Source organism: Urocitellus parryii, chromosome 3 (assembly GCF_045843805.1).
Source record: "Urocitellus parryii isolate mUroPar1 chromosome 3, mUroPar1.hap1, whole genome shotgun sequence".
Lineage (NCBI taxonomy): Eukaryota > Metazoa > Chordata > Mammalia > Rodentia > Sciuridae > Urocitellus > Urocitellus parryii.
Window position 1 is genome coordinate 67481038 of NC_135533.1, and position 121896 is coordinate 67602933.

A 121896-nucleotide genomic window follows, 5' to 3' on the forward strand; every position below is an offset into this window, starting at 1 on the left:
TTAAAAAGGGTGGAGGACTTCACTGGAAAGGATCGCCCAACAGTTCATCTCTGTTAAGCTCATTTTCCTAGCATTGAACTTGTTACTCCCTTCCATTCAGTTTTTTGCTCTTTCATAAGGAAAAGTAGTGTTTGAGATAAGTCTCTTTGTCTCTCCTTTTAATAACTTTACAAAACTAATTTCTGATAAATTGGACAGAAAGGACACGACCTTGACTCTTACTGAAGCATGCATGTATACGCATACGTGTAAATACACAGACATGTATACATACTCTCAAAATGACTTTCAAAATTAGTACTGATCAGACCATATTTCCTCCAACAGTCTTAGGGTCACTTTGTATGATAACCTACATTTCTTGCTTTTTTTCCCCTCTAGTATTACATCTTCCTCTGGAATCACCATATGGGAGGGGTGCTTCCCCTCTCCACCGCCCCCCCCCCAAAAAAAAACACCTTTGAGGGATACTTCTGGCTTTGCACTAGCCCAATATTCACAAATGGACTTTGCTCTTATCTTCACTAAATATACTAAGACAATTTGACAGTGTCAGTTTTTACTAGGTCTTGAGGAACTTGCATCTATGATGCTACTTCTCTGAATGCTCCTGCTCTGTGTCTTTGCCTGGCTGTGTATGTTGCCCTGAAGTCTAGGCATTCTTAATTTTCTGTCCTTCAGTGCCATTCTATACAATGCTATCTTTCTCAGTGAGATTATTAAATATTCTGATTTAAATCATTAATCTCTAAAAGCTTCACTCTATTACCCACCTTTGTAAAGCTATAAACCATATTTTAGCTACCTATTGGATGCTTTCAATTGCATACTGAGGCTGGCCTCAAACTTGTAATCCTCCTGCCTCAATCTCCCAAATCTCTGGTGTGTGCCACCAGTGGCAGCTCAAATCCTGAAACTAAACTCACCATGTTGCCTTCTCTTCCCCAAGTAAGTCCTTATCCTAACAGCCTTCTTTCGATCTGTAACCTCATGTTTCCTTTAGTCACTTGGTTTTGAATCTTGAGAATCATAGATTTTTTTCCTCTCCTTACTCACTATGCAAAAATGAAAAGAGTCAAATAATTTTGATTCTTTTCATGCAATTCTTTATTACATCAGTTCCTTCAAGTTTCCAGAACTACCACCAACACTGACTCACTTCTGATCTTGATTCCTAACAGTTCCTAATCCTGGTCACTCTCCACACTGATTTGGTGTATTTACACATGTATGCCCACACATGTATGGCTTCACGTCAGCATCCTGCCTGGCTCAGAGCTTCCATATTGTTAGTCCAATAGCAGAAAATCTCTCCAGGGGCTACCAAAAAACACACAAGCTTTCAGAGTTTTTTCTCCCCTCTCCCCAAATTCCCCATTACCTGGACCTAGTATTTCCACATTTATTCCCAATAATCTAGCCAGTGGTTCATACAAAATTCCCTTGGATAAACATGAGAATTTCTGCCAAATGCTTAGTCTTATTGAGTACCCTATTCCTATAAAACTATCAATTTTTCTAATATCTACATTAAATTTTATTTCCTCTTCTATTCTTTCTAAAACTACAGATTCTATGTATATTAGATTGGACCATATGAAACTGACAATATTCAATTTGTTTTCATAAAAAAATTGTTCATTTTACATACTTTAATATGATCCCTGATTATTTGATGTTATAGCAATCGGCCTTTTAAGTATTTACTATTTACTTATATCATCTGGACAAATCACTTGATCTGTGATTCTTAATTTCTTCATCTGAAAATATGGTTTAATCTGGTTTTCATGGTTTAATCTGGTTTTCATATCTATCTCATAGAATTTCTGAATGTATATGAAATAGGTTGAGAATCTCAGAGGCCATCATATCAAGTATCCTAGAACATGAGCACCTTGGTAGGGAGACCCCAGGTCACACTCCAGTAATAACTGTTCTTCAGCTTCTCCATGAGCAGTATAACAGGTCCTTAAATATTAAATGACCGAATACCTGGCTGAATTAATGCATCTAAGAATCTGAACTCACATATTTTTTCTTTATCTTATATAGCCAAATGCAGTGCCCAAGTTTTTTTTTTATTTATTATTACCAAAGCCTAATGCAGTGACTAGTTTATAGTAGATAACTGATATATATGTTGATTTAGTTTAGCTACATTTTTCTAAGTTATACAGGATTGGTAATTAATACATACTCAATGAAATTAACAGAAGTAAAAACTCTTATTTGTAATCACTACCTTGGTTTGAAGGGTTAAATTTTTAGAAAATATTTATTCTGTATGGAGAAGCTTTCAATCAAAATACATGCATGTGGGCCTTCTATATTAGACATGAAAAGGTAAATGATAAGGTCTCCAGCTATAAAGAGACTATATGTTAGCAGAGGAAAAAAATGTATAAATAATTTTAAAGTATAACATACTAAGTGCCTTAAAAATGGAAATATTAAGTCCTATAACATCAGAACATAAGCATTCTCGAGTATGAGGCAGATTCAAACTACAGCAGAGAAAAATTCTGCAACAGATTAGAACTAGGGTTGAGAAAATGAGCCTGGCTACAGAGGCTGTTCTCAGTGTTCAAAGAGTATGCATGGCATGTTCAGAAGAGATTCAGGAGGTTTTAATACAGAGACTATAGTACAATAGCAAAGTAACAACAATATTTGTAAGAACAGAAAAAATAACAGCTAGTATTTTTGAGGGTTTAATATGTGGCAGGCAACGTCCCAAGGCTTAACTAATTTCATCTTCAACAGTCCTATGACGAAATTATTCATGCTATACCAACCTGATATGAGACAATAAAAAGTTTTAATAAGTTTTCAGTTGTCACATGGGTAGTAAATAGTAGCATACATAACAGGTAGAGATTAGGAATTAAGTACCACTTGAAGATAGAGTTAATTATCATTTGAAGATCACCTTAGATGATAATTTGTTTCACAGAATGAAGTCACATCCAGCTCCATATTTTAGTAGAGTGGGAAACTGGTGCGATCTATACCATTTCTATGGACTCTAAACATAGTGTTGGGATCCAAACCCAGAAGGAAACTAGAATGATAGGCAGTACAGAGGCAGAAAAGCACTATATATAAACAAACTCCATGGGGGAAGAAGTGTTGGGGAGACCATAAAGGCTGAGACTTAGAAGCTCACTCCCTAGAATATGGGACTCCCAATAGGAAGAAGGGCTTAGTTCAAACTCAGAAAATGGAGCACTTGAAGTTCTTCTCATGCTTCTCTCTTGAAAGTACCATTAATTATACAGTGTGTATATTTTCCAAGCCCTTTGATCCCTCCATTGTACCTATTGCTCACTGATTTTGGCCATTATTGAATTAGTTCCTTTCCCAGAAAATATGTCCAGCAGGTAAAAAGCAACACTTAGTTCATCAGTTCTGCTATCTGTTAACAATTCTGCCATTTGAAACTGAAGGCTAAAATGAAATTAGGAGATCACTTTTGGATGCCATTTCTATTTCTGCTTATTGATAATATGGAATTAGTCATAAGCCATAAACCTCTTCAAAGATGTATGAGGGTTAGGTAACTCAAATATTTACTTATAAAGAAAAAGAGGCTCATATTCCCATAAATGTCACACAGGAAATCTCTCAGCGTGTATCCTCATTCCAGAACAAAGCCTTCTAAGAACACAAATATCCTTCACAGACAAATATGCCCAGATACATTTCCGTTCCCTGCTAGCTTGGAATACTTGGTGAAACTCTTTTTTACCAGGCTCTTATTTCCTGTAACTTTTCCTCACTTGTCCTTTGGATTTGCATTTCCAATGCCAGTGCCCCTTTTCCCTCTCCTCCTCTTCCACTTTCCCACATCATACATACCAGCTCAGTCAAATGGAGTCACATTCCTTTCTTTAAACACAAAAATTCATTTTCTTCTATTACCCTTAGCAGAGCAACATATGCTAATATTGTATTCACAGATTGGGTAATATGTGAATATTTCCTTGAATTTAAAACATGTGAAGGCTTATTATTACTATTAGTAATGGACTCACACGTTTTGTTAAAATGGTTGCAGGGAAAGGATTAAATGGAGCAGGGAGGATAGCCTTTATTTGCATATGAAACCAGATAAAAGTTTAATGTGGTAGTTAGGCTTAATCTACAAGAGACCACAGGGATTTGAAGAAAAGCTATCCTAAAATAGCTCAATGGGAAAGAGCAGCTAGTCGTGTTTAATGATGATACAATCTTCCTGCTGTTAGCCTACCTCCTCAGGTTTCAGTCCAAGAGCAAATATACCTGGCTGTAAATTGCTGCACTGCTTGGTACAAATAAGCTCTTCATATACCAAATTTATTCTTAGATAACTGCAAAGAATTCTTAACAAAATTTTAAGTCAGACCAAAGAGGGAAAAAAATCTCACTGGTTGGCATTATGCTAAGATTTACCTGAGCAACTTACTGTGGCTTCCAATTTTTCATATTAGGTTTACCTGCTTCCTTATTTCTATTGTTAAATATTTACTAATATGCATATAATCAGTTATAAATTCTGGAAATACATGACCTGTAGAAACCCTTTCAATTATATTAATTATTATATCTGTCAGTGGCCAATTTGCACTCACCTGGTTTTCACAACTCTGCAAAGTGGGTATTATTATAAAAAGCCTAAATAAAGCCAAATCATGAAGCTGTTAGTTCAGTGAATTACTAGTCCATAAAACCAGTCAGAAATGGATGAAAAAAGGATCAAATGAAGCCTTCTACTAATTTGTTTTAATCCACCACAATGCCCTCCACAATGGTACTAATCTGTAAAGATTTCAATGTTCTCATTATTTTCTATGATAATTATAATGCCCTACAGTGTACTTTCTGATTCCTTAGAAATGCTATCATCAATCATATGCCCATGCTCAAAGCATCTGAGAAAGAGAAGCAGCACAGGAATCAGTTATGTTTTTACAGACAGGGACCCTATGTTTAAGAGAAATAAAGGCTTACTTGAGGCTACATAGTCCTTAAGCAGAGGAATCAAAATGAACTCCCTGGCCTGCCCAGCTTATTTTTCCCATTGTAGTCAAAGAAGATGACTTTGCAGTGTTGAGCTGAATAAAGTTTCGAATTGTCTGAACTGTACTGAATATTACATATGACGTAGTACTGAAGAATACAAATACAGTACGAAGAGTGGTGGGTGGAGACAGGTCTGGATTGGTCCATGCTAACACCCAGGAAAGGCTTGTAAAAAGCATCATGGGATAGGGGGCAGATAGGCAAATAAGGAAGGGATTCAAGGCAATCTCCAGGAGCCAGATGCAGGCTCCCACTTGTAGCTGTTGAGCCTTAACTCATCAATAGATGAAAAAGACAAGGAGCTAAAAGTTCATCTGACTGGCATAATTGGCAAAGTTTGTGAAACATTTCTATATTAGTTTGATGTAGCAAACAAATCCCCAGATAAATAATATACAACACTAAAGTTATATTTTCCTCAAGTAAATTCCACTTAAGTATTTTTGATTGACAAGTGCCAATTCAAAGAGATTTAGCTACTTTTCATCTGTGACTCCGCAGCATCGAATCATGGTTTCCAGGGTCTCCCTGCTTGTCTTCAGTTCAATAAAGGGAAACCATGGAAACCAAACTATGGCGAGGTTCATGTGGACCATTTTCTGCTCTTACATCACTAGTAGAATTCAGTCAAGTGACCACATGTAGGTGTTGTGTCCACTTAAGAGGAGGATGAGCCAGATTTAGTAAATATCTAACACATTCACAACTCTTCTGCACCCATATTGCTCTTTTGTAAACTAAAATTTTCATGTTTCCTTAAAATGAACATATCTAATGAAAATTGTCCAGATAGGTTCATAAGAAAAAAGACATTTCTTTTTACATTATAACAGAAGCCCAAACTCAATGTTAATAGGTCCCTCAGTGAACAGACGTCATCTGATTCTACTTGAAAAGTGATCATTGCTGTAGCTCCTTCATCAATAGCCAAGCTCACCTGCTAGGTAAGATGTTAATTCAGCATGAAAAACGGAAATCAGCTTCAGCTTGGGTTGAGACAAAGGACACACAACACAGAAACTGGTCTGAATCCCCTCAATGGCTTTACTCATCACAGTAATGTTTAAGAGATAACTTTCAAGGGCTAACACCAGTGCTTGCACTTCACCACAAGTAACAGAGTGGATTTTATGAAGAAATTTGTTTACAGAGTTTGCTTCACTTGCTCAAGAACATAACAGGTTACAGAAATAGGACCTGATAGGTTTGCAATTCCAATTCGGTGCTCGCTCTGACACATACTAAGTCTCTCTGAACATCACCTACTACTTACTTCATTTGTAAAGAGGAATATAATACCTTCCTCTGAGTTCTTGAAAACTTTTAATGACCACATGCATGAAATGCATAACAGCACCAGGCACAAGTGAAATGCTTAGTTCATTAGTTATTAAAATATTAAACACCTGCTTTCTCAGGTGTTTAATAATGTGAACTTCAATCTACTATAGTTTACTTTCTTCACTATCAAAAATACATCAAGAAACTAATAAAAATGTTCTTCATGACACATCCATTTTGGATACAGAAACCTCCAGAAATTTGCTGAGGGGCAGCTTTGCCAGCAGTTAATAAGGGTTCAAACAGCTTCTGTAGGGACAGGCCATAAAATAAATATGGTGTGTAGGGCAGCTATAGAAAAAAAAAGGGAGATGAAATATAATGGCAAATCTGTAATGAAACAGCCCATCTATTAATCTATAAGCTGGCAGGCAAGAAGGATAAATACTCTCATTATGATTTCAGCATGCCCTGGTTAGTTCTGCGTGAAATCTATGGTGTACATTCTCCTTACCATTTAGATGCCTCTTGTCAGACTTGACCTAAGAACACTTCCCAGATTTAGAAAATATATTCTGCTGGGAATAATTTATAGGCAGCAGTGTGGCAGTGTAGTTAGTGAACCTGATTGAATGATAGGAAGAGAACAGCAGGAGGGGACCATGTATTTCTTTAGGATGCTCCATGACCATCACAAGGCTGGACAGAGAATAGTTCAGGAACTAGAGATTCAGGAAATAGAGATTCAGGATCTAGCAATTACAAGGTTTCACACTGACTCTGTTTCACAGTCATTTCCCCTCAATAGCCGACCTACTCTGAGAACAGAAAATCCAACTGTACTGGGAGATGCCAAATCCTCATATTTTTGGCTAAGTAAAAAGCATGAAAGCTCCCAAGTAAAGTCAAGGAGAATAGAATGGCATTTTCAATAACCCAGAGGAAAAAAGTCTGACTGGAGAAGTCACTTTGGAGGATGTGAGATACAAAGCTGAATCAATTGTGAGAGCCAGATAATGACAAAATTTGGAAGTCAAATATAAAGCCAGCATCTTACTCTTTACTATATAATCTCTTACTTTATTTAAACTTCACAACTTTCTTGAGAAACATATGTTCTTTTCCCCATTATAGATGAGGAAACTGACAGGGAAGTTAAGTATGTGTCCAAGATCACATACCTTGTGAGCAAAGCTCAAATAGTTTTTACTCTAAATCTAGTCTACTGATGCAGTGGGTGTTGGGGTGCAATGGAAAGTTTGACTTGATGTACGATTGAACTCAATGTATAATGAGAATGAAATCAAAGTTTTAATTCCAGGCAATTTAATAGGCATTGCATAAGCATTTCATATGTGGAAGGAGTTTTAATAGATGGTTTCTGATACCATCTCAAATGCCTTGTGATTCATATAATATAGTACTAGAAGTATCCTAAAATACAGTATATACTTCCTCAGGGCTACAAAATTTACCCATGGTTTAAATAATATCACCATTTTCTGACTCTACATTTATAAGATGGTGGAATTGTGGGGGAAACAGCAGTAATATTACTCAGGGAGATACAGCTGAGACTTTTCATCCAGCCATATGCCCACCTTTTATATCAAAGTTGCTTTTCCTCCTGTATTTCTGGTAGCTCAACTCCCAAGATTTCCATCTCCCTGGCCCTCTCATATCTTTCTTGAGCAATTCACAAAATAAGTCATTTAACTAACAGCAACTCAAAATTCTACCAAGCAACCCAATGTAATAGTGAGTTAGGAAGGGCTGGCTTTGATAAAAACTGACTACCAATAATGAGAATGCTCAATGAACAGAAAAACAAACAACAGAAAGGCTTCACATTATCACTTACTAGCAAAATCAGATCCATGCTACCATAAACGTCTGCCAAAACTAAGGGCTGTAACAAAAGAGCTAGAAAATGGCCAAGTTACACAGCAAGTTCCTTAGCTACTAGGATTAAATACCTCCCTTTAACTGATGGACTGTGGATTTTTGTGCCCAAGCACAGATGTGGAAGAATGAATATTCTCAGGTGTCTAAAAGCATACGGTCTGTGGCCCATTCAGTCAAAGGCATCACTTAAATTTGAGAAAATAACCCTAGTATGAGAGTATCACCACAAGCCTCAGAAAGCTCAGAAATTTTTAATTATACATAACTTTGTTTCTCTGAGGAAAAAAAAAGAATTCCTAAGTTTATTGATATTATATATTAGCTTGTCATGTTTGGATGAAATTAACTGTGTTGAAAGGTCTTACTTACCTTTACTTTAATCAGTGGTTCCCACAGAGATGTCCCAGACTAGCAGCAGCTATACAAACAGGCAATTTGTCGAAAATACCAACTTCTGAACCCTACAAGGTCTCCTTCATTAGAAACCCTGGGGGCGGAGCCTGCAACTTGTGGTTTACCCAGCCCTGCAGGTGATTCTGATGATGAGCACAGCCATTTAGGTAAACTAAATGCACCTTTAGGAAACTTAAAAAAAAAAAAAAAAAAAAAAAAGAGCCAAATGTACACCTAGAAGAAGACAGGTAGATTTATTACCCAACATACACAAATAAAAAATTAAGCTCTTCTACCAGTTTTGTGTTATTTAGCAACTTATATATCCTCATTTCCGTCTTTAGTTTCCTCTTCTCTAAAATGGGAATATCATCTAATTCACTAGGACATTGTGAGGACTAAAGAAAATATTGTTGGTATTAATAAAACAAGGTTGATACTATTGCAAGCATTCAAAAGTATTAATGTTATAAATTCAAATTTACATGACTAGAAAGCATACAAACCTCAACAAAATGCCCAAAGGGATAATCAAATTTAAGTAAACCAAAATGTAATAGAAAAAAATTTACCAATCAGAAGAAAATGCAACCTAATGTAAATGAGAAAATTTACAAACTGGGGGAAAAAAAAACATCCAATTATAAAGTAATAGGAGTGGTAGTTAATATTTGACGATCATTCCACAGTTCACCTTCCATTCTGAGGAGGAACAAGTGAACATAAAGTATCCCTAGAATAACTCATTCTGAGAGTAACTCATACTCTCTTAACCTGGAAAGTTGAGACTTGAAAGTAAAAGATGAAATGATAATACATCCCTCAGCAATATTCTCTTGGTTCAAAGATGGAAACTAACTCATTTAAGAGGCAAGATTTTTTGACAAAAGAAAAAATTTCAAACAACAAGCTCTATTACCAGTAAAAAATAAATGTAAAAAATAAAACCTAACCAGAATAAAAAGTTAAATCTTTCTTTCAATTCAAAATCAAATATCAAGAAAATATTTATGATCCTAAAATAAAAGTTCCAAAAAAAGGGCTGAGGATGTGGCTCAAGCGGTAGCACGCTCACCTTACATGCGTGCTGCCGGGGTTTGATCCTCAGCACCACACACAAACAAAGATGTTGTTTCCGCCGTGAACTAAAAAATAAATATTAAAAAATTCTCTCTCTCTCTCTCTTTAAAAAAAAAAGTTCCAAAAGAAGTCCATAAGGAAATTTCATTAAAGATTTAACCTTAGATTATGGCAGAGACAGGCTGAGGTGATTTCTATGAATCAAAGCCCTCTTAAAAATATTTGGATTTGTTGTTGTTGTTGTTGTTGTTGTTTTCAAAAATCAATATAAAGACTGACTAAGACTCAGAAAGCAGAAGGAGGTCCATTGCAAGGACTTCTGACTCCTTAATTTTATTTCATCCAGAACATACCCTTTGTTGACCTGCCACCTTCCAGATAATGGAATGACTTTCAGCACAATCCCATTTTCATGTGGCCGATGGTGGAGCCGGTCAATAGAGGTACACAGATCAACCTGTACACTTCATTCTAGCTTCATGTTTGCAGGAAGATGAAGGAAGCAGTGTGTGTGTGTGTGTGTGTGTGTGTGTGTGTGTGTGTGTGTATTGACCCTGACAGTGAGGCAAAAACACCTCCACCTGTTTCCCCTCCTACAGTGTTTCTTGGGCCCTTTTCACCCAGACATGAATGCATGGAAACATTTTATTCACTTGAAAAACTAGATTCTGTGTTATGGAGCAGAGATAAATGTACTACAGAGTTGCCTTGAAGAACAGGGGATACAGGAAGTTAATATCCCTAGTCAACTATGCTGAGTTATCTAAATAAAGGTGTTTTAGAAGACAAGCCAGGGCGAGAGACGAAGGATTTGAGTTCCAGTTTCAACTCTAATTTGCTTTAGTACCTAAAATAAGTTCCCTTCCTGCCTCTGGTCCTACTTTTGCCTCTTTAAGGATAGAAGAGTAAACCGTATCATTGGTTTCCAAGTCTAAATCTTTTTTTTTTTTTTTAAGAGAGAGTGAGAGAGGGGAGAGAGAGAGAGAGAGAGAGAGAGAACTTTTAATATTTATTTTTTAGTTCTCGGCGGACACAACATCTTTGTTGGTATGTGGTGCTGAGGATCGAACCCGGGTCGCACGCATACCAGGCGAGCGCGCTACCGCTTGAGCCACATCCCCAGCCCCAAGTCTAAATCTTTACCAGAAGGCTTTTCTGGGCACCACCCCAGACCTTTACTTGAAAATCTCAAGAAGCAGGGTCCAGGATATCTATTTTCATATCCTTCAGCTGTGGGATGGTTTGTTAATTGCTGGATTCCATCACCAAGGACCATTTTTGTTGCATATGTTATATGCTCAGCGTCGATGGGTTCTCCACATAAAGGACAGGCAGAATATGATTTTTGACCTCAAAAAACTTAAATGTAAATGGAGAGTAGTAGTCCCCAGCTGTTCAGATTATCAAACTATCCCCAAACTTAATCTCTAACATGATGAGTACTCAGCATACTCACATTTTTCTCATGAACCTCTGATTAAAGGCAGGCTGCCTTCACGAGGGCTGGGTAGAAATAATTCATCACTCCCTCACTCATCACCACCTGGGGCAGCTCAAACCTACTGTCTAGAATCACCTGAACACTTGTTCCCTAACACGCTGGTAGTTACTGCTATATGAATGCTGGTACACTTACATGTGTGTAAGTAACTGTTTGGCTTCTTCATAAAAAGGTGTTTGGTTCTGGGGCTGGGGTTGTGACTCAGTAGTAGAGCGCTCATCTCGAATGTGCGAGACCCTGGGTTTGATCCTCAGTACTACAAAAAAAATAAATAAATAAGTGACATAAAAATGTTGTGTCCAACAACAACTAAAATATATATATATATATATATATATATATATTTTAAAAAAGGTGTTTGGTTCTAAAGGGGAGCATCTCTAGAAAGAGAGCAGCCTCAATAGGAACCTCATCACATTTTGCAGCCTAGTGTCACAGGTAACATTTATTTGGCACTTTTACTTACTTTTATTCAACATGAGGAATAAAAAAATCTTCCCAGTTTCAGGGGAGGGGAAATATATTTCACCTCGTTTGTTTGTTTGTTTGTTTGTTTAAAAAAAAAACAACCTTGTTGAAGTGTAGCTGACAATTAAAACTCAAGTATGTGTAAGTTGTATAAAACCTTCTCCACTTGAGGACAGAACAGCAAGGTTCTGGAAAAGAAAGTAGGACCCGAAATATTTGGGGAAATACAATCTCTGATAACAATGAATAAAATAGAACATATATGAAAAATAGTGGAGGGCAATAAGATATTGAGTTGTTCAGGTACAGTATACATTACCAAAGAACTTGAGAGTTAGACAGAAAGGTATAGACATGTTAAGATAGGAAATTGAGCAAAGGATTTGAGCAAAGATTTCTTTATGAAACGAATTTTTATTATCTATCTCAATAAGAGATGTGTATTGTGATTAAATGTGACCTTTGCAAAGCACTTTAGGGAAAGCATTTTATAGGCCCAGAGAAAAAGGCCTTCATTCTTCTCTTGACAGGTCCACAACCCCAGCCCTTTTAAATATTTTATTTAGAAATGGGTGCCTCTGAGTTGCTTAAGGCCTCAATTGCTGAAGCTGTCTTAAAACTTGTGATTCTCCTGCCTCAGCTTCCCTAACAGCTGGGATTATAGACATGCACCACCGTGCCTGTTCAGGAACACATTTTCTGAAGAACCAAAAGAAAACCACAATAAAGTTGGAAAAACTTCGTGAAGATTTTATTATCTTTCATTCTTCCCTTTCTATTTAAGAACACTTATCTACAAGGGTTCATTGATTATATTTCCTCTCTGTTGAAGCTGAATATATTGTTCATGCTCTGAGACTCAATCTGAAATCCTAAACCCGGTTTATCTCTGCAACCAGGAAAAAATCAGAAGATTTGACATCTGTTTTTAGAACTTTCATAGCAACCACTTACCTGAGGCATCAAAAATATCCTCTATTAGATTAAAAAAAGAAAGGAAGAAAGAAAAAGAAAAGAAAAAGACTGTGTTATCATTCTTGCCGGTGAAATTTATATTATAATAAGACACATGGTATATAAAGAATAATAGAATTATAGGCCTCATGAGAAACCAGGGATCAGGATCTCTATGAACTGGGAGGGAGAGATTAGCCCCTCCTCCAAATCTATCAAATATATAATATACTAGTTAATTTGAAGTCTGACCCAAACTGCTTCCAGAAGTAATTCCTCAAGAAGGGAGCTGTCTCAGAAAGTGATAAGATGGTCCACTAAAAGGTCTTTTATCACTTACAAAGTACATTCATGAGCATAATCTCATTTAGGGTCACAAGTAACACTCTAGGGCAGATGCTATCAGGCTCATCTTACAGATGAGAAAATTGAGATACAGAGTTATTTAAGATTGGAAGAAAATTCACAAGATTGGCTCTCCAATCTTGCTCTTCTTCATAGGTCCACTACAAATGTATCTCTCCACTCAGTTCTGGGCAACATCTGGCCATCAGCATAACTCACACCCCTTCTTTCCTGCTAAGAGGACATCTGTGGTGGAATCAGTCCCAAGCTGTACTAGAGTATGCTAAACTTTCTTTGAAGGGGTGCAATAGCAGACATGCAGCACCAGGCACTCTTGGCCTCTGCAGCAGCTGGATGTACAATTGGTGTCTCTCTCAGATTTTCTTTTTTTTTTTTCCTTAAAAAAATATTTTATTTTAATTTTTCTCCCAAGTTTTCTAGGGCCCTAGAAAAGAATGTAGAGGGCTATGTTGTTGACTTTACCCTATAATGGAGAACATAACTTTCTACTTTGAGGCCCCACCAAGAGGCACATGAGACCAGAGGCAGAAATAGCAGATTTCCAACAGATTATATTCCATGGAAGGTATCAGGGAAGTTTCCAAGCTCCTGTTCCCATATCTGCAACATAAGACTGGTATGGATTGAGCACCAGTCTCAGAGGTAAAGGACAAATTCCTGCCATGGGCCAGGCAGTGTGTCAGTATTGTGATGCACAAACATAGATAAGGAGCTGAATATATAATTAAGGAACTCATACGAACTCTAGTGTGGTGATTAAAATAAGTGCTGAGATGGACTCTCTACCACACAAAATATGATGCCTCTTATAAAAGCACTCTCCAAACTATATAGAATGGTGACCCACAGAGACAGAAATGGACTTGGCTTTATTGCTCATTCCCTGGCCTTGGATTCCTAGCCAAACTGTCCATCGGGGTTCCCTTTTCTGACGCCATATTTGGCTACCTTGGCTCTCTTGGCATTTCCTGGGCCAATGTGATAGTAGCTGATTTATGATGAGAAGGAAAGCCAAGATTTCTCATTTGCATATTTAACATTATAGAAATATTCCTTCCACCTCTAGTACCTTTCAGTGCTGGCGTGTGGGTCATTTTCCTTCTGCAGAACAGCAGCAAAATGTTTGGGCATTTGGCCACAGCAGAGGGGCATGCAATGCTTGACTGAGATAAAGTCTATTTGACTTGGCACATGAACCCAAAGCCCTTAAGGACAGAGGGAGGTATGTTTTATCTAATTATTCTTAGCTGAGCTGCTGGGTGGAATGTGGCATTGGCCAAAAGATAGAGTGAGGCTTCTCTTATCTTAGCATTGGCCCACCTTGGAGAAGGCAGGCCCCAGTTTAGAACACCACTGTCCAAACATGAAAACTTGGCACCAAAAAATCTGATTAAACAGAAAGGCAAAAACAACATAACTAGAACTGCAGAGCCCTGCAGTCACCTTGGATCAGGGGCTCACTGCCACCTCATGCTATGACCTTAGAGAAGTCATTTAGTCTCACTAAGCCTCCAATTAGAATATGATGTCAATGCCTCACTGCGTATCTGCTTACCCTGAGCTAAGGATACTGAGAAATTGGGCCTTTAGAATAGGGATTTTTTAAATGGAACATACTATATCATCATTGTAGTAAAAAGTATACATATCTAATCTTTCTATCCTTTATAGTTAGGAGAAATTTCTAAAAGTAGGGAGATATTTCAGATTTTCTAAACATAATCTGTAGTTTTACAAAAATATAGGAACTTCTTTTGTGTAAAGTTGAGGATATAGTATGTAGATGATTAAATGTCTCACTGAGGACAAAGACCACGTCTGTCTTCACCTCAGCATCTTGGGTGCCTAGAATTTAAGTGCACAAATCAATATTTGTTTTAGGAAGTGAATGGTGAAGAGGACAGAATCAGAACCAAATAGATGTGTCTAGTACCATGCTCAGAACAAAGTAGGGTCTCAAGTATTTTCCTTTTCCCCCTCCTTTTCTTTCAACTTCACCAAAGTTTCTTGCAAGTGAGCAACAAGCATTAAATCTCTCACTAGCAATGAGTTTCTGTTTCAGTTCGCTTTTTTATCACCCTGACTAAAAGAATTGATAAGAATGACATAGAGGAGGAAAAGTTTATTTTAGCTCACAGATTCAAAGTTTCAGTCCATGATTGGCTGACTTCATACATCTGGGTCCATGTAAGCAGTATACCACAAAGCCACAGGAATCAGAGATGAAAGAAAGAGGTGGGTGGGGGTGGGAATGCACTCTGCTCACCAGGACAAAATATAAATCCCAAAGGCATGCCCCAAGTGACCTAACTTCTCTAGCCATTTCCTACTTGCCTACAGTTATCACCCAATTAAACCATGAGAAGATTAATCCACTGATTAGGATCAACCTCTCATAATCTAATCATTTTAATTTAGAAGATTCTTGCACTGTCTCGCAGGTAAGATTTTGGGGCTACCGCATATCTAATCCATACCAGTTCCTCAGAATATTTTTCTAATGTATTCTTTTTTTAAATTATTTTTTACTTGTAACTAGACACAATAATCTGGCTCATTAATCCTTATTTTGTGACTATTTCATTTGTGTATCATCCTAGAGGAGAGATATGAGGCAGTGGATAAGAGAAAGAGTGACAACTTTCAGCCAAATATATCCTTATAACTGGAAAATAGAACCAAATATGTGACTAATATGTAATAGACACACACAAACACTATAAAACATATATGTAAAATATGTGTGTGTGATCTCCAAAACACTTCAATAGAAACCTGTGCTAGAGAAAGGATGAAGCAGATAAACTACGAGAATTCCAAAAATATCTGTCAATACTTAAAATGGAAAATGTAGAAGTTAGAGTATGCCTTACAGATAATTTAGTTCAATCTTTTTATTCAAAAAATTGAAAAACTAAAAACTCAGAGACTTTCCAAGGCCACATAACTCATCAGAATCCAGCCATGGCTGTCATCACCTCTGTGTCACCTTCTAAACCAGAAATGAATTCCTAGCCTGAAGCATTTGCTAGTGCCAGAATTCAGGAGAGCTGATTTCACAAGGCATATATCATTTTACTCCAAAGAAATATTGGACAGAGATCCATTTTTAGTAATTTCTGAGTAAAGCAGATCATTTGGAATAAGCTTCTTTGAATGATAAGGTTGGCAAACATCACCTAACTTAGACTGGATATAAAGTAGAAGGATCCAAGTGTCTCATACTGACTTCAAATTCTCATGTCAACTCTGCACTGATTTTGCAGCTTGTGTGTAGTGAAGACAACTAACAACTTTTGGTATGGACATCATATTCAAAGAGGATTTGGGAGTCATAAACCTGGTTCTAGTCCTAGCTCTAAGAAGTGAGTTAATATTGTGACAAGACCATTCATAGCTCCAGGACCGCATAGAATCTGGAAGAGCCATTCTACAAGTTCACTTCCACACATAAGTATTCTATTATCCCATTACACATTCAATTATCCTGCAAAAAAATTTAAGCAGGGAACCCTTGAGCTATGCTGTGAAAAGTTAGCTGCTACATCAGCTTAACTAAGTTTCAGTATTCTCAACAAAATACTGTTATAGCCATAAAATATGCTCTCTATAAAATGTTTAGCTTCTAAACCCTCACTGACATATCAAAACAGAAATAAGAATGGATCATCTAATGTTTTAGGAGTAAAAAGAAAAAAATTCAAAGCCACTATTTTAGGAGAAAATTGACAGAATTTATTCTTAAAAATTTGATTCCTATTTTCTAAGAGCTCATTTTATTTTATTAAAAAAAGCTATTACAAGGACAAACATGATGTTTAATATCTTTAAAAATATTCCACATAAATCCAAGATTCTGTTCTCCTTATCAGATTGATATGCTTTCTGAGCTATCACTGGTCTACATCATCAAGTATTGAATAGTTTTAGTCTAAACCACATTCAAGAGTTCAAGTATAATATTCGCCAGACATGCATAAATGGATAAATAAAAATCTCAGAAAGACTCTATTGCAACACTTTGGTACCACCAACTCTGACTATCTATTCAACTTAACACATTTACTGCTTCTTCATCCCACATTGGTAAAGATCATAAACAGTTAAGATCTAAAATACCGACACAGCGAATATAATGATAATCAACCGTTTTTATTAATGATTTCTTCAAGAACATATCACAGTCCAATAAACATGGAGTTGTTCAATGTGGTTGTTCTAAAAGCAGCTAATAGCAGGATGTAATCTGAATCAGCTTCGGCTCACTTACAAAACCCTTGCTCTGTTAATTGTGATTTCACACCCCACTAAACAGCACAGCCTGCAGCTAATGTTTGTGTGGGGAACAGTTAGTGTTCTGTAGTTTGTCCTCTACGCTGCTGCTTCTCCTGTCTCCCTGTGGTTAACTTCTTTTTCAAAAGCTCAGTAGACTGCAGTAGGTGCCTTCCACAAGGAAACATTCCCTTTTTGTTCCTTACCTAGCAGGAGATAGCCTGTGGATACACCTATTATTTTGATTCTTGCTTTTATTTTAACCTTTCACCATTGTTCTCTAAGCACAAGTACAGGGCCAACACACACTTCATGTTTTCTTCAGCTGGCTGCCATGAATCCCTGTTTTTAAAAATAGAATATTTCTGCCTTGGCTCATACATGGTGTACTCCTGCCTCTTTAGCCAACTGTCCCCTCAGGAAAGGATACAATTGTGTAATGGAAGAAGTATGTCAGTAGGAATTCCAAATCATTTGGAGGAAAGTAATAGGTCTCTAGCTAAATGGAGAACATATACTGGAAGAACAAAACATAGTATGTTATAATCACAGATGCTCTAAAATATGTTCCACACATACACTAGACTGTATGCAGGGCAAGAGCACTTAAGTAAGTTTTTAGGCAAGACTCTAGCAACTAAGATTCTTCAGATGATAATTGAGAGTCTGAATGATCAGCCTGGATGATTTCTGAGGCTTCCTTACTAAAACATTTTATAATCTATAAATAGTCAGATCTTAAAAACAAGAGCACAATTTATTTGTGGTACAGGGAGAATGACAGTAGAAAATTACAGTGAAACTAGTAAATTAAGAGGTATACTGTTGGTGGGGGAGGTGGATATGGTGAAATTTTTCATAGAATTAGGCTACTGTCTTATTATTCACTGACTGTCATAAAATCAACTCAGAACACCCAAAAGAATGCATATCTTTCCCTTTGGCTTACCCACGTTGAAGATAGTGTCATTGTTCTGACATCCCATATGCCGAGCTTCCATAGATAGTAATAATACATTCCAGAAGAGCGGCCAAGTGCAAACATTGAAGAATTTGTTTGGATCAACACACAAAGATTATTCAAAACACACTCATGCAAACATGCTAGCATGGGATTTCATTCAAAGTCTGGGCAACATCCATAATATTTAAGAAAACATTTTTACTCATATTTTGTACAGTTGAAAATAAAATATAAGGTGATACTTCACATTTAAAAATCAGGGTCTATTTTCTAGTTCTTAATATCATTAGTTTTTCTACCTAATAAAGAAATAATGTTTTTAGACAAAAATCTGCTTTCCTCTTGGTATTTAGTTCTCCTCTGGGTGTCATATGAAATGCCATCCTACGAGTGACATCTCGTGGACCCATTACAGTCCTATAAGTGGCAGCCCTCCCATTGTGAAATGGGTCACTGGGTGATGCTTCATTAGTTCAGTATCCATACCACTGGGATAACTTTGCATACAATTTTACAGGGATTGCAGCTCAGGACTCTTGAAATTCCCCAAGGTTATTACCCCATATGTGTGCTAAACAGCAAGGTGTAAATATCTTGTGCTAAGAAAAAAGTTAAAGAAACATCTGCACAGTCAATGAAGTTGGCTCCAAAAATGGCCTTGATGAGAAGGCTAATGGATGCCAGATGTGGAAACAAATTCACATTCAAAGGTCTCCTCCCTAGGCAGGATCATATCCAAGTGTCATGGCCTAGAAGAAAAGTCTCCTGAAATTAAACTGGAACGTGTGTAGACTTGAGACTGGAATTTAAGTGAAGTCATCACAGATATTTTAAGGGTGGGATGGGGATGTGGCTCAGTGATATAGTACTTGCCTAGCTTGTGTGATGTCCTGGGTTTAATCCCTGGTACTGCAAGAAACAAAACAAAACAAAAATATGCTTAAGGTAAAAGAAGCACACATACACACACACACACACACACACACACACACACACAAACCATGAAGGTGCCTCATGTGTCAAATTTTCTTATCTTCTTTTCAGTGTGCCCTGGGATGTTAGAATTCTCAAAGGACTTATAATAGGAAATTCAAAGGTCTGGGAATCAAACAGATGCATTCTACTGTTCAGCCTCTGGAAAGTCCTGATAAAGTAGGACTTAAGGTTGCCCTTAAGGTAGTTTCATGTCTCTATTTACAATAGAAATCTTGGAAACAGTAAATAAGCATATGTAAAGCAACTTGCATATGAGTTCAAAAAATGTTAGTCAATTTTTTCATTCAGGAATGAAGAAAACAGTAAAAATGAAAGCTGACATTTACTGTAAAGTGTGAAACAAAAGGATAAAATGGTCGTTCATTTAGTCAACAAACACATTATCCATCACAAATAAGATCATTCTCACCTGTACAGATCTGCAGGAATGTAAACGTATAGCCATAATCACTAGTTTGTGCCAAGCTTTGCAGACAATTTGTACTGCAGTTCACTTCATGACTAATGATATGTTTTTGTACAATAGATGATGACCAAAAGTGTAACAAGTTTTCTCTAAGATAATACAACATAGACAAATCAAGTGATGTAGACTTTAATAACCTAACCATCTGAACTAATTTGTCCAAACTTGGAAAAGTACACTGAGTTAGAAGTAGAAAGGAAATTGATAAAGAGTTGTCCTTGTACTTCCTAGGAAATAAACAAAATGGGCTGTTAAAGAGAAGAAAAAAGAAATAAATGGAGAAAAATCATTGAAACTAGCATGCTAAGACTAAATTTAGAGTGATGAGATATTTGAATCTGCTCAAGTGACCACAGGTAAATTCAAGTTTAGAGAGGTGCCTTGAACAGACTGAAATAGCAGAAAGATGTATGAAATCAAACAGAAAGCTGCAGCACACAGAAACAAAGATCAATAAAAGAATGATGTTATCTAACAGCAACAGAAAGGAGAAGCCAAATTTGGAGCTACTGTGAGCAAAACAGCAACCTGGACTTGGTGAAAGCTTGAATACAAGAGAAAAGAATGTGAGCTAAAAGGTTGGGATAGCAAGAATAACTAAAAATAACTTTCAAAATAAATATTTGTGAACATTTTAAATGTAAGAGTCTACTGTAACCAGAAATATGGAGAATATGGAAAATAATAGAAGCAAATGTCTGGGATCTACTCTCCAGATTGTTACCTATTGACATTTTGATCTTAGACTAAAAGTTTGTCTCTGTTGACAACAGTTTCCCAGTTGTTTAAAATAGCATCAGGCATCTCAATGGGCCAGATAGTCAGACTCAAAGGTCAATCTCATCTGAAAAGAGAAACAGTAAACTGAAGCCTTTGTGTTAGTCAGCCTTCCATACTGTAACAAAATTCTTTAGATAATCAACTTAAAAAGAGGAAAAATCTATCTTGGCTCACAGTTTGGAAGGTTTCAGTTCATGGTTGGTAGCTTTGAGACCTGTGGCATGGCAGTACAACATGGTGGGGAGCACATGGTGGAGCCATTCAACTCATGGCCCAGATGCAAAACAGAGAAAAAGGAAGGGGTTGAGGTCCCAATATCCCTTTCAAGGGCACACCTTCAGTGACTGGATGACCTTCTACCAGGCTCCACCTCTTAAAGGTTCCACCACCTCCAAAGAGTGCCATGGGCTGGGGATCAAGCCTTTCTCACCAGGGCCCTTGGGAGACATTGACCAATAAGACTATAAATTTAGTCTTAGCATGCCACAGCACTTGTAGGCTTCAGCTATAACAGCTTGTCTATCCAACTTAAAGTGGTAACCTGCCAAACTATAGGGTAGAAGCACCCAACTATGGCAAGGATGGGGAAACCTTTGACTCTCCTCCCACTTGTCACCCTAGAATGGACTGACAAAGTAAATTGGAGTTGTATTCTCTATTTAGCTTCTGACAGTTATCAGAGTCCCAAGAAACCATATTTTTACTGTATGTAGCGTACATGCTCTCCTATTCATCCCTGTAGTCTTAGAACCTACCAGAGGGTAGAAGAGGCTTCTGCATGGCCATTGCTCACTCACAGTGACTTAAGACACTTTACACTAGGGCTTCCACCAGGCATTAGGGGATCCTTTCATCAAGGCGAATGCTGCTAATAAGCCACAGGGGAAAGTTACTGTCAATACCCCAGTGGCCAGTTTGTGATATAAATCCAAGTTTTAAAACTACACAGCTGTGCTTGCCATTCCTTGTCACTTCAGCCCTGTTTTCTCATTTTAAATGTCACTGAAGTATAATATACATACAGAAAAATGCTCATATCCTAACTGTGCAGTTTGATGAACTTTTACAAACTGAACACCCCTCATGAAACAAGAATCCACATCAAGAAACAGAAATCTATCAAAGCTTGAGAAGCCCTCATGCTGCCTTCAATCACTAACTTCCCACACACCCAAGAGTAAAATCCAACCAGGCTTCTAACACCATAGATTACTTCCACTTGGTTTAAGCTTTTATATAAACATATTCATGCAGTATCCACTCTTCTGTGTCTAGTCCTCCATTTGTCACCTGGGGAAATGGTCCCTTGTGTAACACAGGAGTGCCATAATTCCATGCTGATAGCTTGGGTGTAATACAAAGAAAGGGAAGCAAACCTCGAGGCTCTGTTGTAGAGGGTTTTGTGTTATACTGCCTCTTTTCAAAGCACAGGTAAAATCAGAATCACTTTAAACAGTTCAAAGCTATACAAGAGACACACAGGTCCTGATAGCTAAAAAATTATGTCTAAAGTTACAGCTATACCATTGGGAACTTCCTACATTTGAACATGTACTGAGATAGTAAAGATCAGTCTTCCCTGAAACCCATGTAGGGAGTGGATAGGAGGGGAGAAGGGAACCCAAACTCATGGACACAGGCACAGTAGTTGTGATGAAAGTTAAAAGCTACTAACTGCTATAGTATTTGCCATGGAATTGGAAGACTAGCAATTGTTATAGAGGATCCAAGCTCTTTGTAGTTAAGGCCCCTAATGCCTGTGGCAATGAAGATGAAGTCAGAGACAGTTTGGCTGGTACAACCTTAGGGAATATTCTGCTTTTGGCACAGGAGTCCATTTATGTCTTAGCCCAGACTGACTCAGAACAAGAAGTTCCCAGTGCCCCCGCAGCAAAACTCTGTACAATAGGAGTGGATCAAAGGAGCAGGGATGAAAACATTTTCTAAAGAAATAGAATAAATTAAATTGCTGTGAGCACCTTGAAACTTTTCTTTGTGTGTGTGTTGGCGGGGGTGGGGGGGGTGTCTCTTTCCATCTGCTCCTGGCATTTTATGATATTAAGCACCCATTAAACACCGAAAAATCCAGAATTTACTGAACACTTTGGAGCTTAGGTCCCCCTGGCATCATTCAGGCAACCAGCAATTTCTCAGGATCACATCTTCCAGAGAGGAGCTGCAGAATTATCACCAGGTGGTGATAATTCACTAAATGAAGAAATAAAGGCTAGATGGTTAGGGTTGTCCAGCCCTGGAACAATAGTGACTTTGGACTATCTCGATTATGTGATAAGTTCAGAATACCCCTCCTAATTTCAACAAAGCTACTGGCAATTATCCTCACTACCACAAATTCTAATAATAGCTAATAGTTATGGAGCTATTATCTATTACTTCATTTAAAAATAATCTCAGGCAATAGATATTACTGTTGTCTTCACTTTACACACATGTAAGACAAGGAACAGAGATACAGCCAGATCATGGGGTCATAAAGTAGATTTAAACCATTGACTACAGAGCATGTATTCTCAAGTAGTAGTTTTTCAACAGAGATTGTAACTCAGTGGTAGAGTGCTTGCATAGTAGGGTTAGGCCCTGGGTTTAATTCTTAGCACCACAAAAATAAATAAATTGAAAGTTAAAGAAGTGCCTTTTGAAGTATTTATTTCATTTTTTTACCATGACCCAGTGAGAAATTATTTCACAATTTAACACAGAACAAATAGTTATATACAGACATATAGATGCCTAAAGAAGATTTTAGAAAACAATATTCGTCCTTTCTACATAAATGTTTTAGTTAAATATTTCTATATTATCAGTATTTCCTTTAAAATGTTCATTGTGATTTACTAATATAGATCATGATGCATAAATAGGGTGCAGAAATTTGATCTGCAGTAGAAAAGCACTGTTCTAAGGTGCTATGCTATATTGCTTTCTCAGGATCTTCCTATTTGATTCTCTAGGAATGGAATTTAAGGGCATACTATGTAATTAACCACTAGTAACTGTTTAACACCCAGATCTTGGGAACTGTAGGGGGACTGATTTTTAGCAACTGTTAATTTTTGTGACATAAATATTCCCATCATAGCCAGTTGTTTGCTCCCAACACAATGCCACCAAATACAGATTTAGGAAGAGATACACATTATTGACTCTTGAGAGCTTGCCCCAGCTGATTGTGGCACAAGAATGATTTGCCCCAGAATTTTTCAGCAAAGCAGAATTGAAAAACATTTATTTAAGGTCATTTTAATAACCAGAATAGCCTCGCCTTGCCAGAAATAACTTTTAATGGTATTTAATCACCTACTTGATGAAGTATGATTTTAATCTGAAATCTTATAGAAGTTGGCTTATATTTAAGCACAGAGTTCATAGGTGCTATGACTTGAAAACATTTTAAAAACCCCTATTCTTAACTATCTGTACTCTAAGATATCTAAAATTCCATGAATAAAATGTTTCTCTAACTTTTAAGCCAGTATTTGGTCCACTTAAAAGTTGATTATCCCTGAATGGGTAAAAAATAAATTTGCATTTCTGTGATGAAAACTAATTGCTTACTATATAAGATGATTTTTCATCTGTTTTTTTTTTTTTTGTTGTTGTTGTTACTATAAGAGAATTCCTGAGACTGGGTAATTTATAAAGAAAGCAGTTTGGGCTCACAATTCTGGAGGCTGGAAAGTCTAAGATCCAGTGGCCACATCTGGAGAGAGCTATGTGCTGCATCAACTCACTGGAAAGCAAAAGGGCAAGTGGGTACATGTGGAGATAAAGCAAAAGAAATGACCTGACCTATGAAAAGTAACACAAATGAGAAATTATAACTCTGATATCAGCATAAAGGATGATGTTGGAGTACTATATTTTAGAAAGACCCATCATAAATAAGGTAGCACATTAGGAGCCATCATGAAGCCTGGGACCATCTAAGAGTTACAATAGCATCAGGAATCTACAGAAAGGCATAACTAGGAAAACAGTTGTGGAATTAAAAAAAATTATCAATGAAGAATAATTATAGTTTTAGCACGTACTATGTGCTCAATAAACTTTACTCTCATTAATAGAAAGGGACTGGGAAAGCAGAGAAATGCTATTTTGGAATCACTTAGAGGAAAGTTACAAAAAATTTTCAAACTGACTTAAGTTTAAAAAAAGGAATTTATTCTCTTATGTAACCAGGAAATCTTAGCTGGATTAAGCAGCATATATAATATTGTTAGGTATTACCATTTTCTCATAACTTGGCTCTCCATTTCTCTGAGTTTATTCTCAGAAAAGCTCTTGTCTCATGATGGTATGATCGCCAAAAACAGCTCCCAAGTTTATGTCCATTCTTCTGAGCGTCTGAAAGAAATTACCCTAATGGTTCTTTAATTTTTTTCTTACATTAGCCTGGTTGATGATAATTTAACCATAGGCTCATCCCTGAAGCAGTGGCTACACCTAGACACTCTGGATATTCAGGTATGTCACAAGCTACCTGTCAAGCCCCAAGAGTGGATTTGCCTCACCTTAGAAGCATATGTTTTGGTTCCCAATGGAAAACTATACTGTAGCTTCCAGAAAAATGAATAATAGATTCCAATCAGTCAGACTACAAAGGGAAAACCAGTTGTGTTTCAGCTAATGAGGATTTTGCTTAAAAGTAAAACTTTCCCCAAATCTCCAACATCATATCCAGCAAGTCAATTCAGGGCTAGTATTCAAAAGGCATAACAACCAATAGCAAGTAGATAAAACGGAGAGGACCCATAACCTTGAAGTTGGAATCCAAAGATACTAGTGTGCCTGAATTTTTTTTTTTTTTAAAGAGAGAGTGAGAGAGGAGAGAGGAAGAGAGAGAGAGAGAGAGAGAGAGAGAGAGAGAGAGAGAGAGAGAGAATTTTTAATATTTATTTTTTAGTTCTCGGCGGACACAACATCTTTGTTGGTATGTGGTGCTGAGGATCGAACCCGGGCCGCACGCATGCCAGGCGAGCGCGCTACCGCTTGAGCCACATCCCCAGCCCCGAAGTGTGCCTGAATTTAATACTTGAATTTCCAGATCATGAAGAAATTCAAGGTGTAGGTGAGAGGTTCTGGAGGACACAAGAGGCATAAGAACAGCCAGAAAAGTGGAGGAATGCTCCAAGGACTTGGAGGATTGGCCATTTGCCAACTTGACAGAAGTATTCCAACATATGAACAAGTAGTACAATTGTACAGTGTGTACCAGCTAGATTTCAGCCTTGATTCAATGTAACAGTAGCTATAAAATTAAAGAAGGATGTGGTATTAAATGCTACATTCAGAAGCAAATATTTTGAATTATGATATCATTCCTTTAACAGAAGGACTCTAGAAGGCCCCAAAGAGTTTCTAACAGGAAATATTCAAACCTATACATATAGAAAGAATAAAATCTAACAACAAAATTGCCAAAATGGTAATGGAACTCATCTTTTCTTACTGTTTTTTTATTTCAGAAAATTTAGTTTCCATGAAACTATTCTAACAATGCTTAGTGACTAAACTCACAGATATTCTTCAGTATTTATCCACACATCAAACATTTCAGTGATCTTCATTCCTTCTTATAGGTTTGGTTTTTCTTTGATGTTCTTTTCTGTTAGTTTGATGCAATTCCTTTAGCATTTTTCATAATGTAACTCTCAGCTTTAGTTGCCTAAAATAGATCTTTGTTTCTATAAATAGATCTTTGTTTCTATATATATATATCTTTGTTTATAAATATATATATATATATCTTTGTTTATAAATATATATATATATATATATATATATATATATATATATATATATATATACTGAACTATAGATCAGGAAATAGAATTATGTGATGCTTGATCATTTTCCCCCCTTAGAACTTTAAAGATGTCCTCCCATTGGATTACGGCTACCATTGATTCTGTTAATAAGTTGATTGCCATTCATATTGTTTTTGTGCATATGTGTTGTTTTACCCTGAATGTTTCCTAAGTTTTCCCTTTACCTTTTATGTTATCAACTTAACTTCGATTTGCAAATAAATTATTTTATTTGTAGTTATCCTGCTTAGGGTTTGATGATTTTCTTGGTATTATAGTCTTGTTAACAACCAAATTTGGGGAATTTTTATGTATTGTTTCTTCAAAAAAATTTTTCCTTCCATATTCTCTCCTCTCCTTCTGAAATTCTGATACACTTAAATTAGACTACTTAATATTTCTAAGCAAAAAACTGAAGCTTTGTTCAATTTGTTCTCAATCTTTTTTTCTCTCTGGTCAGACTGGATACTTTTTCTTATTAAATATATCTTCTAAGTTCATTATTTTGCCAGCTCTAATCTGTTATCTTCCTCCCATGAAATTCTTGTTTTAGATATTTTACTTTTGAGTTCAAGAATTATAGTACAATGTTTTTTGTAGTTTCCCCTTTCTGCTGAGTTTATTTAAGTGTTTTAGCATTTGTAATAGTCAATTTAAAGTCCTCATGTATTGATTACAAATTGTGAGTCATTTCAGGGCTTATTGCTAATGGTGTTTTCTCTCTTTGGGTGACACTATTTTATTTTCCTATATATCAAAGAATTTTTATTGCATGTTAGTCACTATGAAAGATATGTTTGTAGGCAGTTTAATTATGTCATTTTCCTTTAAGAGTTTTGAGTTTTGTTTTAGGCGATAAGTAAACAATAGGTGGATCATTTTAGTTTTGTTAGATTAGTTTTAGTCTTTATTAGGGCAAGTCTGCTCTGTACTTCTTCCTATGACATGCCCTTTATTCCAGAGCTTAGCCTTCATAGAGTACTGCCTTTCTGGGGTTTTAATAAAAAGTATAAAGTTGCCTAGTTTGATCTCTGCCTTCCAGCTGGGTTGGGTCTCTCACATCACTCAGATATGCAGTCAAAACTCCATATTCATATGTTCTCCATCTGTGCATTCCACCAGTTACATTTACAAAATAGGAAAAATTTCTAGAAAATTCCAAAAAGCAAAATTTGAATTTACCACATGTTGAGCATGAATCTGAACCCACATGAGTGACATGAAACATAGACATACTCTGCTGTAGCCTCCTGGCAGTTCACAGATCCACAGTCTCTCTCCAGATTCATTGTTTCAGCACTATTTCTTTCTTATCTCTGTTATGTACTATGATTGGTGTGTCTGTAATGAACACATGCAGACATTGATTTCATAAACAATACAATATAACAACTATTTTCATAGCACTTATATTGTACAAGGTATTATAAATAATATAGAGATTATCTGAAGTCTATGGAAAGATACAGGTAGGTTAGGTGTAAATACTAGACCATTTTATTTAAGAAACTTAAACATTTGAGGATTTTATTATTTACAGGGAATATTAGAACCAAGTCCCTTCAGGTGCTGAGGCACAATTGTACACAGACTCTGATATCAACATTTATCCTCAACCCTAATGCAGACAGGTGCTATCTGCCAGATCTCACCGAGTCATGCCAAATACCAGCCAAATACTTGCACCACTCCATCTCCACTCAGCTCTCTGCTCTGAAAGTTGCAATCACTTTAATAGCCCAGACTCTCATCTTTTATTTGTTTAGGCCAGTAAGACTGCCACTGCTTCAGGGTAGGAAGTGTCCCCATGCGTAATACTAAAGAAATCAGAGGGTAATTATGGGAGATTCATTGGGTGATTCTCTTGGTAATCATAGTTTGTTTATATATTTTGTTCAATTTTATAGCTATTTCCAGCAGAATGGCAAATCCAATACCAGTTACTATGACATAGCAATAAGCAGAAGCTACAGACATTCTGAAGATATCATTTGGTACCAGGCAAAGATGGTGCTTTTTTAAACATTTTAACCAATCATGCACTAAAGAAAATTTGAAAGTCAGGGGTGATACTTTGGTGGAAATATGTGCATGTTTTCTTTTGTGGACTTGGGCAATAATGCTGAAGTTTACCTAAACGCTAATCCTAGTTATATGCTTACAACTTACAGTCACCTTGAACAATTTGTTCTACTTTCTTTTCCTCTCTTTCTCACCTTAACAACAAATAATGTAATTCGTTCTCACCAGAATCAGTAAGAGTCAATTTTCTGTGAGAACACTTCATAATCATGCAAGAATAGGAACTGTATATTCCTAGGTATCATTAATAATGGCCATTTGATGGGCCATATTGCCCATCGGAAAAGAATCCTATAAAGGTATTCCTCCATTTCACCCCTTCACCATTTTGTCCAGAAGCAAAGGGAAAGCTTTTGACAAACCTAGTTTCTAAACTCTCTGTTCATGCTGACAAACCTGTAACTTCTATTAGACTTGGCAGCTTCTAAGAGAATGAGAACAAAGGTAAACCACAGGGAGTTTAGGGAGGCTCCAACTCAAAGATTTGTACTGGGGTTAAGAAACTTGAGGATATTAAAAAAAAAAAAAAAAAAAAAACAGGATAAATAGTAACACACAACATGTGTGCACAAACACACACACACAAGAGAATATACTGTGCACTTTGATGTTTAGGGAAATAAAGATTTACTTTGAAGAGAAGTGAGCATATCTTTCATGTATTTTTATAGTGAGTGACCCAACCAAGTTCCTATTGATTAGAATTATATAAGAGCCAAAATTTAGCACAACTATAAATCTGTTTGCCTACATCATAAAGACACTTTCCTCTAAATTCAAAAGATAAAGGAAAACAATGTGTGATTTTTAAGTTTTAAATTTTATTTTGGTCCAAGGCCAAATAGCAAAATGGGCCTCTCTAAGAAACATCAATATTCCTTTTTTGGCTCCATTATCTCATCTGGCAGTATTGTCCTCCTCAGTGTAGTCCTCTAGAGTTCTTGGGCCACTTTCATCTTCTCTATGAATAAAATAGTCTCACAGGAAAGGGTCTCCTCAAAGAATTCCCACTATTCAACCTAATTTCTTAGTTATTTAAAGTGTTATATACATTATAGAATTTCAAACAGCCTTAAATTCAAACAGAGGAAAAGCTAAGCTCTTCGCCCTAACTTCAAATCTTAGTCTTTAGGCCTGGTCCACACCATGCTATTCTGCCCATCCTTCATACTTTCAATGGACTTTACCTTTCATTAGATGCATTACTCTTTTTAATTTTTACTATTATTTATTTTTGTGGTGCTGGAGTTTGCACCTAAGGCCTCACACATGCTACGCAACTCCTTTCCCCCTGAGCTATATCACCAGCCCTGGTGCATTACTTTATATTCCTTCCAATCGCTGTCGGATCAACAATATGTATTTTATTTCTAGTTTCTCCAAATGCTCTCAACTTTCCAAGTTTTAGTTATACATTTCTTCCTCTAAAAAATTGACCAACTGTTCAATATTAAAATGTCAGGTCATTTTAATATTACAGATTTCTCTGTAATATTTTAATATTTTAATATTACAGATTTCTCTGTAATATCATTTTAAAAATGACCTTCTTTGAGTGATTTTCTTCATTCTCTGAATGGGCTTTCCATATTATTTTTCAAATCTCTTGATCAGACTCTCTCAAAAACTTAAATGCTACTTGGAATTTATCATGTACCCAACATTTGACAACTGAGTATGAGACACTGTGGGAAACACAAAGCATTTAATACATTGTCCTTGGTCTATAGTGTCTTACCATCTAACAGGAACAATTTTCAATGTAAGAAAAAAACAGTGCAAATAAAGCATAAAACAAAATATGATCCCCACGACAAATACAGCAGGGTATGAAGTAATGCATCAAATGGAGGGACACCTCACAGTTGGAAAAATGAGGAAGGTTAAAAAGATCTGCTAAAAGTGATTGAGTTTCAAACAGTCAGCTATTCATAATAGCTTCTTAAATGTGTCCAGGAAAAAAAATATACCTTTTTTCTTAGTAAGAATTGAGGAATTAAAATCATGTAATGATTTATTCTATCATTAAAAATAGAGGTGCAACAAAGCCCCTATTTATTCAGTTGAAAATGGCAGTCTAAGAGCAATGGTTATGCCCTTTGTTGCCTATAATTCTGACAGTTAATAAATTATAAAGTCACACTCATATTATATATGATAGGAATAAGCTCAACTTTGCTCCAGATGGTTGAGTGAGCAGATTTTGAGCACACTCAGAAATGCTTCAGCAACTTAAAGATCTATTTCCAGGAAAAAAGGAACATGGTTTCTGACATTATCTATCCCAAATAGACCCTCTCTCTTTTCCCTGGATAACTACTTATTCATTAAGTTGAAGTGGATTTTGTTTCCAACACTAAGTCCCTGAGCAAAGTCAAGAGAGGAAGAAAAATACATGTTAGCATATGCAGAATATAGAAATGTTTCCTGCCCCCATATTCCAGGGGTTATGGTCACAGCAAACTTCTGAGATTCTATTAGTGCACTGATTAATAAAACACTGGTGAGCAGGGCTACACATGCTTGTTTATAGTGACACACCACTCTTCATCCCTGAATGGAGAACTTTGACTGTAGAGCTGCAATTCTCCAGCTGCATATGAATGTGGCTGCAGGAGGGAGTCTGTTTATCTGGGGAATGTGCTGCCAACTGATTTATAGTGAAAGGAACCTGAAAAGAAGTGGTTGTTGCCCTTTTCCACAATCCCATAAGCTTTTACACAGACATAAACAATGGCATTGAATTAGGCATATTTGTCTATTTTTTTAATGCTAAATTTTAATTTTTTCTACTTTCAGTTTCTTAGGGCTTCATTTTAAATACTACTAAATATTTCTAAATTATGTATAGTCCTGCAGTCTTAATCATTATAAATTCTACTTTAAGGAAAAAGGTAAATAAGAAAATACTAAGACAGTATAGTTAAATATTACTCTAATTGATTTTTGATTTGTAATTCTGTAAGACTACATTAAACTTTACTTGAAGATAGCCCTGTCAGAAGGCTTAAAAAATATGTTACATGACATTGTTATCAGTCATAATAACAATGTTTTATAGCCAACATATCTAGTTTTTTTAATATTTATTTTTTAGTTATAGGTGGACACAATATTTTGATTTATTTTATTTTTATGTGGTGCTGAGGATTGAACCCAGTGCTTCATGTAGGGTAAGCAAATGTTCTACCTCTGAGCCACAATCCCAGCCCCAAGCATATCTAATTTCTAAATTTATTTAATATATGTTGTATGAATGGATTGCTTTTTTAGTCAAGCTCTTAATAACAGTAAATCCATGGTATACTTACTTGCAAGTATTTAAAAAATCAGGGAATTATTTGAACAATTTTCCATCACTTTATATAAAAAATGTCTAAGCATTTAGAATGTTATTTAACATTAGGAATAATGCTTATTTGTCTATAATTGAAGTATATATTCTTGGTATCTAGCTCATGGCCTAGCACACATATAGGAGGAATTAAATAAATATTTGATGAATGAATGTATCTCTGAGGCTTTGAAATAAGATATTATGCATTTTTTTTAATTTAGTATTCTCCTGACCAAAATCACAGATGTAAATGTAGGCCAGTTCTCAGCCATATACCTTGTAACTTCACAGGAAGTTAACCTCAAATGCAATTTCCAAAATCAGAGGAAGAATTTTCTTTTCCATGTATACAAGTTGAAAACCCTTATCAGAAATGGTTGAAACTAGAATTGTTCAGATTTCCGATTTTTAAAATTTATTATACGTATAATATATACAAAACAAGATCTCTTCAGAATAGGACCCAAATCTAAACATGAAATTCCTTTATGTTTCACATACACCTTACACATGTACCCTGAAAGTAATTTTACACAATGTTTAGTGTGCCTGCATTTTGAGTGTGGCCCATTTCATGTGGTCAGGTTTGTAATTTTCTTTTGTGCTACCATGTCAGATTTTGCAGGATATCACATTACAGATTTTCAGATTAAGGATGCTCAACTGCTACAATATTACTTTCTAAATATTTACCTGTTGGCACTCTCCATCAAAGAACACAATAAAGAAATATCATCTGGGGCAATTAGGTGTGTAATGAGATAAAAACAACCCATTTCCCTTCTTTAATCTCCCATTTCCCAAGCCAGGAATTAAATAGTAAAGAGTTATTTGCAGACATAATTATCATTGATATCTACTTTCAAGAAACATTTGTTGAATATCTTCTGGATTGCAGCCACTATGCCAGCTCCGAGGTATATAGAGATAAATAAACACAGCCCCCACCTGTAAGACAGATAGATCAATATATACTTCTACCATTACTGTAATGCAGCACTTAATTTGAAGTCTTCTTTGACTTAAGGCATTTTCCTAACAGAGAAATAAGCTTACTATGGACTATCAGGTCATTTTTACTCTATGAATAGTCAGAATAGTCAAACTTTCTTCATATTCAAGAGATGCCTATATTTTTAATAAACATACATGGTAAGCCCTGAGTTATTGACTTTCTTCCAGTTAACTTTTCTCTGTTATTAGGCAAATAAAACAATGATTTTGTAGAGCAATTTCTGCATCTTTATCATTAGCAATAATGATCAGTATCTTTTGCCTTCCATCCAAGGCTGTTTCACTTCAAAGGGAATTGTACATAAAGATCAAAGAGAGACCAGAAATTGATACAAGACCAAAAAAAAAAAAAAAAAAAAGTGAAAAAGTAAAAAAGGTGCTGCAGTATCAACTTCTTAAAAAATTATTATTATTAGACTTCCTGGTGCCCTGTGGCAGGAATCCTAGAGATGCCCTGAGTTAACATTGAGCATTCCAAGGACTGTAGCCGCCCTCACTGCCAAGATTCACACCTAAATAAATAAACAAAGCAAAGCCCAGCTGACTGTGTGTCTCCAGAAAACAACTCATCATTTGTTCCACATGAAAGGAACAGAAAGCAAGTGGAAAGCTGGGTTTTAAAGGGCACTGCTAACATGAGAAGGGAGAAATGTCAAAAATGTTGAAGTAAACAGTGGACTAGTACCTGTCTCAATTTTTTTCATTGAGAGTTTTTGTTCTTGGTACCTAAATAATCCTAAATGCTGTGACATTTCATTTATTCCCACGAGCACGTACAGGAAACAATATGAATTATAATGCAATAGCAGATAGCAGATATTTCTTGAAGGAGCTACAGCAGGAATATAAAGCAGGAAGTAAACAATTTAACTGGGGAAGAGAGAGGAAAGAATACTTAGACTTTCTTGGCAGAGACTTCTGTGTCCTACGTGACAAGTAGGTGTTTGCCAACAAATGAGTATAGAAGGGCATTCCTTGAAAAGGCAACAGCATGGGTGGGAGCAAGGGGTCATCAGCTCCTGAGCATCCACTGAAGTCTACACAATTCTATGCCTGGAACTTGGGATTTAAAGGCAGAGGGGTCACAAGGCTGATGGGCACAATGAGCAGTAAGGCTTGACAGCTGGCCAGGAACAAGCTCATGGAGCACTGAGAAATGCTTACAAGAAGTCAATTCTTAAACCTGTAGGCAAGGAAAGATCGGTAGAGTCTGACAGGAGACGGGCCACTCCAAGCAGTAATTAAGACTGTGCATTAGAGCGGCTCCTCCAATGGGACACTATTCAGATTGTTAACATTGGCTAATTCATCTGGGAATATACAAGTGGTGGTGTGGCTTCCAGGATCCTGATTGAGTCTGGAAGGAGCTAGGAGAGGCCCCTCCTTCATAAAGCCCCCAACAATATACAATCACACATAAAAGTAGGAGAAAAGACAAGCCAACTGGACCACACACTCAGGGACAGGTGGCTGCACCCTCTCAGGAGAATGCTCCAGAAATCACAGGCTGACACACCTCTCACATGACTCTGAAAACAGTAAGCACATTTCACCTTGCAGGAAGGAAGAAAGAGTGTGAACTGACCGAAAGTTTACTCTAGTGCTAGGGAGCTGGGTGTCTGAGAATACCATGGCTTCGTGGGTTCATGTGCACATGGAATTGGCCAGCTCCAGTGTTTTGGAAAGCTCCATGAGAAGACCCCAACTACTCTCAAAAACATGATCTTCACAGCACAGCTTAGCCTAATTCACAGTGGATACATACATTCTACCCTGTCCCAAGCTACAACCTACTTTGCAAACCCCAGCACTAGCACTTATTGCATACCTTGAAATGTGAGGGCCACACCAGGAACTGCCTGTGACACTGGCTACATGACCAGCAATCATACTTCATCATCTATAGCTGTACCATAAATTTAAAAATTGTACCTGAGAAAGGGATATCTTAATTCATAAAAACAGTGCTTCGTTGGGCTGCCAGCAGCTCTGTAGAATCTATTGCCATGATCCTGATAAGAGCCTGGCATCATGAGGATAGGGAAGAAGCAATGGCTTTGGTAGAGGTTAAACAGGCAGACTCTTCAGGGATTAGTGGCCAATAGGAAGAGGGTGGAAGAAGGTGAAATGGAGAGGATGCTGGAGTGTGGATTTTTGACTTGAGAGCCTGGACACAGAGAAGATCCATTCTCAGAGATAAGGGAGAGTTTATGACATGCGGACCTTGAGGTGTCCAAAGGATGTGTGGGTAAAACTGTTTAGCAAGCAGATGACCAAGGAATTTGGAACCCATTTAAGTGGGTGGTGAAACTATTAAAAAAAAATGAGCTAGACCAGCATAGGGAGTTGAGAGAAAGGGGGAGGGCAGCTGTTCAGCAATGGAATTTGAGATGTACCCAGAAATGAAGCATGAGAACAGAAATCTAGGAGTTGTAACATGTAGATAATAATCAAGATTTCCATAAAGCCCAGGTAAAATGAAGAGTAGAGTGGGTTTTTTTTTTTCAATGTAGAAACTAGTTTAATAGTAGCTTTTTCCAAAACCATTTTATTATAGCAGTGGGAACAGAATCTTTTATCTTTAAAAAAAAAAAAAAAACACTGAGAAGTTGCTAGGATTATAGGTGTGTACCATCTCACCTGGCTGAAGACAGAACATTGAATCCAGAGGGCTGAGAGCATCTAGGATGAGATGAAGCAGAGCAACACCACAAAGATTTCTTTGGAGAGCTCATGAATGAAGAGGGGAAGAGGGATGTGGTGGTAAAAGTGCTGACTTGGTAATTTAATTAATTTTAATTAATTTTGTGTTTTGTTTCCAAAGAGAAAGGCCAAGAGTCCACAAAAGGGGCAAGTTTACACATGAAGCTGAATGGGGATACAGGTTGCTGTCCTACCAAAATGAAAGTAAATGACTGAGTAGGGTACTGGACTTGGCATTAGAAGAAGAGTCTGAACCCTATCTCCAATCTAAGTACATTGGCCAAGTCACTTTACCTCTTTAGTCCTCTCCAGCCACTTCTGTGCGATGGGACCACTAAAGTCCACCCCATTATGTATTATGAGACCCAGTAGGCATACCTGTGGGAGAGTGTCTGGGCCATGGTGAAGTGTGTGTTTGCGTATGGCAATTGGAGTCATTAGTCCATCAAACTTCTGATGGGAGACCATCAATGTATGCATTGTTGCTTTCTTTACCATATTTGTTCATATAATTTTTATCTCTTTAGGAATTTGGTGACAGGCGCTGTTAGTCTGATCCTCCCTTACATGAAGGACAAGACAAAGATCCAGTTTGGAAATGAGAAAGGAGAACTAGCGGGCGACGTTGGCTCTATCTCTTGATATCTCCCAGAGGTGCAGAAAAAGGATTCATGAAGATGTGGACAAGACTTCAAGTTCTTACTTTAGCTTTATTTTCAAAGGGATTTTTACTCTCTTTAGGGGATCATAACTTTATGAGGAGGGAGATTAAAATAGAAGGTGACCTTGTTTTGGGGGGCCTATTTCCTATTAATGAAAAAGGCACTGGAACTGAAGACTGTGGGCGAATCAATGAAGATCGAGGGATCCAACGCCTGGAAGCTATGTTGTTTGCTATTGATGAAATCAACAAAGACAATTACCTTCTACCCGGAGTGAAGTTGGGTGTTCATATTCTGGATACATGCTCAAGGGATACCTATGCTTTAGAGCAATCACTGGAGTTTGTCAGGGCATCTTTGACTAAAGTGGATGAAGCTGAGTATATGTGTCCTGACGGATCATATGCCATTCAAGAAAATATCCCTCTGCTCATTGCAGGGGTCATTGGTGGCTCTTACAGCAGTGTTTCCATACAGGTAAGACTGGCATATATTCCTGCTAAAATCTGCGTCTCTTTGCTTTTATGTCTTGGGGAGAACAAAAGAAGGCTATCCTAATAATTTCATCGATGGATGATGTCATATTTCTATCAGTATTTGATAACACAGGTAGCTATTGCAGCATAACACAATGCCCTGAAATTCAATTGTTTGACCCAATTACTTATTAGTTTACAAGCCTGAAGTAATGACTTCACTCCTTTACAGTAAGCCAATGGAGACTGGGCTTAGCAGGGGGTGGTTTTGCCCAGGTTGTCTCTTAGAATCAATGCTCTAGCCCAAGGAAGTTTTCAGAGTGATGGCAGGGGTGTGAGGGAATGCAAACTCAACTGCATGCATAATTCCTCTTCAAGCCCCTGCTTGTGTCATATCTGCTAGTATCCCTTTAGCTGAAGCAATTCCACAGGGCTCAGGTCAGAGTCAAGAAGCAGGAAAGAATGGCCCGCCTACAGTAAATAATAGTGCTACATAATTCCATAAAATAGGAATTTGAAGCCATGGATAAAAGCAATCACAGGAAGGTACAATATCCCTGAACTCACACACATTTTTTACTAAAGCTTCATTTTGTTCAGACACAATATAAAGAATTTCTCAGTATATAAACTTTAAAATGTATGCAGAGAAGCCAGATAATTAACCCTCTCCCCAAAAAACAAAAAGACTTAGCACATAAAGTAGACACAAAGCTGATAAGTTGCCGTAGTCTGGCTGGGCACAAATCACTGAGCCACCACAAAGCACTTGTATGTTCAAACAGGAAACTTTATTGCCTGAACTCCACCAGCACTCCACGAACACTCTCGTGGAACTCCCCCCAACCCACCCACGCAGCCCTCTCCCGCACACCACACACACCGGAACTCCCTCCACCGGAACTTCACCAACCAACACTGAACTCCCCAGGAATCCCCAGAAGAACTCCAAAGTAGCTGGGGGGGGGGGCAGGCAGACAGCAGGGGTCTATATACAATTGAATACACAGCTTAACATAATCATCAACATCTTAATGGCTCGCTGGCATCACCTCTCAACCACTCCCATCTGGCAAAAATGCCATGCCTCATCCCGACTTGGCTGTGGCCCTCAACATCTCCCCCCTTCTGTTTAATTAAACAACAAGCAATGTGGCTTAGGGACCATGCCTGTCTTAGGTTGTCCAATACTACATACAGCTCTTACCCATTATCGGATGAGCTGACCTCAAGGCGTTAGCCTCCTGTCTTAGGTTGGTACCATTGCAATTGGATCTTACCCGTCATTGACTACCAGTCCAGCATATAGCCATACTTGTGGATAGGCCTTTGCACCATTGGGGGATGGTGAGGTTCTTTGCCTCACCTCTGTTGGCCCCCAAATTTGGCCTTTGCACCAGTGGGAGGGTGAGGCCCTCAACAATAACTGATTCTCAGGTTTTGTTAGAAAAAAAGAAACATTCAAATTCTTGCAGTGCTTATGTACATGATTATAGAATTTAGAGACAGAACAGAACTGAGAAATCATCCAGCTCAACCTTCTCATTTTCCCAATTCCCAAAGAGATGTTGGTCTCAAGAAAACTCCCATTGGTAGGAAGCACAAAATCTAGAATTCAGATCTTTTGCACTTTTCTGCTTTTTCAGCTACCACATGTGATTTCAGTGTTACTTAAAGTTCAATTTGTTTTCTGGTGAGAACACTATTGTCACAGTATTAAAAGTCCATGATTCTAAGAGTAATACACTTTGCCTCCTACCAAATTACTGTAATCAAAGCCCAAGCATTAAAGATACTCATATTGTCTTTGTATGTCACAAACCCATTTCAAGTGGCTCTATTTGCATTGGAATAGCCTTATTTCTATATCCCAGATTTGCAGCACTTAAAATTCTACGTGTTATTCTGTGCTGCTCTAAATGAGCTATTTCAAATTTCTTTCCCTCTTTAGAGCACACAGTCATATTATAAGTAATTAGGATAATTGGTTTTTCATAAACACCCTTTGACTTCATTAGATGAATAGAAAATATTGCACATCTCAAAGCACAGCATGTTAATTTTGTCACTATTTCTATACTTGGGTCAGTAGAGGTAGAATTTGTTATTGGAGAAAAGAGAAAATTTCAGATGTATACCCACCATACTTTAATAACAATTTCATCTTGAATGTCAATCATTTCACAAATATTTATATTATGCCCAATGTTACTGCTAGTAAGGAACAGGAATATATGCTTTTTCTGACATTAATCCATCCCAACATAGTAAATAGCACTATTTCAGAGCAGATGTGTCATAATGATTTATCCAACGTATTTAACAAGCTATATATTGCAAAATAAAATTTTTACCTAATTTTACTCTTTTGGCATTATAACTCCCCAGGAGAGGTGAGACTGGTTTAAGGGGAAAAAATGTAGGGTTCTAAAACACTTTACTGGTACGCAAGGGAAGAAATCACTAATCTTACTCATCAAAGGACCTGGCTTTTAATTTCATTTATCTGGTCAATACACCATAAAGTCACAAATGCTGATATGGTTTTATGCTGATATACCACTATAAATAAAGAAAAAAAAACTAGTATATAAAAATGGGTATAGATTTTGGCATCAGAAAGACCTGGGTGTGAAGTCCAACATCATCATTTGCTGGTTAGTTGTAAAATGAGCAAAATACCTCAAAAAGGTGTGGAAAGGAGAAATTGAGAAAATTCATGAAAAATTCTTCACCAAAAAAATTAAGATTCATTAAATGGTTGCTACATTTAAAACCAATTCTGTGGCCTTTGCAGTGGCCAAGCAGTCTAATGAGATAATGAGTCTAATGGTCCCCCAGCAGGTCAGTCTGGATAAAGAGCCTAATGTGTGCTCTGCACTGTGACAGGGTTAGAGAGAATACTAAAGTCATATAGAACATGTTCTTGACTTTAAGGCATTTAAAGCCTGGCTGGGGGTTCAGTACTACTGTGAAATAGCAATTACTCTAATTCAGTAATTAGATGACAGAATGAAAGTTGGATTAGACAAAGGTTGATAGGGCCACAGTGAGAAGTAGATACTGGATCTGAGGAGGTTGAACATAAATTTGTGGTAAATGTTTATGGGGATGGGGACAAGGACTTTGGCAAGAGTAAGGAGGTGAGCTAAAGAGAAAGGGACAGAGTAGGGGTCTCCATTCCCTCTGACTACTCAGCTCTGTGATTAGGCCATACCCCAGAACAAAGTAAATCTGGGAGATGGAACAAATGGTCCCTAAACAGTGACCTCCAGGCACCCTTCCAAGGAAACTTTCTACATCAGACCTTCCTTTCAGCAAAGCATCATGAATGAAAAGAGGTCCAAAGAGGCCTTTACACAGCTAAGAATTGAAGTATGTTATCCTTGCAAACATATTTGTCCTTTAATAAGAATTCTTAAAAATATCCTTAGTGTCAATCCAAAGTAGTAGGCTCCTAATGGTGAATTTAAGGCACTCTTGTACATTAATGAGGGAGACGCTATAGAAGATTTTTGTGGGTATCGTTCTTACTCACCCTCTTCAGTTTCCATGAATGATTCTCATCATGCACCTGGTGTCTGATGACCATGAGGATAGCATATGCCTGGTAGTCCTGCCATCCTCTCTTTTCTCCTTTCAACTTCCTCAATATATCCCGGAAAGTGTTTCTGCTTGAACTGAATTAGGTCAGGGAAGAGGATGAAACTGTAGAAGCAAATGAGTACAAATCTATAATTTAAAAAATGTCTGTCATTCATTTGTCACTAACTGAAGCCCGGAATTTTCAGTAACAAAATTGCCCATTGGGAGAGAATTTTAGAGATTCATATTTGTGCATCTTCCTTCTGTGGCTGGGTCAGTTGTTTAGATGTTATAAACTCTGGGTTGCTTTATTGGCCACATTGCCTCAGGGGGTACTTTCTGTACAGCTTCCTTTTCTTCCCACTAAAGGAGAGGAATTCTTAGGAATACAGCAAAGGAGACATCTCCTGCTGTGTTATAGGAGAGGGCTTTGAATGGAAGAGAGGATTCTTAAGATTTGCTGGGGTAAGCCATATCACCATTGATGAAGACTTAGATAATTATTTTCCTAATGTTCTAATTAAGGATGACAAACCACTCTGTGGTGGTCCCTTCACAAAGCAACACTATTGATTTTTTAATTGAGTATTCAATAAAAGCAAGCATCAAAATCCTTCTATATTAGCAAATGGAGTTGGGGGGTCTATTCACCCCTCTGGTAAGTTCTTTTTCAAAGCATTTTAATACTATATCCTAATCTTCTCTATAAGCCTGCAAACCCCTCACTTCAGGGAAAATAGTATTTCTTCAAGAAGGGAATCAGGTTGGTTGCCTTTAGCTAAGCAACTGTCTTTGTGGTACTTATTTAGAAGCAATGTTTATGCTTGTGCTTTTCAAATAGGCTGTAGTTAGTTCCTAAGTGGTCCAGTGAAAAATGTTCCTTGAAATGTGCCCAAAATGTTCCTGACTCTTTTTGGAGGTTGTAACATTTTCTCATTCTTTCTTGCCTAAGTAGAACAAATTTTCAATGGAACATGCAATATAAGTTACCCAGTCATTGTTTTGTCTATGAATATTAAAGTGACTCAAGCAACAAATGAGGATTTGGGTTAAATGGCCTCTAAAAGTTTAGCTCATAGAAAAGTCAGAGGTTTGTCTTGAACCTCCTTTTTATCCCTGGTATAGTTATACCCTTTTTCAAGATTTCTAGTACAATCTACAGCCCAGGAACTCTAACTCTGAGCAGCAGTTTTTATGACATAATTTATCATGACATGACTTTGGACATACATACGATGCATTTCTCAGATTATATCCGTGGGAAAAATTACTCCTTAAACCAAATTCTTTGCAATAAATTTTGTGGACTTTAGTTACATGGGGAAAAGGAGAAAGAGACCGTTTTATTTTACTTCTTCCACCCAATTCCATAGTGCTAGTAGAGTTTGTGAACCACCACTGGTCAATTTGTACCAAGCATTGCTGTACTTTAATGATTCATTCCTCATTCCCCCTCAAATGTTTTTGGGAAGGTCATACATTAATTGCTACTCTTACAGGAAAATTGAAAAAAATAGTCCAAGAATACAAAAACCTTCACAGAGTTAGCTGTCTCCAAGTATCTGAAAGGCTGCTAATGGAAACACACTTTCTCTGTGGATAAATAGATTGAATGTAGAGCAAAGTTTCTCAACCTTGACAGTATTGACATTTTTGTCTGGAAAACTCTTTGATATGTGAGGTCATATATTATTGTAGAATGTTTAGGAGCATCCTAGGCTCTACCCATAGGTGCCAGCAGCCCAAGTTGTGACACCCAAAAGTATTTCCATACATTACCAAGTTACAAAACTAACTCCTTTTCTCAAAATCTTCAATCTAGAGGAAGACATATTTGGGGCCAATAGAAAAATGAGTTCTGAGAAATTAAATTGCCTATAAGTGAGGGACAAGAAAGAATAATGTCCCCTGTTACCAAAGTTGTTCAAACAAAAGCCAACCATTTATTAAAAATAGCAAAATATCAGATTAGTATTTGAATTATATGGCACTAAAGGATGTTGCTTAATTTTATAATTGTATGTGGTTAATCAAAACATTGTATTAGGGCCTAAGTGATTGCAAAGGAAGTATCTAAAACAATGCAAAATAAATAATAAGTACTTTTCTATCAGGGCCATTTTGAAACAGCAGTCCAATTATTTTTTTTTCTAGATTGTGGAAGTATTTTGTAATATGATGACATAAGCACCTAAATTACCTATATATTCCAACTAAGGAGCATATATAAAGTTATTTTTCATCAGAACATTGCTTTTACTAAGCAGATATATTTTAGACACATCAAAAACTGTTGTGTAGTGTCTAAATGACATGGAGCAGAAAGAATGTAAAATAAAATTCAAAAATAGTAAAGCATCTTACAAGCCTCTCAGGCATGTAAAAGCAAATTAGAAAATGTCAATAAACAGGTGCAAGTGTAGGACCTGACAATTGACAACATAAGTACTAGGAGATCAGGAAGAATAACAGAATGAGCAGAAAGGAATGAAGTTGAACAGGAAAAAGATTTTTAATTCTGTTTAAACAGAAAACCTACCTCTGAAGTCTCCCTAGGAAGTTGCTTTCTTATAGTATAAAGAGGGGTATCTTAATAGACCTCCAAAAAGAAAACAATGTTTCTTATAATGGTAATACAATATGCTTCAGCTATCCTACACTATCAATCCTCAGCTGAAAACCCGTTTTGGAGTAGACTTTCCCAAGCTCCTACTACATAAACACACACCTCTATTACTAACTTATTAAGTCACTATAATTTTTCATTTACATATATATATTTTTTTTCCTCCAAACTATAAAGCCACTTGAATTTAGGAACCATATCCATCTATATTTGTTTTGTTGGCTCCTAGTATAATGGCTCTACCAGGTAAGAAGTGGAAAGGTTTCAAATAAATTGAAAGAAGTAATATATTATAAACTGCTTCATGTCCAAACAGCTGAAAATCTCCAAATGAATCTTGGATTGGGGTCATGACCATGACCAACCTATTGTACATCAGTCTGGATGTTAATAAATAAGAAACAAGCATTTTCCTGCAGTGGAAAAGTGAGTTTGACATAAAAAACAGTTGATGTGGAAAGATGAGCATGTGAAACAAAATTACCCCCATCCTCTCCTCAATGTCTGCATCTATGCCACAAGATGCCTTGACTTGAGAACAGCTCAAGGAACTCCAATCCATTGGTCCTTAGAGCAACTCTTTCAGAGAAGACTGTTTTAGTCAGTTTTCTCACTGCTGTGGCTAAAGGATCTGACCTGAAAACAAGTGTAGAGAAGGAAAAGTTTATTTGAGGGCTCACAGTTTCAGAGGTCTCAGTCCATAGAAGCCTGGCTGTGCTCCTCAGGCTTGAGGTGAGGCTGAATATCATGGAGGAGAGGGTGGCAGAGGAAAGCAACTCACATCATGGTGATCAAAATGCAGAGAGAAAGATTCAACTCTCCAGATACAAATATATATACAAAACCAAACCCCAGTTCCCACCTCCTTCAGCCACACCCTACCACTTCAGTTACCATTCAGTTAATTCCTACCAGGGGATTAAATTATCATTGGGTTAAGACCCTTTTCAACCCAATCATTTCTCCTCTGAACCTTCTTGCATTGTCTTACTTGTGAGTTTTGGGGGGACACCTCACATCCAAATCAAAACACTATCCAAGACTCAAAATAACTGGATACTCAGAACCATTACAGATAAGCTTGGAGCCCCATCCTTATCCTAATCTGGCTCTATGCAATCTTTCTGCAGAAAGAACATGGAGAGTGCCTGTGCTCCTAGCTAACACTGTGCTCCTAGCTAACACAAAGGAAAAGGGAACAGCATTATGTCCTAAAGTAGAGCAGAATGAAAGCACTCAAAATGTATTTATTAACCTATTATCAATGTCTATCACTAATAAAGTAAAAGTGATAGATGTATTTAGTGAGTTCAATGTTGCAAATAAAATGATTATAGTGAATTATTTTATTTATTTATAAAAGAAATATGTGACAACCTATACATACAATTTTTAGAGTACCTTTCTCAAAAATTTTAACACAGTAATTAAAAACTCTAGGACTAGGACTTACTCAACCCCTTATTGCTGTTTCCTCATGTCTAAGATGAAGATAATAATAATATTTGCTTTAGTCAGCTTTTTCACCACTGTGACTAAAAGATCTGATCAGAACAATTTTAGGAGAAAAAACTTATTTAGGGGTTCACAGTTTAGAGGTCTTAGTCAATAATACAGCCAGCTCCATCCCCCCCAGAGACTCCAGGTGAGGCTGAACATCTTGGCTGATGAGTGTGGCAGAGGGAAACAGCTCACATGATGACAGAAAAGAGACAGATCCATCTTCACTTGCCAAATAGGAATACATACCTCAAAGCCACTCCCCCAATGCTCCACCCCCTCCAGCCACACCCTACCTGCCTTCAATTACCAATTAATCCCATCAGGTGATAAATTCACTGATTGGGTTAATACTCTTGTAACCCAACCATTTCTTCTCTAAACCTTCTTACATTGTCTCACAAATAAGCTTTTGTGGACCACCTCACATTTAAACCATAACAATATCCCTTTCTTTGAATTATCATGAGAATTAAATAAGAAAATACACAAAAAGCAACAAAAATAGTGCTTTAGCTAATAAGCATTCAACATTTTAGCAGATACTATTACCTGTTCATTTTTCATTTTGTTTTGTTGGTTTCTTTTAACATCTCCAGACTAAGTGGAACAATTTCAAAAATAATTGAGACTCACAAAGGTTAAGTACCAACCACAAGTTTCTATCAGTTTACAAGTAGTGAGATCCTTCGAATCTAGATAGCTTGCCACCCACGCTTCTGTCCACATCACTCCCTCATATCATCTAAGCTTCAGAAAACTTTACTCAAAAGTTATCTCAGAATTTTAAAATTTATTTTCTTCCCAGACTTTTCATTGTAAAGAAATCTCATAAAAGCTGTTATGAAACCTCCCTCCGTTGCTCTTGCTTTGCCTCCTGCAAGGAAGGGCAATGATGTTCAAGGACTTTATCACAGTGTGGGAGGAACCAGAACCAGCAATTAAAAACACTTCTGCTAACATAGTTTCATTGTAGAAATTTCTCATCAGAAGTAATTGTCTAATATATAAAATTTTCCCCCTTTGCTTTGGGGTTAGTTTGTTCCTTAATTAATTCCCCTTCTTTCATGTATTTATTTAGAAACTAGTGAAAGACAAGAGGTTACCATCAGGACCACTCTTCACAGGTCATCAGTTCACAGGGCAATAGAAGGACCCATGAACCAGGCTTATGCTGCCGATCTCATATCCATCATGGAAGTCATGGATTGAAAAGCAAGGGATATAGACATTCTTAACATATTAGCAAGGCTTTTATGGTTAGAGATTAATAGGTAAACTAATTGAAATAAGATTTCTGACACTGTTAACTAAGACATGATTTGACTTTAATGACACCAAGTTCTCTTTTCAAATTGCTATTAAATATGTGCCTTTTAATGGATCAACATGTACAAGGTTCACTATTTCAATATAGAAAGAGCCAATTCTTAGCAGTTGATAATAATGAAAGTCCAGTTATTTAATGTAGTAGAAGTGCTTCTACTGATCTATGAAAACATGCAGTTGAAAACTCACAGAGTGTTTTTCCAATTAGTAGACTTTGGGAATTTAAGCACAGTGTTCCAGAAACACCTGTAGGTAAATTCTAAGCAAACAGTGATACTCCAGGCAGTATATCAGGAGGACTTGAAACACTAAAATTGTGATGTTGCTATTTTTGACACCACCACCTGGTATATTATGGAAATCCCTCTGTTACTAGTGACAAAGTCTTAATTCTTGCCAGCTCTTTGACTTTACATTCCAACAGAGGGAAGTACAGCACGAGAAAATACAATCAAAATGATACTTTCAAAAATTATCTTCCAGGGCTAGGGTTGAGCAGTTGCCTGGCATGTGTGAGGCACTGGGTTCCATCCTCAGCACCACATAAAAATAAACAAAATAAAGGTATTGTGTCCATCTCCAATTAAAAAAAAATTAAATTATCTTCCAAATAATGATCAGATTTCCTTGCCAGGTAGTTAGAATGGCAAAGCATGTTGAGAAATATGCCATCATTTAATAGGATTGAATTTGCAAGGTGTATAGCCCAGGGACTAGTTGATTCCTTCCAGGAACTATGCCTCCAATTTGGATGGATGTCACAGATTTACAATGGGGCTTCTTAGAAGATAAACCAGGTAATGAAGCTGTCCCAATGTGGAACATATTTAGTGGCATGTGATGTACAATTTGTTCAGAAACTTTCTATAAAAAGTAACTTTCCAACAAAATTTAACAGATTCATTAAATGTATATTGTTCATGTTTACATAGTTGTCCTAGATATATAATTCATATAAGATCTGAAGAAAGGCAATGATAATGTAGATTGTTGTCACCAGGCAAATTTCAACAGCTATAATGGCTATTTGCCTCTCAGCTCTTATTTCTACACTAAAGAAAGTCTTTGTGTTATCTTTGCTGTGATGCTTTCAGAAAGTTAAAAATTCTTGAGCCTTTCTACAGTTTTTAACAACTATAAAATTTATGACCTGCTTCCTTCCAAGGATTCAAGCTATCCTATAATGGCACAAATTAAAACCTGAGCACCTGAATAATGATGATCAACCAATAAAATAATTTAGGCAGACTCAAGTTTTTTCTAAACCCCCAATACTGGTATTTCTATTATTAACTTTTTCAGTGTTATTGGAAATATGAGGTTCCTGCCTTCAAGAACTCATAGTCTAAATGAGAATAAATCTTTAATCTGTCTACTGATCCTTTCCAGACTTTTTCTTTCCAAGTTGGATGTCATCCACTGTGGTCTTTTTAAAATATAATTTTGTTCATGTCATTCCCTTCCCTAAAAAATGTTCATAGCTCTTTATCTCTTAAATAGTAAATATCAAAATACTTATAATGGCACATAAAATATCTTGGCAATGTGACCACAATCCTATGCTTCCTTGCCTTCTACTAATCCCTGTGAGGCACTGGGTACTGTGATGACATAGAAGGATCTGGTACTATTAAGCAGTGTGAATGTCTCTGTCTGTGTTGTCTCCTCTACCTAAAAACTTCCTTTTCCCTTTCTCTGCTTGTAAGACTTCCACTTATTTTTCAGAATCATGCCTAAATGTTATGGCCATATCTTACCTGAGTGTAATTAGTTGCTCTTTCACCTGAGTTTTACATGAGCTTGTATACATATATCTCAAAATTTTATCCTTGGCTTTCTTTTGTCTCCTAGAAAATAATAACCTCCTTGAGGACAATGAAGGCATACTGCCCTCATTTTAAAAGTATACCTTGTATAATAGGTATCAATCAAAGTTGGCTGAATGAATGACTACTGAATTAGACATTGTCATCCTCTCTATCACTTTTATAGACAATGAGTTAAGGGATTCTTATACATTATCATTTAAACCTCACATAACTTCCTAAGCCAGGAATTACTATTCTCTTTTTACAGATGAAGAAACTGAAGTACATGGAGTTAAAATAAGTGGCCTAGGGCCACATAGCTAGTGAAGGAAGAAGCTAGGGTTCTAATGCTGGCCTGTGGCTTGTCTGATTCCAGCTCTATGCACTCAGCCATGACACTTTTTTTTCCTTTTGGGCCTGACAGCTCTGTTGAATTAATGAATAGTTAACAAAGAAATCATTCCAAATGTCATAGTTTTGTTTGCCACAAACAGTGTATATCTCTGTGCTCTAAATTACCATGGGACTTCTTTAGTAAATAATGAGCACTTAAGGAAACAGGCTACAGCCTTCAGCTCCCAAGTTTGTATTCTTTAAACCACCAACAAGGATTGCAATGCCTTTTTTATTGATAAAGCTGTCTTTGTCATATTATTGTTATTACAAGTGAGTTCAGGGGTCATAGAAAAATATGGATGCATCAACTTGTAACTATGTTAAATCTTCAAGGGACACTGTCAAAAATCAATACCTAAGGCACTAAGGGACATGTTTTTGACAAGTCTGTTGGTGTCAAGTCGCCCTGGGAGTTATTTTTCACAGGTATTGCTGGCCAGCACAAACACTCTAGGTGAGACATGACAAAGACCTTTTGACCCCATCATCAGTGTCCAGAACCCAAGCCAATTCAGTTCCATGTTTTCTCTTGCAGTTAATCATGGGGGAAAAAGAGGAGCAAAGAGAGATAAAGACTGTTCCAGTGGGCAAAATGCCTCCTTTTCTTTCTTCTAAGTACCTGCTGAGTCTGAGTGAAAAAAAAAAAAAGGTTATTTCTGAGATAATTTCTTGTTAGCATGGGAGCAAGACAGACCCTTGTTGAATATGGAGTGGCATTGTCATGGTGAAAACCCTGTCAGGACTTAAAATGCTTGTCTTCTACACTAATGTGATTCGAGGAATCCTTCATGGTCTGCGTGGCATTTCAGTCTCAATGATGAGCCATGAGAATACCAAAATAGATAACCTCACTATTCATGAATCCCTTAGTTTCAAATGAAGAAAAAAAAATGTAAAGTACCTGACAATCTACATTGCACACCACAGGTTTTGAGTGCAATTGTTTCAGAAAAGATTTGGGACACAAATCATGGTAGCTGTGAACCATTTTTCAGGTTTCTGCTTCTAGTAAGGAGTTCTTTATTTGGAATATCCATGGAACATGATTGAGACTGAGTCATGCTATTGAATGGGAATGGCAATATGGAACTTTGACCCAAGAATTTTGGGGGGTTCTGGAATGTAGAGTTGATGACTTTTGCAGATTCTACTAAGTAAACTGACATTTGCTATATTTCATTATATGATTAAATCAAGATTAATCCCTGACCTTAACACATGAACTGTAGTCAACTTATTTCAATGGAAAATGTTTCCAGATGTGCTGCAGATATGGCCCCAAAAAAGTGACTAATCCTTCCTTCAATAATAATATGATTGGCATCCTCTATGAGCAGATACCTCATTTGATGTGAACAGCTTGAATTCCTCAGGCAGTTTCTCAACTATCTACCACCTCCAGTTCCACTTTAAAATACAAGCCAATCAGGGATTTTGTACAGCTAATAGTTTGACCTGATCATTCTAAATAGAAAGGGCACTGAGGTTTCCTAGCATCAAAATTTCTAGAATTTGTTTTATATGATAACCTAGGCTACAAGGTAACAGATGGTTCAAAGGGTAGCCCTCGATGGTTCTCTTCCAGTCTCAAATATAAGCATTTAACTGAAAACAAAACAAAACAAAACATTCAGCACAGTCATGTGTGACAAAACAATTAAAGGTGTAGGCTTATTCTTAGAGAACAGCCCCAAAGAGAGATGAACTGTGAACAGCACAGAATACAAAGGCAAACCCATGGAGGTTATTATCAAGTCTCCAGATTCTTAAGACAGCAGCAACACCATCTTTAAAAAAATGTATATAGTTCAGCTCTGTGAATAGCATTTTTCTTGGAAGTAAGCACTTGATACCTCTTTGCCATCTGGAATTTTTGTAGCTGAGCATAGGTCCACATAAAAACCAGTTGTTGCTGTTCCCTTTAATGTATTAGCACAAGACTCAAAAGCCCATAACTTTTGAGAGTAAGGAAAATTTCTTTAGTGAAAACTCTTTTTAAAGTCTAGTGACTATAAATGTGCATAATACTTTTTGTTTTCTATTAGAAATAGTTGGCATTGTCATGACAGAAGGCACAAAACTCATGTTTGAAATGGGCATATCATGGACATCCTGAATAGGAAGAGTGACCATAGGACTGATGTGTGTGCTCACAGTTGACTCTGAAATTTTCCATCTGACATTCTCTTTTTTCACAACATGAAAAGAATAGAGGACTGCCTGAGGTCCTTCTCAGAGTTCACACTCTTTTGCTCTCATGATCACAGGATCACTGAAATAAAGCATGGCACTTGAAATCCTAAAAAGAAGAATCCTTGTGACTTGCTTAAACATTGTCAAGAGAAGTAAAACTCTCAAATAAATTGGTGTGCAACTCATAATTCCCATCAGTGAACAGTAGGGTCTGGATACCTATAAGAGCAACTGGATAAAACTTGGCACAATCCTAAAGTAAGAATAACGTGTGAGCAACTGATGCAAGCTTGAGTATTTGACTGCTTCTATATCCTATACAAGATGCATTTCTCTCCAGAAAAAAACCCTGCTTTACCAATAGGCCTTAGTGTCAGTTCACTGGGCGAAGCCTACCTGAAGTATATATCTATTTGAATCTTACTTTAGGTCTACATGGTTTGAGAACCAAGGCTTTATGATAAGGCCTTAGTTTGTTTTCCTCAGAACAAAAATGCATTTTTTCAGTCTAAAGAGAATTGTATAATAGCCAGATCCAGTTGACATAATATTGACTTCCTTTTGTATATTCCTAGTTTATACAGAGACAATTTAGAGAAATTGGTTTTAAATTTAGGAAGGTGAAGCCCATCCTAAACCATCCATGCTTACAACTATAAATATGGAAAAATAACAAAAACACTAATTTTAGAACATAGCATCTGCTGGAAAACATAATAATCACTGATTAGCATCCCAAACATGTCTTCTTCAGTTAAAAAGAAAAGTCAATATATTTGTGACTTGATATGCTACAATGAAAACTGCAATTCCTAGTCCTGGACAAGTTCAAACCACCAAGAAAATGGCTAACCCAAAGTACTTGAATATTGAATATAAAACAATAATATACAACTACACATGGAAAGGGCTCTGATAAATGTCATTTACCTGCATAGAGCCTCACAGGCCCTAAGAAATAATGGGCTCTGCTAAAAGGTCATGATGCTTCTCATATAAATGATCAAGTCAAACCCAATGGTGATATTTATGGCTGGAGACTTTCATCCTCCCAGTGGAAATTCCCCAGTAGATTCTTAGAGGATCACTATTATCTCCACTGATGGTCAGTCAGTAAATAGCATTTATGGAGCCACCAAGAAGCACAGACTGAAAAATGAAAAAATACACTTTTGATAACAATAAATGACTGTTTGCTGTCCTCAAATAAAGGAGTTTATGGTTTCAGAAATAAAGATAGACAAGTATGTTATACCTTGAAGTGTATCCTCACAGCTTTATTGTGAGATGAATCAGTTATGAACTTGGGTAGCAAAGTGGACTGAGTGAATCTGGGAAAAGGAAGTACAGTAGGTAGTTTCAGAATTCATGGAATCAAATCCTTCCTCTAACTCCTATGAGGTTTCCAGTAAAATCCTGAGGCATGTTGTATCTCAGTTCTTCAATCTGTAAAATTGAATAATGGTAGATTCCTAGCCCATAAGATCATTAAAAGAATTGAGGAGACAACACATCTGCAACAGGTAAAATAGTAGCTGGCAAAAAAATATTAGGACTATTAAAAATATCAGAGATTTTTAAAAAGGCTTCTCAAAAGGAATATCCAAGAACAGGAACTTAGATAATGAGAAGGCTGAAATAGATCTATTCTGTCCACTTTTGAGGAATTCCACATTGAAATCTAAAGTGATTTCTTGGACATGCCAAACTTCAACATTCAACTTTTCACTTATAAGTTCATTTTCCCTAGTTTTCTTCTTATCTTGTCACTTGTGTGATTTTCTCTTAAATCTGGAAACTTGTATCTCACCCTATGTAATATCACCTGGATTCCAAAGAGAGAGCCTTGTCCTTTGGGGAAATCACATGGCGGGGCTCCAATTTTAGCTTTTCTACCCTTGATTATAAAAATTGATAAAGACATTTTACCCTGCAAACTTCTATTTCCTTCCCTAGAAAGCAAAAGACTTAAATTATCTTTGTGGTTCCTTCCAGCTTTAAAATGTAATATCTTGGAACTTATTTATATATTCTCCAACAGCATTGATAAAACAATCAATCTTACTGGACCACCATATACAGCTTTCTTCAAAGCTGCTCTCTTTGAATATATTTAACTTAGTTATCCAACTCCTATTACTTTTTATTTCACCCACAAGTCCAAGCAATGTCACCAATACTTTGTTGAAGTCGTGGTCCTCCTAGCTACAATTCTTGCCTAAATGGTTCAATGAATGTTGAAAAGAAGTCTTTCTGAAAGAATTCACTCTCAGTGAACCCATGCTGACTCCTAAAAATTGCCTGATTGATTTCTAAGTGTTTATATGCTCTCTCTTAGAAAATTCAGTGCTAGGAAAACATATCATGCTTGTTGACTTACACTTATTCTTGATTTATATTTTCTTAGTTTTCCCTTCTTCACCCCCTTTTATCCTCAGTCATCCCATCATTGATTTCTCAATGACTGTTTATAATGATTCCATGATTTAACCTAAAATTTCTTCCAAAACTCCTTGCTAAAAACAAACACAATATGATTAGGAACTTTTCTTGTGGTTTTTCTCCTACCTTAATGTGAGTTAGCCTTTTCATATTATTTATGTTACTATTTCTATGTTAGATTCATCCTTAATGGGGAGAATGAGAAAGAAAGAGGGTCTGAACAGTGACTTTCTTTTACTGATATAGAATCAACTTTCCTATCCATTAGTTCTATTTCTTCATACACATCTTCTTCTGAAACATAATTTCAAAATCTAATTACAACAACAACAAAAAATTTGTTCCATTTCCACTTTCTATGCTTTTGTGCCTCTCTTTCTCACAGGTTCATGCTGGTCTTTTATATTGTGTATGGGGATGACCCCAACATATCTACCATCTCCAGTCACTAGTTGTTTTCACAATCAAATGTCCCAGTGCAAGCCAACAACCCAGCAGATTTTTTGGAGTTCTTATCCTCTATGTCTTGTTAAAACTATTCTGTATTATATGAATTATTTTTTAAATCTTCCTCTCTCTTATGCTATATTCGTTTTTAGAATCTGTGTCTATATGAAGCATATCTCTTCTTTTAAAATGTTTTTTTTCTAAAACAGCTATAACTAGATCCTGGTTTTCCTTCCTCCTCTCCTACTAATAATAACATGTTGGGTAACTTTCTTTCAAGATTTCACATTACTTCCCTATCATAAAATGATTCTTCCTTTACCATTCAAAGTAATGTCCAGTGTGTAGGAGTTTCCCTTACTTCTTCATGCTTTCTCAAAGAAACCATATGGACAGTAAGCAAGTTATGAATGTTTTAAATACTCAACTTTTAGACAAATAGAACAGAGGACTCAGCTGACAACTACCTGAACACCCCCTCCCAAACCTAATTTAAAATTTTACATTAAAAAGAAAGCTCCTACTAATAGCAGTTAAGCAATTTATGGTATGTATCATGACATTGCTCTCCTGTTATTCCCACCTGCCTGTCTTTCTGGGCTTTAAGTCTCAGGTTATGGTCACACAGTATAGGGACGAGAAAAAATTGTAAAGGGGTGACTATGGTACTTGAAGTCAAAAGACTTGGTTTTACATCTTAATCTGCTTTCATATTCTAGCCAAACAACTATGAACATGTTTCCTCACCTTGTAGAACTCAGTTTTTACATATTAAAATAGAGATAATAATATCCACCACAAAGGGATGTTATAAATATCAAAGAAGACAATATATACACATACTCAATACATTGGTAACTGGTTTTACAACAGAACAAACACATTTTTAAAATGTACTAAAGAACTATGAACATTGTTCTTCTCTAGAAATTAGGTTGGTATGGGTGAAGGAGGGGAAGGAAGGAAAGAAAAGAGATTAATGATCTGCTGCCTTCTGCAGTATTTATTTTTAAATTAATCATGTTTATTCTTATAATCTAAAGAAATTAATTTTAAAAGGAACAACTCACTATGATAAAAGTAGTTCTATGCTGCTTTGCTTGATTATTTATTTGTATTAAATGTATTTTTAAAGTAAGTCTGAATATCATAACTTTGAACTATATTATTGACCCATGCTATTCATATAGGTGATCCAATTGAGATTATACATATTTATTAGAGTTCCATCTTAATGTTTCAATTCACCAAACACGCCTTCTTTTCCTAGAGTTGGTTGTAGTCTCCTCATTAAACACACATGCATAAAGTTATATTTAACTTTCCCAGTGATGGCAATAATTGCTGTTTTATTCTAGCCCACAGTCTTCCTATATAGGCTTCAATTCATTGTGCACTTTTCAATGATGTCATTATATCTCAAGTTCATTGTCAAACTCATTTTCCTGTGTAGTCTTCCTTGATTGTGAATTGTTCTTAGAAGTCCCAGAGAAGTAGACATGAAGCCATAGTATTCTAGCAGTCAAAAGACAAGAACATGTTTTCTTTATCAACTTCATTACTCCAGACTTTCTGGGAGAAGAAAGTTCCAGCCATTTAGAATCTTTTCACTGTGGTTCCTACCTGTCAGAAAATAATGTCTCTGTGTATTTTATATTCTGTCTCCCTAAAACTTTCAGTTCCTGATGAATATACTTCAAGATGAATAAAGTACCTGTATTGCATTAAGAGAGATGGTCTCTCCAGTGCTACCAAGAGAGTCCATAATCAAGTCAAATCTCTGCACAGATAGGGCTTTATCACCAAGCCTGCCAAAGTGGCACATTAATCCAATGGCAGCCAGGTACTCATTCTAGAATAAATGTTAGTACTGTCTCAGTGCCACCTGCCACTTCAATCAGGCTGAGTAAACAAGTAATACTACTGTTTTCAAATGAGTCAGTGTAGGTCATTTTTTTCCCCAGATTGTAAGAAAAGAATAAATACATGGCATACTAGGTTTCGTCCACCCATTCACCTCCATTCTCCCAAATTTTCCCATATTCTGAAATGCCAAATGCAAAAAAAAAAATTTTGAATTCTAATTTTTCATTATGTTGTGTGTCAAGCCCTCGATTGTCTGGGTATTCAATCTGTGGTTAAGTAAGAAATACCAGGATTTGAAAAGATACGGAAAACATTTTGATAGCTCTGGGCTATATCAAGTGTTAGTTTTAATAGCAGGCCAGATCTTCAATAACATGCTGTGTAGCTATGTATGAACTTGGTTGCTGGTTTCCTTTGTCACATGAAATGATGATTAATCAGGACTCAGATTTCAGTTGTTTTATGTTGCTTGTGCTCTTTGCTAACAGCTGCCTATTTCAAGCTGTGCTCCCTACATGTCAAATATAAATGTGAAACCACAATTTCCAGAAGGAAAATTTCAAAGCACTCATTTCAATGCACTTAAAGTACATTAAAATATTCAAGTTGTTTCTGATTAACGTCCACTTAGAATATTATATAATTTAACTAAAGTCAGTATAGAAACAAAAAGTTTTCAGAAGACTGGGAGAATAAAAACACATTATTATTTTGTATTCGTAACTACATATTTCTATAAATGCTCTATGCAATCCTCCTCATTAAACTAGTGTCACTTTCCTTTTCATTTTTACAATTAATACATAAAAATACTGTTGACAGCTGATTTTTAAGATACTTAAATTTTGATTCAGAATAAACTTTAAACATTTTAAAGAAGGGGGTTCATTTTTGACAATGTCCTCAATTCTTCTTTGATTTATAATTTTAAAAATACTGCAAGAATAGCATATTTGTATGTTTTCCCTTCACATAGTCCAAACGGAATTAATTTTTAAGAAAATGAAAACAGAAGAAGTTGGTCAAGTTTTTCAAAAGTTTAGAACAGTGTATGCCTAAGTTTTTGAGTGGACCAAATAGAATTTCAGTAGAATTGATTTTTTTATTTTGCTTAACCTAGATAATAAATGTCTAATTTGGAATGTCCATGTGGCACATAGTTCCCAAATTAAACTCTTTCAAAGTCTGCCTTTTTTAGCAAAAGAGGGGGAAGTGAGAATTAAACACCCTGGCTCTTTCTATACAACTGCAGCCAAGTTGTCTAAAAACTGAATTTGGCCAATTCACTGTAGTTCATTGTTTGAGCTCTAGCAGGACCCCAGAAACTTATAACAACCACACTGAGGGCATCTGAACAGATTTTCCCAGTCTAGGGTTTACCATAGTCTAGAAAATTCTACCAGGTGGTGCCCTTCTCATTTAGCACTATGCACTTTCCCAGAGCAAACACTACCTGCTTTGGATCACCTTCCTAAATATCCAAGTAGAGTATCCAGGGAAGGGTCTGATATACTCTCAAGAACTGACAAAAAAAAAAAAAAAAAAAAAAAAGTGTGCTGATTTAGAGATGAAAAGGTACTGGTCAGAGGTAAGGCAGGTGTTATCAGTTTTCATGTTCATTCATTTAATTTCCTCGAAGTTTTAAAGAAAGAACTCCCTCTCTTTCCTTCTCCCAGGTGGCAAACCTTCTGAGGCTCTTCCAGATCCCTCAGATAAGCTATGCGTCCACCAGTGCCAAACTCAGCGACAAATCGCGCTATGATTACTTTGCCAGGACCGTGCCCCCCGACTTCTACCAAGCCAAAGCCATGGCCGAGATCTTGCGCTTCTTCAACTGGACCTACGTGTCTACTGTGGCCTCTGAGGGCGACTACGGAGAGACTGGGATTGAGGCCTTTGAGCAAGAAGCCCGCCTGCGCAATATCTGCATCGCGACCTCAGAGAAGGTGGGCCGCTCCAACATCCGCAAGTCCTACGACAGTGTGATACGCGAGCTGCTGCAGAAGCCCAATGCGCGAGTGGTGGTCCTCTTCATGCGCAGTGACGATTCACGCGAGCTCATCGCCGCAGCCAGCCGCATCAATGCTTCCTTCACCTGGGTAGCCAGCGATGGCTGGGGCGCACAGGAAAGCATTGTCAAAGGCAGCGAGCATGTGGCATATGGTGCCATCACTCTGGAGTTGGCCTCGCATCCTGTCCGCCAGTTCGACCGCTATTTCCAGAGCCTCAACCCTTACAACAATCATCGCAATCCCTGGTTTCGGGACTTCTGGGAACAGAAGTTCCAGTGTAGCCTCCAGAACAAGAGAAACCACAGGCGGGTTTGCGACAAGCACCTGGCCATTGACAGTAGCAACTATGAGCAAGAATCCAAGATCATGTTTGTGGTGAATGCTGTCTATGCCATGGCCCATGCCCTGCACAAAATGCAGCGCACCCTCTGTCCTAACACTACCAAGCTCTGCGATGCAATGAAGATCCTGGATGGAAAGAAGCTGTACAAGGATTACTTGCTGAAAATCAATTTCACAGGTAAGCAAGGCGCCTTTAATCATCTTCTGTGGTGCAAACAGGTGGAATCATACAGGAACTGAATACCTCTGTCCCCAACCAGAAATCCTTGTTTCAGAGCCACAAAAGTTTAAACTGTTGAACATATATTCAAGGTACAATAAGAAGGCTTTTTGAGGTTTTTACTTATTTTTAAGTAATCTTAGTTGATTTAGTATATGAGAATCAAAGGCCTCCTAGGCTGATGGCCCCACTGTGGTAGCTACCCAGATGTGGGCCATGCTACATTTGCTCTTTCTCATTGTTAGCTGCAGGATATGACACATATGACATGGCCATTTAATCTCCTTTAACAAAACTGGCAACTGTCTAAGGAATATGAACTTCCAAACCTTCCTTGTGGGAGATTGAGCAAAAGAATCTCATAACTTTCACAGTGGGTGAGAGAGAAAAAAAAGTCACTTTTCCCAGTGCTTAATTAAGGGCAAAACTGAAAAGATACCCAGACATTGTAGTTTATTTCTTCTGTTATACAGAAAACTTTTCCTATGGGTTTTAAGAGTTGTGGTTTTTCTTGAATTATGGTGTTCAGTGAAACTTTTTCTGAGAATCTTAATATATATAATCAAATTGAAGATTAATGGAAGTCATTTTGATCAGTAGTGACCATGCAAAGTATATTCTAAGATATTTTTGCTGCCTCTTCATTTACCTCTAAATATGTCTGAATATGTCTAAATATAGTCATTTGTTTTGTTATCTATCTATCTATCTATCTATCTATCTATCTATCTATTTATACTGGGGATTGAACACAGGGGTGCTTTGCCACTGGGATACATCCCCAGACCTTTTTACTTTTTAAGACAGGGTCTTGCTAAGTTGTTTGGCCTCACTAAATTGCTGAGGCTGGCCTTGAACTTGTAATCCTCCAGCTTTAGCTTCCCAAATTGCTGAGATTACAGGCATACACTACTCTACCCAGCTGTATTTTATTTTAATGCATCTTTAACATATAAAAGAAAAATCTTTAGGTTTGCATTCTGTACTAAGACATCATTTCATTAAGGGACTAGTTCTGGGAACTCAGGCTTAATGCAAATCATAAAATGGTAATTAATATTAGACACAAACAATTTTGATGCCAAAACATTACAATGATACAATACTTGCATTTGCCTAAATTGCTAATAATCTTTCATGCTTTAGGGCATCATTCAAGACTACATAGTCTTTATCAATTTATTTATCATCTAAGACCTGAAAATTTATATACATATATGTTACTATCATTGAAGCAACTGGAAGGTGTCACATCCATATTAAAGGTGATGCCTCAGAAGTACAGTGGTCTGGGCTGGGGTTGTGGCCCTGCAGTAGAGTGCTTGCCTAGCATATGTGAGGTGCTGGGTTTAATCCTCAGCACCACATAAAAATAAATAAATAAAATAAAGGTATTATGTCCAACTACAACTAAAAATACAAAAATTAAAAAAATAAAGAAGTACAGTGGTCTGCAAAAATTGCTGGCAGTAGGCAAGAGAAGTCTGTGAACATTAGCTCCTATTCTGGAATTTTCACCCACAGGCAGCCTTGAAAATAAGCACAAATAATGCCATCATGCATTTTTTTCTTCACTCTCCCCAAAGGGAGACAAAAGCAATACAAATCCATACTGTCACTCTTCCCTCTTATTTATCTGATAGAAATAACCTCTTACCATTAGAATTATTATTAAAAGTGGTCATAAATTTTTGCACTCTGCATTCCCACATGTGTATTGATTCATATAGAAACAATAACATATATACACATATAAATATAAATAGTACTAAATAAACATTCATCTCAAAATTCCAGATCCCTTCTGATTGACATATCCAGAAGATAAATGAATCATAGAGTCATTAAAACTAAATGAACTCTGGGTTATCCAAAATTAGCATCTACAATGCATTTAATTCTTAAGATAATTCAATACATAACACCTTCAAACTACTCTTGGGATAATTATTTATCTTTATTCACCACATTTATTAATTAACTTTGTTTTTCTAGTTTTCTCATTAATCCTTTGATGAAAATATACAAATATATCCACTTATCAACACGAAAGCTCAAGATTTCAGAGAGCCTTTGCAAGGTGATTTATGTAACCAAAACATTTTCCTTCATCTGACTGCTTGGATTTTAAAAGCCAAAGAAAAGTGAAGAAATAATGCCATTATTAAGATAAATGAAACAAAAGTATCTTCTTTTTTGTCTCTCTTGTTCAATTACTAGCTCTTGTTCAACAACTCAGTTTGGCTATGCATACCTGATTACAAAGTGCTGCTTTAACCTTCTCAATTTGCCTTACATTACCAGTCCCTCTCCATCTCTGAAGAGAGCAGCAAGATGAAAAGCAGGTTTAAACTATAGAAAATAGAGGAAATGTATATTGGCCACAAGGTGAATATGCTTAGCAATGAGAATTAGACAAGATGATGCATAACTAATGGGAGGGTACCAAGATATTAAATTAGCTAAGTAGTACATTTTTTTAAAAGATGAAGATTGACTGTAAGAACCTAGCACTTTACTAGGAGGTACATAAATAGAAGAGAATGGAGATTATAGAATGACAATTTGAGTTCATAGTAACCTGTATATGATTAATATATACATACTTTTAAATCTAGATATAGATTAAAGATTATAAGCATAAATGTCATATTACTGATTTACGATTGAAAAGGTATCAAGTTTTTTTTTTCTTTGTCAGCTATTGCAAAACAGGTGCTTGGCATTTTTTTATGATATATTATCTCTATTTTTCTAATTTGAATATTGATGCAATGGACTAGGCACATAGCAAACACTTAGCAGACACTAAATCTGCTCAGTTGGGCCAAAAAATAAGTTCTTTCCAAATGCATTTACTCCAAGATTCTTCTGAAAAGAGACAGTGGTAACCAATTCTCTAATAACTCTCACCTTTACAGGATGAAAAAGCTAGGCCTCCTGAGTATTTTAACCACAGAGTTTAAAATATTCTCTGATGTTTGGTGCTTTCTTACTAGGGAATACAAGCATTGGTCAACATGAGTTTTGTTTAAAGTTAACACAGTTTAAATATTCCTTTTGCAAAATAGATTTTGAAGAGCTATGCCTTATTAAATTTCTTCTAAATAGTGAGCTTTCTGACATGGGTTGGATCCCATGTATATCCCACATTCACCCTTCTTTCCACTGAAACTACATGCAGTTCCCCCAGATATGTTATGCCTTTGTTTTGCCTTTGTACCATCTGAACGTATCAGTTCTTCCACCTAGAACACTCTCGCCCTGCCCCCATCTGCCGTATCTGCCTCTATTCCTATGTGTCTTCAATAGTCAACTTACTTGATATTTGCTAAGGAAACTTAACTTGAACTTCTAAACTGAATTAAGTACCCCTCCTCATTTTCCCGCATTGTTCTGGCATTTTGCTTTCCCTCATACCTTCCATCCAATCTGCCAAAATATCCTGTTGGCTCCACCTTCAACATGGATCCAGGATCTGATCGCTTCTCATCATCGCAATGGCTACGACCACCACCATCGTCCCAGCCACCAACACCTCTAGTCTACATTTGGTATTATCCTTCCAATTAAGCCTACCTCCAACCAGCCTCCACAATCTATTCTCTACCTGCCAGCCAGAATGCCCTTTAAAAATGTAAGGCACAGCAAGTCTCTCCTGTGCTCACACCCTCCAAGGACTTCTCGGGCTTCACATGATCCATCAGGCCTGAGAGGCCCTGCGGGACCTGCCCCCGCCCCTCAGCTCTGTTGGTGTCCCTCAAGCTCCCTCTTTCTCACTGCACACCATCAAGCACTGTTTGTACCCCAGGGCTTTTTTTTTTTTTTTTCAGCCAGTTATCTGACTATAGTGCTCTTCCCCACATATCCCTGGGCTAATCAGCTCCCTTGCTTGCCTCATGTCTTCATTTATATATTACCTCCTCTGCCGGAAAACCCCAGGGCTTCCCTCACACCCTGACGCCCACCACAGTTGCCCCCTTTTTCCTTTAACCTGCTCTTCTTTCTTTTGATCTCATGGTTTTTTCATCTCCTGCTACACACACCATTTATTACTTTAGTGTTTATTCTTTATTGTTTGATCCTCACACTAGCATTTTGGCTTCAGGAAAACAGAAGTCATTACTGATTTTGTTCACTCGTGTGTTCCCAACGTAATAGGTGCTCAGTAAATATTTATTTACTATGAACTGCATTTCGCAACCAAACTCTTTTGCCAGAACTGTGAGCTCTTCCAAGGGACAGAACATATATATCATCTCTTATTTCAAATACCTAACAGTTTCGGGTATAGAAGAGGCATTATATAAATGTTTACTGAAGGAACGAGGAATGAAAAAAAAATCAATCAACAGATTTATAAGGTGATTCTTTCATGAAAATTTAATGTATATGTTTTATTTATTAACAAGTGAATTTCAAGAAAGAAAATATGACTTCTGAAATGGCTTGCTTTTACCTAAGCACTCTCCTTCAGTTATGTTCTATCATTTCCTTTGAGATAAATGTAAAACCAAATACCATTAGAGCTTGAAGATATTCATCACCATCTTGTAGAGGAAACTCCCCAAAATGAAACCCATTTTCCTATGGTCATACATCTGTTTAGTGGCAGGGCCATGATTGAAATCTAGTTTACTAAATCTAGTGTTGCTTTTAGACATACACAAAGGCTCTGGGGATAGGATGTCTTTGATGTCAAACACTGAACTGAACACAACTTCTGGCACATACTAGATATTAAGGAAATGCTTCTCAAAAGGTTTAAGATATGCTTCTTTTTGTGTTCCATTTTATTATCCCTTCAATGCTCCTGGGCCACTTGCTCAACTAATTGGAGAAAAGTGGTGTATCCAACACTTGAACTTTGGAAGGTGGAACTTAAATCCCAAACCTTAGAATATGAAGTTTGAAAGCAAATTTTTAATTAAATAAATTTTCTATGTGAAAGAGTCATGGTTTCCCAACATTCAAAAGTAAATATTTAAATGAGAATTATGTTTCGTGTCATGTGACTTTTCAAAGTGACTCTGAGTAAAATTTTGCCTGTGCAGCATATAAAAGGAAAACATAAACTACCTCAGACAGTTAAGAACAGAGGAAATAGAGAGGCCTATTAAACATTTAAAGAAATGCAATGTCACTGTCACTCTGTTCATGGTGCAGTACAATCTCTCTCACTTTTCATTCTCAGATCAGTCCTAGAAAGTAGAACAGAATAAAATCATAGAGTTACAAAGGACCTTCCTGAATGATGAGCTTTGTGCCTACTCCTCACTTGACAGAGGTGGAAATTTAGGATGTCAGCATTATTATCTTCACTTACTAAAGCACACAAAAGTGGACTCAACTGTCAGGGTGACGTGGCAAGTGGAATACACTCAATTCAAAAGAAAAAAGAGTAACCACTTATTGAACATACTACCAGAAGCACTCAATACATATCTAGTTTCAAGTGGACACTATCTCAGGACTCATTCTTAACATTCCCCTGTGTGATTCTCAAGGGTGGGCTACCATCTTTGAGAATGGAGAAATTAAAGATTTAATTTCAGAGGAAATTTGTCCAAGATCGCATAATAAATAGAAGATACAACAAAGCTCTGATTTAATCATTCATTCCACAGATATTTAAATGTGTGCCAGGGCCCTAGGGACCCAGCAATAAACAAGAAAGATGCAGTCCCTGTTTCCTGGAAGGTACACCAGCCTCTCCAGAATAACTCCAAACTATAGAAGCAGGATCAGTGAGAGCAACACTATTGGGGCATTGCCCTTTGCGTTTTGTGCTGTTTTGGCTTTGGTTTAACTTTTGGTTTGGGATTGGAAAATTATTGTGAAGCTTTTTTCCAGAATAGATCTAAATTCCATGAACAAATCCAAATCCCAGAGCTTGACTTAACAGTGAAGAGAGCAATCCCCTGTTACTGGTGACCAAAACAGGACTAAATAGGATGCACAGCTATGACAGATTTTGTTTGTTTGTTTGTTTGCTTGCTTGCTTTCCCCAGCCTCTACTCACTTCTTAGTACCATAAAGCAGCAGCCTACAGAGATCATAGACCTAGCACCTGGTGGATAGGACCCAACTTTGATCTTATGTTTACAATTCTCCATATCTGGAAGAGCAGCAGATGAAGAAAATGGGTAGTCCAGGCTTGCTGCCCCATTCACCTCTGCGCCTGACTCATCCAATAGGAGTGAGGATCAAGCCTGGTTGGGACTATAATCACAAAGCACAGGCCAGGCAGGGCAGATTTTCTAGGACACTGCACTCCAAGGAATACATTTTAGCTGGCCCCAACCCAGCAAGGCTTTCCTCTTGAAAAGTACAGGGCCATCCAAGGCACAGCAAGGAAGCCAAAATGGTAATGGCCACATCTTTAGATGAATGGGCTTTGAAGTCCCTGAAAGAGCAAACTGCTCTTGATCTTGCTTCCTCCACTGGAACATTTGTAGTTCCCACAAAAGCACAGAAACTTGTTCCAGCTCTCCTGATCAAAAGCATTTCGAAAACGTAAAGATAAATATCCTGTACTTCTTTCTTCCCCTTTCTCTCTGGTCAGCTTCCTGGGGTTACAAGAATAAGATTTAAACCCTCTAAGGGCACCACTAATGTGCTCACTTATTTGTTTATGCACTGTGCATCTGTGCTTTGGTGTCTTAGGAGCTTGAGAAATGGTTCTAATTTTAAGGTCATGCAGTGGACGCCTAATTGTGGACTTTGGTCTGTGCTTTCTGCTGCTATTTGCTATTACTATTATTATAGTTACTATTATTATTACTATTTTATAAAACCTAATTTTATCTTAATTTATTCGAATTCCTCTGTGAAACAGAAAAAAATAAATCCTCATCATCCCCAAAGAAGTATGAAAGAAATAGATCTACCACTTTGCTAATCAGAAGAAAAAAAATATAATAAATACATGATTTCCTCTATCTTTCCATACTTTTAAACACTGTGGCATATTTACAGGACTATCATTCACAAAAGAATATGAAGGTTGGAGAAAATGTTTTGAGTATTTTTAATGCAACTAATATACCATTTAAAAATCAGTCACCCTATATTCCTGACCTTTCTGACATCCTGTGTAATCCCAAAACAACCTAGTCTTTAAGGGTTTCTAATCTGAAAACATTGTCATGGTCAAGTTGAAAACCCATATTTTTCCTACTTTCGTATACTTTTATGCTACCCCTCTTCTTCAATGGGACACCGAAAAAACAACATAGAGAAAGGAAGTATTTTCAGTGGGCTCAACAAAACATTTCTGACCCGGACAGCAACCACACACTGAAATGGGGGAATTTTTTTCTACAGGATCATCATCTAATGAAATAGGAAGGTATGGGAAGTTCTTCCCAGAGTTTAATTTGGTAATCCTCCCAGTGACTTACCCATAATTTTCATTGTGCCTGAGCACTGGACCCAACTTCTGAAGATTAGGGATGCTAACACAACATCCCAAGAAGTAGGCATTGAGAAGGATGTCTACAGACCTTGACAACTGTCCACCATTTCTAATTCCCTCTCACTTTAGACATTTAACAAATGTGTGCAGTGCTCCTTAGTTACTTATATGATATTAGCAGGAAAGTTTACATGTCACTAACCCCTAATACTGGACCTGGGGCAATGTAGGCACTCCACTTATGTCTGACTTATTCTACAACTATGGTAGTCAAAGGATTCCTCCCACTGTCTAAAGTAAAATAAATTTGGCAGAGTCCTCAAAAGTTATAGTAATAGCATCTCAGAATATTTAAATATGTAATTCTATTTAAAAAACAGTTTATCTAGCAGAGAGCTATATTAAATCCTTAAACTAATATTTCAACTACAAAAGTTAAGTCATACACACATAAGCCCACTGAGCCAAGTATAACTACATGTCTAAGATTGACCATGAATATTAACCTGCTATTTGTCCATTCATTCAGTCATTCTTCTTCAAGAAGTAACCAAATTTTCCGAATATAACAATTTGTCAATATAGTGTACTAATTAGTTAGCCAATTCAGAAAAGATTATTATTTCTGTTTTAGTTGTAGAATGGGTTTATCACATACAAAACCCAAGTGTAGGAGAATAATTTGAGAACCATTGGTCCAGGTTATTAAGATTCTTTGTTGAGCCAGGTACAATGTAATCCCAGCAGCTCAGGAAGCTAAGACAGGAGAATCATGAGTTCAAAGCCAGCCTCAACAAAAGGAAGGTGCTAAGCAACTCAGTGAGATCCTGTCTCTAAATAAAATACAAAACAGGGCTTGGGATGTGGTTCAGTGGTCAAGTACCCCTGAGTTCAATCCCTGGTACTCTCTGCCCTGCCCAAAAAAGAAGATTCTTTGTTGAAACAAGACCTCACTTTCTATTCTATAGTAAACAGTTGGTTAGCTGTAGGTCTCACCTTTTATCATCGCAAACTTCTTAAAAATTTGTTCTTCATGATAAAGCAAAGACAGAATTGGAAATTTAATATTATGAATTGAGTCCTTTTATAATATTCTTTAAAAGATGGAGGGAGGGGGCTGGGGTTGGGGCTCAGTGATAGAGTGCTCTCCTAGCATTTGTGAGGTGCTGGGATCCATCCTCAACAACACAAAATAAATAAATAAATAAATAAACGTATTGTGTCCAACTACAACTAAAAACATATTTTAAAAAAACTGAAGCAAATTTGTGGGCAACAGTGACATTCATGTAATGAAGACAGAACATCATGATATCATTATGAAACTTTCAGTGTTTCATGGGTATCAGTAACAGGCACTACGAAGAATGGAAAACAAAGAGTAAAAAAGTTATTTCAGCCCTCAAGTAGCTTTGCAACTAGCAAGTGTAATAAAAGAATATAAATATAACTTATACACACTACCCCAGTTCACCATTGGCACCTTGAGAGGGGTAAGTTCACAGTATGTACACAAAAAGAGAAATCACAGTGATAGAGGGTCAGAAAATACTTCCTAAAAGATTAACACTGAGTAGGACTATGACTTTTTTAGAAAAAAATGGTGCAATGTCAATGCCATTTGGTTCAGCTTATGGAAAATAGCAGTAATAATAAACGATCACCTAACATTCATTATCCAAAAATGTATTTGTTAACTCTTTCATTAATTGCCATAATGATGTCTTCAGTAAAGAATGACTCATAGCATAGACCTCCAATTATATATTTCACTCCTTCCACTGAGAGCATCAAATTGCACCAGATCAATGTTTGCAATATCATACCATTATTTCCGAGAATCAATAGTAAAACACAGGAAAAAAAAAGTAATCACTCTCTTAAATGCTATTTAAGACTACATTTTTCTTCCCTATCACCCCATTCTCTTGATCTAATTACAAACCTCCATATTTAATTAAAAGCAAATTGATAAAAGAAAGGAGAAAAATACTAGGTCTGAAACTCTTACAGAATTTCTATGCACAACCATTATAGTTTTGTAGGTTTTTTCAGTGTGTCTACGCATTTTTCTCATTGAGTTCATTGTTATCAGCAGATTGTGGTAGTTTGTCACAACTCAGCTTTTATTTCTAAAAGAGTTAAATACCATAGATTCATTCTTAAATTGGAACTTAAGAATTCCCTGTTGAAAATTTTTGTTTATAGGTTACTTGATCACTGATAACTACATGGTAGCACAATACCAGATTTTCTGGGTTCTTATAAAAAGACATTTCTGTTCCTAAAATGCTTGTTATGTCTAATAAAAAATGAAACTTTGATAACCTCAATTTTAATAAAAGTGAATAAAACAAGGCGTTTATAATGAAACTATTCATCTCCTTATTTTTAGTCACTAAGAACTCTATGTCTTCTTTAGACATATTTAAACAGTAAATTATAAATAAAATATTTCTAATAGGAAAACAAACATGTCAACTTCTTAACATGGGTCACTTGACTGATTTTGCCTGATTAAGTTCTTCCTAAAAACTTGTTCTGTGGTTAATTTCTTCTCAGTTAAATTTCTTCCTTTTCCCTGGGGAAATTTACATGTTCTTCTTCTGCCTTTTGTCTTGCAAGGATCTTTTGTTTGTTTTTGTTTTATGGTGCTGGGAATGGAACTCAGGGCCTCATAAGTGCTAGGCAAGTTTATCTTGCAGGGTTTTGTTCTTTTTGTTTTTATTTTGGTACTGGGGATTGAACCTAGCTGTGCTTTACCAATGAGTTTCATCCCCAGGAATGAGACAGGGTCTCAGACTGGCCTTGAGTTTGCAATCCTTCTGCCTTAACCTTCTGAGTGGCTGGAATTACAGACAGGTGCCACTGCATCTGGCTTTGCAGGAGTTTCTTGAGGCTGAATTAATCCGTTTGCTAAATAGCATGGAAAAGAAAGTATAATTTATATTTTTTCTCTTGGGAAAATTATATCATAATATTTAAAATACTGTGGCAATATATAGGATTCTGACAGACACTTTTAAAATCCAACTAAAATTAACTAATTAATTTAACAACAGAACTGAGAAAGCAACGGCCTATATCCTAGCCTCCTACTTTTTTCTTTTCCCTGCCATTTACAGTTTAAATTTGCTCATTCAAGCTACTAGACCAGAGAGATTGAATTAATTAACTTGATCCCCTGAGTGTGCAGGTCCATCCCCTTTTCCCATATCCCAAGCTGCATTTTGGCAAGGAGTTTATTTACATGTCCCTCATGCTCCATGGCCCATGACAAGAACTCAGGCAAGAAGATAAAACAAAAACATTGCCAAGAATTCAAAATTCTAAGATGCTAGTACTTGTTATGATGAGGTATGCCCACTTGGCACTTCATCATTTCTAAATCACTTTAAACACACTGTAATTTTAACCTTACCATAGCTCTGTGAACTAGGTGGGTCAAGTCAATGTTATTTACCATTGTCTAGATGAGAATGTAAAGGATGGGAGAGGCGAGGTCACTTACCCAAGGTCAAAGAGAAAGAACTCTTCCTAGAATAGAATTTACATTCTTTGATCATTATCCAGTAATATGTCCCCTTGACTTCCAAGATAACAGGGAGAACAGTGATTTCTATGTGATAAAGTAGAAAAAAATATATAACTGGAGGCCAAAAGTACTCTGGTTATGGTTATTGTTGAAGAGTCTTAAGAAAATACTAACACCAAAAAGAGTAAAAGACACTGAATCATGGCCCTATGGATTGCAGCAAGTCCCAGAGCCAGTTCAGGTTTCCTCTGTTAATGGTTTAGAAACATAACAGATACTCCAAATAGACCTAGTGAAGATGGCATGTTTGTCCTTATCTTTCATATGATTAAGACATGTCTATTTCTGAGAGAATGAGAATTACTGGTTGTATTTAAAGAAGATGGTAATATATTCTCCACTCATACTGGAAGAATCCTAAAGGAAATGGACTAGAGACAGACTTTGAAGAAACAGGGAAATTTCATGTAGTCATTCAGCACTTATTGTAGATCTTCTTTGCATCAGTCCCAGCCTTAGACCCTGGGAATTAAGCAGTGTGTGTGTGTGTGTGTGTCGGGTAGTGGTGATTATGGTGGATTTACTATTTTACATAAGGTTGGTAAAAGATATCTCACTGACAGTTTGATTTATGAGCAGAGACTTGAAGGAAATGAGAGAGAGGCATTGCATTGCTGCAAAGAGCATTTCCAGCAAGGGAATAACAAAGTCTGAGGTGAGAGCCTCCTGGATGTGTTTGAAGTGAAGCAAAAGGGCCAGTGTGGCTGGATGAAATTAGCATGGAAGAAGAGGTGAGGTCAGAGAGGTATAGGGTCCAGATCTTGTACAAGTTTCTAAGTTTTTTTACTTTAATTCTGCGATTAGAAGCAGTGGAGGCTCTGAGAAGTGACAGGAGCAATATCACAGAGTTGGAATAAGACACATTTTAAAATTATAGTTACATATAAAAAAGCCAATAGATAAACCTAAAGAGACTAATCAATGTTGACATCCTGATATATATATATATATTTTTTTTTTCTATAAATATCAAGTATCCTCAGCTATTTTAATTTCCCAGGAAGAAGCCATTTATTAAAATCCCAAGGCACTTGGCTAAAAACCATAGTCAGTTCTCTCTGATGTTCAATACCAATTAAGCACAGGTGAGTTTACCTCTCATGAAATTGTAATATTTATCCTCAAGACCTAAGACGAGATTCAAGCACTTACCAAAATGTCATGTATTTCAATAGAAATCTGTACATTTCCCATTCAGACTTCCTATCATACAATTGCTGATCATATCTAAAGAAAAAAATAAAATCTCCAAGTGACGTTCACCTAGTCCTGAATGTTGGGACAAAAGGGTTTTCTTCTCTGAAAAAGAATACCTCTAGTCTAATTGTGTGACTTCAAGCTATCCTCAGGTTGCTTTGACCTCTTGCATGTTCTTTCCATTATAGGAAAAGCAAGGTGGTTACTCCCATCCCCACATAATGTATTATTAATTTATAAGAGCATCATAAAATATTGTGAGCTTTATTGACCAACGTGTTATGTCATTTCTGCAACAATTATTGAAGCATTTTTCTTTTGTCAGACACTGGAAAGGGGACAAAGGAAAAGCATGCTGAGGAAAACCTGTCTCCTGGGAAAGGCAAGGGTACATCTTGAAACACAGCATGAGGCAGTCTGCATTGACAGCTGTAATAGAAGTATTAGGGCAATAAAATCAGCCATTTGATACCGTAGGCTTAAAAACATACTTTCAAATTCAGCATTTCATTTGATCTTTATACCAATCCCAAGCAAATGATGCTTCTTAAATATAGTTAAAGGGAATACAAATTCTAACCAGGGATTGAGGAAAGGCCAAGAATTAACTCAAAGAAGAATTCTTGAGAGGCAACTGAAGGGTAAACCATTGAAAAATTGCATAAATATTTGCATGAATCTGATGGGTAGGACATCATCCTCAGGGTTAGCACCACAGTCTTTTCTCTCTGTGGTGGGATCTTCTCCTCTATGGTTTGTGACAACATTAGTTTTTTTCACTTATAAACAAAACCACATAGATTCCAGCCTGTAATAGTTTATTCAATACCATCCTTGTCAAAAATTTGTCAATGAACTAAAAATGTCTCCTCAATATTATGGAAGAAAATATTGAAGCCCCTTATACAATTGGGGCTATTATTAACATATGGGAACATGGAAAACACAAAATTTGTGTTCAAGATGGTCACAGATCTAATCTGAAATGAAAAGATAGCATTCTGCTAGTAATTCACTGATAATTACTGCTTTTATTCTGAAGAACAACCAGGCTAATAAATACCATATCATTAGAAGTTGCATACTTTGGTTCCATTTTGCCAAAAACAGCAAAGTAATCTTCCTTAGTTCCTCTGAATTGGAAACCAATTCAGATAATATATTAACTGAAAACATTCCCTCTGTGAGTCCAGAAACATCTTCTTTTTAAAATTTTATCTTTTCCTGGAGGTTAACTCTAATTAGAGGGTAACTCTAATTCAAAGTAATTTTCATGCAACCACATATAGTGATATAAATGAAATACAATGCACTCAGAATCAAGAAGTGTAAGGCTTGCCCAAGTCATGCCATTAACCAGCTCTGTGGCCTTGAGCAAGTCAATCAAGCTCTTTGGGCTTCAGTTATGTCATATATTAAATGACAGATTAGTTTTTGAGAAGAACTTTTTTTTCCATAACATATTCATTTGTGACAAATACATTCACATGCACACACAATACATTTAAATATACCCACTGGAATAAGTTCTCATTTTTTTTCATAAAATTACCACGAAATAGTTTCTTCAGCTTATCTTTCAGTACCACTGAAACAGTGGATCATTTTTCCCACTTCATCAAAATTTCATCTAGTCAATACTGTTTCTTGTCCTGTGGGAGCATCTTCTATCAACATGGACCAAAGTGTCATTTTTCCTGTTTGTTTGGAGCTCATACAAAAATTGGCCAGAACATGTATTTTCCTTTTTCACCATAAGGGAGAAACATCAGGTAAAAATTAGGGAAAGGAGAGAGGAAAATGATAGCAACATATCTGACCCATCATTTTTTTGTTTATAGCACATGAGGTGCCATCCAACTGCTCATAAGCTATTAGCAGAGTAAAAGTTCATGATAAGTGACAGCAATAAAGGGTTGCTGAAGGGCTAGAAAAAAACATTCAGCTTGATGTCTTTTCACATCTTTTTTTCAGATTGCTAATAGAATCAACTTTTGAACTTTAAGCCATGTTTTATCCTGGTCCTAAAAACAGCAATAAAATAACTAAATCACTCCATGGAGCATTTTTGTTTCTCCATCCCAGTGAACGATTTTCTCTTCCTGCAATGACTCCACTCACCGGGAACTGTCATCTCTGGTGATCGTTCAGGGCAGATGAATAGAGAGACTCAGCAGTTTGGATGACACTCTTACCCACCTGATATAGTCATGGCAAATCTCCTCCAAACCCTAAATGGTGACTTGCTGCTCCCTCACATCAATCTGAGCCTGCGCTGAAGGCTGCCACAGCGTTCCTCATTGGAAAAACCAGAAGGGTAATTTAGTCTATGTTTTCAAGTTTTAAATCTTCTCCCCTTTTCAGCTCATTATACTCAATTATTAAATGAGGAAACCAGAGGTGTATTTCTATGTAATAGAAAGTTTATATAATAGTTACAACTGTCTATTGACATATAGTATAAAATTTATACATAACGGAAATTACATAATAGATAGTACTCTCCTTATAGACATAAAACTACTAATTTATATCCAAATTAGCAAAGCTATCACCAACAAAAAAATTGCACACATTCTACCTAAACATATGAGGGTGTAAGCATTATATGTAGCTATCATGTTTACAACTGCTACAGAGTTTCAGTTTGAAATGTTTTTATGATAATTATTTACCCCATTTTTGAAAGGTTCAAGTGAAGGAAATAAGAGTACAAGTAAGAAGGTATATGTGATTACAAAAGAAAAGAGATGTGAAATAGTTTTGCAAGTGTTAAGAAAAGTGATTCACTTTGCAGTGCCATGTGAGACGAAGAATTTGGAGAATGTAGGTGATTCTCCAAGTTAGAGATTGCCTCATACTACTTGGGACACATCAATATGACTGTACTTATGTGGTTGTACATCAACACCCAAGGAAACACAACTGAGAAAAGGGTGGGGGGAGCTTTGGAGTCTGTGATTAGACAATCACTGTTTACCTCTGATGCCTGATAGCCATTTGTTCATTCAAAAGGAGATGAGAATTGAGTTTAAGAGCTTAAAAACTACTCTCAGTGAAAATGTTACTGCTGAAATTCTTTTTCAAGCTGCAGATGGTTCAATGGCATCAGGGCCCATTAGAATCTAAGCAGAATCTAAGTGAGCATCAAGGTTGTGAAGGAGAAAATCGCTGCTGAGAAACTCCTGAGGGCATTTGCAGGGGACATCAAGGGTAATCCTATCTCGGTAGATTTTTGAAGAGGAAAATTTTGTCTCTTTGGGAAGAGAATAATATGTCCATTTCACCACTTCAAGTGTTTAGTGGAAAGGAAGGGATGGCTAGCAAATCTCCTTGCCATCACTTTGGACTTAGTAGCAAAGGGATTTATGAACAGCTTTTTGCAGTGTGGTTCATTCGTATGTGGAAAACCAGTTTTCTCTATATAATGAGCAACTAAACTTCTCTGGAACACCACAAGTCTCTTATCTTGAATGAATTGGTCTATCTGGAGGGCTTTAAATGGCTTCAATTTTAATTTTCCTTTGGCAGTACAATGTGATTGAGAGAATGATGTCTTATCACAGTGCCCTTCATTATTATCAGGACTTCTGGAATTATTTCAGAGTTCAAGATTATTTTTCTCTTTTTTCTCTAATTTAAAAATACAACATAAAAATAAATTGTATTGTGTTTCAAGTAATAAAATCTATACTTATCTGCTAAATGTGCAAAATTCTTCCTATAAAGCTAATTAACTAGATAAAAGGTCTATATCAGGCTGTAAGCAGTTCCTGTCTCTAAGGACCTAATTCAGTAATTAATTATATTTCTGAGAGCCTCTGAAAACACTTTTCTAGCTTCATAGGTCTTTAGAAATGAAACATCTTAGGCATCATGCAAAATATTTTAATCTCTCAATCTGTTTAGAATTGAGTCAAATTCCTACAAGGAAGCGGAATTAAATATCTTTAAAATCAGGCCTGTATTTCTAATTTAATCAGTTATTTACCTCAAAGTTCAGATAATACCAGTTGCATTTTTAATCAACCTCATTTTTAAAGAATTGTTAACATCAGAGTAACCATTTATTTGGGATCAGCTTAGGATATTGGTTTGACAGAAATCAGAGTTATTAATGAAGCACAAGTTAAAATCTGAAGGAAGTTTTATAGTGGAAGTATTTATATTGCTACGCAGATGTGGGGTCACACCTTGGTTCCTATTAAAGTTCCAGATATTAGGTAGGATATGTATGGTCACATCATGGTGGCCAGGACTTATAGGCAAAATCACCAGCAACATGATCTTGTTAGTTTCATTTCTCCATTTAAGAAACTAGCATGAAATTTAAGGCCTCCCAAAGGACATGTCTTTTTATCACCCTAATAGAACATGACTTGCTCAGGGCATTATCCTGAGGAACCACCACAGAGAAGAGCTCTAGAGGAATTGGCACCCAGGATGAAGAAGAAAGTTTAAGATAATCTTTTCACACTATATCATTTTGCCTAGTCCCCTACTTGAGTTTCCTCCTCTTTCAATTTCTAGCATGGACAGTTCTCAAAAAATCCTTAGGGAACAGTAACCTTCTAGGCATGATCAAAAGATGGACCCAGACAACTCTGATTCTTTATAGAGCCTCTGCCTTGGAGTTAGCACTCCAAATTATATGGCTAAGTCACTGTCACAGCCTGAACATACTCATCTCCTCTATAGTCATCCTCCAGTGATAAGAAAATTCTTCATGTTATTCCTAAAAATACGAATAGTATCAATTGAAAAAATAAAAGTAGAAGATAGGTAGACAATATCAGAAGAAATGTACCCCCTTGAAGACATAAAACTGCCTCCCTAAGATTCTTGGAAATGAGGCTCCTTCCCTTTCCCTTGAGATTTTAGTGTCACCCTAACAAAGCTGAAGAGGTTTGAAATTTTTAATTACAGGTTTCCTTTAATTACAGGCCCACTCTTTCTCTGTTTACCAAACAGCTAGTAGCCCTGAGGGTGGAGTTAGATTCTTTAAAGCCATGTTTTAATCTCCTTTGTAATTGCAATTTGATTGTGGTGTAAATTACCTAGTAGACTCCCACCTTCAGTGCCAGCCATTTCCCAGAGTGCATAATTTTAAATTAAAAGGCTGATATCCATCCAAAAGTTTCCCAGAATGTTTCATGGACTGAGTGAATTATGCATTAAACAGAATTCTTTAAAAAGAAGGCAAGAGGTTCCTTTGAAGTCAGCTGGGATTTTTCATCATATTATGGACTATTAATTTCTAGACTCTTTTAGAGGTGGTTTCTTAAAAATCTATGTTCAGCTTAGGACTTATTACTGATCTTTCTCTAACCTTTATATTTTATTTTAACGGCATCATATGTCACCCTGAATGTGGCAGGTTCTGGCAGAAACCTGGAGGTTAATTTCCAAGGAGGGGGTGGGATTGGAGAGAACAATTTGCTGCGAACACTCCATCTGCTGGACAGAATGTATATATACTTATAGGAACTTCACATCAGAAAAATGCTTCTTCTAAAGCCCAGTCAGGGAGCCCAGATATCTGTGGGATCTCCCTACATCCCCACATCATACCTGAATGCCAATACCTCCGTGGATGACTTGTCAACTCTCATAAGAGGTGGCTTTTGGTTGGTATGTTCAACTCTAAGCCATGGTCACTCTCCAAATATAACATCAGAGATCACTAAGAAAATAAACTCCTCTATGTAAAAGGAGATATGGGTAGTCAATTTTCTGCCATCATATACAAATACAAATTCTGGGGGAAATTACTTACATTATGCACAATTTTATGTCACTGTTCTTTTCTGTACATGAATCACTTTAAAATGTATCAAGGGCTGTGATTTCTACACTCATAGATTCACCTTACAGATTAGGCAAACATACACTTGATCATCCTTGTGCATAATTATGCAAGAACATGCAGACACGAGGACTGTCTTGAACAAACCAGGATAAAAATGTCTATTTATAGGTAGGCAAATCTCCTCATAAACAAAAAGCATCTCTCCTTGTGTCTCTCTACTGCCAACTTACATTACAGAAGAACAAACATAAAACCATGAAACAATCCAGTGTAGTAAAAACATTCCAGACTGGGGCAGTGAAGACAAGGACTTGTTTTATAGCACTGGAATGATCTGAATCTATTGTTCTTGTGTTAATTCATCCTTGGCTAAGTAACAGAAAAAAAAGATCCGATGAAGTTTCATGAGTACCTGGAAGGTTTAAATCACTTCTAGCTGAAAGGATATACTGTTTTATCACCACAAAGGTGACATTTGAATTAAATGTATGACGAAGGGGTTTGGGATGGGGGTACTCTAGCAAATTTAAAGCATTCAATAATAAAATGGGCAACTTATCCTGGGCGCAGTAGCACATGCCTGTAATCTCAGCAGCTTGGGAGGCTGAGGCAGGAGGATCGTGAGTTCAAAGCCAGCCTCAGCAATGTCAAAGTGTTAAGCAACCTCAATGAGACCCTGTCTCTAAATACAACATAGAGCTGGAGATGTGGCTCAGTGAGTGCCCCTGAGTTCAATCCCCAGTAACCTCCCCCCACCAAAAAAGTTGTCAAATTAGGAGAAATACAGTGCTGTTCACTCTTATCATTGTTATTGCCTTTCTGGAAACATTTCTTGGGGGATAAACATCAAGTACTTTTTGAAACAATCATGGATAAAATAGATGTCAATTCCTATCTTCAAGAATTCACAGTCTGGTAAGCAATAGGATTTGAGAATACATATTTCAGGGGCTGCTTCTGAATTAGAGAGGTTTGGAAGTCATCAGCATATTTAAAATGACAATAAATAAAATCAGATCACTTAGGGAAGAGATGAAAAGAGGGAAGAGAAAAAAAATTATAGACCAGAACACTGAGTTATCCCAATATTTAGAAAAAAGATGAAGAATATTTAGAAATATTCCTATTTAGAAATAATATGAAGAATTTCTTAACCAAAGACATGGGGGCAGGGGGAGTTGGTAGAGGAAGAATCAAATAACCACAACAAAAGTCTTATTCTTTTCCCAGTTTGGGAATAAAGGCAGAGCTCCAAGGAAATGAAGCTTGTCAAGGTGTAGATCAGATGTAATTTTAATCTTCCTCATTATCCAATAATTATCACCATAATTTTAAAATTATGAATATCTTTCTCCAAGGAACCTTAAATGCTTTATATGTCCCTTCTAATATATCTCCCTAGGATTCTTATTAAATTATAAAATGATACATTATTGAAAGTTACGCAAAAGCACCATTACCATCTATGCAGTATTCAGTTTTAGATTTCCTTTGGGGAAAGACTCAGTTCTCTCTTTTAGCTTTCAATGAGGTGAGTCAAAGCAGAGCTATAAATCCAATCTTATTTATGAATATAAAATTAACTGAAAATATAGTTCATTCTTCCCAGTTCCCTCTTGTACAGTGTGCTCCGTCCAGCTATCCATCATTTTTTAAAGAATGCTATTCAGTGAGCTTTTGATCACCTATTTTTATGTCACTTATTAGAGAAAATTTAAAGTACAATTTAACCTGGAGGTCAGTGCAAGAACAGGAAAATTTCTCAGCTTTTCTGAACATGGTCAAGTTCAGCAGTCATTGTACCAGGCTTTGGAATGCATTTACTTATCAGTTCAGCTGGTAAATACTTATCAAGCACCTACTATGTGTTAGGCCCTTTATCTACACACTGAGGCTAGAAAAGTTATCATTCCCACATCACTATCATTTAAATAAAATTCCCACATCCATTCATTTAAATAAAATCTATATTATCTTTATTATGTTCAATCTCTACCTTCAGGTAAAAGAGTGAATACAACACAGTGTGATAAATCTAACCCACACGGGGCCCAGATGATTATTGACATCTTTATTCTTTCTTATTTAGGACTCTGTGGATTCTGCTCCCTTTCATCACACTGTGGTCTTCCACTAACATCCTCGATTCCACACTTTCTCCTTTCTCACTGGCCCTTCTCTCTCAGTCCTCCTTCTCATTCTGTGTGCAAACTCTAAATGATGGGATGTCCTAAAGCTTCATCTGTCTACCATATCTGTGTACTTGCCTCCTAGAAACCCTGATATCAACTTGATATAATCATAAATCCATGAGATAATCATATTTTTTCTTCTCTCCCTGTTCTTTCTGCTGCCATCTAGATTGAATATTTACTGATGTTTGACATCCCATCTTAGATATCTAAAAAATATCTCAAAGTTAGCATATCCAATTTAAAATTCTGTGTTTTCACTTCTCCCCTCCCCCTGTCCTTCTACCTCTAAGCCCCACAACTCAATTGCTCCTCTACATATCATTCCCACACCACCATTATCCACTCATTTAAAGAAATCTATACTTTGAGTACTCTCTTTTCCTCCACTTCCAATGTTCAGTTCATGAGCACTGCTCAAAAGATATCCAAAACGTGACCACATCTTACCATCTGTACTCCTTCTGCAAGACATCCATCTTTATCTTTTACTTCCACTTCTGAAAGTTACTGGTTTTCCTTATGTTTCTAGAGTTCATTCTCCACATGGAAACTAGGATGAGCTGTAAAACTTTCAAATTGAATCAGACTCCTGAAAACTTTTCATGAATGAGAAAGTAATATCTAAGTACATTCCTGAAGTCTGTATGACCTCTTATGATCCAGTCCTTTGCCTGACATGACACTTTCATGTCTTGCCTCCCTTTCTCTGAATTCCCTGTGCATCAACTACATTGACTTCTGTGGTTCACCAAACACATCAAGCATGTTCAAATCTTAAAAATTCTGTATTTGTTCTTCCTTCCATCTAGAACTTTCTTTCCTCCAGACCTTCAGATGGCTGGCTTCTTATCTTTAAGTTCAAATACTACTTCCCTAAAGAAAATTTTCTGCATTACTGGATCTAAAGAATCCTCTCTGCTCCCTGCCCCCATCCATCACTTTCCACACCCTTACTCTAGGTTTCATCATAGCACTGGTCAGAATTTGACATTGTATTGCTTGTTTGCAGCCCACCAGGCCAACTTCCATTAAGGTCAGGATCATGGGTATGTCATTCCCCTCATTTAGCTCTAGATCTACCAGATGCTGGGTACATGAGGTTAGATCAAGAACTATGGGGAAACAAAGGAGTATATGCATTCTAATTTTGGAAGGCCAACAAAAAGTAATTGATGTCTCAAGACATAGATTTGTCAGGTGAACAGGGACACAGGCAAAGGAAAACCCATGCATAAAGGAGGGAATAAGGTGGTGCAGAGACAAGTGTTAAGGAACAAGAAGGCTAGGAGGCAGCAGTTAAGCCTTTGCTGGAGAGGTAAGAGAGTCCTTATCAAGGACAGCAAGAGTGTTGAGAACTTCTTTTCATAAAGGCAAAAACCTATTGAAGAGTTTTATTCATTTTTCTCCTGTGCTGAGAATTATACCCAGGGCCTCATACATTCTAGGCAAGTGCTCTATCCTTTGGCTACATCCCCAACCCTCATTAGAGGGCTTTGATCAAGAGAGTGACATAGCAAGTGCAGTTTTAGGAATATTGTTCTGACCAAAATATGAACAATGGATTGAGGCAGAAGTTCAGGAATCTTAACTGAAGCTGGAACATCAGTTACTATGCTAAAAACAAAAATCTACTTTTCTGGAAGTATTTAAATGTAGGCTTTCTGAGCTATTTTAGTAAATGCAATAGTAGTGAAATCTACCTCAAGAGGTTGACACTAAAAATAAAAGAATATGTGTGAATTAAGAAAAAGGAGAAAATTTAGGGACTTTTCATTTTCTTAATTTTCCCCCTTCCTCCTAATTAAAAAGAGACAATTCTTTTTGATTGCCCAAATTAAATGTGTTTTAATTTAATGTTTCCAAAAATAACTCACAAATACAATGTCAAAAGTTATCCTCAATAAATTAGATGCTCAAAACAATAACATTAAACTTACCCAGAAGCCATTCATATCACAAAAGGAACTATCAAATGTGTAGTCTAGTGCTAGCAGATGAATTTGAATCTACTGAAGTAGATCATCTCTCTCTCTCTCTCTCTCTCTCTCTCTCTCTCTCTCACACACACACACACACACACACACACACACACACATATGCTGAGCCTACCTTCTTAGATGTTATTTCATATTGCAGACCAGGACATTCCTTCTAGTGTAAATCACTACTTTTATTGGTGACAGCAGAAAAATGAATTCCTTCTCAAGGACCTGTTTATAGAAATCCTCACATCACACTGTGAAGGTGATTTTGATTGCAAGAGAAGCGCTGCTTGTCATTCCTAGTTGGAGTTTCACTAAGCACTCATTGCTATGCTTACAAGGTGCCCCTTATGCTATATCATAAGGAGGAATAAGACAGGTTTCTGTCTTCTAGACAGCTAAATCAGCAGGTGACAATGACTATAGCAGATAAACTCAGTGCCTTGGGAAGCACTAGCAACACATATGTAAATAAGACCAAAGAACCTAAGAATCCAAGTAGGCTAGGGCAGAGCACATCGGAGTTAAAATACGAGGCTAGAGCCCTGCCTCCTTGATTTGGTCCTGGGCTTTCCCTTACTCATTACATGACTCTTTCATACAAGGTCTCCTCCTCTGTAAATTGTCAATATGGACTCACATATTGGGTTAAATTCAATGAGCTGATACATAGTAGGTACATAAACAGGTACCTATGCAACAACAATCATATGTAGTCTGTGATTTCTTCCTCATTTGGTTAAAAGAAGGAACTGAGGAGAAGGTACACAATGGACTTAGCCAAGTACATTATTCAATAAAGTAAGCAGATATGCCAAATGCCTCGATGTCCAAACCATGCTTGCAATCTTATCCAAACCAGCAGCTCACAAAAGTCCAGAAACTGAGTACAATTAGCAATGAAAGAAGATGTGATTCCACAATGCCTCAACTTCCTTGCGTGCAAATGTGCCCTGGTGACCATACTTCACTGAATACACCTCTGATCAAAACAGGACAAAAAAGCCTTAGAGTCTTCACGCAATGACCCCTAACATTTATCTCAGACACCTCTGTTATAAGATGTATCAGCGTGTAAAACACATCCCCACCAGCTTGCTCAAACAGTTCCAACTACTCCACTTGAAAGAGTGCTTCACTTTACACTGCAATTATCACAGCTGGAGATGCTGATGCTATTTGCTGAATTCCTGGGATGAAAATGAAAACGAAAGAAATAGCTGTCATTGTATGTCTTTATGCATGTGTGGGAAGCAGTAAATCTAAGAAAAAAAATAGTTTTTCACCTTTCCCCTTTATTCTGCAACAATTTTTGCAAATTTCTTCCTTCTAAAAATTACACATTATCAAGCAAAGCTTTGGGGGAAAAAAAGGAACTTTATATTTGTTCCAATTGCTACCTCAAAAATACTATCGCTTGTGCTTCAAATGAGTTACCATATAGCGCCTTCAAGAAAGACTGTCGCAAATCCTAAAGCCAACAAAAGAAATGCTCCAAGGACAATTTTGAAACTGTTTGAAGAACAATATAGAAACCTGATCACTGCAGCAGCAACAATCAGAGATGGAGAGGCAGAGTTGAGGCTAATTCTACATGGCCCAGCAGGCCTGGGGGTATAAACACATCGAAACTGCTGTGATCAGCAAACAAAGAATGAACTTGCCTGAAAACTGCAATTTCTGCAGTGTAATTACTCAGGGGCACTTGATCCAAGATGTAGAACATTCTAACCCTTGAATGCCAAAATCACAGGCATCTCCACTACCTCCCAAAGTCATTCTATTACTAGCTGTAAAGTAGAAAGCACTTGCTACAGTAAAAAAATAAAAAATAAAAAATAAAAAAGTCAAAAAATGCCTTCTGCTCTACATAAGGTACTCTAAGATCAAAACAAAATGGGAATAGAAGGTACATGTGTAAAGTGATATCCACCAAATTTCAGGTGAGCCTAGAGGTGGAGCAAATTCCCTGATACCCTCAGGTGTTTTCTTTCCACCATTCCAAAAATTATCTGTTCCCAGGTGACCATATTAATTTTAATTACTAGAGAAAATATCTTTTTTTCTACAATGTAAATTCAACTTTTACAAGATGAACCTATGAAAGAACTCTTAGAGTGATTTAACTTTGTATTCTGGTTTCTATAATCAATAATCACACCTTTTCCTGGTTGATGTGAAGAAGAGATCTGGCTCATAATATATTGAGAGTATAAATGATGTGAAAAGGAGACTGGGTAATTAAAACTCAAGCATTTGATGGTTTTGCCTGGAAGTTGTCTATGAGCATGCCTGTGGTGATTGTAGTAGGACCAGACTTGCATTTACAGAATGGCAGGGTATAGCCTGGGACTTGCATCAGAATCTCAATCATGGCACTTGGGAAGAGAGGCAATGCAATATTAATGACTCTAAATCATTACTTAAAAATAGATAATATAAATTAGTATCTTGAAACTATTCAATACCTTGAATAAGCAGACAATCTATTTCCAAATATTTTTCAATTTTAGGGCTGAAGATGGAGCTCAGTGGTAGAACACTTACCTATGTGTGTAGCAGGCCTTGGGTTCAATCCCCAGCCCTTGAAAAGAAAATAATAATAATAATAATAATAATAATAATAATAATAATAATAATAGATGTCCCTTGTGTTTTTCAATTTTCAGACAAAAGATTTGAAGTTTTAACTCCAGGTATACAAGGATCCTTCCCAGTGCTTTTACCATGTAATAATATAAGCCTTATAGGTTTATAAGAATTTTATCAACATAGAATATCAGCAGATATTTAGGAAAGTTCCTTGCTTTATGCCTCATATTTTTCATTCTTTGTTCCCTAATTCATTTATCCATTCCTCCTGCACACATTTAGTGCTAAGGTTAGAACATAATAAGGCAAATTCCAGCTTTCAAAAATCTTATAGTTTCTCTGAAAGAAAAGATCAGGTAGAAAAGCATGTCTATGCATCTACAGACCAGAACTAACTCTGCAAAGTAAGCACTTTCAGTCTCCTAAGCGCCTTTCCTGTCCAACTGCACCCAGTGCCCATCTTCCAGCAAAGATGTCCCTAAAGGTAAAGGGGGCAAAGTCACATGTTCTTGCTTCCTCATTTCCATAGCCAAGATTATTTCCTGCAAACAGTTTAACATTTCTTCACTGCATCTAGCTTTTTGAGTCTGTGTGTGTGTGTGTGTGTGTGTGTGTGTGTGTGTGTGTGTGTTTGGTGTTAACACCCAACTCTAGCGAAAGTAATCAGGCAAGATTTCAGGGTAGGGTGAAACTAAGCTAATTCACATGTGATTTGCAAAGGTGGAAAATAGGGCAATACTGCATATAATATGCTCTGAAAAAAAAGCATGGAGTTTTTTGTTTTTTGTTTTTGTTAACTAGAAAAAATAAAATGCCATACATCTATAGGTGGTTTAGTCTAATTTAGGTAAATGAAGTCTGTGATCTGAATTGCAATGATTCTTGTAATAATCAAGCCATTTAACCAAAACTCAAAAAAACAGCTGACTGATAACACAGTGGTTCCATAGTGGACACAAATTAACTCATTCATACAAAAAATGTTAACTGAATACCTACTGGATGGCAGGTACTCTACCATTCAAGGCAATAGTTACAGGATACTTTCTACACATTAGACACTACACTAAGCACTCTCCATTAAACGTTCACAATAACCCTTTGAGATGCACATAAAAAAGTAAAGTGACCAGTAAATAGTGAAGCTGAGACTCCAACTACACAGTCAGACTCCAGGGAATAGTGACACATTATAGCCCCAGATCTTGGAACTTAGTCTAGACAATGAATCATATTCTAGTAGAGCTATACATACAAGTGTTCTGGACTCCAATACAGGGGTCATTTATCATCAAACATAAGTTATTTATTTACATCCTCTACCACCTCACTTCTATAATCAAACTTAATAGTCTGTCACTCCATAATTTTTTTTTTCTAACAAGGGATCTTTTTTCCTTCTCCCTTGATATTTTTGAGATAATTACATCTGACTTAAAACAACCATTTTTAGAGCCTATTCTAAATGACATTGCTTAAAGGGATGAAAATTCAACTATGTCATTAGGCAGATTAGTCTGTCCAGGTGGGGGCCAGGCAAACTAAAATGCTCTGCAGTTGTGGCTGTGATCAACAAAGGCCCAGAGGCACCAGATCAGTCCCTGTTTCAAGAGAAGAAAAAAAATCTAAATTTTTCTCTCAACATTTTACTATTTGATACTGACCCAGAGTTTAGTAAATACCGAGTTTACTAAAAGACACGGAAAACACAGTGCAGGCCAAACAAAACATTTCTTAGGCTAAATTTAAACTATAGATCTCACTATAATTCCTATTTAAAGATAATAATGTTTAGTTTGCACCACTAAGGAGCTCACAACATAGGCCTAGTAATATAGCAATGAAAGATAGGCAAAGAAAAATGATTATAATGTGTAAAAAAAGATGAAAAATTCCAAAGAAAAGGAATGAGATACCTAGCATCACAGAGGAATTAGCACTTTCAACTGAGAAACAAACAACAAGGACAGTAGAAATAACATTTGCATTGTCATTAAAGGCTATTTTACAGGTGTTACAGGGAAGGAAGGTGATATCAAGTACAAGAAAAAATTGAATAAAGCTGCACAGGTAGAGAATTATGAGTTGTATATGAACAACAAAGAAGGGAGTGATTAGGTTCTATTGTGGATTATGAAGGGTTAGGGTGAAAGATGTGAAGGGCAAGCAACCATATTGTGTAGAACTGAGAAATTTATAGCAGTACTTTATTATGTAGGGTGTTGCTCCATGTCATACCAATTCAATAGAGGTTAGTTATCTTTAAATAAGGTAAATTAATCAAAATAAAACTTGACAATAAAAAATTGTAGTAAGTGTATATACTATTTTAATTTCTGAATGGTTCTCAAAGCAGACTCACCAATACTAAGAACTAACCTCTATGTCTAGTCATAAAAAAATGCTTAACCTAATCCAGCTTGTTTGATTACAAAACTATTTTTTATGAGAATATTCCTATCAGCATTGCTGGATGCAACAGGAAAGTCATTTAAGCCTTCATTCAATGGAGTAATGGGATACTGGTGATTGTGGAAACTTGACGACATTTTAAAAGAAGAGTGAACCAGAAAAGGAGGAGATGGGGTACAGAAAACAGCAGAAGGCTATGAAAATAGGCTAGGGTGGTAATTATGGCTTCCTATCACATAGCACTCTCTAAACACTGGACACCATTTGAAGTGTGGCTCGTACTATACATTTCCTAATGAGGACTAAACTGGGATAATAGCAGAAACCAATATCCAATTGAAAGGCAAAGATGGACAAGCCAGCATTCACCACCATGCTTCAAACCCTCCCAATTTCCTCTCACTTTTCTACTGTCCCTGCCTTTTTCTAATCTAGCACTGGTACATTCGCCCCTCAACTTCAGTTTGAAAGAAAACAAGCTTTTGAAATTTGAATGATGCTACTAAATAACTTTTGTTCAATGGAGCTTCATCCTCTTCTCCTTAGTGTTCTCTGTCCCTTTTTAAAACATATGTTACTAGCTAGACTAACAGAAATTATGTGATTAATAGCATGGAGCTAGTGGGGGTATGTAATGTAGGATGAGACTTAGTGCCCAAAGCCTACTTTCCCTTTTTCCTTTCCTAAAGGTTCTAAACACATAAGGGACAAAAGTAAATAAATTTCAACTTCTTTTAATAACTGAGCAAGTACCTGATCTTCTCTCCCACCATCTTCTTTCAAAAAGACTTATCTAATATTATAGCTGGGCCTAGGGCCAGAAGACAAAAAGTTTTGGTTTCTCACAACCATCATCTCAATGGTTCAAGCCTACTATCTAAACATCCATGTGTGTGAGTGAGTGGCAGGTCTCCCTTCCCCATCTGCAGGTGGAACAGAGAACCCAGGACAGGGTGAGAACTGCTGAGGCACGTCCCACTGGTCTGTAGAGCCTGGAGTCTGGAAGTACAAAGGTGGGCATAAAGATGGCCAGGGCCAGTACCAAAAACTTAGCCTCTCCATCATTTAGCCACTGGAATAGAAGAACTCCTGCTCATGATGGCTATTTTAAATGCTATGATCCTGTCCCTTGGGGAACAAGGTCCTGTAAATGTCAAACTTTACCAATTGAACCTGCAGTTCTCCTCCTCTGCAGAGGAAAATAAAATGGTGGGAAAGGATGGAAACCCGGGAACAAAAGTTCCTTTTTTCCTGGAGCTAAGGCTAAAACATGATCTGAGAACAAAAATGTATTTTTCTCTAAAGTATATCATTTTAGGAAAGCTGGACCTCCTATCCAAATTTCTTTCTCCACTAACATATCAGATTCCTGCACTACTAATTTATTCCTTATGGGGTTTGATACTGTCTTTAACTGGGATCTCTTGAACTGACTGTCCCTGAAGGGGTAAGACACACAGTGTCCAGTGTGTGGATGAGAATTAGCTTTGCTTGATTGAGCCTACAGGGTGGAGTGGATATTAGAAACAAAGAATGATGAGAACAAAAGGGGAAGGGGAAAAGGAAGGAGAAAAGCCTGAAGAAGAAATTGCATTAACTCCCTACTACCACCTGGTTGGATGCTGACATGTGAGTATCATGATTCTCACATTTACTACTAACTGCTGACTTCCTCCATCTGTTTAAAAGAGACTGTTGAGTGAAGATCTGGATGTTGTAAATGCCACCTTCCCTTGTTTTACAGCAAAAACATGGGATAGGAAAAGTGGGAGTTTATGCAAGAAAGACATGGAGATATACATACATAATTTTTAAGCATATGGGATATGTAGGGCACCACAACCAGTTAAACTAATCTACTTTATTCAGTTAAATTAATCTACTTTATTAATTTAACACAATATGGAGAAGAGCAGAAATGGGACTCAAAAGGACTGAATGGATTTCTGGGGTTGATCAATTTCCAAGAGTATTTTCTAGAAAGGGAACAAGATAACCAGATTTATGATTCCCTTTATACCATTATTTTAAGAATAATTCAAAATAGAAATTGTGGCATGAGGAAGAGGAGAAATTTTTAAAATCATAACTTTTCACTTTGTCACTTTAATTATTTCCTGTAGGACAGAGACTCTTTCAAGATGATGTAGGCTTGGAACTTCTTAGCAATGTGTGGATATGCTTAATGACCTGACAAGGTCGCTTGAAATCTTACGGTTCAATAATGCAGCCCCTCTCTGTAAAAAGAGAAGTCTAAGCCATGCTATGGTAGCTTGGGAAGCACATGACAACTTAACAATAGACCAGTGAGCAGGCAGGAGAAGTAATTTATTTTCCCTTGTATTCTCTTTACATGATACTACACAGGGAGTCAAATACATGTCTATGCATGCACCAGGCAAAAGAATAGAAATTAATTTGTTTCACCCATGGAAATTTCAGTGACTGCATGCTAAGCCACTGTGCTTATCTTTGGCACGTTCATCTTCAGAGACTGAATAGAATTTCTGCTGTTCTGCTTTTTATATAAAGAAGTCTATTGTTTGCTTAAAAATGGGAAAGCTCCTTTTATTAAGTATTCTCGTTACTGTGATTGCTTTCTTCAGACTATCAGCTGTGCTACCAACTTTCAAATCCTTTCTTCGTAGTTTGCACTGCTGACTTACTGGAGCATCTCTGAATGGGATTTTCTCAGCAGTTTTCACCTTCTGTCCGTATCACATTTCACTCTTCTGCACACTTAAGTCTGTAGTAAGGCAGGTGGAGAAGCAATTTAAGGACAGAACAAAGTTAAACATATGCCTCCTTCTTAAAAAAAAAAAAGTATGGATATGTATTTCTACCCAATTTTAACTTGGGGAAACCCTTCTGTTTTCCCCCCTCTTCATTTTTATTTATGCTCTGCTCCATGACCCTAGTCACATTCAGAAACCAGAGGACAGATTGACTTTGTCTTCAGAATTCACAATTTCTCTTTACAAATTGAAATCCTTGGTAAGTGTTGCAAAGTCACATAGTATTCTTGGGCGTTCAGGTTTGTGATGGGGCTAGAAATCAAATGGAGAGACTTCCTACAGAGACCCCACTTAACTCTTACTCACCACAGGTATTCTTGCTGTGAGTTGGCTCTAAAAGGCTGTATATCTCCTGCTCCTGCTACAGACAAGAATGTGCTTTTTCCTGGAAGGTGATTGACAAGAAGGAGATGTCCATGGTTTTACAAAAGATAGATAAAAGGGAACTTTGAAGATCTGGGCAAAATGAGGTCTGTGGTCAAGACAGGATTAAGGGGCACTGAAGCTCCCCGTGAGGGTGCTCATGAATGGGGAAAGGAGATTCCTGCAAAGGAGAATATCAAAGGAAGTATGTAAGCTGGAAATGACTGGAGGGGGTGGAAAAGACAGGTAACAGTAACCTGAGATGGGAAGACCATAAAGAATTCATCTGGTATGGGCACTTTCCATTTACAAAGGGGATTGAGATTTTTGAAATATATCTAGAAGTTCAAAGCAAGCATTTCTCAAATTCAGCATTGGTGACTTTGTGGGTCAGACATTCATTTATTCTGAAAGTGTGTCTTATGCTTTGTGGGATGTTCAGCTAAATGCCACTGTTACACTCCTGCCCACCAGTCATTCTCAACCTTGGCTATATAATAGGATATCAAAATTTGTCTCAAGACTCATTTTCTTTAAGGCTCATATTTGACTGGTCTGTGTTTATGTTTATCAGGCATTAGTATGATTTCTAAGTTCCTGAGATGATTCTAATGAGTCTAATGATCTATTTAGGAAACAATTACTAAAAACCTACTATGTGCCCAGCACTGCTTTCGAAGAGAGAACAAAGATGTCATTATCCCTGTTGTAGGCTTACAATTTGATGAGAAAGGCACACAATGGATACTCTTCAAATGTACTGCCATGAATTCCCTTAAAGTTAAATGCACATCACACCATCAGCACAGAGAAAGAGTTCATGGATTAATGACACACTGTTCTTTTGAAATCTGAGAACCTCAGATTTTAGAGTTACATGTTCATTATCTTAGAGTAGATAAAAAACAACAGAGTAAGAAAGATACTAATCAAAAAGTGAAAAATTGATAAATTGGAAACTGGACATAAAATTAATAATTTATTGGGTACTAAAATCAATAATATGAGTTTATTGGACAACACTACCAAGCAAGTGAAAAGATAAGCCAGAGAATGGGAACAGAGAGTTGCAACACATATTTGAAAAGGCTTGTTTCCAGAATATATAAAAAATTCTGCCAAATTTTAAAAGTCAGAAAATCAATGTAGGTGAGATTTGAAAAGGCACTTTATAAAAAATACTTCCAACTATGTAATTAACTTATGAAAGAGTACTCAACATTAAGTATAAGGAAAGCACGATTACCAACCCCACCCCCCAGTGGTATGGTAGATACCACATTTCCATCAGAATGTCTAAAATAACTAACATTAAGAATACGAAGCAACTGGAACTCAAAATCTTACAACTCTATTATATGCGTGTGTGTGTTTGTGTGTGTGTATATATGCACATATATACACACAAATAGAAACTCATATGTGTGTAAACTAGTAGATGTATAAAAAAATGATCACTGCAGCATGTAGCAGATGTCAGTATATCACCTATATCTCCTTAACAATCACATTCCTACATTCTCATGCATGCTAATAGTCTTTAAACAAAAGTATCTGTGATTCTTTGCTTGGGAGGTTTGTTTGGCCACAGGAGCTCTACCTATAACTAGAAAATGCCAGAAGTCCCCTGAAGTAAACACTCCTGGAGCAGCCATCAACCAATGACAAATAAGGGTTGTCTCATCCATGTTGGTGAGTAAGTTGGAGTATTACAAGAAAGGCACACAATGGATACTCTTCTAATGTACTGTCATTACATTACCCCAACCCCCATTCTACACTGCCTCCCAGTGGGCCACAGTAAGCCAGAGATCTACCTGCCTCACTTATCAATGCACGCTTTACTGGATTTGGATTCCTTCTTACCTATGTCTTCATTTTTGACATTCCTTATCTCCCAAATCAATGGCTCAAGCTCAAATTTAGTCTAGAGGCTTGTTTCTGGGATAATCCAACTAAAGACAGAACATTATTTGTACAAGCTAATAGAAAATTTTTGAAAGAAGTGTCCACCAACAACAGAACAATAAAAAAATAAATTTGGCACATCTTAATTAAATGCTATGCATCATTAAAAATTAACCAACTAGAGCTTCTCATCACTACATGAATAAATCTTACAACACTTCATTTTGAACAAAAGATGTTAGATACAAAACAAGACCTACTTTATGGTTACATTAGTATAAACTTCAACATCAGGCAAGAGTACTACATGATTGGTATGGGAGTAATTATATCTTTTCCATAAAGACACTGTGTTTGTGAAGCAATAGCCCTGACAACTCAGAATGTGACTTTATTGGGAATAGATTCTTCACAGAAATAACCAAATTAAAGAGTTCATTCATGTGGGCCCTAATCCAGTATCACTAGTGTCATTATAAAATGGGGAAAATTGGACACACAGACAGGGAGCTCACCTCCTAAAGGTGGAAAATTGTAGTGATGCATCTGTCAGCCAAGGGACACAAAAGATTGCTGACAACCACCTTCTGGTGAAGGTGGTTATTCCATGTTTATCTTCTGATAAACATGGAACAGATTCCCACACACACTCTCAGAGGACACAACCCTGCCAACACTGTGATTTGATACAGAAATGTGAGACAACAAATGTCCGTCATTTTAAGTCACCCAGTTTATGGTACTTTGTCATGACAGCCCTAATGTACTAATCACTGGTAGTGTATTAGCCCCAGGTTAACTCTTTAAGAGAATGGAAGAGAGCTCTTTTCAAAAGTCATAGCACTTTAAAAAAAAATACAATGCACTTTTTTGTATCTTTTCTCAAAAACTCACCTTACCTGTGCATATTAGGTTCTTTTCAAGCACCTAAGACTTCGAAGTGATGTTCTGTCCCAAATGCTGTACTCGGTCAATAACTGAGAAATGCTTCAGCCATTTTGTTCCTAATTAGTATGGAAATTACTGCCAGCCAGGGATTCACTCTTATTTCCTATTTTCTTGCTGCATAATGTTTGTAAAACAAAGGATTTTGCTTTCATCACCTCTCAACCTCTAATGTGGTCTTTCAAGGGAGATGCCATCTTCTGTCTTTTCACCTACATGTTTATTGCATTTCTTCAGATTAGTTCACACTGTAGTGAGGCCCCAGTTGTCCAACTGGAGCCATGTTGCTGCTAGTAGCTTTTGCAATCTTCATTAGTACTTACAAATGTGACCCCTGGCAGTGGAGGCAATAGTCCCATTACTGAAGGCCTCTTATGAGCCACATTATTGTTTTACCTTAATTGGACTTTGTCTGAGAAAAAAAATATATAAAGAACCAATTTAAGTTTGTCCTGCCATTGACCTATGATATTTCTAAGAAATAGTTTTGACTCATCTCTACCAAATGGGTCCTAGGAGGGCTGGTCATCTTGGTATTAAACCTTTCAAATAAATTCATTCAATGCTGAGATTGGAACTAATTGGATAATGAGCTACACTGAGAAATCTTTCCCTTGACCCGAGGCCAAAACAGGTACCTTCTGAAAATGAGGTCCTCATTTCGAGGCATTAGAGTGATAAGGGACTTGGAATCTGATTTTGGAGAATTTGTAAATTCTTCTTTAAAGAAAACCTACCATTTTCTGGTTATTCTTTCTTTCCCCCTTTTAGTTTGAGCTCTTTCATGCCACTGTAATACCAATGAAAGGTGAAGTGATTTGTTTTTCCATTCTGAATAATGCTTGTTCTCTTGGTGAGACCCAAGTTGAGAAATAGCAAACTCCCCAGAGTTTTCTCACACAAAAAAAAGCTGTATGACTGATTGCTGGAGAATCACGGTTCCAGTTCACTGACCTTAGCCATTTTCCTAGTGAGTCATTTAACAGGGAGGCAACTCTAAATGCATCAGGAAGGCAATAGGATCAGTACAGCAGGGCCTCTGCTCTGCCACTTGAAGTCACTCCAGTGACACCCAAGAGTTTGCCAAGAGCACCCAAAGCCAGTGTGTGTTTATAATCACCATTCAAGAACAGAACTGTTCTCACTTGTAGAGTATTTTACAGATGTGGTTCACCTTTTCCATTCTAGTGTAGATACTTGCAACCCTGTATTCCAAACTAAGAATCAGGGCACAGGGCACTTCTTTTGGCAATGGATTTTTGCTTAGAATTTGTAATGGGTTCATTTGAAGTATTTTAATGTATTTTATATATATATATATATATAATTTATTTATTTATTTTTGCATTGCAATTATTTTGTGATTTCTTCTTCCACTTTATTTTTTAAATTTATTTTTGCATTACAATTCTTAATATACCATTATACCATAATTTATCATATCTCTGATTATATATGTTGACACCAAATTCATATCTTTATACATGTATTTTGTATAATGATGAGAGTCTCCTTTCACCATCCATGCTATTCCCTTTCTCTCTCTCTTTCCTTCCCACCCCTATTCCCTATCTAGAGGTAATCTTCCTCCCTTGCTCTCCGTCTCAACCCCATTTTGAGTCACCCCACTATATCAGAGAAGACATTCGGCATTTGTTTTTTTGGGGATTGGCTAACTTCACTTAGCATAATCTTCTCTAATGCTATCCATTTCCCTGCAAATGCCATGATCTTATTCTTTTTTATTGCTGAGTAATATTCCATTGTGTATAAATGCCACATTTTTTTTATCCATTCATCTACTGAAGGGCATCTAGGTTGGCTCCACAGTTTAGCTATTGTGAACTGTGCTGCTGTAAACATTGATGTGGCTGTGTCCTAAAGGATTTAGACATTGGACCACATTTTGTTACATATTTTACAATTCAACCAAATAAATTTCATGAAGGGTAAACATTTATTAAACAATAATATTCCACCCAAAGTACTATTTATTTATTCATCACAAAATGATATTGTATCACAAATGCTTCTCAAGCATTGTTATAATTTTCAAGCAATTATTATATTTGCAGCAGTATTATTTTCATGATTTATGCACTTTATAAACTGTTCTGCCTGACCTTGCTCAATGATTCTATTTTAACCTTATTTTTTTGTAAAATAAGACATGGACATGATTTTTACTAATATAAGACATTTTGGAGAAAGAAAAGTCTTTTGCCTCACCTTTCCCCAAACCATGTCCACTGCCCACAAGTGTGCCTTTTGATTCTTGAAATATCCTCTGTGTTCTCTTTCTGTTGGTTCAATGCTGAAATTCCAGTGTGATCCTTTTCCTATTATATTTTCTAATTTGTTCCAAGAATTTTGTTCAAAGTTCAAGAGTTTGCTCATATTAATCTTTCAATCCTTATATGAAATTTCTGTTTTTGCTATGTCATTTCCAAAAGCTCATTCTTATTCTCTATACCTCTTTGAGATGATCCTGCACCTATCTCAGAGACATAATCTCTTTATTCTTCTCTCTGGATATATTAATGTTTTAAAGGCTTTGTCTTTCCTCCCTGCATCCTCTCTATTTTCTCCAAGTTTCTTCTCTGTTTTGCTTTGGATATTTTTTCCCAGTCTCTCTCTTTCAGATTAGAAGTCTGCTAAAATGCCTGGTTATATTTGTCCATTTAAGTTTTCCTTTTAATTATTTAATTTTTGAGTAAATAAAATATCTGAATGCTTTAAGATGCAGAAATAATGAGAGGACATTCACTAAAGTTTCTCTACTATCTTTGCTTCACTACCCTGTCACTTATAAATATCTTTTTCTTACAAGGAAGCCTGTCTGCTCCCCCCATCTCTTGCCTGTAGGTAACTGCTAATCTTAGGCATGCTTCCAGAATTCTTTTATACATAGAAAAGAAGAATATAGTGTTTTCCCTATTTGTTTAATACATAAAAATTGAACACCTGTGGTTTTTTTGTTTTGTTTTGTTTTGTTTTTGTTACACATAGCAATGTGACTTTTAGGTTTTTTATCATGTCCATACTTCACAACACCGAACACTTCCTTATTTCTTTTCATACCTAGGTAATGTTCTGCTGTATTTATTATTAATGCAATCTATTGATAAACAACTGGGCCATTTGCAACTTTTTTTTCTATTACAAACAGTACTTCAGTAAACAACATAATAAAACATCATTCACACATAGGCAAATCTATGAAATTCATATCACAAATTAAAATTACTGAGTCAAAAGCTAAAGCATCTGTCATTTTAAAAATCTTGTCAATATCCTCAGGTAGAGGTGAACAAATTTATACACCCAAGAGCAGGGTAAGAGTTCCTGCTTCACTATAGTCTAATTAATAGAACACATGTTGCAAATGCAAAATAGTTCTACTGCATATTAGTTTCCTATAGCTGCAGTGACAAATTGCTACAAAGTTGGTGGTTTAAAGAAACATATTCTTATTATTTAACATTTCTGGAGGTTAGAAGTCCAGAATGGTTGTTACTGGGCTGAAAAGCAAAGTTCCCACAGGGCTGCATTCCTTCCTGAGGGCCCAAGTGCAGAATCCATTTTTCTGTCTTTCCATTTCTATCAGCTGCCCATATACAAAGACCCTTCTATATTCAAAGCCAGCAAAGTCAATCTAGCCCTCCTCCTATTCATCACTCTGACACTGGCACTTCTGCCTATTTCTTTCATATTTAAGGATACTGATTCATTACATTGGGTTTATCCAGATAAAACAAAGTAATCTACCTACTGTGAGTCTGCTGATTTGCAATCTTAATTCCATCTGCAACCTTAATTCTTTATTGTTGGCTAGCATAACATTCTCAGGCTCTGGAAGATAAGAACATGAGCATCTTTGAAGGACTATTATTTTGCCTCTGACAGTTTGCATTTTCTATATTTTGACCACTGTTAAGCATAGTCTCATGTTTAAGAATCACTTGATTATCCTTTTTTATGAAATGTGTTTTCATATTCTTTGATAATTTTACTATTGTGTTATCAGAATCCATTATATATTAGAAATTTGCCCATTTTCTTCAATATGAGTTGAAATTTGTGCTCTCTGTTATGTTTGTTGTTAATTGGGATTTTTTAACTTATATGGTTACATTTTGTAATGTTTCTGCACTTTTGGTAGTAGTTAAAAAGAATTTCTCCCATTCTGATGTTAATTTGCCTGTTTTAATTCTAGAAGTTTATAATGGTTTTATTTTTCATGTATAAAACTGTGATCCTTTCAGAACTAATTTGGGTATAAGGTAGGAGATACCAATTCAATTTTTTTTCCAATTCACCAAACAGCTACCTAATATTGGGTATTAAATTTCTTTACTTTTTTAAGATGCCACCTTTACCATATGCAAAATTCTAGCATGTACTGGGTCAACTTATAAATATCTTGTTCTTACTCTGTTGGTTTCTCCATGTATTCACGAGGGAGTATCACCTTGGCAAACCTGTCCTAACTATGTGTGTCTATATACCACAGAAACTTTGGCACAATTCCTCTTCTAAGTCCCAGGAAAGAGTCAAGAAAGGCAGTGTGAAATAGTAAGCACACAGTGGATCAGAGGAGGTGGCATAAAAATAAGTGATCACAGACTCACTGACTTGACCTCAGCCAAATGGAAAGCTTCAGGCACATCATGAAGACAATTAGACACTAATAACCACAACCTAGCATCCATAGTTGGGAAATCAGCAGGCTAACTCAGAAACTGACATATTAAATGAAACTTCCCTTCTGAGTCAATGTCTTTCTCTAGAGCTCTATTACTTGAGTGTAACATTTCTATGACACTTAATACCTGCAAACTAAGGTGTACTAAGAATAAATTGTACTAGAGAAACTTAAACAAAAAGATGATCAGGGCCAGATGTGCTGCACACACATGTAATCCCAGCGACTTGAGAGGCTGACGCAGGAGGGTTAAATGTTTGAGGCTGGCCTCAGCAACTTAGCAAGGACCTGTCTCAAAATAAAAAAATAAAAAGCAGGTTGGGGATGTGGCTCAGTGGTTAAGTGCTCCTGAGTTCAAATCCCAGTACAAAAAAAGAAGGTTATCAAGGTGGCAACAGATGTCAGCAAGAGAGACATGATAAACTGCAACAGAAGAGAAGTGTTCAGAGACCTGCTGCTCTGAAGGACTTGCAGGGAAAGATAGGAAAGGGACAGCATTGAGAGTGGACCAATTTACAGATTGCTGCTGACCCTTCCCACTAAGGAACAAACTTTAACCTAGATATTTAACTAGATCCTACATACTGTTGGTAACTTTAAGATATCTAGGTGTTTATGTAGAAGGGAATATGCTATATACAGGTACATACAAATATACTCCAAAACAGTAAATATAACATTTTCCTGTTTTGGACAAATATACTCTAAAACAGTAAAATATTAGGGTTGAAGAATTCCTAGTGTGTGTCAATTTTTTTTCTCCGTGAGTCATCTGAACTTTTTAAAAGAATTATATCATACATCTATAATGAGAATTTTTTTCCTAAATTATTCTGAAATTCTATTACTTTTATAATTTCATGCAAATATTTAAGATGTGAAATTTGTGTGTGTGTGTGGGGGGGAGGTGTACTGAGGATTGAATCCAGGACACTCCACTATTGAGTATGCCATAGGTCCTTTTTTATTTTTATTTTAAAACAAGGTCTTGGCTAAGTGGCTGAGCCTGGCCTCAAACTTGTGGTCTTCCTGCCTCAGTCTTCCCTGTCACTGGGATTGTAGGCATGCTCCAACATACCCCACAAGGATTAGAAACATTTGGATAGCTATACATAAATATGTAATGAGACATGAAATTATATCCTATTCCCATTGAGAAATATTTCAATAAAAGAATATTTGCACACCACACAGAGGATGACGACCTGTTTGCCAGTTCCTCTGTTACACAATAAGCTCCTCTGAAGGCAGCACTGTATTGTACTCATTTTTATCACTGGCATTTGGCACCCACTAGACACTCAGTAATGTTAAGTGAATTTATGAATGCATAAGTACTCTAGTAGCTTTTGATGTGTAATTTTCAATGTTAACTGATGAATTATGTCAGCCTTGGAGTCTCTGTTCTGTTACTGCAACTTTGCTAAGTGTGTGACATAAAGCAATTGACTGATCACATATAAGACACCTAAACAAGTGTTCCTTTTTTTCTCTTTCATTCTACCTATCACAGCTCCATTCAACCCAAATAAAGGTGCAGATAGCATCGTCAAGTTTGACACTTTTGGAGATGGAATGGGACGATACAACGTGTTCAATTTCCAGTTTGTGGGTGGAAAGTATTCCTACTTGAAGGTTGGTCACTGGGCAGAAACCTTATCATTAGATGTTGACTCTATCCACTGGTCCCGGAACTCAATCCCCACTTCCCAGTGCAGCGACCCCTGTGCCCCCAATGAAATGAAGAACATGCAACCAGGGGATGTCTGCTGCTGGATTTGCATCCCATGTGAGCCTTACGAATACCTGATTGATGAGTTTACCTGTATGGACTGTGGGCCTGGGCAGTGGCCCACTGCAGACTTATCTGGATGCTTTGATCTTCCTGAGGACTACATCAGATGGGAAGATGCCTGGGCCATTGGCCCAGTCTCCATTGCCTGCCTGGGGTTTATGTGTACATGCATGGTTATAACTGTGTTTATCAAGCACAACAACACACCCTTGGTCAAAGCATCAGGCCGGGAACTCTGCTACATCTTGCTGTTTGGGGTTAGCCTGTCATATTGCATGACATTCTTCTTCATTGCCAAACCATCACCTGTCATTTGTGCTTTGCGCCGGCTGGGGCTGGGGACTTCCTTTGCTGTCTGTTATTCAGCTCTGCTGACCAAGACAAACTGCATCGCCCGTATCTTCGATGGGGTCAAGAATGGCGCTCAGAGGCCCAAATTCATCAGCCCCAGTTCACAGGTTTTCATCTGCCTGGGTCTGATACTGGTGCAAATTATAGTAGTGTCTGTGTGGCTCATCCTGGAGGCTCCAGGCACCAGGAGGTATACTCTTCCAGAGAAGCGGGAAACAGTCATCTTAAAATGCAATGTCAGAGATTCCAGCATGCTGATCTCTCTTACCTATGATGTGATCCTGGTGATTCTATGCACTGTGTATGCCTTCAAAACAAGGAAGTGCCCGGAAAACTTCAACGAAGCCAAGTTCATAGGTTTTACCATGTACACCACCTGCATCATCTGGTTGGCCTTCCTCCCTATATTTTATGTGACATCGAGTGACTATAGAGTAAGTTATTGATTGCTTTTTTTCTTTTCTTTAACTAGTTTCTTCATTCCTTTGTTGTTTTACCTTGTCAATGTTGCAGAGTGTAGAAGTGAAAATAGAACGTTTTTATTTCATCTCAGGAGTAAACTGAATAAATGCAAATGCCAAGATGAACCTTGAGATTATATGTAAAATTTAATCAAGTATGTTTTTAAAGCATTTCATTAGAATGTGTCTTGTTCAGAGCACTGTGCTAGGCACAGTGGAGAAAATAAATGTAAATGCTATCATTCAAGCAATTTATAATTTAGTAGTAAAGGAAATGTAATACATACACATGATTTTTTTAAATTAAATTTTAAAAGCAATTTATAAGAAAATAAGACATAATCACTAAGAACCTAATGAGAATCCTTCAATTAGAAGAGAACTTAGCTACAAATTAAAAACACACTTGTGACATTAATACAGAACCAGTTTAAAGATTGAAACATTTTATTATGCTTTATTACTTCTCTAAAACAGATTAATATGTAATGTTAATTTGCTATGCCTTTTCTAAAACTTTAGTTTCACATACAAATATGTTATGTGTGTACATATAGAGACCAAGAATCCATGAAATACTCAAATATTTTACTGTGCATGTACAAGTTACCTATGTAAGTCATACAGTTTAAATTTCTGGACTCCCATATAATTACCACCTCTTCTAAAAGTAAATTCATCATTCCATCATAATTTCCCAAACTGTTTAAACCATTCATTAGTTATTTTTAACATTAAAAAATCTGACTTTAGTATCTTACATTGGGTAAGTATAAGAATTTTTTCTCCTTGGGCAACTGGTTTTTATTCACTATATTTTTTAAGTCCTCAGAGATTAAAATTTTCCAGAAGCATACTAGTTTCCAAGTTATACCATGAGTTCACAAAATGAAATGCCCCATAGGTATAATAACCCCCAGATCTTCTGTTTGCCAACAGTTCTTACGTTGCCAAAACCTAGAAAATTGCATCCCAAAAGGAAGACAAAGCAGATACAAAATTTCAGATAGGAAGGAAAAAATTCAAAATATTATGGTGGCTAGGGTTAGGGTTAGGGTTAGGGTTAGGGTTAGTGATTTACTAACCCTAACCCTAACCCTTAGTAAATAACTAAGAGACTGAGATTTTAGGTGTTCTCAACACACACACACACACAATGGTAAGTATGTGAGATATTGCATATCAATTAACATGATTTAACCCTTCTTCAGTATATGCATACTTGAACACATCATATTGTATGTGATATATATACACAATTTTTGTCAATTAAAATATTTTTTAAAAAAAATCAAAAGAAAATGACAAAGGAAGAAAAATCTATTCAAAGCATTGGATCAAGAAGTTGGCAAAACTTAACATATATAGTTTATTTAAATTATTCACAACTATGTGAATCAAACCTGTAGAGTGCACTAATGAATGAATGATAAAAATTGAGACCCTAAATTCAGCATTGGAGTAATGGCCAAGCATTTTAAGACTAACCATAAAAAAACTGAAAATCTTTAAGAGGTAACATTTGCACTGGATCAGCAAAATCAAAGGAAAGAATATATGAACCACAGGAGAGTTTGAATTTTCAGAGTTTGAGGATTAAAAGACTACTGTTAATGTATTTTAATGCCCTATCCCATCTTTGGTCTTTACACACTCATTCATGCCTATAAATCTTAAGGAATATACATTTCATATATGCTGAAGAGACCAAGCATGAAATAATTTGGGATTAACATAGAATAGTTTATAATTAAACTGGTGATACAAACTCAATATCTCTGGATTTCAAAAAACAGATCATTAAGAGCTTAGTCTCTCCAGGGATACTTCTTGAAGATGTAGGATTTTACCCCATACCTTGGTGGACAGGTACAGTTAAGGAAGGCTGAGACATGACAGGAATAAATCAAATCAGAAGGCAGTTATATTTGTCCTACTCCTTGGAAAATGAGTTGCAGGGGAGCGTGGGTCTAGTGAAAACTGAATGGGAATTGTCAATTTGGCCAGATTATACCAGCAGGAAATTTCATTTAGATGATGATTAAGGGCTTTGAATCTTGAGTTCTTAAAAATTTTTCTTGCTTTCTTTTGGTTGGTTGATACTTAGACAAAAAGAGACATGATGAAAGGTAAGAGAGCAAGTATTCACAATTCCTTCCTTCCTGATCAACTTACTCTGTTGGGTGCTTTGCATACATGAGTTCACTTATCCTCATTAACACCCTGAAAACCAAATTTTATTATCCATCAGAGAAATGAGTAAACAAACTCAGAGGATAATTAACTTCCCAGGTGGCACAGTTAAGAAATAATAGGACGAGTTTTTTCTGATCCAAATCCATGCCCTTGATACTGTACCACAAACTTATCTATCTCAAACGTGAAGGACAGATTTGAAGAAGAATCTAGAACTAGTGCAGGCATCCAAGACAGAGCAAGTAAGGATTCAGTAAAAAGGCAAAAATTCAAAGGCTCTTTGAAAAATTTCCCAGGTCATCTCCTGCTATATTACAACCAAAACTTTTCAGGTTAAGAATCAAACACTGAGTCATTGGGTATCCAGTACATACTTTAAATTGCATAAATAAAACCTAGGCTATGTTTATGTGGGAAAATGTTCCATAAAGGAATCACTAAGAGTAATTACTGAGTATTTTGTTCATTCACACTTTCCAAAAGTATTTGTACTCTTATAGACCTTGGAGATACAGCTCTCCACGTAGATAAGTCCCTCCTTTTTTGGTAATTTACTGTCTAGTTGGAAATAGAAATGAAAAGTAAATAACGAATGAATGAAAATGCAGGCCGACTCATGCAGTGATGAGCAATGGAATTTTAAAAAATTTTGTCTTGAAAAAGGAATTAACACAGTGTGTCTCAAACACTAACGTGAGTACAAATCACGTGGAGGATATTGTAAAAATAAAGATTCTAATATAATAAGAAGGAAAGGGTTCCACAATTCTGGATTTCTAACAAGCTCTGGGAATGCAGTCCTGCTAGAGAAAGAGCCATACTTTCAGTATTGAGTTTGGGCAGGTAAAGCACTTTACCTATAGTAGGAAGAGACCTTGGAAGTCACTCTAGAATTGTAACAAGATTCAAGTAACTTATAGTAAAATTCCAATTTACTCACTTGAGTATTTTGAAGACTTTTTTTTTTTTTTTTTTTTTGGTGCAGGGGATTGAACTCAGGGCCTTGTGCGTGCAAGGCAAGCACTTTACCAACTGAGCTATATCCCCACCCCTATGTTAGTGATTTTAAAAAGTGTATCAAATCTCAAATAATTCTTTCCAAAAAATAAAAAATAAAAATGTCTGTCACCCCTATTTTTCTTGTGCCCATTTCATAATACTTCTTTAGTGAAATATTTGAACACTTGTAGACCTTGATGATGTAGCTATTAGCATAGAAAAGTCCCTCCTCTTTTGTTACTTACTGTCTGGTAGAGAGTAGGGGAGGATAGAAATGGAAGTTAATAATAAATGAGTGAAAATGGAGGCTAACTCATGCCACAGTTGTAATTCTATGTGCTAAGCAGAAGAAACAGCAAGTACAAACATACTTTTGCAAAATGTCTTAGAAAAGAAAGGCACTCACAGCCACAGTTTTATGAGCAACTAGAAGAATGATTTGATATGAGAGATAGGCACAGGAACTAGATCATGTAGGACTTCACAGGCCAGAGAAAAAGATTTAAATTTTACTTCATATGGAAAAGGAAACTATTTAAAATTTTTCAAGCCAAGGTGACTCTGAGATTACATTTTAGGGAAAAAACATCAAGGGGCTATAAAGACTGTATGATAGAAAGGAAAAGAAAAGGCAGGAATAGGGAGACTGGTTAGGCTGCTTTGGTAGGAACAGAGCCTTTAGCAGCTAGGGCATCATGTTAACAAGGGAATGACTGAAAGTGGAGCTAGAACCCCTTAAAAACTGTGAAATGGTTTTCAGTTTTTGGTTTTGGGTACTGGGGATTGAACACAAGGGTGCTTTACCCCGAGCTACATCCCCAGCTCTTTTCTTTTTATTTTACATTTTTTTTTTGAGACGGGGTCTTGCTAGGTTACCAAGGCTGATCTCAAATTTGTGATCCTCCTGCCTTACCTTCCTGGGTCACTGGGATTACAGGTGTGCACCACTATACCCCACTATGAACAGTTCTTTCTCTATGTACAATCCATAGGGTTAGACTGCCATATAGTTACAGGAAGGCTAGAAGAAGACTTAAGATTCCTGATTCATAGACAAAAGATTTTTTTAAAACCACAGAAATAGTGATAGTGTCAGTATTTGTGTGGATTCCCTTAGTCCCAATTTCCACAAAGCAATGTAAAGTGAACTAGGGGACACCTGCATACTCAGTAATCAAGATAAGGTCAGAATTACTTTTTTTTCCTTTTTGCATTAGGATTGAATATGTCATGGCATGGCACTGTTACTGATCCAATTCTTATTTAAAGTATTCATATTGTGTTCATCATGGATTTTACCATTAATTTTTAAAAACTACATTAAAATAATGTGGGTTGTTTTTTTTTTTTAGTTTTTGTGTTCCAATAAATTTGCATCTTAAACAAGTGCCTCAAATGCCTTCCTATTGTCCCTGCCCTGCCTTCCCTATGACAAGTCTAGTAGGGGTATGATCCAGGTGTCTATACCAAATACAGAATAAAAACTTGAATTCCTTCCATCTCAAGTTTGCCAGTCGACTTGGTCTTATGTACATAGAATTCAACCATCCTTCCTAATGGAGAAACCCTAGTCCTAACCTTAAGCATCTTTCTCCTAAAGCAGCTAAAATCAGGGTAGATAGTGAGGGTAGAGTAGGGAATGGTGAGGGAAGAGGACAGCTCCAAGACAGTAAGCAAGACACATTTGCTTTCAGTTTTCAGCACTGAACAGCAACTTGTGGCTCCTCTAACCAAGATTCAAATGTTTTTGTGGAACCAAAAGCCTAAACTGGATGATAAGATCATTATTACTGTCACTATTCATTTCAACTTCAGCATACATTGACTCAGAAGTCAGGATCTATAGCTTTCTGCCTAGTACTCATAGCTTGTGATCTTCAACTAACCTGACCTTGGTCCACACAGCAATAACTGAATGTTTAAAGATACCTACTTTAATCCAGGGCATTTGCTATTTCATCATAATAATAGCTCTTAGAGTCTTGCTTGTTTTTAACATAAAGGTTAAGAAAGTTTTTCAGAGCACCAGTTGATAGCAAGAATTTATCTAGATTTCTTTGCATCTGTTTCTCATTCTTCAATACAGCACCTTTGCCACTACTGTAAACCCAATTCAGATATGTAAGTGCCCCAATACTAATTGCTACCTCACCTATGATTTCCCCCCAGAGTTTTCTTGCCTTTGGAAAGTCTCACCATGAGAAATGAAGCTCCTTTTCTATAACCAGGTTGCACTGAGAAAGCTCCGAGACCTTCAACTATATCTTGGAATGAATCTAAGCTTGCCCTGTGAAGTTACAGGAGAGGATACACCCTGAGAGGGCTCAGTGTGCCCATTCTTCCTCAATATGTATTATGTTCCCTGTCCTCTCAGCTTCCCCAGGATACCAGCCAAAGTAGAAATGATTCACTGGGTTTATGTCTTTTCTGAAAATCTCTCTTTCCAGGCTCAGCATAGGTGCATACCTCTGCAACTTTAATATGAAAGGGAGTGAAACTTTGTGCCCACTCAGTAGAAATTTTCTGAATTCTACTGAGGAAGAATTCACTCCACCACTTCCTCCCAGAGGGGAGTTGGTGACAGGGTGCTGTTCCAGCAGCTATCTTTGAACTTACATCTTATTACTCTGCCTTTAAACCCCACCCATGTCAACATGTTTGCTACTGATTCTCATGGACTTCCCTAAAATCCTATTAATCAGCCCTTGAAACCCTCATAGTTTCTTTTTTTACAAAGCTATCTATTAGCATTCCATGCTCATTGCAAAAATTATCAAAGGCTGCCTAGGATTTTACTCTACTTATAAGGTGACAAGTTAGCTTGAAAATTTTTATATAACAATAGCCAGTATCAGCCTTTGCAGTGGTCCAGAACTCTAATGCTCACACAGTCATATGATGACCCTTGGCTATAGAAGTAGGCACTATCTCCATCTTCAATTGCTCTTTCTATATAAGTATCCCCGCAAAGAATGTTCAGAAAACAGTCAGAGCCTCTGTTTGCAAGATATATGGAAACATGAGTCACCAACAGAGAACTACCTCCCAAAAGAACTAACAGAACTTGCTGTTGGATTGGATTTGTGGGTGTAAGGGCAATGGCAAAAATCAAAGATGATTCCAGGTTTTGAATTGTACAGTCAGGTGGCATTTTGTGTCATTTACTCAAATAGGGACATTTTAGGAAGGGGATCAAATTTTGCTTCCATATTAATAGTATAAGCTTATTATATCCAAAAGAACATGAAAAACGGAGGATCAGCCTGAACCAGTAATAAGATAGTAATAAATATTTGGATATAATTACTCCAGCAAGTATTTAAGTCATGGAATAAAATGAGATAAAGAAGAGAATCCAAAACTGAGGTCTGTGACACTCCAACACTTAAAAGAAATAACTAAAACAAGGAACAGCCAGTGAGAGAAGATGATGTGACCAGGGAGCAAAAAGAGACCAGATGAACCAATGTTGCTGAGAGTTAAGGGCCATAAAAATAGAGTAGCTTGGACTTCCAGTGTACAAAGAGTCAGGAAATACAATTGTGGATAAATACAGAGTGTAAATAATGTGATTTACTGAAGGAACTGGATAACTGAAACTATGAGGCTGATACTTGGGCTTTGTAAAATAAATAAATAAAGATTTCAAATTTACAACAGTCATATTGAGTAAATATGGCACACAAACTATGATCAAAACTCACCTTTGGTTCTGCCTCACCTCATCCCTTTAATATTTAGTGAGGATAATCATTCCCTTCCCCTGAATAGAAATTCATAGATATATTAGGTACCGCTCTGATGCTAGGGAGAGAACAGTGAATGAAAATACTCATGACCTTGGCAGATCTATAAATTTGTAGGCTTTTAGGTAATATAAGTTCCTATAATCATTTTCTACTGGAAATCATCTCTATTAATAAATTAAAATGTCTAGGCCTATGTAATTACTGAAATTATATCTTAACATAAATTTGCATTTCCTCCTGAGGTCTGGTCTGCATTGAGGTAATAGCCTTCATTGGTTGACTTCTCCGTTTTTGTATTTCCCAATTCGCCAATTGCTGTTTCCCTCTTGACCCTGATTAAAGAAGGAACAAGTAGGACAATTCTTATGTAGCTGGATGGCTTTATTATCTCAAAATCCACAAGTGGTTAAAGATACATACTTAGGATGGCTGGAAGATAAATTAAGGGTATTTTCTAATGATTTTCCAAGTTTCCCTTCTAGTCTTTTTCTCCTGAAGGTCATTGAGTGAGTTGACTGGTAATTCTCTAGTCTTGAGTAGTCTCTTATGGCTCCTTCCTCCATCCCAAGGCATCTAGCTGTATACCGTTAGCCTCTTTCTGTGAAAGTTTCTAGGCTCCTCCATATTTGGCCCAGGACTACCCAAGATGGCTCTTGTGTTGCCCATTTTGTCCATGTGTACCTCCTATCTATCTTTTCTTTTAATAAATTCTTACAGTAATACAATATCTCAATATAGTAGCAAGTCTCTCTCAATTCGACTAAGGTGATTAGCATTTTCTCACCTTCTGGATTTCCAAAGCAGGAATTCAGCACCAATCCAGGGCATCTCCTTCTGTAGAGACACCAGATTCTTCCTGAAATGGCCACATAAAAGCACCCCTCACTCAGCTTTAAGTGTGGGCAAAGAATTCATAGTGCAGTTTTTCCCAAGGTCTTCTCCTAAAGGCCTCTCTCTCCTCTTTTTATAATGTCTTTTGTTGTAGGACAGGTGCTAGGAATAGACCAAGGGCCTCATGGATGCTAGGCAAGCATTCTACCACAGAGTTATATACTCCCCCAATCCCAGCTCCTTATAATGTCTTAAAGTGTGAGAACTTTGAATGGTTATAGAAACATCTTTAAAAAGTTCTCCTTCAAAATTTGCATATTTGGATTTTTTCTCCCTCACCCTGACATGTGCTGTCTCTTATATTAGTTTCACAGTCAAAACTGAGGTAAAAGGAGTATAATTCTAAAATCCTTATTACACGTATATGTAAAATGAAACAAATTATAACAGATTTATCAAGGTTTTATATCATAGAATTGGATAATAGCCTCCTTTCTGAGAAGAAGGCAAAAGGGAAAGGAGCCTAAATGTGGGGACCCAAAATTTGAGGGCACTGGGATAGTTAAGGAAGACAATGACATAGGTGAATTATGCTTTCAGCATTTAAAATGAAACTAGGGTCTGAAGAAATATACTACAAGCTGGGTGTAGCTCAGTGATAGAGCACTTGCCTTGCATGTCAAGGCCCTGGGCTACAGCCCCAGCATCATCACTCCCAATATACACACAAATGAATGCACGCACACACCTATACTTGCACACATACATACCAAAAACATAACCCAAGTCTTTTTATTTCTTTTTATTTAAATAAAAACCAGGCTGGGCATGGTGGCACACACCTGTAATCCCAGTGGCTCAGGAGGCTGAGGTAGGAGGATCACGTGTTCAAAGCTAGCCTCAGCAAAAGAGAGGCACTAAACAACTCTGTAAGACCCTATCTCTAAATAAAATACAAGATTGGGCTGGGGATGTGGCTCATTAGTTCATCCCCCAATATCTCCCCCCCCAAATAAATAAATACCAGAATGAAGCCTCCTAAATGTATGTGCCTTCTCCAATTAATTGCTCAGTCTTCAGTTCAGCTTTTCTTGATTAGAAATGAAGATCATAGACTTTAGGACACTAAACATTATGCTATTTGATAATAACATTTGCCTTAGGAGGAAGAAAAAGTAAATCCAAAATTATACTAGAATAACTAGGAACCTCTGAGTATATGTGGTAAATGTTCACAAAACTAGCAGAAGAAGTCATTAATTGATCATTTTTCAGTACTGAAGGTGATAAAATAAGTGGGGTATAATGCATAATTTTTCAGTAGATCTCTGGGAATAGAAACCAAGAGAAATGATAAAATCAGAGAAGAGAGCAAAAGAATAAGAAGAGATGATAGTTCCCACTCAAAGGTATACTTCCAGAGGAAGCAAAGAGGAGGAGAATTAAACATTCTGTCAAGGATGGAGTACAGAAGTCTAGAGAACACAAGCATTTATGGTGAATTCCTGAAGTACCAAAATTCAGAAAGATGCCAACAAAATATGTAAAAGAAATACTAGCACACAAAGAAGTTGACAGCTTCTCCCAATATGGTTGATAGGCGGAACTCCCAGCAGGAAAGGAGGATGGGAAAATATTAAAGTCCAAATTGATTCATAATGTAGTGAAACTTAAGTAAGCTGAGTTCATTGACAGAAATTGTCGGCAAGCTGGCCACTTCATCATAGAATATTTATGTTTCACTATTGAAGATTTTTACTTCAGTGGTTCTGCATAAATATCTTTATAGATAGAAAAGAAAAGAAAATCCATGTGAAAACTTGGCAATCATTCAGGAGCAACCCACACAAAGGAAGTTTGCTTATAAATAAGTCCTCAGCCATGTTTCCATATCACAAACACAGAAGATCCAATATAATTACCACATAGTTTTAACTAAAATAAGAATACAACTATGGCTGATTCTGGTTTCTCTCTTTGGTCTCTTTAGTCCTGTCTGTAGGTAGTGACCAGCTGGAATTTGCAGCATACACTTACTAGCCAACCCTTTCTTGTCTTGTAGGTGCAGACGACAACCATGTGCATCTCCGTTAGCCTGAGTGGCTTTGTGGTCTTGGGCTGTTTGTTTGCACCCAAGGTGCACATCATCCTGTTCCAACCCCAGAAGAATGTGGTCACACACAGACTGCACCTCAACAGGTTCAGTGTCAGTGGAACGGGAACCACATATTCTCAGTGTAAGTATGGACTCAACACTGACTCTTTCTTACATAGAGCATCAAAGTAGAGACCTGGTTGGCAGGAACAGGCAACTTATGTCTGCCCCCATGAGCACTCTCAATTCAATCTTAGTAAGTACTAATTATCACCATACCTGTGTGTCAGATACTTTCTTAAGAGTTGAAGATATGGTGGAGAGCAGGAGAGTCAAACTTTCTGTTTGAGCATTATGGACATACTAAGAGAGAAGAAGGACCTTTAACCTATAATTGTGATTAGGGTTTTTGACCCTGTTGTGGAGCCAAATAACCTGACCTCTGATCTTGTTCAGTGATCACTTTAATACCTTATGCAAGATATTGTATTGTCCCTGCCTCAGTTTACTCATTGGACTGGAGTGTTGGACAAGTTTGGTGCTTCTAAAGTATATCCTATGTCACACAGATGGTGAGGGTGCTTCCTGCAAAATGAAAGGGGAAAATAATAAAATAAAATGGAAAAAAATGCTACAGCCTAAATACCCTCTTAAAAGTTTAAAGTACTCTCTTTACCATGAGCCTGTTAAAAGTTCTGAGAAACTTCTACGGCAAGAAAATGTTTCATTCACAATGTTATTCAGAATTTCTTAAAAGTATTTGACCACACTAAAACCATTTCACTTCCCATGGAAGACACCTTGGAAAATGCTGGAATAGATTTTCCTATTTCAATGACACCATGTTTTTTCAGCTGAGAGCCAGCTGAGAAGGCAGTGTGAACTGAAGGACCCCAGGACATCTGCCCAGTCCAAAGATCCCTCTCCTACTGGCCAGCAGATGTCTGAAACACTATCCTTCGAGAATCAGTGACTTAATTCTTTTATAGAGTTTTCTAAAGCACAAATGTACCTGAAGGGGACAGCCTTTTAAACCACTTTCAGCTAATTTATGGTATTTGGTAAGAGAATTGCACTGACAGACGGGAGAGGAGGAGAAAGAAGGGGAGTGGAGCCAGGAGGAGGGAGGGAGGATTAGAAGTGACAGAGACAAATGACTACTTCACCATTTTGCCTCAAGTCAATTAGAAAGGATACTTCAAAATAGCTCAGCATCACAGGGTGAGCAATCACATCAGTGCCCCAATTTCTTCAACAAAGTACAGAATTTCACAAAGCAACCCTCCCCCAGCAAACAGAGGGAAGACTGGCAGACTGAGCACATGCGTTCAGTGATACACTGTATCTATCATAGCTCCTTAGCTGCCATGGGTGGGGACTTACTGTCTTTCCAGTTAAATCCCCAGGTTTCACAATGGTTGAATCCCAGGATATGGTAAGACCTGTAAAATAAAGAAACACGCTTATTTCTTCAGAAAAATGTCTTCCTTTGTAGCCCAATTGTAACAACTAGCTAGTCCAGACAAGAAAGAACTGGCAATAAACAATAACAACGTCTAACAGGAACTATCATGTACTGAGTATTTTCTATGTGTTGGGAACTTTGTTAAATATGTTATGTGTGCATGTGTGCGTGTGTGTGTGTGTGTGTGTGTGTGTACTGTATATTTTATTTAATGTTCATAACTCTTTGAGGTAAAGAAACCCAGTTAGGCTCACACATTTTAAAAGTGGCTAAACTTGATTTTAGGGTCAAAAACCTCTGATTTCAAAGCCAGCAACCTGACTACAGTATCATGTAACCTCTCTCAGAGAGCAAGCTGGGAGAGTTCTCATGATGCTAGGTTGTTGGTAGACTTTACAGGGAGGCTGAAGGGAGGTTCCCTGTGGAGGATGAGTTACCTCTGGTCTCTGTTGATATCTCAGATCTCTAGGTTGTTGCTGGAACAAGTCAGCAAAGTCCTTAAGTCTCCCACAGACTTTGTTCAGAATCTCATATATCCAGACCAATAATTCAGAAATGGCAGCATTTCCTAATATATATGTGAATGAACAAATTCCTAAAGGAACAACAAGGGCCCTTTACCCAGCCAAGTCTCTCTTCAGAAATTTAGAAATTTCCATTTACACAAAAACAATGTACTGTGACTACAATGGACCTGCCTAAGCTGTTCTCAGTATGCTAACCTGATATGATCCAATTAGTGCTTCCAGGTTGGTATCTGCCCAACCCAACATTTTTAGACTATTTTATTACTCAATGATACTTTAAATAAATTTCCTTCCTCTTAAAAGTTCTAAATTCGTATTTTAAGTGTTTCAGGAGTATTACCCTAATTAGTTAATCCAAATCAGTGAAATCGTACTATGTAATAAAATGAAAATTGTATATAATATGCCTATGCATTCCAAAGTAAATAACAAATGCATTCATCTGTTATTTGTGATTCTATATCTCTTATTCAAAGTAGATTTGCATTTATGAAGTCATTTTCTCCTCATGAATACCAGATATCTATTTTGTAGGTAAAGAAAATTGAGATTTGAAGTTATTCCTCAAGGATACACAATGATTTAAGAGTCAGAAGTTGACCTTGGATTTCTTGACTTGCAGTTATAATCATTTCCATTTTAATAAGTTGGAACTATTATCATGAAATTTATATTTTTTATTAAATTCTTGAGTACCTACTATATACCAGAAATTTCTAAGCACTGTGTACACCATATGACTATGACAGAGTCCCTGGCCACATGAAGCTTAACATCTAGGGCAGTGCTTTTGCATGCTATGGAGTGTATCCATTAATGGATCATGAACTTTCTTTAGTGTGTTTGGTGCTTTTAGGTAGAAAATAGGATTAATTGTGTGAAATTGCTATAATCCCCTAAAAAGAGTATAGGCCTGGATTGAGTTAGGATTCAGGGAATGTGACATAATAAAAGTGAATCCAGACTCTTCAAAAGTTAATCTATCTCTCTCCCCTTAAATCTGGAAAACTTCTACCATAGCTTTGATGAATAAATATAGTGCCAGTCATATTGTCATATTGTATCAGTGTACTGGCCAGACCAATTTCTACTTCCTCTTTTATGGAGCATGTCTCTGGTAGACAACATAAAGAAACTTCCTACCAAGGTGCAAAAGAATAAGAGTGAAACATCATGGATCCTCCAGATCAGCTCAATCTCAGCAGAAACAGTAGAAGGATCCCAGGCAAGGCCTTATAAAGCAGGGGAACTGCCCAGCCAAGCCCTACCTGAATTCCTGACCCACAAAACCATGTGTAATAATAAGAGTGGTTGTTTTAAGACATTTAAGCTATGAGAAGTTTGTTATGCAGGAATAAATTATTCAATGTGGAGAGGACAGAGGATAACTCTGTTTCAATACCAATTTACTCTCATCCATATGTGGAGTATTTTCTTTCATCTCTGGAGAAAATAAGTCCAAAATCAGCAGCAATATCAATAACATTCAATATAAAGTACATCCATCCCTTGGTATCTGTGAAGGATTAGTTTCAGGATACTATCCTCACCACCTGCCCAAAGATACCAAAATCCTTTATACAAAATGGTACAGTATTTGTCTATTACCTATTCACACCCTCCCATATACCTTAAATCATCTTTGGATTACTTATGATACCTCATAAAATATTGTGTAAAAAGTTGTTATAATATTCTTTAGAGAGTAATGAAAAGGAAAATGCATGTGCATATTCAGTACAGATACAATTCTTTCCAAATATTTTTGATCCGCAGTTGATTGAATCTGTATGTGCAATCTGAATAAAATGCATGTTCTTCATAATGATACCAAGAAGTCTCCCAGACTTGAAGGTACAGCCACTTTAATTGCCAGTTATTTCTCTGACAGGAAAATGGTAAATAAACCACAATTCTCTGTAATCTAGGTTAGCCTTTTGACAGTAACTAAAGTGGTTAATACAGAAATATTATTGTATTGTGTTATCAAGATAAAAAATCCCCCCCCCCAAAAAATGGTAAGTATGACCAAACTGAGAAGCAGGCATGGAGGAAAGAATATGGTTCAGGACATCTTAGAAAATGCACCATTTGAGAAATGTTTCACATATTACTATTTGCAAAAGAGAACAATTCAAGTTGTACCTATTAATTATATACAATGGAAGTCAGAATAAATATAAATGAAACTTTAATTCTTCTCCATTAACCATAGGTCAATGGTTCCCAAACATCTGTGTAAAAAAGATTCTTTGAAATGGAGATTCTCTGGCCCCACCCATGGATATACCAGTTCCTGTGGTTTGGGGTAAAGGCCAGAAATCTGGTTTGTAACAGATAACCCAGCTGCTTCAGTGGAAGTGGTCCAGGAGAAAATATTTTGAGAACCCCAACATGAAACATCCTTGTTTACTTTATCCATTAATATCAGTGCAACACAAGGAGATCATCTTAAATGAGCTTTAGAGAAGAAGCAGGCATTGGGTTCAAAGAGAGAGTGGTGTTCTCTCTTCCCTGGCCTCATGATGTTAGTGGTCACATACCCATTCAGTTATTTCCTAAGCTTTCTCCAAGGCCCTGGAGGATAGAAGCACCTAAACGTGGACATGCTCCTTCCAGTGGCAGTGTAACTCAGAGACCTTGGCATCCTGAATGCATCCTTGCAATGCTGCTCCCACACCCACACACATAAGCAAACATCCTTTGTATTTGGATAAAAAAGAAAAGAGGTCATTCTTTATTCTGTTCTGCTCACAGCCTTTTCCCAAAGACAGACAATCAAAATTACATGCTGGAAATGTTAAGTGGAACTGCAAAATATTGAAGGAGACAAACTGGATCTACACATGAGGTTATGCAATGTAAAACCCTACAGGAGCTGTGCAGATTAGAATGTTGACATCAATATGCTTTCGTATCAGCATAGACTAGGAAGAGAGGTGGAAATGAAGTGAGTCCCATACTATTCAGAGCTATTTTGTACTCACATTTGGTGCTACAGGAATATGCTCATGGTGATTATTTAGATGTATGTGTGTCATTATCATTACAATTAGTCAAGAGGCTTCTGTTAACTAGCAATGCCCAGATTTGGGTCCCTGAGGAGCTGTAGGCACATAGAAATTGATTTCCTCTGCCAAAACCTTATTCAGAAAGTCACCTGTCAGGATGGTAATGTGTGAACTGCTCCAATTAATAGAGTTATTCTTTATTACAAAGTATTTTCACATTAGAAAATGAGAGTATAATAAAAAGATCAAATGAACAGTCTTCTAGAATTGTAGCATAATTTTCCACAGAACTATAGCAACTAAAAGCAAATGTATGAGGATGAGACTTTGTACTTATCCATGGCTGAGCCTTTGAAGATGCCCTAGTTAGCAGGGGGCAAAGCCATTGTTGAAGCCTGAATATAACTTTATAAAAGAAAAAAAAGTACCATGATAACACCCAAGTTTCTTCTCTATGTTGCAGTTTTAGAGAAACAGCAGCTATACCTAGGCACTATAAGTTTAGGGAGTCCCCTTGTGACACATGAACTAGCCTGACCAGGCTAATTGGCAAGTTATCTGTTAACACAGACTGAATGAACCATCTTCGTCAACACAGACATGAATATATTATAAATACACATCTTCAGTGGGCAATTCAGGGGGAGCCTAGAGCAGTCCACAGGTTAAGCCATCTGCTTCCAGGTAGAAGAACATAGTACATCCAATTCAAATAGGTGTCAATCAGTTTTTCTTCTTGAAAAGTCCACTGCATTCCTGAAAACATCATCCCATTCCCTTCTGCTTCCTCCCTAACTGAGTACAGAAGAAAAGAGTCTCCAGGTATAATAGAATATCCCACTTGTATTCAAGAGTTCATGTCTAGACCTCTCTTTATTCTATTCAACAATACCATTGTTTTTTTCTCATCGATGCTCTTTTCCAACCGTTAAATTACTTTCTCTTTACCTTTAATATTTTGCTAGGTTTTGCTTTTTTCATTAAGCAAAAATAGTCTACTTTCTATAATAACAGTGACCACAGGTTTGGGGGCTGGAAAGGCTGCTAAGAATCTAGTAACTACATTTCCAGATGAGAAAAACCAGGGCCTTATCTATGTGATACTTTAAGGAATTTGGCAACTGAAATCAAAAAACAAAACTCTCAAGAGCTGTTTTATTGCTGCTCTTGCCTCCCCAAATTTTCTGCCTCAGCCCAGCTACAAAATTCACCTCAGAGTCTATTTTGACAATGAGAATCTTAGCCTATACAAATTCATTTCTCTCTTTTTTAAGTTAAAAGTTCTCCTTTCAGCTCTACACCTGACAGCATCTTGTTCAGTACAGATTTAGATCTCCTCAAAAGCCCCATGCCAGGGAGTTCCACAGCACAGATCAAGTCCATTGGAGACCCCATGGCTCCACATGAGCACACTGCACATGGAAAAGGGAAGACCTTCCAGAGGGATGCCCAGAAAGCTTTTCAGACAATGTGATTCGATGAAGACCAATAAAAGAATATGATTAGCCAGTACTGACTGGCTGTTTATGTCAAAGACATGATTTGTCATTTAATGGTCTTTTTAAAGCGAGTATCCAATCTTGAATTCCATTGCATATTTCCCCCTTCTGTCTTGTGCATTTGAACCGGGTTTAGGGAACTCATAAACCAGAGAGCTCAACAGTGTACGAGAGATTAACTATAATCCAACATATTTTCATGTAACTTCAGAATTATTAAATGTCTTTGGGAAAATATCATTATCACAACTATATAGATACTAGCTTTAAAAAGAAAATATGTATATAATTAACCATTGACCATCTGTATTTTAGAACAAGGCAAGCAAAAGATAAACACTGATTTATCATACCCGATTTCTCTTTCCTACTTCTTTTTTACTTTAAGTGAAATTCGCTGGAGAACATCCCTACATGGAGAGCCTTGGGTACTTAGACACCATGAAAAATAGGCTACACTTATTTTTACCCTACAGATGTGAAAAATATGGGGAGCAAGAAGGAAGGTCTGCCTTACCTGGTATAATTTCAGAGGCTTTTGGAGAGGGTCCCATTACCAAGTAAATGTAAGAATCTGATATGACTCATCTTCAATTCACTCATTCACTGAGGAAACACTTTCAGCCTGGGTTCAGTTCTAGGCACTGGGTATAGAGTAATGAACACAATTGACAAGTTCTACACTCATGCTGTGTGCTGTTCTATTGGACCAGACAAGGGGCACAGAGAGATAAAACAATAACATGTATCAGCTGTTGATAAGTGATGTGAAGAAATGAATTTTTTGGTGGGGGATGGACAAAGAAGCCACGATGGAGACACAGAGAGATATTTATTTATTTGTTCATTTGATTGACCAGGGAAGGCCTCTTAGATAAAATGACATTTGAACAGACATGAAGGAAACAAAGGAAATGAGTCATGCTGACATCTGAAGGAATGACATTCCAGGCCAGTAGAGCAGTGAATGCAAAGGCCCAAAGTTGGGAAGATACCAAAGAGGCCAAGGTCACCACAGGAAAACCTACAGGGTGAACATGAGAGGAGATGAGGACAGACAGGGAGCAAATCCTTTAGAATTTCGGAGGCCATTGTAAGGACTTTTGCTTCTTCTATTGAAAGAAATGAGAAAGCACTAGAAGAGTTTTCTCAGAGGTGTGGCATGACCTGGCCTTAAAAGCATTGTTTTGGCTGTGTCTTAGACTATAACATAGGGGGCAGGCAGAGAAATCATTTAGGAAACTGTAGGGCATGATGTAACATGTGGGGCATGTTGCATCAGAAAAAAGGAAATCAAACTTGATGTAGGGCATGCAACATGTAGGGTATATTGCATCAGAAAAGAGGAAACCTAACTTGCTGGCAGCTACCTGCTTCCCGGTCCTGGGGCCACATGTAGCTAAGATAGCACCTGGTGATCAGCCAGAAGGAGTTGCCGTGGGTTGTGACGAAAAATTGGACCACCTCTAGGATAGGCTCAGAACCCTTCCGCCCTCGTGGACAGCTCGTGTCTCCCATTACTGCCTGTAGGATGTGTGTACATGTGAACTCTCCTCACCCTGCTGATCTTTATCCTGATTGGCTCCTGTGCCTTATATTAGCTGTGTGTGTTTTCTCATTAAAGGAGATCCTGCTTTGACTAGTCCCCCTGACACGTCTGATTGGCCTCCTGTGAGGGAGGGCTGGCTGTGGGTGGTCAGTCGGCCCTCTCCTTTCTTGGCTTGTCCTGGTCTCCTGGTCGGGGCATGCTCTCCCCATCTCTCCCTCAGGTCAGAAGGGAACTAGGGCTAAAAACCCCTACAGGAAACTACTGCATGGCCCAAATGTTGGTGGCTCAGATAGGGTGATGGCAGAGGAATCGAATAAAGTGTTTAGATACTGTGTATAATTTGAAGGTAAAGCTAATAGGATTAGCTCCACCAGAAAAAGGACCCATGCCTGTCATAATTTTATTACTGTTTAACACTTTCATCTTCAGACTTTGATCCCTAGGCATAGTAACATATGCAGCTTACATTGATTTATTGAGCCTCTGGGTGAATGAGCTTCTGATCTTTGAATGAATTTCTATCCATATTCAAATAGAAAAGGGGATGTTAGGCAACTAAAAGGTGTTTAGAAAAATGCAGAATCAGAAAAATTCAATTTATGGAGTTCTTTCATTTACCAATTACTTACCAGACATTCACTTTGTACTTCTTGGGGGAGGGAGCAGAGAATAAAAGAGCATGACTGGAAAAACAGCATGATGCAGCAACAATGGTGTGATGTAGTTAGTTCAAAACCAATTGAAATTTCTGCTGATGTGGTAATTAAATTGAATTGTGAATCCTAAAAACGGTACACAACATATTGTCTCTTTCTGTGAATCTTATAAGACAAGAATCCTGGGATGAAGAAAGAAGTCTTTGCTTTCATATAGTTCCAACTCCACATTTGAAACTAAATCTTGGGTTTGTAAATTTTTACCCCACAGCATAATGATTTCATTTTAACCTGCTGTTAATAGTTAAGACCATTACTTAGATCATAAAGAGGAAACACTTCCTGAGATATCAGTCTGTGATTCTTAATAGTGCCTTCTCCATCTTCTACTGTGAAATCTCTGGTAAGATTAGACAAACCACCCTGTAGCTAATGGCATCCTCATCTTCCCAGACAACATGTGATCATCAGCAGATGAACTTCTTCTGGAAGAGGTCAAGTAAACTAAAGGTGACCAGTAGGAAAACAGACTCAATAACAAAGCAGAAGACAAGGCTACCAATGGCTGATGGAAAGTAGATTCCATGACCATAACATTACAACATCTAAACAAGCAGTTATCCTGGGAAAAAATTTTTGGGGTCACAGGGAACAAGGAAACGGAACAGATGGGGACAAACTGGAATGTCTGTTCTGTTGAAATGTTTGTTTTATTTTCTTCTGACTGTGATGTACTACAGAGTTATAGTAAGACATTAATTCTCAGGAACCAGTCTCAGTCACTGAATTGACTAACAGACTTGGTATCCATAAGAATCTATTAAGTAAATATGTTTAGCATTGATTGGGGGACCAGTTACCTGAAAAAAGTCGTCATTTTCCATAAAGCCCAGCCAGCCCATGCATTACGAGTGGATTTCACAGAGCAAGATAAAGCTGCCACTTGGCTGCATTGATCTCCAATGTTTCACCAAGTTTGTGAAGCAAATTATGCCTTTTGATGGGTATAAATTGCCCTTTTGTGATCAATAGTGAAGCTTATGAGGTCTTTTTCAGCTGCCTTCAGTTTTCTCTTTGAATGGCAAAAAGCACCACCTTAGCCTACAGTAACTAACAGCTGCTGCTCACCCCAAGTCCCAGAAAAGCCAAAAATAGCCCTGCTAGCCTCTTATTTCTGGCAGGATGATTACAGAAATCTGCTTAACCACACTTAAGAAAATGGGCTAAAGTTACACCATTAAAAATCTCCTGAGAACTTCATCAGAACAATAGCAAAAGCTCATCACAAACACACACAAAAATGATAGTACTCTGTTCTTCCACATATTTTACTACCTTGGGAAATAACAGATGAGCTAATATGGGAGGCACATGTAAAATATTTATGAAAGGCAAAGTAATTGAGATAGTAAACTCATAAAACAATAATTCCTCTACTATATTCAGCACCATGTGCAAAAATGAGAATTTTTTCTTACATAATAAAATGTACTGCAAAAGCTACAGATGAAACAGTAAAGGAGAAGCAGAAAAATACAAGGCAGAGTTTCCTTCAAGAGGCTACAAAGAATTTAGGGGAAAAAAATATCTGCAGGAGATGTCTTGTGGATGTTTTTGCTGGTGTTATTTCTTATAAGAATTTGTATTATCTTCCTCACAAAGAGTATAAATATTCTGGCTTCAGGCATTCCTTTTACTGTCCCTATAGAGCAGGATGAGTACTCAAAATTCTTCTATAAACTCCAAATGATGTCCGTGGGGTGTATAATAGAAAAGTATTTTCAAACATGCAGCTACTAGCTTTTGCAGCCCCTGTATTTCCTACCTAGTCAAAACACACCTGATGATTAAGTAATTAGAGGCACTGAACAAACTGACTTCAAAAAAAAGAGTCACATCAAGTTTCACTGGGAGTTCAAAGTAGGTTTCTGATACAACCTCAATAAATGTGTGGGGGGGGGAGGTATTAGGCAAGTCCAGGGTAGAGAGGGGCATTTGTACACCAGTTCTTTGCTCTCCTTGACTTACCCTCATGACACATCATTCCTCTTCAATCTTGAAAAATGAAAATCCTGTACAGAAATAATAAAACTTGATCCTGGGGAAGATAAAGGGATTAGTGAAAATGTCAAAGGCAGCATGCTTGCTACAGAGAGCTCACAGCCTGAGCCAGTTCTCTTTGGAAGGGTAGATGATGGTTATTAGCACAGTGTGGTTTGAGAAACAGAAAGGCCCACCTGTCTCCAAACAAGGTTTCTCAGAGGTCTCATGTGTAGCCAATTGCCTTCTTAAAATTTTCATTGGTTGTCTCATTCTTTGCATATAAATGCAAACAGTTACATGATCATTCAGGGACTTTTTATACAGGCTATTCCATGGTCCTCATCAGAGATAAATAAATGATGAAACAGACAAGCAAAGTTCCCATATATTTTCTGGTCAAAAGTATAGATAATAACAATAATAGCAACAAAGAGAAAAGATAATCATAGGAAAAAATCAGGCAGAAACAATGGGGCTAGCCTGTTTTAAAACCAGTTGATGTAACAGAGTAACTGGATGCTTTAGATTAGGTGACCTGATAACAGCCTTTCTGGGGAGGTGATATGTCAGATGCCAATGACAAGAAGGAGCCAGACAAGATCATCAGAGAGGAAATGTTCCTGGCAGAGGCAACAGTTACTGCAAAGGCACAAAGTTGAGAAACAGATTTGCTGTGCTGGAAAACAAAAACAAAAAGGCAGAGAAAACATGTGGAATGAGGTGAACACAGAAAGAGAGGCATAGACCAAATCTTACTGGTATTTATAAGCCAGAGTAGGGAGTTAACATACAAAAAAAAAAAAAAAAAAGCCCTTGGAGGTGTGTAGGTAGGGGACTTGTGTTTAAAAATACAGTCATTCCCCAGTATCAAGGAGGATTGGTATCAGGAGTACACAAGTATACAAAGCCATGGATGCTCAAGTCATTCATATAAAAAGGCATAATATTTGCACATAACCTATGTACATCCTCCAGTATACTTTATATTGCCTCTAAATTACTTATAATTAGTAATACAATATAAATTCTGTATAAATAATTGTTATATTGTATTCTTTAGGGAATGCCAAAAACTCTGAACATGAAGAAAAATATTTTTTCCAGAATATTTTCAATCTATAGTTGGTTGAATCAAAGAATGCAGAAAAAGGATACAGAGGGCTAACTATATTCTCACTGCTCTGTAGAAAACATATTCCAGGAGACAAGAGTAAAAACAGGAATGTCAGTGATACAGTTACTGCCATACTCAGAAGACAGACAATGGTGGTTTCAAACAATGGGCTACATATGTGAGGTCTCTGAGCAGTATGGTTTTGGGATGGGTGGGCCTTTCTGTCTTTTCTTGACAAAGGTAGTGGGTGCAGAGAGAAAAATAGTCAGGTGTTCAAATAGAGTTGATAGGATCTTGTAATAGGTTTGATGTGGGATATACAATGAAAAAAAATAACCATAAATTTTAGACATTTGGTCTGGGTAAGATAGTGAGACCATTTACTGAAGACAGGAAGGCTAAATAGGGACAGGTTACAGAATCAAGAGGTTTTCTTTGGACACTGATTTTGAAATTTTCATGAAATATACACATGAAGATGTCAAGCAGGTGCTTAGATACAAACAAAGGGGCTCCAGAAGGAGCACATTTTCAATGACCTGGAGTACTCCCCTAAGTTTCCAGGGACCTGGGTTTTAAAGTTTGCTTCCTGCTTTCTCTTACCTTCTCTAGCTTTGTTGCTGGAAATAAAGAATATGAAAATACTTTGCAAATAATAAAATAAGGCCCTTACATTTTGAATTACAATCACTGTTCATCAAGCATTTGTCTGGTATATACTGTGTTAAAAATATCTTCACTGTAGAAGCTTCAGGAGATGTAGGTTGTGCAATTCCTATCCTGAAAGATATATAGCTGTAATGGATTCACATCATAATGAAAATTGAACCTTGTCCTAACAATAATAAAAGGAAAAATATCTCTAAGATTTAGTATGCCACATGACTCCACTATGAATTTAGGCAACCACACAGACTTGACTTTAGAGGTTTTCTCATATACCTACCCAAGTTATCAATGCAAAATGGAGAGACTTTAGTTTTCCTAGTGGTGGACTTGCCAAAAGATTTCAGGGCCCCACGTATGATAAACATGATCCCACAGAATGCCACATATCCCAAAGTTCACAGTTACTCCTTTATGTTTAAAGAAATTTCTATGTGAAATGCAATTTTCCAGGGCAAGAACATATCCACTATCAGACATGAACATTTTAGCATGATATTAGTTCATATATCCTTAAAGGATGGGACAGATGACTGGTCAATTTGATCTGGGTTGTCGTCAGATGGCCTGCAGGACCAGCCCCTGCTGTTCAGGGTATGTACAAACAGACAAATCAATGAACTTGACATACATAGACCTTAAAGGTAGTGTAGGGCCATTTCTTTAAACTACTCTATTGGCAATATGGTTTCCTCCCATGGGGAAGGAGGATACTTGTTTTTGTCCTCATTCAGTGAAAAGGAAAAGCACAAAGGGTGAAATAGATAAAACTTCTCTGTACTTAGATTTCTTATTTAAAAAATGCAAAACGAGCAATGAAAATATATCACCCCTCCTCTAAGGCAGTGGAGTTCACAGATGACTCATGGGGCCCTGCAGGAGTCACCACTTACCAGAGATAACAAAACTAGTTAAAGATTTTGAAAATAGTAAATAACAAACTATAAGAAAATTGATTGAATCTTTTGATTTTGTGCATTGTATTTCCACCAGTTTATAGATTATCAAAGTTAATTTTCAACACACAAAACTTCTTTCAGCAATGATTATGTTTATAGATTCTCTCTACAGGAGGTATGCTGTGTGAAGGTATGTTCCAAGATACAAACTCATTTTAAACAGAACATATTTGCAAGTTGACCTATTACAGCATTAAGCCAAAGCCAAGTTAAAATGAGTTTTAACTTAATTTTAATGTAGTGTCTGTGATAATCCATGCATTTCCTATGTGACCTACTTAACCGAGTTTTCTGTCCCACTTTGTTTTGCAGCCTCTGCAAGCACGTATGTTCCGACGGTGTGCAATGGACGGGAAGTCCTAGACTCCACCACCTCGTCTCTGTGATTGTGATTTGCAGTTCAGTTATTGTGTTTTTAGACTGTTAGACAAATGTGCTCATGTGCAGCTCCAGAATGGAAACAGAGCAAAAGAACAACTCTAGTACCTTTTTTTAGAAACAGTACAATAAATTATTTTTGAGGACTGTACAGTATATAGTGATGTGCTAGAACTTTCTAGGATGATTTTAGTGCCCCTATCATTAACAATTCCCCAGAACATGAAAATAACCATTGTTTACAGAGCTGAGCATTGGTGACAGGGTCTGACAGGGTCA

The 121896-nt window shown here is 37.0% G+C and overlaps 1 protein-coding gene across 1 annotated transcript; it reads left to right on the plus strand.

The window, feature by feature from the left end:
* Nucleotides 1-36125: 36125 nt before the first annotated feature.
* Grm3 (glutamate metabotropic receptor 3) lies at nt 36126-121625 on the plus strand. Its single transcript, XM_026414570.2, has 5 exons — nt 36126-36593; nt 56461-57316; nt 96787-97853; nt 107718-107892; nt 121552-121625. The coding sequence occupies exons 1-5, from the start codon at nt 36126-36128 to the stop codon at nt 121623-121625; spliced, it is 2640 nt and encodes an 879-aa protein (XP_026270355.1).
* The last annotated feature ends 271 nt before the right edge of the window (nt 121626-121896 follow it).

Bases quoted from the DNA above. Each gene is read 5' to 3' on its own strand.
- Grm3 (XM_026414570.2), top strand. From the start codon at position 36,126: ATGAAGATGTGGACAAGACTTCAAGTTCTTACTTTAGCTTTATTTTCA. The intron at 36,594-56,460 runs GTAAGACTGGCA...TCCTTCTCCCAG, and splicing joins ACAGCAGTGTTTCCATACAG to GTGGCAAACCTTCTGAGGCT. The intron at 57,317-96,786 runs GTAAGCAAGGCG...TACCTATCACAG, and splicing joins GCTGAAAATCAATTTCACAG to CTCCATTCAACCCAAATAAA.